This window comes from Leuciscus leuciscus, assembly GCF_965113295.1.
Source record: "Leuciscus leuciscus genome assembly, chromosome: 13".
In the NCBI taxonomy this organism is placed as follows: Eukaryota; Metazoa; Chordata; class Actinopteri; order Cypriniformes; family Leuciscidae; genus Leuciscus; species Leuciscus leuciscus.
In genome coordinates this window covers 5,093,378-5,215,273 of record NC_138737.1, presented here as the reverse complement: position 1 = coordinate 5,215,273, position 121,896 = coordinate 5,093,378, and the positions used below count along the sequence as shown (strand labels likewise).

At 37.6% G+C, this 121,896-nt stretch overlaps 9 protein-coding genes across 14 annotated transcripts in view; 7 read left to right on the top strand and 2 right to left on the bottom strand.

Annotated features, from left to right (window-relative positions):
* Nucleotides 1-1,225: 1,225 nt before the first annotated feature.
* mecp2 (methyl CpG binding protein 2) lies at nt 1,226-17,123 on the top strand. Of its 2 annotated transcripts, none has more exons than XM_082189238.1 (4): nt 1,226-1,365; nt 8,139-8,507; nt 9,618-13,221; nt 13,591-17,123. In XM_082189238.1, exons 1-3 carry the CDS (start codon nt 1,334-1,336, stop codon nt 10,846-10,848), a joined length of 1,632 nt encoding a protein of 543 aa, XP_082045364.1. In that variant the 5' UTR covers nt 1,226-1,333; the 3' UTR covers nt 10,849-13,221; nt 13,591-17,123. The 2 variants fall into 2 exon arrangements, with proteins under 2 accessions (XP_082045364.1, XP_082045363.1); XM_082189237.1 differs by having other exon boundaries at nt 1,246-1,365; nt 8,136-8,507.
* A 141-nt stretch (nt 17,124-17,264) lies between these two features.
* irak1 (interleukin-1 receptor-associated kinase 1) lies at nt 17,265-33,276 on the top strand. Its single transcript, XM_082189228.1, has 14 exons — nt 17,265-18,298; nt 19,028-19,195; nt 20,142-20,246; nt 20,335-20,417; nt 20,595-20,780; nt 20,892-20,956; nt 22,014-22,128; nt 23,378-23,490; nt 24,702-24,909; nt 26,023-26,091; nt 26,182-26,406; nt 26,745-27,189; nt 27,315-27,434; nt 31,167-33,276. Exons 1-14 carry the CDS (start codon nt 18,187-18,189, stop codon nt 31,262-31,264), a joined length of 2,112 nt encoding a protein of 703 aa, XP_082045354.1. The 5' UTR covers nt 17,265-18,186; the 3' UTR covers nt 31,265-33,276.
* Nucleotides 33,277-34,467: 1,191 nt separating this feature from the next.
* On the top strand, nt 34,468-61,595 carry hcfc1b (host cell factor C1b). Of its 2 annotated transcripts, XM_082189218.1 has the most exons (28): nt 34,468-34,626; nt 36,483-36,667; nt 37,954-38,102; nt 38,241-38,401; nt 38,482-38,690; nt 39,177-39,261; nt 40,288-40,394; nt 44,252-44,431; nt 45,280-45,603; nt 45,723-45,874; nt 46,366-46,554; nt 46,848-47,072; nt 49,271-49,372; nt 49,470-49,683; nt 49,893-50,035; nt 50,135-50,273; nt 50,375-50,571; nt 51,110-52,883; nt 54,388-54,530; nt 54,910-55,161; nt 55,956-56,205; nt 56,290-56,574; nt 56,747-56,865; nt 56,947-57,084; nt 58,149-58,334; nt 58,456-58,753; nt 59,703-59,766; nt 59,873-61,595. In XM_082189218.1, the coding sequence occupies exons 2-28, from the start codon at nt 36,493-36,495 to the stop codon at nt 59,910-59,912; spliced, it is 6,300 nt and encodes a 2,099-aa protein (XP_082045344.1). In that variant the 5' UTR covers nt 34,468-34,626; nt 36,483-36,492; the 3' UTR covers nt 59,913-61,595. The 2 variants fall into 2 exon arrangements, with proteins under 2 accessions (XP_082045344.1, XP_082045345.1); XM_082189219.1 differs by lacking the exon at nt 34,468-34,626 and having other exon boundaries at nt 35,760-36,667; nt 55,959-56,205.
* Nucleotides 61,596-62,322: 727 nt separating this feature from the next.
* Nucleotides 62,323-69,406, top strand: cdk20 (cyclin dependent kinase 20). The gene is made up of 8 exons (XM_082189050.1): nt 62,323-62,815; nt 62,928-63,041; nt 63,747-63,935; nt 64,046-64,167; nt 65,890-65,952; nt 67,558-67,681; nt 67,775-67,930; nt 68,010-69,406. Exons 1-8 carry the CDS (start codon nt 62,741-62,743, stop codon nt 68,199-68,201), a joined length of 1,035 nt encoding a protein of 344 aa, XP_082045176.1. The 5' UTR covers nt 62,323-62,740; the 3' UTR covers nt 68,202-69,406.
* Nucleotides 69,407-70,312: 906 nt separating this feature from the next.
* Nucleotides 70,313-78,193, top strand: gata1b (GATA binding protein 1b). The gene is made up of 6 exons (XM_082189029.1): nt 70,313-70,811; nt 71,416-71,649; nt 72,818-73,276; nt 75,369-75,514; nt 75,952-76,077; nt 77,067-78,193. Exons 2-6 carry the CDS (start codon nt 71,439-71,441, stop codon nt 77,358-77,360), a joined length of 1,236 nt encoding a protein of 411 aa, XP_082045155.1. The 5' UTR covers nt 70,313-70,811; nt 71,416-71,438; the 3' UTR covers nt 77,361-78,193.
* A 6,716-nt stretch (nt 78,194-84,909) lies between these two features.
* hdac6 (histone deacetylase 6) lies at nt 84,910-99,895 on the top strand. The gene is made up of 28 exons (XM_082187465.1): nt 84,910-85,264; nt 85,823-85,918; nt 86,206-86,313; nt 87,271-87,356; nt 88,013-88,097; nt 88,180-88,220; nt 88,316-88,412; nt 89,130-89,227; nt 89,331-89,435; nt 90,088-90,156; nt 90,578-90,704; nt 90,953-91,018; nt 91,308-91,367; nt 91,454-91,543; nt 91,624-91,730; nt 91,826-91,893; nt 92,978-93,104; nt 93,240-93,368; nt 93,502-93,670; nt 93,775-93,977; nt 94,811-95,003; nt 95,090-95,239; nt 96,341-96,515; nt 96,645-97,018; nt 97,100-97,237; nt 97,361-97,507; nt 98,800-98,928; nt 99,190-99,895. Exons 2-28 carry the CDS (start codon nt 85,856-85,858, stop codon nt 99,256-99,258), a joined length of 3,273 nt encoding a protein of 1,090 aa, XP_082043591.1. The 5' UTR covers nt 84,910-85,264; nt 85,823-85,855; the 3' UTR covers nt 99,259-99,895.
* Nucleotides 99,896-100,631: 736 nt separating this feature from the next.
* lhfpl4b (LHFPL tetraspan subfamily member 4b) lies at nt 100,632-107,543 on the top strand. 3 transcript variants are annotated; one of them, XM_082189256.1, is made up of 6 exons: nt 100,632-101,053; nt 101,140-101,185; nt 102,404-102,822; nt 104,720-104,953; nt 105,801-105,851; nt 105,956-107,543. In XM_082189256.1, the coding sequence occupies exons 1-5, from the start codon at nt 100,948-100,950 to the stop codon at nt 105,824-105,826; spliced, it is 831 nt and encodes a 276-aa protein (XP_082045382.1). In that variant the 5' UTR covers nt 100,632-100,947; the 3' UTR covers nt 105,827-105,851; nt 105,956-107,543. The 3 variants fall into 3 exon arrangements, with proteins under 3 accessions (XP_082045382.1, XP_082045381.1, XP_082045380.1); XM_082189255.1 differs by having other exon boundaries at nt 100,636-101,053; nt 102,374-102,822; XM_082189254.1 differs by having other exon boundaries at nt 100,645-101,053; nt 102,371-102,822.
* A 1,217-nt stretch (nt 107,544-108,760) lies between these two features.
* On the bottom strand, nt 108,761-117,522 carry pcsk1nl (proprotein convertase subtilisin/kexin type 1 inhibitor, like). Its single transcript, XM_082189253.1, has 3 exons — nt 117,366-117,522; nt 110,000-110,529; nt 108,761-109,331 (listed from the first exon to the last, which is right to left on the bottom strand). The coding sequence occupies exons 1-3, from the start codon at nt 117,441-117,443 to the stop codon at nt 108,968-108,970; spliced, it is 972 nt and encodes a 323-aa protein (XP_082045379.1). The 5' UTR covers nt 117,444-117,522; the 3' UTR covers nt 108,761-108,967.
* Nucleotides 117,523-117,592: 70 nt separating this feature from the next.
* The window catches only part of LOC309513439 (uncharacterized protein), a 29,194-nt gene continuing 24,890 nt past the window's right edge, over nt 117,593-121,896 (bottom strand). The window contains exons 9-10 of one of the 2 annotated variants that reach the window (XM_082189257.1): nt 118,901-119,035; nt 117,593-118,480 (exon numbers count right to left, since the gene is read on the bottom strand). In XM_082189257.1, coding sequence (XP_082045383.1) covers nt 118,437-118,480; nt 118,901-119,035 — 179 coding nt within the window. In that variant the 3' untranslated portion in view covers nt 117,593-118,436. The remainder of the gene's footprint in view (nt 118,481-118,900; nt 119,036-121,896) is intronic. The other variant, XM_082189258.1, reaches the window with a different exon arrangement.

Here is a 121,896-nt window from a genome sequence, read left to right as displayed (position 1 = left end):
TACTTGCTACTGCTAATACATTCACAGACATTACTGCATGAAACATAAATGAAATAACACATCCCTGTAGCAGATCTATACAGGTGGAGCTGGGGAAGGTGGAGGGTTTCTACCAGCAACACCCCGGTATTTGTTTGAATGTTGAGCCGCAGCTCATTGGATGCTGATGCAACAGCAACCAATCAGCTGTGCGATGTAGATAATGATGTGGTCTGCCAAATGAGTAAAATACTTATCAGCCTGCGCCATCTAGAAATGTGTGTGTGTGTGTGTGTGTGTGTGTGTGTGTGTGTGTGTGTGTGTGTGTGTGTGTGTGTGTGTGTGTGTGTGTGTGTGTGTGTGTGTGTGTGTGTGTGTACTTGTACAACTATATTTGTGAGGACCAGTTTGAGTTTTAGAGCATTGGAGTGAGGACAAAGAGAGTAAAGTGAGGACATTTTGGCCGGTCCTCACTTTCTGAGACCCCTTTAAAGGCCTGTTTGAGGGTCAAGACTTGGTTTTAGGGATAAGGTTATAATTAGGTTAAGGGTAGGTTTAGGGTTCAGGTTAGGCACTTAGTTGGCAATGTCCGAAATCCTTGTAATTTTTGGTCTCCATGAGGAAATCAGCTTATAAATCATTTAGGCTACAAATTTTTTTATTATTATTATTTTATTATTATGTGAAAAAGCAGAGAGTTTTCTGTGATGGGTAGGTTTTAGGGTATAGGGATAGTGTAGCATTCAGTTTGTACAGTAGCTATAAAAATCATGAGGTCTATGGAAAGTCCCCAAAAAACATGCAAACACAACGTGTGTGTGTGTGTGTGTGTGTGTGTGTGTGTGTGTGTGAATTAGATAAAACTGCAAATGTCTATTCAATTTGAAAAGTTTTTTGTTCATTTAAATTGTATTTATTTAATTCATAATTTGTTTCCTTGTTTATTAGTGGAAGACTAGTCTTCCCTATATGAGGTGCAGACCTGTTTGAAAAGGGTTTTTAAAATCTGCACTTTTATCACAAGACAAAAATATCTGAAAACATATTCAAAACCTTGACATGAATTTATCTCAAGGAAACAGGGCTTTATCACAGAATGAAATAACACAGTTATGCACTGTTATTCTGGTGTGCAATGCAGCTTTCCTCGCCCTGGACGTTGTTCCCCTCTCTAGTTATCCACTTCTCAGCTCTCGCGAGAACGAACTCGTTACCCCCTTTCCCTTCCACCCCACCTCTCGCGAGAACTCGCGTCCGAAGGATGGTGTTGTGTTAGAGGGAGTGGGAGAGGAGGGTGAGGGGTACCCACAAAGATGTTGCGTGATTTTTTGGAAATTTATTTATTTAAATAAAAATGGCCGCCGCAGAGAGCGGAGAGGAGAGACTGTAAGTGTGAACCGCATCCATTCCCATTGTCACGGCTTCCAATGTCAGGCGTCGCGAGCGGCGATGGCGTAGGTTTTGATCGTCGCTGTGATATTTTGTCAGGCAGGCTGAGGGGGGAATGTTAGCCGCGCTAGCCCGCGAAGGCGTTGAGAATACGTCACTCGTATTTCTCCCGCTCTTTTTCCACGATCAACGGACACATTGTGCGGCACGAGAGCTGCGCGCTTTATCCCAATGTGTGTGTTTTCTGTCGATTTCGGACGTTACTTCAAAAACTCCTCTAAAATGTAGCGCGAATGGCTGCCTGGGGGTTTGGACGCACACATGTTTTGTTTTGCTGATATTCGTGTCTCTTTCGCGTGAATGTTACGCCGCTCCCGTGTTGTTTAATGCGAAGTGTTCGCTAGCTGTCAGAAACAGCAGACTGAAGTAAGTTAGCTAGCTTGTGGCGCTGCAGGACAAGGCAAGGGACCGAAATGAGATTTGCTCCAGATAGATTATGCCTGTCCTGGCGTGGAATTACTTGACTAAGTGCTTAGAAACGAGGTTAAGATGCGTTTTAGTTCAGTGTTATGGTTGTGGCGCCGTGTAGGTTTGCTGTACATCATCAGGTACCAAGTTTGCATATGCAAGCAAGTTGGCCAATGTGCTATTTCTCTGTCTGATGTCACTGCGTGTGTCTGTGTTGTTATTGCTGCTCATTTTGCCCCTGCAGCATGCAAACCCTGTAACTCCAGGTGCAAAACACTGTTTTTGCGGCTGTTCTCGCATCACTGGAAACTGAAATGGATAGTGAGCTTGCTTTAGCAGTGCACAAGGCACTCCCATGTGATAGCAGACTGGTGATATTGTTGAGCTGCTGACTTCCGGTAACCAGCTAACGGATCTAGCAGCATCATATTTGTCTATATGTGCGTGTGTGCGGTCGACCGCAAGGCTATTTTGCACAAACGGAGTAACACGGAAAACACACTTGCTCATGTCTTTGACACACACTTGTGACATGTCTCGAAGGCTGAACTTGAATCCTGTGCAACTTCTTGCTGCTGCTGTTGTTGTTGCATGCTCCATGAATTACAAGGGCAGGTACTGGGTCATTTGGTCTAGATGACATTGAGTTTGGGAATATTTTATAGTTTTATCTAATTCTGATTATTATTTTTTTAACGTTTATCATGGAAGTAATGTGGTCACTAAACTATAATGTTGTTTGAAATGGGGCAAATATATTCTTCATCATAGTGACTCATTAGAAAGTTCCAATAAACATGTTAATAATCTTTCTGACTTATGTTTTTTTCAACCACAGTTGTTCATGCTGGCTAAACATGATGTTTGATGAATGTCCAGCATGGTATATTTGTTCTTATCTTACTTGTTCTTATTTATGAATTGTTCTTAAAGGGTTAGTTCACCCAAAAATGAAAATTATCCCATAATTTACTCACCCTCAAGCCACCCTAGGTGTGTGTGTGTGTGACTTTATTCTTTCAGACGAATACAACCGGAGTTGTATTAATAAATATCCTGGCTCTTCCAAACTTTATAATGGTAGTGAATAGAGTTTTTGAAGCTCCAAAAAGCACATCCATCCATCATAAAAGTAGTCCATACGGCTCCAGGAGGTTAATAAAGGCCTTCTGAAGCAAAGTGATGCATATTTGTTAGATAAATATCTATTTCTATAACTTTTTAAACTATAATCACTGCAAGTCTTGTTCTGGCAGAAATGTGACCTCTGACCCGACGTATTGACGAACGCAGAGGATAGAGCAAAACAAAACGCCGATCACGAATTAGAAGTCTAAAATTTGAATATTTAAAGGGAAATGTCATTATAAATATGGATATTTTTCTCACAAAAACGCATCGGTTTGCTCTAGAAGGCCTTTATTTACCGTCTGGAGCCGTATGGATTACTTTTATGATGGATGTATGTTTTTTTTTGTAGCTTCAGAAACAAACTCAGACTCCATTCACTCCCCATTTCAAAGCTTGGAAGAGTCAAGTCAAGTTTATTTGTATAGCGCTTTTCACAATACAGATTGTATCAAAGCAGCTTCACAGTATTAAATTAAAATAATACAACCAAGTTTGTTTCAAGAGGAATTTATTGATTGATAAAATTAAATTAAATATCCCCAAAATATCCCCAAGATAGGATAATTTTAGGATAGGAGAGATAGGAGCTAGGATAATTTTTTTAAATATAACTTTGATTGTGTTTAGCTGAAAGAAGAAAGTCATACACATAGGATTGCTTGTGGGCGAGTAAATTAGGGGATTATTTTCATTTTTGGGTGAACTATGTACGATCAGAACATGAGCTGTCTAATGCAGATATTAATTGATTTCCAGCTGCGTTTCAAGGCCTCCGCCGTCTCCTGTGAAGCTCCTACTTGGTGTTAAATTGTACAGTCAACATTCACAGAAACTTAATAATGAGCAATAACAATTAGCTTTCATCGTGATTCTTTAATTGACCTGCCCCCAATAAGTTGTGACTTAAAGAAAACTTACAGTGTGGTGGTGTTCATCTCATAAATGGTTAGTTCATGCATAAGGTCAAACCTATAAATTATTCCATGGCTAATGAACTGAATACCTCATCTAGGGGTGGCCGATATATACTGGTAGACATTAACCGGTAGAAATTTGTCAGCCGGTAAAGATTTTGGACTATCGTCTCTATTGCAGTTACGTTCACGTGATGTTGCTGTGCTGTGTGGTTATTAAAGCTTATCACTTTGAATGCATTGCTGTTTTAAAACAAGTGATTTTAAACTGTTGAAGCGCAATAAGCAGCGAAATAACTCATATTGTGTTTGATTGTGCGCTGTGTGAAGCTGCTGCTCATACAGCATGGGAATACTGTACTTTTTGACACTTTATTGGGCCTGAGCAGGTCAAATACACACACTTATGTGTCAGAATGGAAGTATCCACAGTCATTTATGTCTTAAGTGAACGTGAACAGTTGAGTTTATCAGTGCGTTCGGTCTTAAAGTGACAGTAGCCTAATATACCTGTCGTTAATGTTAATCAAACGAGGAAATAACTCGCTGCTCCTGACTGAAGCGCTTTTGTTACTTTAATAAGAATACATTTAGATTTAATTTACACAGTGAAGACTACGCAGTGTTTTTTTTGTACATTTAATTACTTTTGACTTGACTTGACTTTTTACAATTTATGTAGTATTTCTTATTTAGTGCTTGAAGTTTTTCAGGAAGGTTTATTTAATTTGCCTCTTAATCTCTTGTAGTTTTGTCCTATTTTTTTGTAATTAGTTTCTTTGTTCTTATTTTATCACTGACTGTTTACTTGTCTTCAGTAAGCTTGTGTTTTTTTTGTTTTTTTTTTACTTAGTTAGCCTAGTATTATGAAAAATATAGTATATCATAAAAACCTTATTTAAAGCAAAAATAACTATATTGTGATATATATCGTTATCGTGAAATAAAATGACTTGTATGGTGATATAAGATTTTGGTCATATTGCCCACCCCTAATCTTATCTATGCCAAATGATCTAGTATCTGCCCTAGTGATAAACTCACGGAGCGTGTAACACAACATGAAGTTGTAAATTTTAAGTTGTAATTTACAACATTAAGTTGTAAAATGAAGTAACAAGATTTTAATGTGTAGGGAAAGTGTTTATATTAGGTCCTGTGACTGTTAACAATAACTTTCACAATAAATGGTCCTGCGGTTCGACTGATTTTACAAATATTAGATGAAGTACAAATATTCCATGTGGTTTCTCATTTTTCAGGTCATAAAAGTTGCATGCATAGTATTTATGTAAAATGTAGAAATTTATATTTATTAGATATTTATGAATGGAGTTTTGCGAGTCACACCACAGGGCATGTGAACTTGCCAAAAGTGTTTTATGTCAACAAATGTGCAACAAATGTGATGAATTGATGCTGTTTTTTTGTTTTGTTTTTGCACAACAGGCATTTGATATGAAATAATTTGAGATTTGCCTAAAATAACATTATTATTATTGTATTTTCTTGAATTCTTTATTAACAAAGTGATTGCAGAAATGTATTTTCATGACACTTGTTTTCAAAGATATAAATCAATAAGTAGTAAATGTTGTGTCACTGAAGATGTAGCGCAGGACAGGGACGTGTTTGTTCATGTTTATTTAACTTTGTTGTTTTATTTAAAAGTGAATACATCAACTAGAAAGAAACCACGTTTTTTGTTTTGTTTTACTATCACCTTTCTTGATCCTGATTGGTTGAAGGATTCTTTATCTCTTGTCAATCATCAAGCATTCAGATCATATCAAAGTTGCCTGATCCGCTAGACCCTCAACATTACTACTCATCCAGTAAAGCATTGTGAATGACACGATTGAATAAGGCAAACATGTGAACTAAAACTGATTGATTATTAGTAAAACATTACATTCTCAGTTATGTTTACTCCAGAATATTCATATGGAAATAAATAAGTATTTTGAGATTAGGGAGACAGACTTGATCATGTCATTTGCAGGGCTTTATGGGAGTGGGCGGTCGCTGCTGAACTCAAACCACGGTTTCTATTTCCACATAAATGATAATGTGTGGATCTCATTTCAAGATTGTGGATAGTGTCGTTTTTTCACTCGCAATTCAGATGTAAATTTAAAAAAAATTAATAAACCATTTAAAAAGAAGCAGCATATAAGATATGATCGCTTAACAGTCACTGAGCTCTTGAAATGTTTATGTTATTGTTACAAATCAATTCCTCTGTGGAGAAAATGTGATTTCTGCTTCTGGAACTGGAACTGTTGCGCTCTAGTAAAGTTTGAAACTGGTAAAAATTGCATTGTGGGAAATGCTACTCCACATAGTTTGCTCAGGCTGTATAGTGCAAGTTAAATATGCTAGTTATACTTCACTTGCATACTGAAAATATGCGTACTGTCTGTGAGCAAGTGTGTATAGGGTCATTCCATGTCAAATCAAACAAATTTCAGAAGCTTCCCCGGCTCAAATGTTTGATTTTGTTAATATTTTTTCTGAAGAAAGACAAACTGGGTAATGCAATGTCTTGTAGAGGGAGGGTCAAAATGACAATTTTCACATGAGATTTGGAGCCAAATTACAGGGGGGTAAAAATGACTTTAAAAAGATGGCAGCATCATTATTTTATATTTACACAGAGATTGTTTGGTGATTTAGTTAAATCTGTTGACTTTAGAAATCTTTGTTGCATTGTATGTCAACGGTGACAGTTCAAAAATGGGGAAAAGCACTTCTTGTGTTTTTTTGCAACAAGTTTGCATGCCTGTAACTCAATATATTTTAATATCCTTTTAGATTTTGGTTGTTATCAAACACTTCATTTTAAAGGCCCTATCCGGGTTCAATCCCAGAGATACGGAGACTGTGTGAAAATTTTACTTTTGGCCACCCTCGACAAAACAGTGAATTACTCAGTAAATTATACATTCACGACATTTAATATTGTGGCTTTCTTTTTTTATGTATTTCTTTCACCAGAAAAAAAAGAAGATCAAAATGAAAATGATTAGCCGGGTACCCGAGTTGACACGGAATGATCAAAAATCGGCTAGATAGAATTGAAATATGCACCTTTCTTTGCGATATAGTATAATTATGTCCTATTTCGTTCACATGAAACTTGAATAATCTTTAATTAAATTTTTTTTTTTTTTTTTTTTTTTGCCGACTGTATTGTTTAAGTGAGTGTAACATAAAAGAACAGATTAACCAGTCATTCCAGCTTTATCTACCCGGTAAACTTCATGAATGTGTGCATCACTTGACTTTGTCTTCTCAATTTTAACACTGCACTATTACTGAAAGTGACACAACATTTGAGCTTAGAACATGCTGGTTCTGTTACGATGATCCCAGTCTCTCCACCCTGACAGAATAACTTAAATGATAAGGAAATCTAGTTAAAACACAGTGTCCTTTAAATCTGGTTTTATTGTGGAAGTTTTGTATCCCAAAACTAGGGAAGCAGTACTGTACGATGACTAAAGAAATAAAATATAAATAGAATAATTATATATAAAAATAAATAGGCAACATATTTTGGTTAGTAAATTATTTAGTTCACGACGTATATTTTTTGTGATGTGATGTTTTAATGGGTTTTAATATTTTGTTCATTGTTCGTTTCTCAAACACCAAGGCAAGCCCCCATGTGGTCATGACAAAAACATATGTATTTAGACTAATCTGCAAAGTCTAAGGCAAATGAAGTTGATCAGTAACCTCTTTGGTAAAAAATACAAAGAGTTTGTCCCCTTGAGGGACAAGCCACAGACAAGTGGGGAATTCCTTCATCGCCTGAAGACACAATGATTCAGCCTCCACGTTGAGGTTTTGCTAGACGCCTCTTTACACCTCCAGGGTGATTTCCGTGTGTCTGTATGCACAGTAGAAATCAAATTGAACTTGTTTATCCTGAAGTTACGAAATAAGACATCCTGAGGATGACGTCCAAAGATGTTAAGATGCGAATTGCATCAGTTAAGTTTTACGCTAACACTTTAAATTCAGGCCACTTCCCGCCTGCTCGGTGGTGGTATTTAATCGAGCTTGTGTGACCTGAAAATGAGCATGCTTTGAAGCCAAAAGATTGAATTGATGATGGCTAACATGCAAACGCAGCACTTCTGTCCAGTGAAATACCTCATAGGCATTTAGACATGCGGTTGACTAGAATACAGACCCGTAATACTGTCATCCTGTCTCAGTGTGCCACTTATCTCTTTGTGTTGTCAGCAGAGGTGAGGACAAGAATGAAGACCAGGAGTGCTCAAAAGACAAGACACAGAAGCAGAAGAAAAACAAAAAGGAACGGCAAGATGTGGAAAAACTCGAGGCCACAGTATCTGTTCCTCCTCCCCCGCGCCTCTTTACGCAGGGGGATGTCGGACAACAGGCGGAGGCAGGGAAGTCTGAACCCAGTGACCCCGAAGTTGGAGCCGCTCTCAGCGCTCCAGAATCTTCTGCATCAGCCAAGCAGCGGCGCTCCATCATTCGGGACAGAGGCCCACTGTATGACGACCCTTCGCTGCCTCAAGGTTGGACGCGCAAGCTGAAACAGCGCAAGTCGGGCCGATCTGCTGGCAAATTTGATGTCTACCTGATCAAGTTAGTACAAGTTACAGGAAGTTAGGACTTTTTTTGAGGGCAACTGTGATGATATTCATTTCACAAAGTTGCATTCCAAATGACAGATGCAACAAATCAGTCATTATTAAAGTTACGTTTCTGTGTTTGGAGAGTCACTGACTACTAATTAAAAGATTCATGAGGCGGCATGTTGCAAACACAACAAAACTAAAGCTGTTAACACTGGAAAACCAGATACGGCCTCAGTTGATGTCCAATATTCCCTGTTCGACTGAAATAAATCCCATTTTATTTACTTATATAATAGATTATTTATTCAAACCTTATTCATTATGTTCTTCTCTCCATCATGCCAAAGCCAGCTTGTGAGGTCTCTCACCTTATGTATATGTAGTTGTAACATTATGAATTAAATTGTTTTGGCCCAAACAAAGTCATACCAATGTTACTTACTAATATGCTAATGTTTTAAGTAAGAATCCCTCCCATTTTATTGTTGCTGAAGTCTTAATCACAGATTTACAGCTGATTTATAGCTGGGTATAGTATTGTCAACTAAAACTAAGACCATTAAAAAAAACTTAAAATAAAATAAACCTTAATGGAAATAAAATATAAAGTATATTTTAAAAAAGATTTTATTTCAGCTAGTTGCCAAGGCAAGTTTGCGTAACTGGTCCCAGTATTTGAAGCTTGATATATTAACTCATTAGTTATTTAATAAATCTGAATTGCATGTGTAGAAAGAGAGAGCTGTGCATTACACTGGTCGGGGTCACAGAGATTTGTGTTTTACAGCTTGATTTACAAGATTTTGTTGTATGGCTAAATAATCAAAGGACGTGAAGTTTATTATTCTTCCAAATAATTTGACATGATGAATAAGGGTGCATGCTGTTGAACACTGACTGATGTGTCACAGTTCCCACAATACTTTATTTTAAAGCATACTCAATAAGAATAAACATGAAATCAAAGAAAATACTCAGATTTTTACCACAGGTGCTTATGATGTTCTTGTATGGTTGCAAATTTTGCAAACATAGACTTTCTCAAGTTCAAATGTTCTTTCAAATTGATATTAAATTACTGTCATTTCATAGTAATGTGTTTGTTTTTATTTTTCAGCCCAGAAGGGAAAGCCTTCCGTTCCAAAGTGGAGCTCATGGCGTACTTCCAAAAGGTGGGCGATACCACCACGGATCCCAATGACTTTGACTTTACAGTCACGGGCCGAGGAAGCCCATCTCGTAGAGAAAAGAGACCGCCAAAGAAGCCCAAAGTGGTCAAACCCTCCGGTCGTGGGAGGGGCCGCCCAAAAGGCAGTGGCAAGGTACGGCAGGCAACGGAAGGGGTGGCGGTAAAGCGTGTCGTAGAAAAGAGTCCGGGAAAACTCCTTGTAAAGATGCCCTTTGTTGCCCCTAAAACTGAACCCGGGGCTCCATTAGGGCAAGCGGCAGTTGCCAAAGTGCGCCGAGGGCGCAAACGGAAATCGGAACAGGAACCGCCGAGCACCCCCAAAAAACGTGGCCGCAAGCCAGCAGCTGCTTCACAGTCGGCAGTGGGGACAGGCTCAGCCGCCGCGTACGCCGCCGCGGCCATTCTCACCGCAGAGGCCAAGAAAAAAGCTCAGAAGGAGTCTTCCTTAAAGCCTGTTCAGGAGAGGGCACTTCCTATCAAGAAACGCAAAACTCGAGAGACTTTGGAGGAGTTGGAGGGATCTACCACCTCTGGAACCACACCGACGGAGACGTTTGCAAAACGACTGATTACATCAACTGTGACCCCTACAGGTGAGGAGGTAGAAACGGGACAGAGGCCTCACAAGCATCCCGGCCGGAAGCACAAAGAGGCATCCACAGACCCAGGGAACGGCAGCAGCAGCAGCGGCAGCGGAACGGCAACCAGCGGCGGAGGACTGAAGAGTCACAAGAAGAGAGATCAGCGAGGGCAGCACTTTAAACACCACCACCATCATCACCACCACCAACACCACCACCTGCAGGCCATGCCGCCCTCCACCTACACTCCGCAGGCTCACCAGCTCTCCCTGGGTCACTCCACGCACGGGGGGCCGCCGGCGCCTGCGACCATGGAAAACGAACCCCAGGACTTAAGCACCTCCAGGCCGAAAGCGGAGCACATGGCCTGCAGAGAGGAGGCGAGAACTGACAGCTCCTCAAGCAGGGACGCTCAGAACGCAAGCAAGATGGCCTCCGCTGACCTGAGAGGGCAGCAGACGACTGTGATGGGAGAAGGCAAGGAGATGAGAGACATTGTTCCTCCCTCCGCCGTCCCGAGGCCGAGCCGAGAGGAAACGGTCGAGTCCCGGACACAAGTGAGCGAACCAGTGAGCTGACTGACTAAGTGACCGATTGGCAGCGGCGTTGCGTGTGAAGAAGCGAAGGAGGTCGCAGCAAGACGAGTGATTTTTCGTTCTTTTTTACTGAGGAAAAAAGAAAAAGGAAACAAAAATATACAAAAATGTAAACGTACTGAAACAAAAGGCAGCTGTTGTGTCTCGTTCTCTCTGTGGGTTGGACGCGAGGCGATAATTCTCTTGCTTCCGGATGAATTCTCTGCTAACCTTTTTCTTTATGGTTTCCTTTTATTTCCCACTATATCTTTGTATTAGTATATCTTAGCACTCACTTAGACCCGTTATTCCTTTGTCAGTGCTTGTAGGAAGTAGAAACACACTCAAGTGGTAATGGATGCACAAGTCACACGGCATAGTAAGTGAAACTTTCTGATCAAATTGCTCTCGAAAGAACTAAAATGCCTCATAGTCATGTCATCTCAACCCTAGCAAAAAGGTGTCCTATCAGTGTGTGTTCTCCCTTTTGTGTCATAAAATGAAGGGGCAAATCAGACGTAAAGAAAAGCGAGCTGAAGAAATAAAGGGCCACATTTCCGATCTCCACCTTTCCATTTGAGTCGGACGCAGCTGTTGCAGCATTTGAATTAAAAAACGCTAGCTTAACTCAGACAGAAAAGAACTTCCTAGTTGTGGGTTTGTGCCAAGATGACATTTCCAGCCTGTTGACCTGTGAAGATCAATTTAATTCAGTAGTATTATTTCCTTTTGCCTTTTGTTGGTATTTTTAGCGCACATATGTAAATTAATTATGAGTAGTTTGTTTAATCACCGTTTCGGATGTGCCTGAGAAAATGCAACTAGAGCGGAAAGCTCTATTTTTCATTTTCTTCGGTGGGGAAGATAAAGCACAAATGTATTTGTTGGGGAATATTGAAAGCACAGTCCAGTGTAGCGTCTGGAGTAGATGTTAACTCAAGGATAAGAATATTAGAAAAGGAATTTGTTACGTTTACCTGCTTTTTCCCATTAAGTACAATTTAAATAGTGGCCTTGTGTTCTTGTGACACAGATCCCTAACAAAAAAAAAAAAGAAAAAAAAAGCATACCATTTCAAATGTAGCGTTTGGTTTTACTGTGTGGTTATAGATTAATACCATAGAGCTGCTCTTCTGAAAATGATTCCGACAGGAAAGTTAATAGATTGCTATATATTTATATAATGTCTCGTCAGGCTGTAGTTGTGTCAAATGCATGGGTTGCTGATGTTTGCGTGCTTTGCGTGCTATTTATTACAGTACTCCGGCAATGTCTTTCCTATACGTAAAGGTTTCTAAAACCAGGTACAGCACTATTGATGAGGGTTAAAACGTTTTAGAAACGTATATATTTTAAACAAAGAAAGGAAAGAAAACTTGCATACATTTCAACTCAACGCCATTATGAAATATTTCCATTAGTTTTCTGATCTAAAGTCTTCAAAATAACAGAGAATTAGCTGTCAAAAAGAAGGACTGCACATTATGGCTCCATGCAGCAATTTTTTTTTGCAAGTGGTTAGATATTGGACAATGAGTGTCTATATATATATATGATAAGGATAGGATGAAACTCAATTCTAAAGAAATTTTGAACCAAACTGAGGAAGTTCTTCTTTGTTTATGTAACATTTTGGATTTTACAGAAATTTTACAGCACTTCTGTTCCATTTTCGCTTCTTCTCCTAGATGAAATGCACCTTACTTTTAAAAATATTATTATTATTATTATTTTGGAATTGTGAGAAGCAAACTTTTTTTTTTTTTGCATATATTGTTTCTAGCATTGCACAGACTTCTGTTTCATGTCCGGAGGTTGTACCTTTCTTCAGATGTATGTTAGCATAGAATGCATGTTTAATGTCATTATAAAGAGCCATACTTTTGTTTAGTTTTGCTTTCTCTGTAAAAACCCCTCATTTACTAAATCCTAAAATTAGCACGTAATGGCTACATTTCACTCACAGTATTTGATTTCACATATTTATGGCCAATAATGGGTGGGTGGGGGGACAAATGCAGTAAAGTTAGTAAACGTCATGACATTTGACTGTCAAATCTACTCTAATGCAGACCCACATATTTTATTATATATTAAAACCAACCCATTTGGTTATGTCTATATATATCAGTGGCGTGCAGTGGTGTTCTGAAATGAGGAGGCAAAGTCCTCACAGTTTTTGTTTGTTTGTTTGTTTTTTATAAATCAAATGTAAATTCATATCCCAGTTACACTTAATGTTGTCAAATTTTCCTGGTTAAATATTATTTTACATTACATAAAAAATTTAAAAAATATATTTTTTTACATTAACAATGTAATTAATGTTCTATTTATTAAAACCACGTTTAAATCTCATCAAGTTAGTGTTTTAAAGTCCAACTGAAATCAAAATGGACCCTATTTACTTTGTTAGCGCATATTACTAGTCTTGTGGTGAACAATTAATCCGTGCAAGTTAAAACACAGAAACATTTTTTTTGGCTTCGTAATCTTTAATCAAAATCTGAAAATGCCCCTCCCCTCTGCATTGGAGGACCTTCCCTGATGACGTAGGTTTGGCGGCTTGGTTTGGGAAACGCTTAACCACTCCCCTCAAATTTTTAGTCTGTAATGAGCGAGAGATGGAGAGGAGGAGCGCTAGAGTAAAACCCTGCCCTCTGTTCAATATTCCTTTTCACTGGGAAATACGTCACAGCACTGGAGAAAAGTCGTTTGCAACTTCCGGTTCACGCGGACTTTAAGCAATTTTACATTTATTCCAAAATAATATGAAAGGCAGTAACAATATATTTCATTTGTGAACTGATATTAAGCTATTCTTTTTTACTAGTCAACTTATTTTCGGATCATCAGTCATCAAGCTCGCTAAACACTGTCACAGACACGAAGATGTATCTTTAATTTCACCAAACTGATCGCTCACTAAAAGCCCCCGCAGTCTTCATGTTTTCAGGCCATTTCAAGTTTGATTTCGACGTGACATAAAGCAGTGATATCTAAGTGGCGGAGTTGTTTACTTACTTTTTAATTAATCTTCCCATTAACGCCATCATTTTGTTGATTCTGACAGAACGCGGAACACACACAAAAACAAGAGGCGGGATTTATTGCATTAACCAAACATATCCAATCATTACGCAATGGAGGCATCGCGAATTTCCCTCATTCATTCTCAATCACCCCCCCACCAAACCCACCGCACACGCTTTAGAGGCTCTGTTAAAAAAGTCAATGGACTCGGGGAGGCAAGAGAGGTTGGAGGTTATCGCAGACCCCCTAACACACACTCTGCCTGTCCGCTACGCCACTGTATTTATAAATGCATAACCAATCTTCATAGACCCCTGAATCTAATGGCATCACAAATTAATATTTTATATTCTAGATATTGCAGTTGTTGTTTTGAAATTTTTAATAGTCCCAGAGAGAGATGGCTTGCCTTTTCCCCCCCAAAGTATTCCGTTCAGTTTTGTCTGTGTGTTAAATCTTATCCATTCATGGTTATTGTGGCTTGGGTGATGGATGTGCATTTCCTCCGACATAAATGCTGATACATGTCATAACACTCAGTAATCTTTTTGTCTGTTAGTTCAGCTAGAGTGAGATGTTTTTGATATTTGCGGTCGATAAGGGGTTCAATGCATGTGAGAGAGAGAGAGAAAGAGAGAGCTTACTGGTCCTTTTTTCTCGGGTGTGCTTTAAGAGTAGCCTCTTGGTATCTTGAATACGTTTAAAGCAAATGTCTCTAAATGAAGAGATTAAATTAGAATTGACAATCACAAGGAGCATTGCATCTTTTCATTTTCCCCTCAGATATTGTTAAGAATGAAAGTGTCTCCATTCTCTTCCTCCAGCCCCCTTGCTCCCTCGACCCCTCACCGGGAAGGGGCACAGAGAACACAAGAGCGTTTCCGCTCGGAAACAAGGGCTATGTAATCATTTCAAGTAGTCAAAAGCAGATAAAGGAAATGGATTTTTCACGTCAGAGGAACGCAGGGTCTGGTCCTCGCCGTAAAAGGCAAACTCAGTTTAATTGCTTGAGGTCTAACAAGAGACTTTTAAAGTGTTGTCAAACACCACCGGCTCACTCTCTGTCCTCGTCAGAGTTCGAGCGCTCACTTAACCGGCGGCTGACGTTGTGAACGTCTCCCCCGGTCTCACTAAACTCCAGCAGGGAGAATGGAGGGAGCAGAATGGATTCCTTTAGCTTGAGCTCTGCAAGCACATTCTCAGTGGGTACAGGTTAAGAATAATGCAGAAGGGAAAGAAACCTCCAGACATGAATTGAAGTCAAGACAACTCTTAGTTTAAAGTGTCGACTCACAAGCTGCATCAGTCTGGCTTAAACAGAAAGGGTAGTGCCTTTATTTTGGGAGACTTACTAAGGTGGTTGAAGTGACCTTTGATTCTAAAGAAACCCCTTTATCCCAACGAAGCAACGCGGAAGGTGAATTTACTCAAATGCTTGGATTTTATTTGGTCATTTTTCATAGGTAGGATGTGCACTGGTGTGTGTGTGTGTGTGTGTTTTATAACTAGAGGTTTCATTGTTGTACATTTTTCTCTTTTTTTTTTCTTCCATCAGCTGGACCTTTGTGCCCACCTAGAAATGATGTATTGTTAAAAACCCTCTGCTTTATGAACTTCTTGCCTTTTGTAGCGCTCAAAGCCCACTGACAAAAATGGAGCCCTACAAATGGGTGAAGACAGAATAAGAAAATTACTTTTATTATTTATATGTTGGTTTGTTTTGTTTTATTTTCTTGTTTGTTTGGGTTATTTGTGCCTCTGGCAGTGAAATATGCTTTGGAATGTCCTTGTGTCCCTGTAGCCAAAAATACATGCTATGTACGTGAACATGTATCAATATGCATGATTGCCATTAGAAGATAGGACATTGCTTGCCCTTTACTATTATATATAAGATGTTTTCAAACAGCACTCCAAGAGCTGAGCCCAACCACACTAACCGGATCCGAAGGTTTTCATGAGGTATAAAATACTGAATGTTTGTTCAATGAAGGCTAGCTGTGCACTTCGGTCTGTTTAATATGAACAGATTTATTTCATTGAAGTATTTGTTTTTTGTTTTAATGATTTAACTGGTAGCTGAGTTTGGGCTTCATATGCCGCTGTATCAACAATTGTAGTGGCTAGAGTAATTTGTAGATTTCGGTGTTAGATTTATTTTTATTATTAGCATTTTTTTTCTTTTTTTTTTTTTCTTTCTAAATCCAACATTGGAAATAGACCATTTTATCTTGATAGCAATAGTATGATAGTATACCCAGCAGATCCGATATGAGTTTTCTCCTTTAGTATGTCTCTTATTTGTACTCTGTTAAACAGTAGAACTGAAGTAAAAGAAATGTACCCTTATTAACTAAAATGCAGCACTTTGAATCGTGCAAGAAGGACAATTTAAAGTCAAATGAAACAGAAGTTAAACTATAAGAAATAGATTCCAGTTCCACCGTGGTAGAAAGTTCATGGTCTATTTAACATAGTCTTGTGCCTTGAAGTTTCAGTAATAGAATTTATCTTTATACTGTAGTTGTATTTTTATTCTGAGTCCTGTGTTTGCCTCTTGTTGGTATTCAGTGCTTTGGATGTATTAAGGATTTATAGAAATCAAGAACATGTTTGCCTTGCTTTATTTTCTTAATTGAGGAGAAAAAAAAAAGGATAACATTATAGGAAGATGTATTTGGGCAATATTGATGATGTAAAAAGCGATAGGATTTTGATGTTTTTTCATCCCTGATATGTTGAATGTTTCACAGATTAATGAGTGACGTGTGTTTGTTGGGAAATATTCTCCATTTTAACACAACCGTAACAAAAACAAAACTTGGCCTCAAACATAATCTTCCAATCGAAACATGACGTTTTATGACAAAAAAAATACTTCAACCTTGACCGGAAGGATGAGTCTAAGATCTGCACTTTATAAAGTATGTTTCCCGGCAGAACACCCATTCACTTTTTGTATGTATTTTTTACCTTTGTCCAAAGCTGTTTTGTTTTCATATTATTTTTTAATTTAGTTTTAAATAAAAGGGATGGGTAGTATGTATCTTAAAAAAAAAAAATGTTATTTTAACCAAACAATCCTACAGACTAAGTGTCAGTGGTTATTCGCCATCTGCCAAGCTGAGTCCTTGCCTTCCTGAAAGTGAAAAGTATAGTTTGTGTCTACTTTTATAGTACTGTGTTACTGTATCATTTGTTTGCCGTATGTAACAGATACACAATAGTAAACAACATTTACCTGCTCTCTGTCTTTAACATTTATTTCACTCACATCATAAACAAAACACGATGTTATTGTTGTTATCATTATAAGATAAGTCAGATTTTTGTTCATCATTAGGGCTTTTGTTGTCTATATTTGAATAATGTGAGACGAGGAACGTGAATGAAACTAGGAAAAGCACTCATAACTGCAATCTGAAAAAGTAATGTTTCAGTTTCACTGGGAGATTTTCTCTGAGAGTTTGCAGTTTAACTTCAAACAAAAACGCTTGATTATATATTTTATACTGAGTTCACTTTTAGTAATCACTAATACATGCAACTTAAATGTTTCAGAGGGAAATAATAGTGTATTGCTGAATCCACCGACAAATTTGTCTGGTATATTGAAAAAAAAACAGCGCTTATGAGCACAGGGAAATTTACCCTATTACTAAATGTGGAAAAAAGGAAATGGAAGATGTGAGTAAGTAATACGAAGTGGCGAAAGACTTTAAGAAGTTAAATACTATGGTGAAGGTGATGACTATGAATGTTAATAAATGTAATGTGACGTGGGCCTCTGGAAGTAGATATGACCGGCTGACGTTAGAAAGTTGGGCGGTAACGTTAGTCAGTTTTTCCCCGAATATTACAGTTGCGGTTTTTTATGCTTTATTATCAACAAATAGCATGTACATGAGTAACTTCCATATTACATCAGAACAACATATCACATGCTTCACAATACAATAGAAAAAGAAAAAAAAAAAAATGAAAAGAGAAAAAGAAAAAGCGGTAGTCACGGGTGTAATCTTCCCGTGCGGTGAAGCGCTAGCTCATGAATATTAAGCAGATGACGCGTCCTTAAAATAGGTGACGCAATAAATATTTATGAGCCACTGCCAGGCAATCGCCATTAATACGATTCAATCGTGACACGGCTGTGGTAGAAGAAAACAAGACCACTAATGCAAGTGACAGCCGCAAGAAACTCCTTTGTGTAAGAACCACGTAAAGCAATATCAGAGCTGATTTAAAGAGAGAGAGAGACAAGACGTACACATCTAATAAAGTCAGTTAAAACACCGAGGGTTTTTGAAAATGTCTGGAGCGGAGTTTGACAAGGAGTTTCTGTACAACTTACCCGCGTGTGTTATGAGTCACTTTACACGGATTATGGACTCACTTTCACACTCAGACTGGATATTGTTCGGTAAGATGAATGTATTTATCTTTATTTATAGTGTTTTATTTATTTAACTCGAACACTAGCAGCTAGAGGATTAGCGCACTCGCTAACTCGCTTAGCCATCTGAGCGGTGACGTCAAAAGTAAAGTTTCTGTTCAGTTTGTGAAACGTTTATTTCTTCACAGAAAAGGTTTGTTTTATTTCGTTTAGTTGTGAATAACTTTTGTAAATCTCTGTAGTGATATTTTTTTATTAATGTATTCGAGGTAACTAGAATGTTATGCTAAGTGTCAGGATTGTTGCCGTGGCCTGATGATTACTGATATTGAAGTAAATAAACGGGGAAATCAATTAATATGATTAAAAAAGTTTGTTTGTAAAAACTAAATGTGTTCAGCAGAGGACATGGTTTACTGATGTTGTTTGGAGCGTATGTTGTGTCCATTCATTCAGGTGAGATGCTGAGATTTGATAAGTCACATGGTTAAATCACAGCTGTATTTGGTCTTTTCCTCAATGTGGAATCATCTGGGATTGGGAATTAGTTGAAATAAGTTTATTTTTATGGCTATGTTGTCCATTTTTAGTATGTCAGCTAGAACTTAATAATGTGATCAGCTAAGACTACATAATAGGATTCTTTCAAGTTTTGGCATGAATGATTCCATATTAATTCGTTATGTTTTTTTGCTGTAGTAACTAAGGTATTTTGGTGGAAACTAAACTTAAAAAGTGCTTTTATGTCCATTGCAGCTTCACGGGTAATATCTGATCAGACTGAACTACGCCTTTTGGAACAAAGCCCCAGGCGCACAGACATCCTCATGCACAAATGGGGCTGTCGTAATGGGACAGTTGGGGAATTGGTACAGATTCTTGAAGGCTTGCAGTGGTTTCGGCCCCGTGATATCATCCTTGAATGTATGCATGATTTTTTTTTCTTTTTTCCTCTCATTGAATGTAGTCATTTGCTTGCTTTTGTCGTCTCCACCACAACTGATGCCCTAACCAGACAGATTATCAGATGGGTTTCGTGGTTGTTATGAAACTCGCTTCATCTTCTTTGTGCATGCACTTTATTGTCAAGGAACTCCCAGCGTTTCACATTTAAGTTGTGAATAACAAACAAGCACAATGCTGTCAAATGTGACATTTCTCTGCTGTGGTCACACTGAGAGAGAAAGAAAGAGAATGCAGATAGATTTGTTATGACTAATTTAATTGAAAATGAGATTGAAATGAAGCCATCTATACACTATATTTGCTTTAGATTCACCTTTTTTTTTTAATTTTTTTTTTTTAGATTTTGTCCTATTTTTTGTCTATCTTCAGTAATAATATTAGAGCAGTGTTGCTATTGTTCACTTGAATGATTTCAAATCGTTTTTGGTAATTTAAATAAAGCTGAAATTATATACAGAATTTAATTGTATAAATAAATAACGCACACACAACTTTAGATATTAGATAAAAAGACTAAAATTAAGAGAACTGTAAGGAATAAAAAAGAAAATAGAAATATTGCCTTTGTAACCATCTGAAATAAATAAGTTTAAGTTGAAATATTAAAACCGAAATAAATGAAAGCTAAATATAATATTAAAAAAATACTATAATAAAAATGACAAACACATAACAAAGTGACTAAAACTTAAACTAAAATTAAAATGAAAACTGAAAATATAAAAATAAAAGCTAATTCAAAATAAATTAATAATATACTTAAATAATACTAAAAAACACTGTATTATAGATGTGTAATTTTAGAGACAAAATTTACCAACTGATATATTTATATTTGTTTTGTGCAATTTATTATAGTTGGATAACAAATCCATTAATGGTCTTTTTCTATGCAATTCCAAAGGTAGACGTAAACCGCAGTCTAGTTCGGAGCAGCAGTCAGCTTCAGCGGTACCACAAGCCACTGTATGTCAAACCAGCTTTGTCAAAAAGTTTCACCCTGTTCACGGTAACATCTTATACTTTCTACAGTTCTTGCACCTTATGATATCTGTGGTAAAATATATATTTTTAATATAGCTGTTTTGTTTTTCCAGAAATCAGGCCTCTACCCAAGCCTAGCCCTCCACCGCCCGATCTGGACTCCACTGATTCAAGAACCTCAAATATAGCGGAAGAGGTGCTTCATTTGATAAAAAAAAAAATTCAGCCATTAAAAGTATATAAAAAAAAAGACTTGATAGGTTTGAGCAGTCACTCTGTTTTTATAGTGCTGTCTTAGGCATTAGTCAGCATGACTCTTCCTTTAGTCATCATGTTTTTCTTAATCCACTGACACTTTTGTGTTTGTTCACAGTGCCCATGCAAGAACCGTGTGGATCCCCCGCCGCTTTACTCCACTGCCATGAGCTGGCCGTTTGAGGAAATACAGAGAGGCACATGCAACTTTTCCCCATGCAAGCAGATTGGTGAAGGAGGTTTCGGGCACGTGTATCAAGCTGTGATGAGAAACACTGAGTTTGCTGTGAAGAAGCTAAAAGAGGTACTAAAACAAACAGCTATGAGAGTTTGCTCGTTCTGTTGAGTCATTCAGTTTGTTTCTTAAACATCCATGTCCTTTCACTCTCTCTTTCAATTTGGATGTTCGGAGCAGGACTCTCATTTGGATTGGAATGTCGTGAAGGAAAGTTTCAGGACAGAAGTGGAAAAACTCTCACAGTAAGAAACTGTCTGTCCATCCTCTGCTCCTCTGGCTTATGCTTCCTTCTCTCGTGCTTTAAATCTGTCTTTGCTGATTTGTCTAAAGGCTGCCACACACTACAAGATGATTGAGACTATTTTGGGCCCAATTCTCCCCTTCTGACAATCCTAGTTAAAGTCCCAAATATCTTGATAGTTCTACGGATTATCTTCAGATTTTCCGGTGGGGTGAGGTGTGTTAAGAGTAATTGAATCTGCTCTGAAGAACGTCAGGGCCGCAGCGATCTCTTATCATAAATATCCAACATGTTGAATATTTTTCGATCAGAAATCCTGCTATGTGGGGGAATCCTAGAGGACAAACGTGCACGCACTCTAGATTGTCACATGGAATGAAACGATACCCAATCAGAAAGCTGGCTGACGGAAGACCGAAGCATAACACAACCTCATTCAGACTTTTCTGTAAAATGTTCTGTAAAAAGCAGTACAACCACTATTATCGCCATTTCTTCTTGCTTGTTGGTCTGCCATGTTTGTTTACTCTAAAGTCACGTTTGACCCCGTGTTCTCAGTCGGGACTTGTTGTTTGTGAATGGAACCTGTTAGTGTGTGATGTGCTTGGTCACATCGCGGCACTCCACACACGATGGAAACAAAACTATTAAATCGGTGTTTTTTTGTTTTTTTTATAGTCATGTTTGTGGTCTCTCACATTTTAAAAGACTGATAAGATTTTAAACATCTTTTAGTGTGGGCCAGCCTTTAACCAGCTTTTTTCAGTCTGGCTATGATTCATTTATGTTTGTTCAACAGACGTGCAGAATGGGACTTACCCGCTTGAAATTTGATTGCTCTTTATGCACAACACCTCTTCATGAGCCAATAATGAAAGTCTCCATCCTACCCTCCAAATCTTTTTTGTGGTTAGTTGTCATCCTGTTGTCTCTTAATTAGGTCTTTTTTTTTCTGACACATTTTTCAGCCACACTTTCAAGCCTTGCTTCCTTCAGCTACTATAATGCTCTCATTAAATGTTAAGTAATACAATCTAACATGTTTTCTTATTCCGCAGATACAGGCATCCCAACATACTGGACTTTGTTGGCTACTGTATAGAAGGACAAACTTATTGTCTAATATATGTTTATATGCCGAATGGCTCTTTAGAGGACCGACTACGCTGTGAGGTGAGTTACCACTTTTGCTAGGGCTCGGCTTCATGATTTAGTATGTCACTTGAAGGCGTAGTTCATTCAAAGTGAAAATTCTGTCATCATTTTACTCACCCTCATGCTTTTACAAACCTGAATGACATAATGTGAAAGTGAATGTGGGGCAAGGCTGTCAAACACAAGAAAAAAAAAAACCCACCACTAAAAGCAGTTTGTATGACTCATGTTTTAAGTGTTCTGAAGTCATATGATAGAATTAAATAAAATCATTATTCGCTGAAAATCATCTCCTCTGTCAAATCTCATTTGCAGGCCTGTACATTCAAATATTGTGCATCAAAACTTATTGCGCAAAGTTTGACGTCAATGACAAGATATGGCATGTGTCACTATGGCTACGGTCAGACTGCAGGTAAATGTGGCCCAAATCAGAGTAATTTTTTTGGCTCAAATGTGACTGATCTTTTCTTCACAAACAACATGGAATCTGATCTTTTTAATTCTGATTTGGCCACTTCTAGTCCTAAATCTGATACCGGTCAGATGTTTTGCAATGCGGCCGCAGTCTGGACAGTCATGTCGTAATTCATGCGACTTTTACGCCACTCTAGAGCAACATTCGTCATAATTCTGCGTTCATGGGACTCACTTCAAAGATTTTAAATACCCAAAGTTAAGACAGTTGCGAAAGGTAGTGAGTGAAGGACAGTGATGTGTCAGAACTTATAAGTATTACAGTGACAGCTCTATATACAAACAAAAAGTGAGGGCTCGTATCATAAAACATTTTTTTTTCTTTTTTTTCGCATCCTCTTCTTTGTTTTTTATGTCGTCTACGCACAGATTCACTGGCTTGTGGCTTCCGTGGCAGATCACACTATAAATAATCACTTACTTTAATGTCCTCCTTGTTTATTTCTGTATGACAGCGTGCTGCGTGACATCTTTTTATTGTTCTCTTACACATGCGGGTCAGTTCGGGACCATGATCAGTTCACACTGGAATCTGATATTGGCCACATTTAAAACCACAATGTGAACAGCTATAAAAAAAAATTAAATAAATCTGAGCGATAAATCGGAATTGAGCACTAAAGCTCGGAGTGTGAACTTAAATCTCACTTGTCAAATAATTTGTCACTAAACAAGTAATTTGTGTTTGGAATACCATGAAGGTAAGTAAATGATGACAGAAGTTAATTCTATGTGATCTAACCCTTTCAAGGCATAGGTCTGTGTTATTCACGATGCTTGTTTCTTTCAGGACAGCAACGCCCTCTCTTGGTCACAGCGTGTAAATGTGGTACTGGGCACTGCGAAAGCTATTCAGTACCTGCATTCTTGCTCACCTGCACTTATTCATGGAGATATCAAGAGGTGAGTGCAAGAACATGTAAACCACATGAACTCTACCATTCAAAAGTTTGTGGTCAGTATTTTTTTTTTATTCTGAAAGAAATGTAATACTTTTATTCAGCAAGGATGCATTAAATTGTTAAAAAAATGACAGTAAAGACATTTTCTAATGTTACAAATGATTTCATTCGAAGCTTTTCTTTTGAACCTTCCATTCATCAAAGAATCCTGAAAAAACAAACATGTCATGGTTTCTACAAAAATATTAAGCATCTCAACTGTTTTGAACATTTAATAATAATACAAAATGTTTCTTGAGCACCAAATTAGCATATTAGAAAGATTTCTGAAGGATCATGTGATCCTTGATGTAATGATGCTGAAAATTCAGTTTTGCATCACAGAAATAAATCACATTTTAAAATATAACAATAAAAGAAAACTGTTATTTAAAATTGGAGTAATATTTCGGAATATTTTTACTGTATTTTTGATCAAATAAATACAGTCTTGGTTCGCACAAGAGACTAGAATGGTAGTGTATGTTTAGGCTCTTTGAGGTTTAGATCTTTAGACTTTTGGAATCAGCAGTGTTCGATCTGGATTATTGGGAGTTCAGTGGGAGTGACAGAAAATGCAGTAATTGTGGGGGTTTTATCTAACTTTGTTTTGCTTGTATACAATTGCAAACAGGTGTCTTTGAAATGATTTAGACATTACTAAAAATTCTCTCTAAAAAGCCAAACATCATAGCTTGAGCTTCTGAGAATCACACTTTTGTTGCATAAAAGGTTGGAATCATATTGACCCAGGTGACCATCCAACTCAGGGCTTTAGATCAGTTTTCACGTACCGGTACACAGATTCATTCTCCACTGGTGCCTTTAGTGCAGTGTGACTTCAGGTTTTACAAATGTGATGGGCGCAAAGTACTTTTAGATTGGGATGGGTTTAAGTCCATGAAAATCAAAATAACTTCAAGCTTTTGGATCAGTTCACTTGTTTGCTACTGGTTTTGTTAAAACACCAGCACCAGAAAAAGGGAAATTTTCAAGCATGAATTCTCACACTAAGATCAAATCAACTGCAGCCCCATTTTTCCTTTTTGTCGAATATATTGTTCACATAAGTCAAATGAATAAAATGCGTTGCAAATGACATTATGTGTTGGTTTCATGTTAACCATTAGGGATGCACCAGGCTTCTTTCACAAACCAGTCATCTTCCCTCAGCTCTAACATCCTTTTAGGGGATCACCTGGAGCCCAAGCTGGGGGACTTTGGATTGGCGCGTTTATGTTGGAGCCCCAGCAAAACCCCAGGCAAAACGTCCACGGTGGCTCACACCGCAACGGTACGGGGAACTCTCGCATACCTCCCAGAAGAATACCTGAAGGATGGACAGCTAGGAGTGGAGATCGACATCTACAGCTTTGGAGTGGTGAGATGCATCTTTTAAGACGTGCATTGTGAAAGCAAAATCTCATTGTAGGGATAGTTCACCCAAATACTCACCCTCATGTCGTTCCATACATGAAAGACTTTCATTCATCTTCGGAACACAAATAAAGATATTTTTTATGAAATCTGAGATCTTTCTGTCCCTCCATAGACAGTCTATTCAAGTACCACTTTGAGGTTTCAAAAAGTTCATAAAGAGATTGTTAAACTAATCCATATGAATTGAGCGGTTTAATCCAAATTTTCTGAAGAGCCTCAATGGCTTTATGATGGGCAGATATAATTTAGGCATTTATTTACATATAAACGTTGATCAGCGAACATAAACAAACCTGCTTGACGCTTGAGAACAAACCTCATTGGTTCTTGCTGAAGCTCAAACGTGCTTCGTAACACGAGAATGAACCTCATTGGTTCTCACACGTCAAGCAAACATGATTGAGCTTCTGTTTACCATAACTGATGTGTGCCCTGATGAATGTTTATATGTGTGGATGTAATACAATTAATTCTGTTCACCATATTTGGACTGAAATTTGGACTAAACTGCTTGATTCATATGGATTAGTTTTACGATCTCTTCATGAACTTTTTGAAGCGTCAAAGTGGTAGTTGCGTAGACTGTCAATGGAAGGACCGAAATCTCTCAATTTCATTAAAAATATCTACATTTGTGTTCCGAAGATGAATGAAAGTCTTACAGGTTTGGAATGATGACAGAATTTTCATTTTGAGGTGAACTACCCCTTTAATAGCAAAAATTATTATAACTTCGACCACCTGATTTTACTCAAAAGTTCACCATCATCCACATTAACAATATTTTATTGCAATAACATTCATGTGGGCTGAGATAAATTGAAAATGGACTGAGACTCCATCACACCTAATGAGATTTCAGCTCACTTTCAAGGCCAATGTAAAAACGACTTTTTGGTCCACTTATATGGGTGTGAGTTGTTGTTTTTTTAAAAGAAGGACCCACCCCTAATTTGAAGAAATCTTTTATGGTTCATGTTCGTAAACAGATGCTGCAAACGTTTTTCGGCTTTCCATCTTTCATAAAGTAACACTCGTTTCTCTCGTACCGCAGGTCATGCTAGAGATACTTACTGGACGGCAGGCTCTTGAGGTCGATGGCCAATCCAAAGCTGTTTACTTGGTGAGAAGAGCTGAAGTCATATTATAGTAACATTTGTTAGTGTAGAGTTGGTGTTAATGGCAGGTGATTTAAATCCGTTATTTTCCACAGAAAGATCTGGTTAAAGAGGAGGAAGATGATGGGAGAAATTTCAGCAAAGGGAAGCACTCGCGGGAGCTGTCCTATGCTCACGCAGCGGAGAACATCTGCAGGAAACATCTGGATCCTCGATTAATAACTAAAGACTCACCTAATCCTCACGGATCAATGGAAATTTCTCAAATGGCATGTCAATGTTTGGAACGGCGGAGGAAGAAGAGGCCTCCCATGAGAGAAGTAGGAGAATCTATTCAAATGCTATTCGTTTGTAATAAGTTATTTTAAATAGAATAAAATATTTCACAATATTACTGTTTCTACTGTATTTCTGATCAAATAAATCTAGCCTTGGTGAGCAGAAGAGACTCTTTCAAAAACATTAATTAGATCTCAATTACTCCAAACTTTTGAACTTTTTGAATGGGAAGTAGTCACGAAATACTAAATTATGACTTTCTGGCTAACAATTGGACATCAGGGGAAAAATAAGATTTTTAGAAACAATAATACCCCTTCATAATAATATGTTTTGGTTAGAATTATAGACTTATTCTGGCTCTATTGGTGTTTTATAGGTGTTCAAAGCACTTCAAGATGTGCATTCAGGGTTGAAGACCTCTGGCAGATCGACCATGGTCAGAATATCTCCTGTATCATCTCACCCATCCACTCCTGAGCCTCTGCGCTCCGACAACAGCTCCCTGGACTCTCTCGCCCATCAGTTCTCTAAACTCCACCCTCAAGAGAACACATACCCCTGCCTTCACAAGCCTATCTTTCCCACTTTGGCCTCTGAAATGACTCAGTCTAGCTGCTCCGAGTCAGAGTTGAATGCTGAATCATGGGCTTCACATTCCTCTGGCATGCCATGTGAATCAGATGAGAGTCAAGGCTTCTCTCAGTACTTGACGAGTCACTGTAGCAGACCTCAGTCGCCATCATGTGGGGCCTGTGGTGTTCAGAGCACTAAAATAAGCAGTTCTTTAGAGGAAAACCCATCACAGTCCAGTCCGAATGAAGGTAATATTGGTTATTTAAACCGATAGATTAGGAACATCATAAATATTTAAAGAAGCATTTTTCTTAATGTATGTATTATATCTTTCTGCTTGTCCCTGTTTCATTCTCTGTCTGAATCTTTACAGATTTTTCTGATCAGAAAGTGTTTATCAACCCTGTGAGGCAGCGACTGGTTGAGAAAATTGAGCTTTATGAGGAGGGGAGGATTTTAACTTCTGATCTGCTATCATCAGGAGACTCGTTATGTAAGTGTCCAAATCAATTGTAAATGGATTCCACAACTGTATACAAACAAATGTTTTGCGGGGACAGTTCTGGGTCCTTCAGGCAACACGAGAAGCTGCTTTAAGATGGAATTTCATTCAAGCTGAGCTGATTAATGACCCATGTAGTAGGGATGGGACGGTATGAAAATTTCGTATCACGATTATAGTGACCAAAATTATCGTGATTATCAATATTATCACGGTTTTGTTAAAACGAGATGAAAGTGTTCAAAAAGAAGAATATTAATATTTGAAAATCAACAAACAACAAATAAAACAAGCAGCTCTATGCGCTTTTTTAAGCAAGATTATATTCTGTGGCATTTCCTTCCTTATAATGACCGTCGTCAATAGCAACACATCATAACACAGCGCACATCCATGTATCGCAACGGAAGCGCACGCGCTCTCTCGTTTCATTCAAATACAACTTGCCGTCTTGCGTCTCCGTTCTTGGGCGATTGTTTTGTACGCTGTACAAAATGGATTTATAAACATAAGATTTAAAACATTAATCTCAATTCAATATGTCCCCGTAATTGTGTGGTAAAAAAAAAATCGGTGTAATAAGTGTACAATGATAGTCTTGTTTGAACTTGTTCGCTCGTCTTTGGCTCAAAGCCACTTGCTGCGAACTTATATTCGCGGAAGTGAGATAAAATATTTCAACTCAAAACAACATTTTGTGCCCAATTATTTCCCAGACGCAGTTTTTGGTAAGTTAACTTGCCTTGCGTTCGCTATAAACAGTGGGTGATGGTCACACAAGAGGACTCGGCAGATTTGAAGTGTTTCCCCCTATTGTAGTGACCATCCTCGATTAAGTTTCACTCAGGACTTTTGTAAAAGCCAAAATATGAGCACACCTCAGATTTGGTCCTCTTAAAAGGCTGAAAAATCTCCCGAGCACGGCCACTGCCTTTCGCCATTCCTTCTCGAATAAAAAAACCAACAACATTGCACGCTGCGCCTGCGTCACACTGTTGCTGGCTGGACAGGATTTACAGTGAGTTATTAAAATCGCGATAATCAAACACGGTTTTAATCATAATTAAATTTTGAACGATAATACTAACCGTCAGCACATTTTATCGTGGTTTATAGTGAAACCGGTAATCGTCCCATCCCTACCATGTAGTTTAGTCATGGATGCTGGTTAGGGCTGTACTCAACCAAAGAAAATCTTGGTCGACTGAAGTCCTGAAATTTTCGACTAAAAATCGACTAAAATCGACTAAAAATGACGTTAGAAAAAAAAACGTTAAATTAATTAGATGTGCACTGTGCGCAGTACTTGGTAGCCTTGTTGTCCGCCTAAATGAATTATAAATAAACAAACAACTAGTAGGCTATTTGCAGTATATTAAATCGTTTTTGACCTAATTATTTTGCACTGAAATGAGTCTGACACTTGAGTCTGTCAGCTCTGACAGCGCTGCATCACCTGCGCAATATCATAGCTTATGATTTCCGAAAATAGTACTATGTTGTCAACTAGTGATATCATCACAAGAACTGTTGAGGAATATACAACATAATTTAGACAATTATTTTTGTCATATGTTATAATAATAAGTTATTATTAGTCAGACACTATCATTTCACCGTGCATGTCCTCGCACCGAGCGAGGCTGATGAGCTTAACGTTAGCTTCGCAGCTGAGACACGAATAGACTATTAACTTAAAGCTTTTACTCTTAATAAACACAAAAGGCACGTCCACTTTAATAAAAAAATAATATTTATTAAACAAACCAGATCAAGAGCAGAAACGAAATAAAGTGCATAACTGAAAAATAAAGCATCCTAGGCTCAAAACTAACAACCAACAGCACAGCGCAATTGCGCATTAGGCTCCAAATAAAAAATAAAAAAGTTAGGTTATCACACTAAAACATTGAAATATGCAAATTCTGATATGTTCATAGCTTACTCAAAACAGACAGGGCAAGCTAACGCAGACAAGTGAGCTTACCACTTTTACAGTAGATGATATGTCATGTTTGTCGTCAAGCTGTGGAAAACTGTTGCTTGCAAACTTTGCATTCGACCTTTTTCCTGTTATCAATTTTAACAAAATGCTGCCACACTGTCGATTTCTTTGTTGTTGACATGTTAGAAGAGGACTGACTATTAAACGCTCTCACAATTAAATAAATAATATTCAGCATCAAACCTACTACGCTCGACGCTCTCTCTTGGGTTGGACTAATCCAAAAAAGGTGAAAACAAGGGGGGTGTTTTGAAGACAGACTGTTACAGTGAAACAAGGGTATTCTGAAAACACCCCCATTAGCAGTTAGTGCTTTCCACCTGATGAAATGAGCGCGCCTCAGCGCGGCAAAACTGATGAAATAAACGCGGCAGAAAATCGACCAATCAGAATTTTGGTCGAACCAGAACGTATCGACCAACTAATCGACTAATCGACTAGGACAGTACAGCCCTAATGCTGGTTATCATGAATGCATCTGTTTGATCGGTACTTTGAATGCATCAGGTCACAAATTGCCATTTATAACTTAAAGCGCTACTGTAGTGACAAATATAAGGCCGAATACAAGACCCCCATTATCTAACCAAGCCCAGTAAGCAATAGACACATTTTGTATGTATTATCTTAATGCTTTCAACAAACTGATACACATCCAACAAATACAATTGAACAAATATATACTGTATATATAAACTCAGCAAAAAAGAAACGTCCCTGTTTCAGGATACTGTATTTTAAATATCATTTTGTAAAATCCGAATAAACTTTACTCACCATTATTGGAAACGGTTTAAACAATGTTTTACAATGAACCATAAACAATTGCACCTGCACCTGTGGAAAAGTCCTTAAGACGCTTTACAGACGTTAGGCAGGTAAGGTCACAGGTCTAACTTGGGACACTAAAGAAAGCTTTCTACTGAATCTGGATAAACACCAGGAGAAAGAAGGCTAGGGTCCCTGATCACCTGCGTGAACATGCCATAGTCCTGCTTCAGGAGGCATGAGGACCGCAGATGTGATCAGAGCCATGTGTGTGATGTAAGACGCCTAAGACAGTGCTAATGGGAGAAAGGAAGGACAGCTGATCGTCCTCCTAGTGCCAAGCCACATGTTAGACGTTAGAGAACTTGCATGTCTATGAGGATGAGATGCACTGTAGTACTTTAAGCAGCTGTTGGTCACACAAGATGCTCACTGTTACTTTTGATATATTTGATATTGTCCAGAGACTCATTATTGCATTTCTGTTCGTCAAATGTCTGTGAAATTTGTTCACTTTATGTCTGTTGTTGAATCTTTTTATGTTCATACAAATATTTACACATTAAGAAATTTGATGGGGGGGTAAAAAAAAGTTGAAAGTGAGAGGAAGTTTCTTTTTTTTTGGTGTGTGTATGTTTGTGCTCATGCAAATATTTCATCACTATAAACCACTTCAATTATAATTTTCATTCGCATTAACAAACATTATTCAGTGCATAACAGATTAGTTCTGCAGAGATGATTCAAGGCTTCTTGTCTGAAGAACTCAGTGCAGTTTCTTAACTTGTGACATTATAATAATTTAATCTACAAAACAAATGCAAGTTACTTAATATTGAGTTAAAAAGACGGAAGAGGATCTTTCCAAAATGTGTTGAGACAATTTTTTTTGTGCTTATAGAAGTTACCTGTTAATTGAATTTAAATAATATATTTTCATTATTTTGTAGACCGAGGGATGAGTGCTCAAACAAGGGAGCCAGAGGAGAGTGATGAGTTTGCAAGTGAGACATCTGGAATCAACATGCAGTCGCCGGCTGCAGTTTAACACTGGCTGTTTGGAAGAAAGCGCCCAACAATTGTTAAAATATTATACAAAATATTCATGAATTATGGTATTATATTCTTTATGGTACTTTTTTTTTCTTTTTTTTTTTTGGTTATGGTAGAGAAATTACCTCCATAAATACCTCGGCCAAAGGTATTTTTTATTTATGGTAATGGCGAGTGAAAAGTGGTACGGATAATGAAAGCTCTGAAGTTGTAAACCTGTGAATCTTGAATGACAAGTTTTAATGGAAAGATATAAAAGTGCATAATTTATTGTTATACGCCTGTTATTTTGGCGATCTAATGTCTTGTCTGTTGTTTTTTGGCTTTAGTTCTCAGTGGCAAATGGCTTTTTATAGCATAAAGTCAAGTGTATGGTTTATGGTTAAAACACCTACACTACAAGCCAAAAGTTTGGACACGTTACTATTTTTAATGTTTTTGAAAGAAGTTTCTTCTGCTCATCAAGCCTGCATTTATTTGATCAAAAATACAGAAAAAAAGAAGTTATTTTGTGATATATTATTACAATTTAAAATAATTGGTTTTCAATTTATTATACTTTTAAATTATAATTTATTTCTGTGATGCAAAGCTGAATTTTCAGGATCATTACTCCAGTCTATCACATGATCCTTTAGAAATCATTCTAATATGATGATTCATTATCAAAGTTGGAAACAGTTCTGCTGCTTAATATTTTTTCATAACCTGTGATACTTTTTTTAGGATACTTTGATGATTAAAATGAATAAAAAGACGCAAATGTTTTAAAAATAGAAATATTTTGTAACAACAATATACACTACTGGTCAGTAATTTGGGGTCAGTAATTTTTTTTCTGTCTTTTTTAAATAAATCAATACTTTTATTCAGCAAGGATGTGTTAAATTGATAAAAAGTGATAGTAAAGAAGATTTATATTATTAGAATTTTTTTTTTTTTTTTTTTTTATAAATGCAGTTCTTTTTAACCTTTTATTCATCAAATATATTAGGCAGCAGAACTGTTATTAACACTCATAATAAATCAGAATATTAGAATGATTTCTAAAGGATCATGTGATAGACTGGATGTCACATGTGACACTGAAGACTGGAGTAATGATCCTGAAAATTCAGCTTTGCAACACAGAAATAAATGATAATTTAAAGTATAATAAATTGAAAACAAATTATTTTAAATTGTAATAATATATCACAATATTGCTTTTTTTTCCCTGTATTTTTGATCAAATAAATGCAGGCTTGATGAGCAGAAGAAACTTCTTTCAAAAACATTAAAAATAGTAATGTTTCCAAACTTTTGGCCTGTACTGTATATGTATGAGTACTATTTAACATTAATGATTGTACTAACTAGTGATTGTTGTATAAATTGAATTAAACATTTAGCCTGTGCAGTTTTCATTATGCACATTGTATTTGTAACTGTCAGCAAACCAGCAGCAATAATATAACAGCTTTATTTGAAACACAGCACATGTTTCCATCAGACGCCATATTCAATATTTCTACATTTAGCCCATTGCTTTTTAAAGATCCATTTTTCAAACTGCCAAAAAGCTTCTTTTGATTCACACTCTTAATTTTTGCTTATGTTATTGTTTATTGTAAACACTGACTTGTAAAATGTTTTTACTTGAAAAAATGTTTTGTATTGAAATCTGTTTTGAAAGTTTAGATCATTTATCAAAACACTGGGTTTTTGTGAATGGAATATAACTCTTATGTGTGTTGGTAAGAGTTTTATGCTATTTGCATGAATTATATTATTATTAGATCTTTTTTTCATGCAGAGATCATGAATATTAGAGAAATCATTACGTTAGATTTACTGGAAAAATGACTGTTTTTACCGTAGTTTGTTACATAATATATATATATATATATTACCTTATTTCTGTATGTATATATTCTATAATAGATGTTTCTATGTCCCAAGGGTTGTTTGTATACCTTTTTATATTTTTATTATATGAAGATCACATTAAAGATCACAAAACTTGCACATTTTTTCCCTTAATTTATTTTTGTTCCCTTTTCCCAGACTCAAACTTTCAGTCTGAAACCTAAAATATTTAGCCTACATGTTTAAAACTACGACAAGTGAAATAAAACATTTCAATATTTATGTGAAAATTATTAATATTTTTTAAATACCGGTATATAGATGTAATTTACTGTAGATATACAGATTATGTACATGTATTTAGATTCATTTATATTCTACATTCTAATAACTCTTTGTATTTTATTGACTTTGCTCAAGTAAATGCATTAAAAACATGTGAAAAAGTTGACAATTCAAGGTAAATATCATTTGTGGGTATAATATTTTTTGCACGTGTGCAATCAAGCAGTGATTTTGTCAAATTGTGCAAAAAGACAATGGCATAGCTGTGAAAAAAAACTAAACATGAAAAGTCAAATTCAAACTATAATTAAAGTTTTACAACACACTATAAAATGTATGGTATTTGGGTGTAAACTAGTAATCTATTCCAGATTGCAGAGCATATGGTTGATGAGTGAATGGAATGTGATGATAGAATTTTTTCAATTAAATAAAAAATATAATGGCATTCATAAGCGCCAAATTTGGGAAAACAATGTACAAATGAACAAAGACGGATCTTTTCATTCATCTTCCAAAAAATTAGTCTCTTATCATCCCAGCAAATTTGCAGGCCGGTTTACTATTCATATCCTATAGAACATTGTTACAAAGATTGTTTAAATACAGAGAAATACAGTTTTGTCTTCAAACACTTATTACATTTATGGATTAAGAATTTACCCAAAATCAACATTCTGCCTTTTTGTCATCCAACAACATTCCAAACACAATATGGTCGGTTTCTAGAAAAAGTAGAAAGTTTTCAACTAATACACTCTCAAAAAATAAAGGTTATTTACTGGCATCTGTGGTTCAACGAAGAACCTTTATCATCCATGGAACCTTTCCATTTCACACACAAAAAAATTATAGTTGAAAAAAAAAAAGCTTCTTAAAATGTTCTTAACACTAAGTAAAAAAAAAAAAAATGTATTTTAAGAACTGTTCAAAGTCTCGTGTGGTTCTCCTATTGCATCGTTGCGAAAACCACCTTATGGAACCTTTTTTTGCAAGTGCAAGTCATATCTTCCCGAAAAATACAGAGAGCATACAGTAGTGATGCGCGCGCTCTATAGGCTGAACTATTGAGCGCTTGTCAGTTGTCAAGAAGATGGCGGCTTCCTGGGCGGCATGAAAAGATGTAGAGTTAGCAATATCTACAGTGAAAGGCGCACCCAGGGTTGAATTCGTTCTCTGAGTCCTCTCTCGTGATTTTAAAATTAAGTTAACGAATCGGAACGAGTAAGTATTTTGTGCCAGGCAATGACAGAATCCGAATATTTTGCAGCTTTCTGTGACGGCTAACGGTACATCCGCCATTTTTCTTGAGGGAAGCTAAGCGAGTAGCCAGAGACGAAACAATAACACAGGTTATTGAACTGTGCATCTCGAATAAAATGCCATTTGCAATTCTAACAGTAAATAAACATGAAACCTGTAACATTTTCTCTGTTGTGCCAAATGAGTATGTAGAATTTGCAGTGTTGTAATGAGCTATTTAGCATTGAAGCTAACTGGCTGCCCTGGATCTCATTGAACATTTCAGATAGAGTGCTAATGCGGCTAATAGCTAACAACAGCAGCAGCCGATGTACGTTCTTCTTTTTAGTCTTCTCAGCGCTGTTTTGTAGCAAGAAAATGTATATTTTAAAAGCAATATGGTGTATTTCTTTATAAATATATAAATGCATTTGGATGATTAAGAAAAGCACTAAGCTTTTTTCCAGAGGGGTGGATTGTTTGGATTGTATATCAAGATGGCGGCACCCAGACAAGAGAGGCGTGAAAAATGCACATATCACATAAACCTACGATATTAACCTCTATCAGCATTTATTTTAATGCGTACTTAAAACGTATGTGTTTTTTTTTGTGTGTGTGTGTCCTTTAACAAATTTTAATTTCATGCGCGCTGATTTTTTTAATGCGGCTTAGTATTATGGTATGATTTCCGTGATATTACTTTAAATATTTTGATACTTTTTTGGGGATCGTCGCCCGTTTGTTACTTTATTTTTTAGATTAATTTTTGAGGGACTTTTTTTTTGCCTCCTATTTTTTTTTAAACGTTTTATTATTATTATTTTCACCATTCTTTTCTAATCACTATCTTTTTTAGTCTTCACTTTGTCTTTTTAAAACAAAATAACAACACCTATTATTTTATATTGTTATTGGTTTCCGATTATTATTATTTTTACCGTCACTTATTTTATTTTTTACTATTTATTTATTATTATTTTTCCACCGCCCATTTATATTCACAAGCTTGTGTTTTTTTTTTTAATAGACCTATTTTTTTATTTGTTTATATCACCCATTTCTATACACTAGCTTGTATGTGTTAGGTTTTTTACCGTCACTTTTTTTTTTTTTTACTTTACTATTTTTTTATTTATTTTTTCCCACCACCCATTTCTATTCACCAGCTTGTATGCGTTAGATTTTTTTCCACCGCCCATTTCTGTTCACTAGCTTGCATGTGTTAGCTTAGCCCCGTTAGCAGCTAACTAGGCGCTCGTGCTGGTAGCGTTTAGCTAGCCTCTGCAAGATGGCGGCATACACATCCTCATCGAGCTTTTCTTTTTCTCTTAGAGACATTTAACCCAAACATGCTTTTTCGTTTACTATACAGAGATTCAAGAAAAAAATACACAGGAGCCCACCTGCATGTGATGTTGTGTATTTGTAGTTATTTTGCTTTATTTCTCCCGGAATTCGCGTTTCTTCAGCCGCCGGCGTCAGTCTATTTATTTTCTTCTCGTGATGAAAAGCGTCTTTTGCCGCTAAAATGGCGGTTCGCGCAGATTTGAGCGGCTAACATGCTAACCGGCCAACATTAATCACACGCTATACTTTTGGTTTCCGAAGCGCACAAACACTAATATTTGTTATAACGGGATTTTTAGTACATTTGGGGTAGCATTTGGCCAGAAATAACCTTGTGGAATTCGAGCACAATTTGGTGACCTAGTTAGCTCGCGCGAGGCTACCTTGTACTAGCGGGCTAATCCGGTTAGCACAGAGATTTTGACACACGAATGCTGTTGAAATCCGAACTAAAATCAGCGCTGTGCGTGGGATTTGTGTTTCGCTAGAGAAGTGGACATGGCTTCTTCAGGCACCTCGGTTCTGCAGCCGCGCTGGAAGAGGGTTTTGGGCTGGTCTGGCCCGGTTCCTCGCCCGAGACACGGACACCGAGCTGTGGCCATTAAAGAGCTGATGGTGGTGTTCGGCGGAGGGAATGAAGGCATTGTGGATGAGCTGCACGTCTATAATACAGGTAAGGATGCTATTCTTTTATAATAAAGCTATTACTTGTGCACGTACTTGCGTTTTATTTCAGTAGCATTTAGCTCACTTATGTTATTAGCCAAATCCGTTCTGTCCGTTCTGCTATGTCTTGGTGGTCAGATGTGGTGTTTTGGTTCTTTCAACCGCTGTTTAAAAGCTAAAATATTGTTGCATTTATGCAGGTTTACACGGCTGCTTCTATTTTTGTTTAGCAATAATTTCTGGACTAATTGTTTACATATACAAAGTTAGCCAGGTGCATTAGCGCAGTTAGCGGCTAGACCAAATCTGCATAAGTGATCAGCTACCTAAGCTAACTAGCCGTAAAGAATGTGCACACAATAATAGTACACTTGCTTGTGCAATTCAAAACTCACACCTTCAAGTAACGTTAGTGTTTGCACTAACATTAGCGCACTTAATTTGGGTGCATCATCTGCAGAATATGACGTTGCACTTGTGTGCACTATGGAGTTGTGTTGTTTTAAGATGTTTATGTGTCAGCTAGCCAGCTAACGCTACAGCACTAGCCAAGCACTGGAACTGGCACGCCAAGAAAAATGCAAAGAGAAATGGCGGGTTAAAAGAACGCCACCTACGTCATCACAACACACATGCCCCGCCCATAGTATTTCCCGCATTTCCATGGGAATAGTGAATACTTCTAGGATGAATGGAAGAGTTTGTGATTCACGGAATTTCTGATGTGGATAATTTTATTGATTTTTAAATAGTGTTGGAACATTTTGATACGGTCTGGGGAATGTTATGAATCAATAAGAAGTAGATTCACTCCAAAAAGCATAGTTTTACATTGAAAATATATATAAATACTATATGCTGTTAAGTGATTATTATTAAGATCATGATTTAAAGATGCCCTACATTTGCATGTTGCTTATGGGTCGTTTTTATTTTATTTTGTAAGCTGTTTGTAATTATGCAGAACCAGTATCATTCAGTGAGATACTATTATAGTGTCTATACTAGATGCTGTTACAGATTTAATATTTTGAATTCGTTTTGTTACATTTTAGTAGTTGTTGTTTTTGTTAAGTCTTTTACACAAAGTTAAACTAAATTAAAATGAGAAATGTTGAGCTGAAATATATATATATTTTTTTACGTTTTCATATTTCAGTTAATGAAAATGTTTTAGTTAACTATAATTACCATGTGCAGAACAGACTGAAAGAATGTGATGCATTGCAAGACGCCACTGAAAGAACTTTATTCATCTAAACCACAATGACGCAACTATGTGTTTCTCAACAGCCACCAATCAGTGGTTTATTCCTGCTGTCAGGGGTGACATTCCTCCCGGCTGCGCTGCATATGGATTTGTGTGTGACGGCACCAGACTCCTTGTGTTTGGGGGCATGGTTGAGTACGGAAAATACAGCAACGATCTTTATGAACTACAGGTAAGCCTATCAGCACCATCTTTAAATCTCCAAGGTAGAGCTTAAAAGAGGAGGCTGTTGTTTTCATTAGCTCTTTCTCATAGCATCAGCCCTAACATTTGTAATATTTCTCTAATTTGTGTCAAATACTTCAAACAGGCCAGTAGATGGGAGTGGAAACGTTTAAAGCCCAAAGCCCCCAAAAATGGCCCACCACCATGTCCTCGACTGGGACACAGCTTTTCTCTAGTTGGAAACAAATGCTACTTGTTTGGTGGACTGGCGAATGACAGTGAAGATCCCAAAAACAATATTCCCAGGTAAAAGACAGAACCAAACTAATTCATGAATGTTTGAGCAGCAGATCCACAATTTAATTATTTCTCCATTTTTACACCAGATACCTGAATGACCTCTACACACTCGAACTACGCCCGGGGTCAAACATAGCAGGCTGGGACATCCCTATTACGTACGGTGTGCTTCCCCCTCCTCGCGAGAGCCACACTGCTGTCGTCTACACAGAGAAAACGTCCAAAAAGTCTCGTCTCATCATCTACGGCGGCATGAGTGGTTGCCGTCTTGGAGACCTCTGGACTTTAGACATAGGTGAGAGAAAGTATTCATAGTTTTCAGTCACGTGACTGAAACGGAAACTGGAAGGCTAAACATCCATAGAACTGCAACACAGGCCTGTCAATTTTCTATCTGTTTCAATCAACAAGCATTTAGATCACCTCTCAATAGAAAGAAAACTAAAACCCAACAAAGTGTAAGTTTTGAGCATTTGTGATCCATATACAGCACCTGCTGCAGTATTTCAATCATTTAAAACAGCAGGACATTCTTATGAAAAACACTTAATGTACTAAAACAGTGATAAAGTATCAAATTAAGTATACACTATTTTAATCATGCATGCTATATACAGGCAAGCAGATGACCCCGGAAAATGAACGCACCGTGCTTTTCTATGGAAATACGTGTTGCGTTTATATTCGGGGATTATCTGCTCCAGGTTGATCGTTCCTATAAGGGTGTGATATCAAGGGAAAACTATGAATTGGCTTAAAATGCGCTGACTCTGTGTTGCAGATACTTTAACCTGGAACAAACCTGCCATAAGTGGAGCGGCACCTTTGCCCCGCAGTCTCCACTCTGCCACCACTATAACCAACAAGTAAGTTAAATAACTTTCTCAAGCTTGTTTGAACATTACAATGTTTATTTAAACATTGACTGTCTTCAAGATTGGAAATGATTGATGAGAAAAACCAGTACTGCATTTTTGGGTGCAGAATTTAAGGTGACATCGAATCATAAATTACTTTCAGAGTAGGCTTGCTGCGGTAGTCTTGTGTTACACGGTGTTTCGGCCATACACTGATTACATTATCTGCCCACCACGGCACCGCCCCCACTGTCGTTTAGCTTTTTTTTATAGAAATAAAAACCTTATTTAGTTAAGTTGGACGATGGATGCTACAATTATAAACTGAAAGCGTCTGCTTGCTCCATACAGCACGAGCTGCAGAGTCGCAGCACAGTGCAGCAGGAGTCAGATTTCACTTATCACGTGACGAGAGTAAGGAGAGATGACTGACAAGACGATGGCAGAGGATTTGGTGCGCAACAGATCCTGAGCGTCAATGACAAATATCTAATCTTGTAAAATGTGGGGTCAGTACCGCCGCTCCCTATACACAGAGTATGCGTGACTGCGAATTCGAAAGTGAAAAGCGAGAGCACATTCAAAAGTGATTTCAATTCCCCGCATATTGATAGCGACTCCCTCATCATGTCTGCCAATTATGATAGTGCCTCCCCCCGTTTACTGTCTTAAAGTAAACCGTGTATGAAAAAGTATTATTGCGTTTGTAATTCATAATAGAAAGGCAAGTGCTGCGCAGCGCTCATATAGCGTTGGCATTCAGCGAACCTGGCAAATGATCGGCTTTATATCGATTATCGGCATCTGCAGTGGCCATTAAAAAAACATTGGTTGACCGCTAAAAAAAATTGTTTGTTTAAATTATCTTGCATTTAAATAATAAATTTCCTTTTGGAAGTGGATAAAATTAAGTACCTCCCACTGTTTTTAGTTTTTACCTCACAGAAGAAAAATGTGTTGTGAATGCCTTTCCATGTTGACTTTAATAGTGACTTTGGTGTGGACTTCACTAACTTTGGTCTCATGTGTTTGTAGGATGTTTGTGTTTGGTGGCTGGGTCCCTCTGGTTATGGATGATGTCAAAGTAGCTACACACGAGAAGGAGTGGAAGTGCACTAACACTTTGGCCTGCTTAAATCTAGGTATGTTTAAGGTGCAGCAAGCGATTTCTGAGACACACTGTTAATATTTGAAATCGACAAACAAACACACCTCTCCCTTAATTGCTCCGCCCCCAAAATAACAAACACGCTATGCAACACAGGATCCACTAAAGCCTTGTTTATACTTTTTACCCGGCTACCCACCGCGAGCCTCCGCTGATTGCGCGTGCTCCTCCCCAAACGGACGAGGCGTTAATACTTGACGCACTCGCCGTTGTGCTATTCTAAAAAAACGCACACAGCGACTCAGAGTAATTGTCCTCTAAATCATCAGGAAGCAGTGCTGATAAGTAAGGTACACATGTGACGATGTTTGTTTTTATTACACTTCACCAAACCCACACTGCAAAAGAAACAAAGAATCGTCTAACACCCAGTAAACCTTGAGATTATTACTTGTGACGTTAGAACAAAATATGGAGAACATGTATATAAAACTTAATTAAACAACAATTTCATTAAATAATTTAATTTAGTATCGTTAATTATTATTATTTTTAAAGTAGGGCTGAACGATTAATTGCATTTGCGATAACATCGCGATATGATGAAATGCCATTTATTTATTTTTACCTCAAAGCTGCGGTTACAGTCTGGTCACGTGACACGCAAGAGTAGTCTGTATTGCAGATGAAGCATCAACTTGGCACGCTAGGCCTGGCTACAGGAAATAACCGTTTGTTTAATTTATGTGATATTGTGTTATAGATTCTCTCCAACGATTCTGTATCGATTAAGATAATTTCTAGGGCTGGGAATCGATAAAAAAAATTAACTAATTAATTGCACAATTTGCTGTAATTAATTGCAATTAATTTGAATTTCCCCCAAGCGTGTAATCATCAATATTTCAACTTAGAATCACAGAAAATAGCCCTATATTAAAATAATATTAAACATCAATATATCAGTATATTATTGTTTTTCAATAATCAATCAACATAATTTAATAGATTTTTTTATAAATTGTTATTTTTTTTACTAAAAGACCCGCTCATGAAAGCTGGGCGAGAATGAAACCTGATCGCCGAACACGGAGGGGCGGGACGGCATATTTTCGGCTTTTTCAATAGCAGCCGCAACAAGAAATCATTAAAACGAGGCAAAAAAAAAAAGTGCTGCGTTAATTGCGTTATTATTATTTTTTTACGCGTTAAACATCTCAAATTAATCGCAAAGATTAACGCGTTAATTCCCCCAGCCCTAATAATTTCAGATTTATGTCTGAGCTTAGTTTTAAACACACATACGTGATGACGCGTGTGCTTTATAAACAACCGTATTCTGCTTGCTTCTAATTCCTCTGTCTCACACGCACGCACACACACACACACACACGACACCACTCGAACCTTACAAGAAATGATCTTTTATAAAGTTCGGAAAAGTTGAAGCGAATTACAAGGACATTCGCGGGCTTCATTGCACAAGATATGAGAGACGCACGGTCTGCCTGATGTTACTTTTGTAGTGCGTGGTCTCGCCCGCCGGTATTTTACTTACAAATGTTCTATGAAGGCATCATATGTCTTGGATTGCAGTTGGCTTATATATTAAAAATATGAAAATCACCGACAGAAGCTGCTTTCAATTTCAAATACTCGCGTGCGCTTTGTGAAGAGCGTTTGAGCATGCGGCTGCGATCGACTCCGTCTACGTGATTAAATGTACTTGCATCTTAAAATGCTTTTATGATGCGAAATTAGTTATTAAACAGACAGGACACACCACATCTTATAATTTCAAAAGAGATGAACACGTTCAGACAGCCTACTCTTAAAATACTGAAAGCACTCTGTTTATTGCTTGTAATATTTTTTCCCCCTCTTTCTTATTTGTTTTGAATCTATATTTGTTAAAATGATTAACATGTTATTGTATTTATTTAGTTTTTTAATGTGTAATTATTATAAGTAGGCCTACTTATAATTATGTAATTAAATATTTAAAGTTTTATTAATAAGATCAATTAAAGAAAAAAATGTGATCGGCTCATGAGGTGCCTAAAGATTCCCTTCCCTATTTTACAATGATTTATTGCTTGTTTTTGTTGAATAATAGAAAAGATAAAGAGCTTAACAAATAATCGCATATTAAATTGCAATATTGGTCAAACTAAATCGCAATTAGATTATTTTCCAAAATCGTTCAGCCCTATTTTAAAGGCTTATCTCTGCTATTGTAGGCTTGTTTTGTAATTGTAAAGTTGGACGTCTTCGGAAGCGGAGTCGTGCGCAAAATAAAAGGCCTTAATTCCCGTTCTCTAACATATCTCTAGCGCTGGAATTGGAAATATTTTCCAATATTGATGCAGATCCTAGCTCTTGCCTGATCGTAACCCATCTATTTCCAATTATTTTCCTCTGACATTTTTCTCTTCGGTAATATCTCAGCCATCTCACTTTCTACAGTCTTTCTTTCAACATTCAAATCTCACTTTTGCTCGCTCTCTCCTCCCCCATCATGAGTGGATACGCCCCCTATTGCTGATTGGCTACAATAATGTTTTGGTGCTCTGTGGATTGGTCTGATCCACTTAATTTTAATTTATGCAGCCAGGACTATGTACAAACACAATGTTTTTTCAGCACATACACCCAGCAAATATTAACAATAAATACATTGTTTTTTTTAGGTGTTAACGCTTGCTGCACCTTTAAATAAAAAGGGCTCTATTTTATTGAGGCCCAAACTGAGCAAAATATGCAACTTTGTGCAAGTTTCCGATATTCATGTGGCCAAAAATAATGTAAATCTATTAGATTTTTATAATAGTATAGCAGATTACTTGCGTAACGCATACTGTATAAATAGTAGTTGTCGCTCTATAGTTCCCAATAACATATCTTAGTCAAATTATATTTAAATGCTTAGTGTTATGATCAAAGCTCTGAAGATTTTATTGTGGTGGTCAAAACAATGAAATGCATTACAATGATGATTGGGAGATGTACAAATAAACGTTCCTCAAAAGCCTGATGTATCATATTCGATGCTTAATTTTAACATGATTTTTCTATAAAAAATTGTGTAATCAAGTAAACCTTTAGAAAATCTATAAAAAAAAAAATTACAAAAAAGTTTACACTTGTACCACGACCTGAAGGTGGATGCTTTAAGAATTATACTAAAATGCCTTTTGCTAAAAAATGAAGTGTTAGGGCTGTCAAATTAAAGCTTGAATTTTGAATATAAAAAAAATATATAAAAAAATCCACATTCAAATGCAAAAATGGTGTATTTGAATTTTAGGTGTGCGTCTGGCAGCTGTATCACTGGTACATGAGATGTGATGGTGTAAGAGTCGTTGTTGTGTTTTAATGTTTTTGTTAGCCTATCCAGTTGAACCCACTAGATGCGGAGCTGCTGCGTTGTTTATTCAAAACATTGCAGAAATAGAGAAGCTCAATGCAAAGATCTTAAACGTTATGCACTTTTTTCTTTTTTTTTACCGTCATGTTATATCATTGCTTTGAATAAAAAAAAAATGAATGCGGTGCCTTTATATTTTGCTCCTTGCACCAACAGCTTTCTTCCCCTAACTGAAATTATGCCTTTTAAATTTGAATATTAGTAAAATTTAAATAAAAAAACCTTTAGTTTTTCAGCCATTTTGACAGCCCTGTTAATTAGACTACAGAAGTCATGTAGTAGATTGAGTTTTTCAGTAAAGTTTTGGTCATGTTGATTATTTAGAGGCCTTAGCAATTCCCGTATCAAATATGATACAGTGGGCTTTATCGGGTTAAAAGAGAACTGTCTCTGATGCTTCCTCTGCTCATAGTTCACAACTTATGTGTTTTACCATTGCTGATCTTGACCTTTATTTCCTTCAGACTCAATGTCTTGGGAAACAATCTTGATGGACACCCTGGAGGATAATATCCCACGGGCCAGAGCTGGACACTGCTCTGTTGCTATTAACAATAGGCTGTACGTCTGGAGTGGAAGGGACGGCTATCGCAAAGCCTGGAACAACCAAGTTTGCTGCAAAGATCTGTGGTATTTGGAGACAGGTGAGTTGTTGAAAAAAATCCATTCTCAGATGCATCTCGATTCTGTCTTCAATGACTTATTCGATTCTGAAAACTTGAGAATCAATTCTGAGCTTAGTTTTTTAACAATGTATTTCAGTGTTTTCCCTTCCGAATACTCTGAAAAAGCATAATTTATACAGTTTGGAATGCAGTATAAATTTGATGCACATAACTCACTTGCTGATAGATGTCTGCTTTCTAAAGCTCACATGCACTTTGTCTGTTTGTTCTGAAGGAGCACGACTTTATAAGTGGTTAATTGAATTTGCATCTCCCAATGCTTTACGATGCGTCAATAACGGTTTTGGTGTGTCCCAGGCCTTAAGGATAAGACAACACATCTGATATGTTCAAACAAGTGAAGTCTTTATGAGCAAGTAATTTAATCATTTATTCAAACCGATAAAAAAAAAAAAAAGTCTAAATAAACTATTTTTTTAAAACTGGATCATGAATCATGATCTCTTTTAAACAAATTTTTTTTGATTCTCAGTTTATCTAGAATCATGCAGCTCTAATATATTGTATAAAACAATATATAAATAAAGGTGACTTGTGTGCTTAGTTATATTTAGTTAGTTAATAATTCTTAACACACATTTGTCCTGATTTATTAATTTATACTTACTTAAAAACGTAATTAATTTAATAAAAATGCACACATTTTATAAGAACTCCCTAATTAATATGAAAAAAGTGTAGATCAAGAATCATTTTAATATCGTTCCAGAATCGGAATCAGATCGTGAGTTGCCTAAAGATTCCCACCCCTAGTATTACCATCTCAAACAACATTTAAAATGCATAATCTCGTATTTTGCTATCAGATCGTCCTCAGCCCCCATCACGTGTTCAGCTGGTCCGTGCCAACACTAACTCTCTGGAGGTGAGCTGGGGGGCAGTGCCTACCGCCGACACTTACCTGCTGCAGCTACAGAAATACGACATCCCTGCTGCAACAGCTGCCACATCGCCAACAGTCAACCCCATCCCGTCTTTACCCATCAACTCGCCTAGGAGTCCGGTGCCCGCCACTGCTGCTCCTGCAGCTCAGAGCATGCCCCTCTCTGGGGTCACACTGGTGCCACAAGTCCCTTCCCCCACAACCGCCATGCCAACCAGCCCGCTTGCAGCCTCACCTCGTGGACCAGGTACAAATGCCTTAATGAATGGCTTTCTGCAATTTATTCTGCAGTTTTACTTTCTGTAAATAATAATACTAATAACTATTTGTGATATTACCAACCCTAACTTATTCTTTTCATTCCAGCTATTCTTAAAGTGGCAGCGCCTCATTCGACCCAAGGGACGTCAGTCGTTACTGTGCGTCAGGCCACTCCTGGAGGAAAATCCCCAGTCACTGTTACATCACTTCCTGCAGGTGTCCGCATGGTTGTCCCCGCACAGAGCACTCAGGGGACGGTATGTAGACGATCAATATCAATATAAATTTTAAATTAGGGCTGCACGATTAATCAAAATAAAACTTCAGTCGCAGTATGTTTTAATGTGATTATCACATCACAAAGGCTGCTTTAGTAGTACAGTTGTAGTGTAAAATAAAATGTATGTATTATTAAATACTTTATTTTACAGTGCAATATTACAATAATATATTTTTCTTCTTTTGTTTAGTATTTTTCTATATTAACTAACAAAAATTAATAAAATAGTTATTGATATAATTTATTATACATTTATTTATAGTCATATTGATATAAAACCACACATTTTGGCCAAATTGTGCAGCCCTATAAACAAGCACAGCAAATCAAAAAAAAAAAAAAAAATATTTTCAAAAAAATCACATTTCTGTTCCTCCCCAAATCGTGCAAGCCCTGTGTTCAATTTTAGTGTCCAGTGTTAAATTTGCATTTAAACCTTAAATGCACTGTAACTGTTTCTATCTCTAGCCAATGGGCAGCAGCCCTCAGATGAGTGGCATGGCTGCTTTGGCTGCAGCTGCAGCCGCCACACAGAAGATCCCGCCCTCTTCCACTATGTTAAATGTTCCAGCTGGAGCCACCATCATGAAAACCGTCAATGTTACTCCTGGATCCACAACTTTACCGTCTACTGTCAAAGTAGCTTCACCTGTAATGGTAAGTGTCATCTCCGAGTAACCAGATCTTTGAATAAACATTATAAACCAGAAGTCTTCAACCCTGCCCCTGGAGACCCACTGTCCTGCAAAGTTTATATCTAATCTGATGTTGTGCTATAGGTAATGAAAAAGTGCTTTGGATAAAAACATTTTAGTTCTAAAATGCTAAGACATACATAGAATCAACTTCCCTTTCTGGCATCCTTCCGGACATGATTCATCCTGATTATACGCTTCCTGTTTTGTAGCTATTTGTGATTTAATGTGTCTTTGTTCCTACTTCCATTCCAGGTTACTAATCCTGCGACCCGAATGCTGAAAACAGCTGCAGCCCAGGTCGGCACTTCCTCTATTTCTACTCCCAACACCCCGAATCGACCAATCATCACTGTGCACAAATCAGGCACAGTAACCGTTGCCCAGCAACACCAGGTTGTTACCACCATGGTCGGAGGAGTCACCAAAACTATAACTCTAGTTAAGAGCCCCATCACAATGGGTAGCAGCGGTGCTCTGGTAAGAACAACAACATCATATCTGATTTTCTATGCTTAAAAATAGGGCTGCTTGTCGGCGCCGATAGCCTTGTGGGCAAGTGCGCCGACATGTAGCGCCGTTGTGCTTCAGGCGACCCGAGTTCGAGTCCTGGCTCGTGGACCTTTCCCTATCCCGTCCCCCCTCTCTCTCTCCCACAGCACTTCCTGTCTAGCTACTGTACTATCCTAGTACAAGGCAAAAATAAATCTTTAAAAATAATATGCTTGTTGGAACCGACTGCATTACGTATCGCAGCGCTGCCCAAGAGGCTATTGCGCTTCGGGCAACCCGAGATCAAATATTGACTCATGGTCCTTTCCCGATACAACCTCCTCTCTCCCACTTTACTTTACTTCTTCCAACTGTAATATCTGGATAAAGGTAAAAAAAAAAATTACAAAAGAAAAAGTATGGCAGCTCGATTAATCGAAATAAAACCGGAAATCACAATTTGGATTAGTGTGTTTCACGGTGTGTATCATGTCTCAGAGTGAAGCATGAAACTGTTCATTCATTTACATGCAAGCAGCTCATGAACTTGTGTTTTAGTTCACAGTAAATGTTTCTCCAAACAAACACATCTCTGCATCTCCTCTTAGTTTGGGTCGCTTATAACGTGCAACCATTTTCCCAAACTTGTAATGAGAAGCGCTTATAAACTTGCTGTTGTTAACAAAAGAGAATTGGTTTTCCCTAAAAAAGCTGTTTTGTGTAACCCAATTGTGTAACATCTGAAAATAATGAAATTTAAGAACGATTAAGAAGAAAGATTGATGTATCCAGTTGCAGTGCATTCTATCAGTTGCAGTTCTGGCGCCGCTGTCCCATCATACTGTACAACGCGACGTACATTCACATCACGTTTTGCAGAGCAGAGGTTGGGTTACACTCCTGTGACATTGCGGTTCTTCGCCATCACATAAGTTTATCATTTGATTTTGTATGCGTTTTAAAGCCTTGCCAGTTATAACTTTTTATTTGCACTTGCACCCAAATTGCACGCACACTAAAAGCCTGTCAAACAGCGCATGAGTAACTGAAGTTCTCTTTTGTGTCTTATTTCGCTTAAACTGTCAAATACACACAAGGGTTACATAAACAGTCATTTATATATTGAGTGCAGGGCTTGATATTAACTTGGCTAGATGTTTACGTTTACTTAAAACTGACAGTGTTTACATGAATACTTGCCAAGACCAGCTCTCATCTGGGCAAAAGTCACCGATAACAGTGGCAACGAGCACTCGGCATGGTTTCAAAAACACGCTTATTTAACACAAACAAACAAAATCAATACTCTGCTAGTCTATATAAATACAACTATAGATGTTTCATTTGTATTAGATATATCTTAGATATATCATTTGTATTAGATAAAAGTGGTGGTTGGTGCATTCGCCGCAGTCGCTTTTTCAATTATGTACAATTCGACAGGAATATCCGATCTGTCCACTTACATGGCAGACGCAAATGCACATATCCGATATATCAGATTATTTCTACATATAAATGAGGTCTGAAGCCGATCTGAAAATATCAGAATCCAGTTCGTGGGTCATATCCGATCTGTGCCACATGGGAGGAAAACAGTTTATTGGAATCACTTGTAATGTAAATGAGGAAGTGACAGCAGCCAATTAACCCAGTCATAAATGTTAATCAAACAACAAAATAAAGGAAATCACTCAATGCTCTTGACAATAACTTCAGTAGCTGTGAGAATCAGTGTATATTTAATTCACACAGTGAAGTCAATGTAGTGTTTTTTATTTTTTGTTGAATTTTTTGTTTGAATGCTACCGTTACAGTAAATACACCTACTATAGCTGAACATATATTTTTTTATTAACACAGAATTTTTTTCCGTATAGTTTTCAGCCATAAACATTAGTATTTCAAAATAAAATTATTTTTCATTAACACTATTACATTGAAATACAATAGTAATATTTCTTTTGTTTATTTTGTAATAATTATAATTACAAAACTATACTTATTGTTATGTATTCACAATTTTAGCTAAATTGTGAAGCTCTGTTTTGTTTATTTTTAATCACCATTTTTCTATCAGAAAAATCACAGTTAGAATATTTTTCTCTGAAAATGTGCAGCCCTAGTGTTTTGACTCTGATTTTTTCATTTTGTTATACTCAGTAATAACCCTTTACTGTTCTCAGATCTCCAGCCTTGGGAAGATGATGTCTGTTGTCCAGACCAAACCAGTACAAACATCTGCGGTCACCGGACAGGCTGGAGGCAGTCCTGTCACTCTAATTCAAGTCAGTAGTGCTGCTCATTTGAAGCACATACATTTTCTTAAAATAAATTGTGAATTTTCTATATTGTATTTATGCTTGTTCCCCCACTTTTTCTCAGACAAAGACTCCTCTGCCTGCTGGTACCATCCTGAAACTGGTCACATCTGCTGATGGCAAGCCCACCACAATCATTACAACTACCCAGGCAGGAGGGGCTGGCACCAAACCTACTATCCTGGGCATCAGCAGCGTCTCTCCAAATACCGCCAACAAACCAGGCACCACCATTATTAAAACAATTCCTATGTCTGCTATACAACAAGGAGCAACAGGTCTGTTTTACAACTGACTGTTCATCCCATATGTAATCATACATTTAAAGAGATTTTAGTTCAATTGAATCTCAGAGGTTATTTATGCATTTTGAGTTAAGCCTCACAACCTTGTGTTGTTTTTAATTAACTAACTAACAGATCTGTTTTTTTACGCATCGTTGCAAGCTCACATGATTTCCTGTTATGATACCCTGTCTCGTTGCTAGGTGTGACTAGCAGTACTGGCATCAAGTCACCCATCACATATATCACCACAAAGGTTGTTACTCCTGGCACTGGTACTCCGGGGAAAATCATAACAGCTGTGCCTAAGCTAACAGCAGGTGCAGGACAACAGGGGGTCACACAGGTGAGGCCCATTTGTCCTCTGTTTTATGCACATTTAAGCTCATATACTGTAGATTTAATTTAATCTTGATAAAACCCTGAATGTTTTATTTGCTCTCAGGTGGTCCTGAAGGGGGCACCAGGACAGCCTGGCACTATCCTGCGCACTTTGCCCATGGGCGGAGTGCGTCTGGTTTCACCAGGCACTGTGTCTGCCGGCAAACCAACGGTTACCACACTGGTCGTCAAAGGCACCACGGGTATGAATATTCAGGCTGTAAAGTTTCTCTGAGGTGTAGTTTTATGCAAATTAGAGCGAAATTGTTATTCTTCATATCATTAATGACCTCTTTGAATTTAGGAGTCACAACTCTGGGTACAGTAACTGGTACTGTATCATCTAGTGCGGCAGGGGTCAATGTGGCAAGTGCTAATGCCAGCCTGGCTACTCCTGTCACCACACTTGCTTCCATCGCCACATTGTCCAGCCAGGTGATCAATCCCACGGCCATCACTGTATCTGCTGCCCAGACCAGCCACGCCACCGCTACAATACAAGTGAGTCCTTCTAACATTTATAATCTTACAAAAGATTTCCATTTCAAAATAATTGCTGCTCTTTTGACCTTTCAATTAATAATAAAAAAATCATGAAAAATATGTTTCATGGTCTCCACAAAAATATTAAGCAGCACAATAGTTTTCAATATTAAAATTGAGTTTAGCTGTCACAGGAATAAATAAATTGTTTAAAATATATTAAAATAGATAACTGCTATTTAAAATGTTAATGTTTACTGGATTTATGATCAAATTAATGCAGCCTTGGTGAGCATAAGCATACATTTAATACATTTTACCAACCCCGATTTTTGAACAGTAGTGCAAAATAACAATAATTATAAGTTGCTACCTATTTTTATCAGTTCTGTATATTTGTTTTTTGTATTTATATAAATGAATATAAATAACAGTATATAAATTATTATTATTATTATTATTAAGAAATTTATTATAGTAAAATAATTTTATTATTGTTTATTTATTCATTCATCCAATTAATAATCCATTTCATAATGTTTATTTTTCTTTTCAGTCGGCACCCCAGCCTACTCAAGTAACCCTGATCACGACTCCAAGTGGTGCTGAAGCCCAGCCTGCACAGGATCTTCCTGTCTCCATCCTGGCCTCTCCCACCTCAGAGCAGCCCTCCACCACTGGTGCTGATGCTGGTGACGGCGCTGGCGACGGTGCTACCACCGTGACACTGGTCTGCTCCAACCCACCATGTGAGACCCATGAGACTGGTACAACCAACACTGCGACAACAGCTTCTGCCAAAATGGGCACCGGACAGATTTGTTCCAACCCTCCGTGTGAGACCCATGAGACTGGTACAACCAACACTGCGACAACAGCTTCTGCCAAAATGGGCACCGGACAGATTTGTTCCAACCCTCCGTGTGAGATGCATGAAACGGGCACCACCAACACAGCAACCACCGCCTCAGTGAACATGGGCAGGGCACAGCAGGTCTGCACCAATCCACCCTCAGAGACGCATGATACGGGCACCACCAACACAGCCACTACTGCCAGCTGCAACATGGGCTCTCAAAAGATGGGCACCGTGAACAGCAAGACAGATGGTTCTTCGTCAGCTACATCGTCAGCTTCTGGTTCAGAACCAGAAACGGCCACCACAGAGGGCGGTGCTGGTGCCATGCGGCAGGAGACTCTCCGCACGGGTACCACCAACACCTCTACTACCGCCCGCTCCAACATGGGCTCTGACCAGACGGGAACGGTGCAGAGCTCCAAGAAGAGCCAAGCTTCCATCTCCTCTACTCTGATGCCTGTTTGCTCCAGCCCTACAAGTGAAACGCAAGAGACGGACACCACAAACACTTCAGCTGAGTCTGGAGACGCACAGCAGGTCTGCTCAAAACCACCCTGTGAGACACATGAAACGGGCACGACTGATGCTGCTGCACAGTCAAGCTCCAGTATGGAAAGTGGGCAAACCAATGTTGTGGAGAAGGTGAGCTCCGATCCACCCTGTGAAACACACGAAACAGGCACCACCAACACACCGACCCAGGCCTCATCTACTATGGGTGCAGGAGATAGTGGCACTGTGCAAAAAGTGAGCTCCAATCCTCCCTGTGAAACACACGAAACGGGCACCACCAACACACCGACCCAGGCCTCATCTACTATGGGTGCAGGAGAGAGTGGCACTGTGCAAAAAGTGTGTTCCAATCCTCCCTGTGAAACACACGAAACGGGCACCACCAACACACCGACCCAGGCCTCATCTACTATGGGTGCAGGACAGAGTGGCACTGTGCAAAATGTGTGTTCCAATCCTCCCTGTGAAACACACGAAACGGGCACCACCAACACACCGACCCAGGCCTCATCTACTATGGGTGCAGGACAGAGTGGCACTGTGCAAAATGTGTGTTCCAATCCTCCCTGTGAAACACACGAAACGGGCACCACCAACACACCGACCCAGGCCTCATCTACTATGGGTGCAGGACAGAGTGGCACTGTGCAAAATGTGTGTTCCAATCCTCCCTGTGAAACACACGAAACGGGCACCACCAACACACCGACCCAGGCCTCATCTACTATGGGTGCAGGACAGAGTGGCACCGTGCAAAAAGTGTGTTCCAATCCTCCCTGTGAAACACATGAAACGGGCACCACCAACACACCGACCCAGGCCTCGTCTTCTATTGGTGCTGGACAAAACGGCGCTGTGCAAATTGTGTGTTCCAATCCTCCCTGTGAAACGCACGAAACGGGCACCACCAACACAGCCACCACTTCTACAAGCAACTTAGAAACTGGAGAAGGAACAGGTATTTATCTATATAACACTTAAAGATTATTGTTTAATGTAAATATGAACATAATAATTTTGGTTAATTTTGTTGTTAAAGTATAATGTTAAATATAATTATATGATAAATAATTATTATTATTTGTTTTTAAAGGGATGGTTGATAATGGTTTCACTTTTCTAACTTTAGTTAGTGTGTAATGTTGCTGTTTGTGCATAAACAACATCTGCAAAGTTACAACGCTCAAAGTTCAAAGCAAAGGGAGATATTTGCTTTTAAAGAAATTGCTTTTTAAGGACATTCCTCCCGGGTTAGTGACATCACCAACCCTAGAATTTACAGAAGCCCCGCCCCCGGAACGCGATTTATAGATTATCATGACAGAATATGCTAATCAATGACTAGAAGATAACTACACATAAGCTACATAAATTCATCAACTAACCATTCAGAAATGTCCTGTTGCATTCTACATGTTGTCACTTCTTCTTGAGTCTCTCCATCATTGTCTGAACATAAAAGGCTAAAAGTTTTTGAAATTTTCAGTGCATGTTTGTGTGAGGTAAAAAGACACAAGCTGTTGAAGCTCCGCCCTCTGTGCCGGGAGCAGCAGCTCATTTGCATTTAAAGGGACAGACACGAAAACGGTGTGTTTTTGCTCACCCTCAAAAAGTGACAATTTTAACAAGCAATATAAAAATATCTGTGGGGTATTTTCAGCAAAAACTTCACATACACACTCTGGGGACATCAGAGACTTATTTTACATCTTGTGAAAAGGACATTATACCACCCCTTTAAAACGGAATGCACCGACTAGCTTCTCCAAACGGATAGGGGTGTTAATCGTCACTGGTGTCACGATTCGATTCAATATCAGGATGCATCACGATGCGTTGCAATATTATTGCTCGTGGATACATTTTCGTCAATGAATACAAGTAGTCAGATATATAAACTCCCTTTTTATTTTATCTGCTCCAAGAAAGTTCACTTCCCGAATGTAGTAAAAGAAAACTTGAGTCTGAACACAGCAGACGACAGGAGCATTTAGAACTAATAAACACTAGTAAATACTAAAAGCGCTTGAAACTGTCAAGTGACCCATTCAACACCCCTACAGTACAAACTGATTAATCAGACCTAAAAAGCTGTTAATATCAGGGCTTATTTTATTTCTGTATACAAGTCTTTCTTCTACAAAGTATATGCAACCAAGGGCATTTTTTATTTTTAGCCAGACATTTAAACCTGTTAATATCAGGGGTATTTCTCCCCCAATTTGCATACTTTCTAGAGTACTAAATAGATTATCCATCTTTTGAACTGTAAATGTTCTGATGCCTATTTTACTTATATTTGAATGCTGCTCCAGTGTGAACACTTCTAAAAGAAAACGTATAGATTTATAATATTGGTCATCGTATTATAAAGCAGTTATCAGCATTCATTATTATTGTCTATCAATGTCAGAGTTTCAGAGCACCCCTAATAATTGAGCTTATCTGTGTTTGTCCTCTAGCCCAGCAGGGCGGTGATGGACAGAGTGACAGCGGCACCAGCTCAGAACCCACGTCATCTACAGAACCAGCCAATCCCACAACACAAAGCAGAGCCATCACCACAGTAACACAGGCCACGCCCACTCCAGGACCATCAGTACCGGTATGAATACGCTTCTAATCTGATCGGCTGGCTTTATGCAATTTCCTGGGCCTGGCGCACATTTATATTCCACTTTGCTCTCAAGGTCATCTCTGATACTATTAAAGATGGAGCATAAAAGCTGCTTAGTCGTTTTACATATACAGACAGTCCCTTCCTGTCTAATTGGGCACATTTCAGCTAGAAAAAGCTGCAGTGCTGGGCAGATTTTTGATGATAGCGGAGCCTTACTTATTAGTATTGCAAAATAGTAGTCTACAAATGCATGAATTAATATGTAAATATTCTGTTCTAATACATGCAGATATGTGCTCTAAATGAAGCGATTTATTTTGTCTGTCTTGTTCTCTATTTCTGATTGTTTTCTCACTCAATGCAGGAGATTTCGTCTATGGCCGGATCTGCGGTAGTGGCTGAGGTCCCGGGAGAGGCGGAGGCCATGGAGCAGACCAGCGCAGAGGCCGTAGCAGCGGGAGAAGAGCCCATGCAGACCGAATGTCAGGGAGAGCTGAGTGAAGAGGGAGCCATCAGGGTCGTTGCCATAGATGAAAGTGCAGCGGGTGATGAGGGCACCATGCTACAGGTTCATGTTGCCATGGAAGCACAGCCAGGTCAAGGAGATCAGGCTGAGGTATACAGGCTTTTATAATCATATGGTTTAGAGATAAATGCATATGATGTGATTTTGTTAATCTACACTTTTATGATGCTTTTTTTCATTCGTTTACAATGTTAGTCATTGTTTCTTTCACCAAAACAAGTGTAATTCAGTTAAATACTTTTTCCCCCACCTTTTTTGACCCTTAAATTCAATATACTATTTTTAAAAGAGCTTTTGCATTGCAAACCTTGTTTATACCTTGTATATTTGAATTTTTGTTTTAAAACCATATATATATATATATTATACATTGGTATATACACTACTGTTCAAAAGTTTGGAGTTGGTAAGATTTTTTTAATGGTTTTGAAATAAATCTTTTTTTGTCTTATGCTCAACAAGGCTGCATTTATTTGATAAAAAATACAGTAAACACAGTAATATTGTGAAATATTACAATTTAAAATGTTTTCTATTTGAATATATTTTAAAATGTAATTTATTCCTGTGATCAAAGCTGAATTTTCAGCATCATTACTCCAGCCTTCAGCGTCACATGATCCTTCAGAAATCATTCTAATACGCTGATTTGCGGTATGTTTTTACTGTTCTTGTGCAAAATTATATTTTTGTGGAAACAGTGTTGGAGATTCTTTGATGAATGAAAATCAAAGCAGCATTTATTTGAAAACGAAATCTTTTGTGACATTCTAAATGTCTTTACTGTCACTTTTGTTCAGTTCAATACTTCCTCACTGAATCAAATCTTACTAACCCTAAACAAATGTGCAAATATTAAACAATTCCCTGTTTTCTCGGTAAAGCAGATGGAGGCCGGTGTGGATGCTGCAGAAGCGATGAGTCTAGCTGCTCAAGACTCAGAAGCACTCGCTCTTCCCCAGGAGCTGATGTCTGCAGAAGGACAGCAAACTACCCTCATGGTGACTGGACTGACCCCAGAGGAGCTGGCTGTGACGGCAGCGGCTGAGGCTGCGGCACAGGCTGCGGCAACAGAAGAAGCGCAGGCCCTCGCCATCCAGGCTGTCCTACAGGCGGCTCAGCAGGCTGTGCTCAGTAAGTGTGCGACACGCTGCCATATGCTTAACGTTATGATGGATACGGTAGACTTTGAATTCTCAGCATGACTTTCTGTTTCAGGTGCGGGAGACGCAGGTCATGATGGGCACCAATCCACCACCATCCCTATAGTTTTGACCCAGCAGGAACTCGCTGCTCTAGTTCAGCAACAGCAGCAGCTCCAGGAGGCGCAGGCGGCTGCAGCCCAGCAGTTGAGTGCTGAAGCAGCCGCAGCTGCGCTGCCCACCGAAGGCTTGGCACCAGCAGACAGCCTCAACGACCCAGCATCTGAGAGTAATGGCCATGAGATGGCAACCGCTGTTACGAGAGCTGTGGCCTCTCTCCTTCCACGCACTTCTGCAGAGAGTAAGAGATGCTTTTTTAGTTTTAAATGATTTGTTTTTAATTGCACAAACTAAAAAATTAAGTTTATTTGAACAAGTTTTCCTAATAATTTGGTTTATGCATTTACGATGCTTTAAGATCCAAATGTGTTGGTTTTTGGTGCATGCTAAAAAATGTCTCCTTTTCTTGACAGCTCTAGCCCCATCAAGTACTTTTGCACCATCTCAGCCGATTTTGGTCGCCAGCCCTGCCAAGATGCAAGCAGCCACTGCTTTAGCTGAGGTGGCCAATGGGATTGAATCAGCAGCTGGGGTGAGTTCACCAGTGGTACTTGATGATTACTGCACCGATATCTATTTCAGACTATTGTTCAACCAGTTGTTTTTATTGTAGAAGCAAGAAGCGCCTCCGGCAGTCGTGAGGCCTCCAGTGAAGAAAGAGAATCAGTGGTTTGATGTTGGATTCGTTAAGGTCACAAACATGGTTGTCACTCACTATTATGTGCCAGCTGACGATTCAGCAGTTACTGATGTAAGTAATCATCAAGGTGCTGTTAATGTTGTGTCTTAAAACTATTTCCTTTATTGGAAAAGGAAGTGTTATTTAGCACAAATTGAAATACACTATACCTGATTGATAGATATATCGTTAAGGCCTGGACTGGACTTTTATTTTGAAAGTACTGAGAACTTTTACGGTCTTTATTTAACAATAATAGATATACAAATTCTATAATATTTGTTACATATAACAAAAAATTCTATAATATATGTTACATATAACTACAACATTAGTCAAATATGGATGTCTTTAAAGTCTTTAAAGTAACATCTAATTAAGTCATTACACTTGTCAGGGGTGATACCAATAACCGATAATTCTTTATATTTGAAAGCCGATAACCGATATATTGGCCAATAAATCTAAACCATAATTTTTATATAATTTTTAGAGCCTGATACAAAAATCCATGTCCCAAGCACACAATTGTAAATATGACAGACTTGCACTGCAAAAGTGATTCCAATCATTTTTCAAGCAATTCAGAACCATCATGGCAAACAGCGCGCATCTGAAGTGTCTCAGCTAAAGGAAAAATCCATTATTTATCAGCTTTAATATATCGGTCACATTTTTTTATTGGCCAATACCGATATGGTGGGCGAGATATTTGAGAAAATTATTCCCAGAATGCTTAATTGTGATTACCAAGTGCACAGTTGATTAATAACTTTAAGTATGAAAAATTATATAATAGGATTGATTACATAAATTTGACAAAGTTGTTGTCTAAAGTATAACTTTACAAATTAAATAGTTTATTTCTTATTTTGTAACAATAATATAAACTTGTAAATATAAAAGTCTATTCTCCAAACCGCTTGTCCTCTGTAAGGTCACAGGAATGATGGAGCTTATCCCAGTGTCTTGAACCAAATAAATATCAATGCAAAACAAATAATGCATGTGTTATTGACAGTTTTTTTATTAGTGTGATATTTAATGTGCGTATATCGTTAACCGTGCTCTCCAAGATTCGGACATTGGCCTTAAAAATCTATATGAGAATACCACTAATCCTCTTGACGTTGCAGGATGATTCTGGCACAATCCCAGACTACAGCCGAATGAAGAAGATCGAACTGTCTCCAGGCACAGCGTACAAGTTTCGCGTGGCCGGTGTCAATGCGTGCGGCCGTGGAACATTCTCTGAGGTCTCTGCGTTTAAGACCTGCTTACCTGGCTTCCCTGGAGCACCGTGTGCCATCAAAATCAGCAAGGTTGGTGACTGCAAACAGCTTGTGCTTGATCTACATGTGTTTTGATTATTTGCTTCTATTTATTCTGTGTGGCATTTATATTTTGTCTTGGTGACTGCAATAACTTTTCCTCTCTCTTCAGAGCCCCGATGGTGCCCACCTGACCTGGGAGCCTCCATCAGTAACATCAGGGAAGATCATTGAGTATTCAGTGTATCTGGCCATCCAGAGCTCGCAGACGGTCGAGGCGAAAGCATCTACTCCGGCTCAGCTTGCCTTTATGCGGGTGTACTGTGGTCCCAACCCGTCCTGCCTAGTGCAGTCGTCTAGTCTCTCCAACGCCCACATCGATTACACCACCAAACCCGCCATCATCTTCCGCATCGCCGCCCGCAATGAGAAGGGCTACGGCCCCGCCACGCAAGTCAGGTGGCTACAAGGTGAGGAAATGTTTTGACACTTTTCACAGACTGTGATGACTTCCACAGTCAACATGGTAAATCTAGCAAAGTTTTTTTTGTTTTTTCCAGAAAATGTTATGTACATTTATAACACTATACTTTGTGTTATATTACCTCGGCATTTAATTAAAACTAGTGACAAAAATGCTGTGATTCTAATACAACGACTAAGGAAGTGACAGATAATTTGACATCTTTTTCTCTTTTATAACAAGTGTAATCACCCTCTTGATTTTCCTCTTTTGGAAGTCAGAAACTATTGTGGATTTTTATTTTTATTTTCTTCAAATGGGAACACAACAAATTTGTTGTTTCAGTTCACCACTATAGAAGTTTAACCAACTATAACAACAACTTCTGAGAACCCCAGAAATGTGAAAAGGGTCTATTAGGGCATTTTCACACCTGGCTCGATTGGAGTGTTTGTTTTGGAATTGTCACGGCAATTGCGCTCAGATCCACACCAAAATAACAGAGGTAGCCGAAGTGAAATGCCTTGTTGAAATTTGGTCGGATAAACATATTTCAGAACAACTGGCCAAACCAAAAATACAGATGAAGCCTTGATTCTTGGTAAAAATTAGAAAGTAATATAATGACAGTTACAAAGAAAGTAATAATCAGTCTGTGGAGTGGTTGTCTGACCATCCTGACGGATGACCACTATGAGCTGAATCCTGATATATAACCAATTGCACACTGACCAACAGGAAGTTTACTCGCTCTTGACTTCTGTTAACTATTCTATTCATTTAAAAATGTTGCCTTGTGAAAGCAAACCAAACCAAGAAGAAATCGCACATTGTAACAATTTGAATCCATGTTTCGGAACAAACCTGATCTACAGGTGTGAAAACGCCCTTACATGCATCTTTAATCTGTGGAATGGATTTAAAGTATATTTTTTTTTTTTTTATATTGTTTGCAGAAACCAGTAAAGATGGCTCTGCGGCCAAACCTGCAGCAAAGAGGCCGGTCTCGTCACCTGATATGTGAGTTTGTTGCCATTAATACCTTTCAAAATGAACAACGCAAGCCTGTCATATCCCAAACCTGATGCGTTTTATTGAAACGGATCATTTCTTTGCCCTTTTGCAGGAAAGGCACTGGTCCAAAGAAGGCCAGATCTGACCAGTGAGAGCTCACCGTGACCCCTGACTCCGCCCTCATTATGTGCAGAACCATGACTGAAATCCACTTCCTGCTGAATGACCTTCCTGCTTCCACTTCTCACACCATTCCATCCTCTGCAACGAAATGGAAGGAAACTGCAGCCAAAAAAAAAGGAAAACAGTTTGTTTCCATTTTTGAGAAATCTGCTCCCATCACTGGACATTTTGGTGCCATGGACGCCTTATTTCCAACTGTATTTTTAAAAAAAACACATAAATGTTCCTCCTCAAAAGCACATACATTTGCTCTCCTGACAATTTTGTGTAAAGAGATTCCAATGGCAGCGTTCAGTCTCATTATAACTGTATAATCAGATATTCAATCTTTGTTTTCCTCCCTTGGTATTCATTTCTTTTTTAAGCTTATTCCAATACAAGCAATAGATAAACAGAAAAATAACTTTGCTCTTGTCAGTTTGTCGATGATTTCATTATTTGGCCGAGTCTGTATGTTTCAAACGTGCTGAAAGGAGACCGATATACGGAAGAGGGAGTGCGGACGACAAAACGGCGCAGGGGAAACATCAAAATAAAATGAAAACTAACAGCACTTGGTGATGCTTGTGAGGGAAAAGACTCAGTTCATTCGGAGAATCTGTAATTATTCGTTCACTTCGAGTTCAGTAGCCTGTTTTTCATCACTGTGTTGTTCATACATTTGCTGTGAGGGACAATTGAGGACTGCAACGCTGAAGACTAAAAGGACTTCAATCTATGTAGATGAAAAAGCATACTACTTTTGCATTGCGTCAACCAGATCTTGTATAAAGAGAGAAAAACAAATCCCCAAAAATAGTAAATGATTGATACAGGAGTTCTTTGTGTGTGGTTTATTTTTGTAATTTTTTTTAAGAAAGGTTTTTCCTCATTGTGTGCTTCAGGGCAGTTTTAAACCTCACACCTCTCCTCAAACATGTTCACCGCTCATTCCTGCAGTCTCCCTGCTTGTGGATTTGACACGTGGCTCGTCTAAGGGCCACAGTGTTTCACATCCCGTGTTCATGTCGTTAATCTTTATTTTGGGAATTGTAGTGTAAATTATATGTATTTGTTCTGGACAATGACCCACTTTTGACAACTTTGATGCTTCCTCCACCCTTTTTTTCCTCTCAGCATTTTATGTTTTGGCATTTATAGGATCCTGCTTCAGAAAAAAAAAAAACCTTTCCTCCCCTCTTGTCAATAGTCTACATTTCCTGTAAATTTGCTTTTCTGAATCTCACATTTCTTTTATATGCTTGGTTTTGTGAGCTGATGGATACGAATTGGGATTCTCAAGCTGTGCAGCAAAAGTTTGAACCATTTTCATTCTTTGCGGACTGTTTGGGCTTTTGGAGATGATGTTTAGGGACGCAGGCCTGTGTAAATGCTAAATAGGTGGAAATTAAGGAGAGGTTTTGATGAGTATTGTTTTTTTGTTTTAATGGAAGGTAGAAACAGTTTCTGTTCCTGTTTCTAGTTGGAAAAAGATGGATTGTTGGCTTAGCCAGAGTTTGAACTCCGTTGTAAATTAGTTCTTTCACGTAGCAAAACGTAAAATGAAAATCTCTTTGCCTTTTTTTATATAATTATCTGTAACAAAATGTTTTTACATGTTGTCATCTATTGATTGCTTTTGTGTCTTGACATATAAAAGTAATGGAATTCTGTCTCTGTGTTCATTTTGTCTTGTTTTGCCTGCTGTTAATTTAGCGTTTTTGTCATTTGTGTTGCTGATTTTGTCTTATTGTCTTGTTTTAATAAATGTTATGTACAAGAAATATAGATGACCACCAAGAGATTAAAGATTATATGAATCAGGAAAAAGAAGAGAAGTGGCTTTGGGATTTTAACATCAATTTTATTCATTCAGAAGAGTAAGTGATTTTTTTTGGTATTGAAAATGTACTGTATTTGCTTAAGTCTTTGAGTCATGGGTGTACAGCATGTATTTAGAGAATGGTTGGACAAAATTGGGTTTAAACTGTGCTAACAGATCACAAAAAAGGTTTTGTTTACATAAGTTGTGTGTGTGTACATAATACAGACACGCACACACAAAATATATAAATATATGTAAAAAAAAAAAAAAACTTGTTAGGTGTATTAATAGCAAATGAATCGATTTGACAGCACTAGTTTAAACTTTTAATCAGCTTTTAGTCACGTTTTTACGGGAAATGTATATATATTTACTATATGCTACTCATTACTCTGGAGCCATTTGTACGACACAAGATCATAATCTTTTGTGTTACTTTCAAAATACTGGCACACGAATGTAAATCAACTCAAGAAATCTATAAAATTAGCTGAATATATTTGTACAGTAGCGCAATCAATTCTGATTTGTCCATCCTACGTGCGCTAAAAAAAAAAAATGTAACACGTGCCACCAGGATCAGACCGCTCGAAATATAAATTCAAATTTAAAAAAAATATTGTTTTTATTATTTGTTCGTTTTTAGCTGGAAGATCATTTTTAGTCCGCTTTTATTTGCGTGGTTTGTAAGAATAAGTCACAATACGTGGTCGTTCTAATAAGATTTTTGTCTTCGCTAGCTTGCCGTACAGAAACGATATCCATGGCAACTGCCAGCAGCTGCAGCGGAGCGTCATCGGATTCTACAACAGATGATCTCGCTCACTGATCTAGATATAGAATGACATTATATAGATCAGTGATCTCGCTATTGTTTCCATTCAATTATTATTTTGCTCGGTTACGTTGCTGAATATTTGCCAGTGTGTGAATGGAAAACAAAGGTAACGTTACATTTCTGCTTTGCTAGCCGGCTAGTTGTCCAGCAGTGGAATGGATCAGTACAGTATTCTGGGGCGGATTGGGGAAGGCGCTCACGGGATTGTTTTCAAAGCCAAACACATCGAGGTAAGACCGTCTACACCTGCATTCATCCTGTGTGAAGGATAATAACTCTGTGTCTCACTACATGCCTCTGTCTGCACCGCTTCTGCACCGCTTTATCTGTTGATGTTTTCAGACAGGAGAGACCGTGGCTTTAAAAAAAGTCGCTTTGCGAAAACTTGAGGATGGTATTCCAAACCAGGCCCTGAGAGAAATCAAAGCCCTGCAAGAGATTGAGGACAACCAATATGTGAGTGAGACAGACATACTGATCACTGGAGACTTGTGTAGTGAAGATGATCTCTTTTGCAACTCGCAAAATGCTTTTGTAATCATATTTATGTCATGAAATGACGACACACTAAGTCATATTTATGGGTTGAAAGTCAAAATTGACAATGAAAAGTCGAAATTAAGACATACTAATTGATGAGAGAGTCATTTTTTAGATGAAAGTCATAATTATGACAAAAGTTTGAAATTATGAGATAAATTGAAATGAGGACATTTTAAGTCATGACATAAAAATTCATATTTACCAGATTAAGGGGTTCACCCAAAAATGAAAATTATCCCATAATTTCATAATGCCATCCTAGGTGTATATGACTTTCTTCTTTCAACACAATCGGAATTATATATAAAAAAAATATCAGGTCTCTTCCAAGCTTTATAATAGGATTTGGGATTTTACAATGAGTTTTTAAATCTCCAAAAAAGTGCATCCATCCATCATAAAAGTAATCCATATGGCTCCAGGGGGTTATGATAAAGGTTATCCATATCCATATTTAGAACTTTTTTGTCATTATTGTGACTTTCATCTTAAATGTAATCTTGTCAAAATACTTTTTTTGTGGCGGAAATGGGCTTCCATTCTATGATGATTTGGATATACACATTAATTTATATTTTCATAATTTGATCTAGACTTTGATTTTAACCATCTCTATAGGTGGTGAAGCTGAAGGATGTCTTCCCTCACGGCACAGGCTTTGTCCTGGTGTTTGAGTACATGTTATCTGATCTGTCAGAAGTCATTCGGAATTCCCAGCGTCCTCTCACCGCATCCCAGGTCAAAGGTTACATGATGATGCTGCTGAAGGGAGTGGCTTTCTGCCACGAGAACTCTATCATGCACAGGGTGAAACTGTGTTCCTTATATCATTAGATTTGTCCCCATATAAATCTGTGCTGTGCTTTACTTGACATGTTCCTTTTTTATCCGTGCTCTGAATGTTTTTTTGTGTGTAGGATCTGAAGCCTGCAAATCTTCTAATCAGCTCAACGGGTCACCTGAAGATCGCTGACTTTGGTCTGGCGAGGCTCTTTTCAAATGAAGGAGATCGTTTGTACAGTCACCAAGTGGCCACCAGGTGATAGTTTACTTAAAGGGTTTGTTCGGCCTAAAATGAAAGTTAACTCATCATTAACTCACTCTGGTGTTGTTCTAATACCGAATGCCCTTTCTTTTTCGGACCACAAAAGTCTTGCTCACACACAAGTATGACAGAATGATCCCATGTGACACACACGTCTCATATCTCGAGTGTTCTGGAGGAATACGATAGGGTTTGGTGTTAAACAAGCTGAAATTTAATGTATTATTTAACAAAAATCCTGACCTTGACCGCGGGTCTTCTGTGCATGGAACGCGTTCATGATGACGCTTTATTAGCACCACTCTTCACTCCGATCCACGCACACAAGTTGTGAGAAATCAAGGTTAATACAAACGCTACATGAAATACATACAATCTATGTACTTTCTTCTCAGATGTGAATATATCCATTGTGTTTGTCGCCACAAGATGTTATTGCGTTCACATTTGTCATCTGACAACCAACATCCCGGTCTGGAGATTTTACATGTAGCGTTTGTATTAATCTTGATTTCTCACAGCTTGTGTGCTTTTTCTGGGTGAGTCGGAGTGAACTGCCGTGCTAATAATGTGTCAGGACGTACACCCTGCACAGAAGACCAATGGCCAAGGTCAGGATTTGCGTTAAAAAATACATGAAATTTCTGTTTGTTTTTTACTAAACCCTATCTTATACCCCCAGAACCCTTGGGATATATGGCACGTCACATGGGATCATTCTGTGATACTTATGCATCCTTTTTTAAAAGCTTGATACAGGACTCTATTCACTTCCGTTATATGGACGAGCGCGAGATAATTTTTTTTTATTTCTCCCTTTGTGGTCCCCAAAAGAGAGAAATGCATACGGCATTAGAACAACACCAGGGTAAATGATGACTGAATTTTCATTTAAAGGGGTGGTTCAGGATTTTGGACATCGGACCTCATTTCCAAGTTAGCCTGGGTGTTATTTATCAGTGAAGACAGTTTTCAACATTTTTCATCCAGTCCTTCCAGTTGCATAGTTCGCCGGTGCTAGGCTAGCGCGAGTCAACGGTATCTGCTAGCCTGCCATTAAAAACAGTTTTACCCACTCCACAGTACACCAAAAGCAAATAAATTATAACGCCAGACTATCGATGTAAATGTCTGTTGAGAGAATCATGTTAGAAATCAAACTACCCTTTCATCGCATTGCAATAGTTATACTTTATTCCCTGTATTTATTAGCACAGTCTACAGCAGCGGCGGCGGAGTGATATTAAGTTACCTAGGCAACCGAGAGAGTTGTAGTGCGCTTCTGTTCTGTGTTTACTTTTCGGCGCAGTACTACTAACCGGAGCAAAGTAAAATTCCGCCGCTGCTGAGAAACTAGTTCCTGTAAATGTAATGCGATCTTTGAGATGCAAGAGTAATTTGATTGGTGTACTGTGGAGTGGGTAAAACTGTTTTTAATGGCAGGCTAGCAGATACCGTTGGCTAGCAGATACCGTTGACTCGCGCTAGCCTAGCACAGGCGAACTATGCAACTGGAAGGACTGGATGAAAAATTTTGAAAACTGTCTCCACTGATAAATAACACCCAGGCTAACTTGGAAATGAGGTCCGATGTCCAAAATCCTGAACCACCCCTTTAAGATGAACTATCCCTTTAAAGTCAAATCTACATTTGTTCTAGCTTTAACCCAAAGCCTAAATCATATGGCTAAAAATATTTGCTGTGCTGTGTTTCAGATGGTACAGAGCACCAGAACTTTTGTATGGTGCCAGAAAATATGATGAAGGAGTTGATCTCTGGTAAGAATTTTTAGAATGATATTCTCAGTTTATTCGCAAAATCCACATGAATCTAAAATTTACATTTGGAATATTGCTGAGTTTATTATAATTAATAAACATCGATCGTGCCCTCCCTACATTTTTTTATTCTTGTTAGAGAAGCTTTCCTGTAGCTCAGTGGTAAGAGCATTGCGTTAACAATGCAAGGTTGTGGGTTCGATCCCAGAGGATTGCACATACCCAAGTATAAATGTATAGGATAATGCAATGTTAGTCGCTTTGGATAAAAGCGTCTGCCAAATGCATAAATGTAAATGTAAGCCGTTTCACTCAGATGTACGTAACAATGGATCCTTTTCACAGACTGTGATGACCAGTTTTCATCATTTTAATTTATTTATTTTAATTTTATTTTTGTAAAGTAATTTGTAGCCTACTATTAATAACGCTCTATATTGGGTTATATTACCTTGTCAGTAAATAAAAAAAAATAAAAAAATTAGTGCTGCTGCGAGAGTTTATAACCAGTGTTATATTAGAGTATACTCACTACAAAAAACTAGACTACACCACTGTTTATAACACTGTACTTTATAACACTTTATTACATGGCTTGGTTGAATTCCAATGTAGAATGCGGTGTGTTATTTCTTGATAACAGACGCTGCGAACTATAACACACCGTTGCCATGAAAAACAGCGCGTTGCTATGGACGCGGAACGGACGATTTTCTTTGGCAGAAGCAATACAATCGTTTTTAAATCAATAAACTCCTTTTTAAATCAATAATTTGTGTCAAATTATTTATTTATTTTGTAGGTAGCCATGTAATAAGCGGGATAATGTATAGAGAGGCGGTCGTTATAGCGAATAACAACCCCGACAGGCTGAACGGGACCCCGACGCGAAGCGGATTCTCTATACATTATCCCTTACATATTTTTACATTTATAACGCTATACTTTGTGTTATATTACCTTGCTATTTAATAAAAAATCAATCTCTGTATTTTTCCCTCTTTTAAAAAGTCGTGGAAACTATTACAGATTTCTCTTTTGTTATTGGACCAAATGGAAATATAAAAATGTATATTTGCTGTCATCTCTTATTCACCGCCATAGAAGTTTACCCAACTATGTCTTAGAACTGAGAACCTCGGAAATGCAAAAGGGTCCATAGTGGAGAAAAGTTTATTTTTTTATTTTATTTTTTTAGCAAGTATTAGTATTTATTAGTTCTATCTATTTTATAATCGGGTATAATTACTGTAAACATATCCAGTGTGTTTTGTCTATGTAAATTCATGACTTTCTAAAACATTAAACTAATTAAATTATTAAACATTATTAAAAATCACTGTACTACATAAAAAAAAAAAAAAAAATTTGTTTGGATATCCAACGTCTTATGCAATTCTTCAGTCTGTAAATGTGAAATGTATAGTTTAAATTTGTGTCTTATGTCAGATTTCATAATGCATTACTGTTGCGTATTCTTAAAAAAGCAAATATTCCCAAATATTTTTTGGGGTGAATTCTGTCTGGCCTCAAGTTTCACTAGATGGCAGTAGTGCTCATCCTACATCCAGCTGGTGTCAGTGTCTTTCCTCTGGCTTGTTTCAGGGCAGTGGGCTGCATTTTCGGGGAGCTGTTGAATAACTCTCCACTTTTCCCCGGAGAGAATGACATTGAGCAGTTGTGCTGTGTGCTCCGAGTGCTGGGAACTCCCAACCAGAAAGTCTGGCCTGTGAGCTCTCACTTCACATCCACTACGCCTGTTTAGAATAACCTGATGCACAACCGTTCTCCTAAAGGTTTTGTGTTGATGTACCAAATCTAGGAAATAACAGACCTGCCAGACTACAATAAGATCACATTTAAAGAAAACCCACCGATTCCTTTGGAGGAAATTGTACCTGACACGTCACCACAAGCTGTGGACCTCCTGAAGAAGTTCCTCGTCTATCCGTCCAAGCAGAGGATCAGTGCTAGTCAGGTGCGCATCTGAAGTTTTGTACAGATTGATTAGGTGATTAACTCCAATGACACTAATAATGCCCTGTCTGCTTCCTCAGGCTTTGCTCCATCCGTATTTTTTCACGGACCCTCTCCCGGCTCATCATTCAGAGCTCCCCATCCCACAGCGTGGAGGAAAGCACTCCAGACAGCGCATGCAACCGCCTCACGAATTCACAGTGGATCGACCCTTACACGAGAGCTTGGTGGACCCGAGTCGGATCCAAAGGCATGCGTGGAGTTGTTTGTGAAATCTAGGGGTTTGTACTCTTTCAAACCAGGAAGTGGCCCATGCTCATTTATTTCATGTTTAAGGACGATGAAAAAAGAAATAAAACGTTTAAAGTATTTATTATAATATACAGAAATAGGCTGTAAAATATTGTAGTTTTTTTAAATATACTTTTAGTGAATTTCAAATGGCGTGTGTAAATTTCTTGAAATATTTCTGTTTAAATTTGTACGGCACATTTTACTATACACATTATATGAGTAGCTTATTTGAATTGATTGCATCTCAAGCTGTATTACCCACTCCACTTCAGTGGAACTGTAAAATGAAAAAAAAAAAACCTTCTTCCTTCTTGCTCAACAACCATTAACCTTATCATTTAACACCAGCCAGTGTAAATGAACTGATCTGGGTTTTTATTCAGTTAGGCGCAACTTTATACAGTGATCAGATAGAGACGGATGTACTAGAACAGGTCTGGTCATGCAGTTTAGAGCAAAAAAGACAAATCAGCAGGTAACTCGTTTTTAATCACACACTATCGTTCAAAAAGTTTGAGATCAGTGAGATTTAAAAAGAAAAGAAAAGAAATTAATACTTTAATTCAGCAAGGATGCATTAAATTAATCAAAAGTGAAAGTCTTTCTTGAGCAGCAAATCATCATATTAGAATGATTTCAGAAGGATCATTTGACACTGAAGACTGGAGTAATGATGCTGAAACTTCAGCTTTGATCACAGGAATAAACAGCATTTTAAATTGTAATAATATTTCACAATATTACTGTTTTTACTGTATTTTTGATCAAATAAATGAGCAGAATATAAATTTGCTGAGCAGAAGAGACTTCTTTCAAAAACATTTAAAATCATACCTTCTCCAAACGTTTTAACCCTTGTTAATACCGCTGATATCAATAAAGAACCATTCATTCTACCTTTTAAATGATCATTACATTGTTGAAAAGCTGTGGAGGAAACTAGCCTTATCAGTGAACATGCAAACACCTAGTTTCTATTAAAAGTGCTATAAGCAGTCTTATCATTGTTTTATAGATTTTTCTTAATTGTTTTGAACCACTAACACAGTCATAGTCGTAAATCACATGTGCAAATACAACATCTCCCTCAAAGGTGGATGCAAATAGTGTAACTGTAATGTGAAATGAACATGGAATCAACATTACCATTCGGGTAAATAAACTAAACCAGAACAAAATGGAAGTGGTGCATATCTGTCATCTTTTTTTAATTCATTCTGTTGTAGTCTGTTATACTTGACATTTTTTTCGTTAAACGTCAGACTCTTGAACACACCGCATGATTGACCACTTTAATTTTCCCTCAAACCGAACGAACAAAAGGAAAGAAAACGGTTCACTTTGATTAACAAATGACTTCCACAGTCCTGCTCTGTGTGCATGTGGCCAGGCCGGGCATCTTTAGAATGATTGCAGCATTTGTCTCTATTTGCATTTGTGCAATCAGCTCAACTGTCCTCTTGTGTTACATATTAAGCTGTGCTTTGCATCTTTTATTGGCTCCACTTTCCCTTTTGTTCCATCACTTGCTTGGCTTTTTTTAAGTTGGTTAGAATTCATAGAGCTTATAGTAAGTTTAGTTAAAATTCACAAAAAAAACCCCCATAATTTACTCACTATCATGTTGTTCCAAAACTATGAGTTTCACTCCTCTGTGGAACAGTGTTTTTTTGTTCATACAATGAAAGTAAATGGTCTCCATTGTTGTTTGGATGTCAACATGATATTTCAGAATATCATCTTTTGTGTTCAACAGAAGAAAGTCAGTCATACAGGTTTGAAACCTTTGCATTGGGTTAATAGAGTAAATTATGACAGAATTTTCATTTTGGGGTTATTTCTTTATACTTTTGTACTTTATATATATATATATGTATTTTATGTATTATTTATATCTAATTTTAGTAATATTTTGAATTAGGTTATGTTAATTTTAGATACATTTTTAATTATTTTATGGGTTTTTTCATGTTATTTATTATTATTATTATTATTTAATATTGCTATTTAGGTTTGTTTTAATTTATTTCCAGTTAATAATTTAGTTAATAGCAGTGCTTCAACTTAAACTAAACAACATTTTTAATGTATAATAATAAAATAATAATAATAATAATAAACTGAAATAAGTTTAACTTTTCCAACTTATATTTACATTTTATTTTATTTCAGCTTTATTTCAATTAACAGAAACAAATAGTTAATATACATAATAGTTTATATTTAACATACTAGTTATATACATGCATATATTTCCATTGAATGGACAAAAAACACTGTTCCACAGAAGAGGAGAAAGTTCTTTGTTGGATTTGCATATTTGTTATTGTAATTTGCAATGCAGACTTGTAGTAGATTTTCAAATTATGTGGGATATTTCCAGACTTTTTTTTGCATTTGCACTTATGAGGCGCCACATTTGCTGAAGTGGACCTGTCTTTGGCTCCACCCACTGTATCCACATGTGTAACCTCAATCACCCACAATGCCAGAGCTCAGAAATCTTCACACGTAAAGTTCTGACCATCAGCAGTGCTCACCTTCATCATCACAGACACCTGTTCTGCAGACTGAACAGATAAGCTCAGGTATGCCTTATTATGATCTACATTACCATATCTACAGCCAGATTAGCAAATCAAACAATGCAAGTGATGCTTATCTTGTTTTTAGAGTAATTTGATGCTAGATGTATTTTCTGTTAAATGGAAAGTTGTGACTGACACTGCTGTTGAGTTTTGGGTTGTGCACTTCACACCAGTATCACTTATTAAAGATACTGTAGAAGGGTTTGTTTTGAAAGCATGGATTTTGTGAGAATCTGACTTAAAATATATAATAATAATAATACAAATTGTGTTCATAGAATAAATGTTATTGTGATTCCCAAACACATTCAGAATGTATTTCTTAAATGTATTCAAATGTATTTTTTATATTGCCTTTAAACTGATGATATTCTATTGTAATTATTAAAACTATTAGGTTAAATAATACACGTAATGCTATTAAAATGTCTTGTTCTTATTGGCACAATTAAGGCATAATTTGGATGATTTCCTGCATTGCACCACTTTAACATGCCAATTCAAAAATAAAAATATATAAATATATTGAAAATATTATTATTATATACACAAGATTGTCCAAGTTCATTAGTTTTCCATAATTAATCATCTCCTTTTCATTCAGTACAAAAGGTGTTGCTGATAGACATGGAGAGCTCCGTTGAGCAGACTCGCTGGGTATCGTCCTCCATGTTGGCATCAGAGGTGATGTCCACTTACCCTCCTGACTCCAGCTATCTGGTCCACACTGAGGAGGGCTCGATGTTCTCCTGCGCTGATGCGGATCACGGCGGCTTGCCCTCTGTGTTCACCAGCCCCATCCACGGCCGCCCATCTGGAGCTTTTCAACACAGCCCAGGTCAGTGACGGCGCACCATCACAAAAGTATTGTGGTAGTATCATGGTACAGGTATAGATTCACATGGTACTTGTATATACAGTACACTGCCTACCATTTTCTGTTCGAATATATTTTCACATTTATTTTATTCCTGAATTTTCAGCATCATTACTCTAGTCTTAAGTCACATGATCCTTCAGAAATCATTCTAATATGCCGATTTGCTGCACATGAAAAGTTGAAAACTGTTGTTCTACTTAATATTTTTGTGGAAACAGTGATACATTTGTTTTCAATATTTGTTGATAAATAGAGAGTGCAAAAGAAGAGAATTTATTTTGTAACTTTTGTAACATTATAAATGTCTTTACTGTCACTTTTGATCAATTTAACGCATTCTTGCTATATAAAAGTATTAATTTCTTCTTTTTTTTTTTAAAGAAGCTTACTGACCCTAAACTTTGGAACAGTAGTGTATACTGTACTGTAGCACTGAAAAGATACCATATTCATATACCACGATTTTTACATGATAACTTGATAAGAAGTTTTACATGATAAGAACCAAAGGCTTATAAAGAGGACCCTCTAGTACAAAGAAATGAAATGTGAAAGTATGGGACTGCGTCAGTAAGTCAAATTATCTAGCCAGAGTTAATGAAACTAAAACTATTGCTGATTTAATTGTGCTCTTGTGCTTTAGTAACTTTGATGCACCAGATGTTAGTTATTTTAAAACTCATTTCATAAAAACTTCAGCACTGGTTATATTTCAAATGCATTGTCTTTTCAGAAGGACAAATGATGACCCTAGCTTTAACCAGTTACACTAAAATGAATGCCATTGACTGTTTTAAGTAAAAGTTGAGTAAAAAAAACAAAAAATCTATTTTCTAGTTGACTCAATACAAGGAGAGTCGACATCTACATTAAACTGTTACTTTTGAAATGTAAGTGATACAGTTGATGTCCAAATATTTTCTCTTACTCTTACTAAATAACACATACTTACTCATACCAGTTTACATTTATGCAGTTTAATATGCAAAGTCATTTAATGGTCCTCCTTTAAAGTATAAATTCTATGTCTCTGTGATGCTATCAAAACGCTCTTTTTAACTCTAGAAACTTGTCATTTTCCTGATTTTAGTTGCTTTCTTTGAGTATTCCTCCCTCTCTTCCTCAGTATATCCCGTTTACTCCTCTCCATTCCTCGGCAACCTGTCCTGGCTTGAAGGTTCAAACGGATCCTCTCTAACCAACCTCTTCCCATCATCCCCGTCGTCCTGGCATGGCAGTGCATTTTCCAAGACGTCCTCCCCATCCTTCCATGTCTCCACATCCCTCCCCTCCGCCAGACCGCCTCGTTCGGCCCTTCCCTCCCCTATCCTGGACCAGAAGGAGAGTGTGAAAGGAGAGAGATTGAGTCCTCCTGGAGGAGGTGAGGCATTTGGCGGGATGTTCCCTCTAAACCCTTCAGTGAGCGGTGTGTATGCTCACACACACTCCTCAAAAGCACACTCGCAGTCACTGGCCCACATCAGTCCCTACGGGAGCTTCACGCAAGATTACAGCAGTTCAGCTCTCTACGCTCCCTCGTCCTTCTCACCGAAATTATGCAGCAAGATGAGATTCTCCCCTTTAGGTGAGGAAGTATCATAACAGGCAGGTAATGTGGGCTGGCGCTGGTGTTGTCCTAGAGTCAAACCTTTCATGATGTGATTGTGTGTAATATAGCTGAATGTAAAAGGTCTGCAAAGTTTCAAAGTTCACGATCCATTGAGTTATTGTCTCCCGAAAGAAAGAATCGATTCTGAACTGCCTGAATCAAGTCGTTATTCCAGTCTTACTTCCTGCTCAGACATACATAGGTTTGTTTCAAATTTGCATAATGTCTGTTTTCTTGATGTCTATCTATTTTGACCCTCATACTCTGTAGTTTTTGACATGTCGAGATGATTGAGGACTCCGGCTCGAATTGATACGGTAAAACCGACGTTGCTGTTCGTATCACTGTAACTAGTGCTGAGGAATCCTCCAGAGCTGAAATTCAGATATGATAATGAGCGTTTGCGTTGAGGCACTTTAGCTGTCGACCAATCACAACAGACTAAGCCATCTGACCAATCACAGCGGAGTAGGCTCTCGGAAAGGAGGAGTTTAGAAAGACTGAATCCTTGATCAAACCGGTTTTTAGACACTTTGAGAAAAGAGGTGATGCTGCAAACGTATATTATGAGAAAATTTAAGTGTTTTTTGACTTTGGATTAATGTAAACTTATTGTACGAAACTTACAAAACAAAATTAGGAACCTCTAAAATAGCGTCCAAACGAACAACACAAAAATACCGAACGATTAGAACTTTTACCGTCCCAACAAATATAATAAATACATTTTAAAAAGTAAGTAATAATATTACAAATTCTGGTATTTTAGTAAAAATGTGTTAAAAAATAAGGTTCTTCAGATCTGCACATTGGTTTCTGAAATCTGTTCATAGTTTCACATGATGTCACATTCTTATATGAATGCCCACCTTGACGGTTATTTTTTACCAGGTACTAATGTACTAAGAGAGTGATATTAAAACACCAAATACAGTGTAAAAAAATGGTTGATGAAATTACAGGACCAAAATCAATATACTCCTTATTTAATGAAACTAAAACAGAAAATGAATGCAACACGTTTTAAGTTAAAGGGATACTCCACCATTTTTTCATATTAAACTATGTTATTCCCTTAACTAAGACGAGTTGACACATACCTCTCTCGTCTCAGTGCGTGCACTCAATCGCTCTGGCGCGTGGTGAGACTTTGATAGCACTTAGCTTAGCCCAGTGTATTCAATGGTATCTAACAGCAATGAATTTAGAAGTGACCAAACACATCAACGTTTTCCCTATTTAAAAACAGTTACACGAGTAGTTACACGACCAAGTATGGTGACACAAAATAAAACGTGACGCTTTTCTAAGCGGGTTAAAAAGGTTAACTATAATGTATGGCGGAATAGCACTTTTGGGAGTAATTCGACTCGGCGCAGTAAAAAGTCTCGCCTGATCCTCTTCCCACTATTGACAGAAGAGCGATTGAGTGCACGCACTGAGATGAGAGAGGTATGCATCAACTCGTCTTAGTTAAGGGAATAACATAGTTTAATATGAAAAAACGGTGGAGTATCCCTTTAAGCATTTTCCCATAGAAATCTATTATAAAGACAATTTAGCTCTTTGCGTTTATATTTGTATGTATCATCATCAATAAGGTGTTTATTGAATTAATCACTGCCTTGGTACAGCTGTACCATCAGCGGTACATACACATGTTAAGCATTTAGAATGTCCCGTTGTTTAAAGTGATGGAAAAAGTCTGGCAGGTGCTGGATAACTTGGAGTTTGTTAACATATCTTTGTTTTTCCTCTTTTACGAGGTGATCTGAATATTTGTGGCTTAAAACAGAAATGACAGGCCTGTGCTGTATTTCTATAGATGTTTTGCCCATCTGTTTTTTGTGTGTGTGTGCCAGTCACATGACTAAAAACTATAAAGCACCAGTACATAGATGGCTTAATAAAGAACAAAAAAAATAATGTTCTTTGTGGAAATTAAACAGGTTCTCGAATGACATTAGCCTGTTAGCATTCTAACTAGAACCTTTAGAGTGTACGTTTCATTGTGTATTTTTGTTAAATATGCTAATTAAACATCGTCTCCAATCTTTTGTGGTGACAGATACGCGTGAGTGTGTGAACTGTGGGGCCACTGCCACCCCTCTGTGGCGGCGTGATGGAACGGGCCACTACCTCTGCAATGCCTGCGGACTGTACCAAAAGATGAACAGACAGAACAGGCCTCTCATCCGACCCAAGAAGAGACTGGTACACCTCACTGATCCTCAGTTCACTGATAATCAAGAGAAGTTACAAAAAAGGCTACATTTATTTGATCATAAATACAGTAAAAACTTTAATATTGTGAAAACAGAACTCTTTTATATCCTAATCTATTTTAAAATGTAATTCATTCCTGTGATGCAAATCTGAATTTTCAACATCATTACTCCAGTCTTCAGTGTCACATGATCCTTCAGAAATCATTCTAATAGGCTGATTTGCTCCTAATATTATCAATGTTGAAAACTTAATATTTTTGTGGAAACGGTGATACATTTGTTTTGCAGGAATCTTTGATGAATAGAAAGTTGAAAAGAACAGTGTTTATTTAAGATAGAAATCTTTTTGTGACATTACTGTCACTTTTCTGTCACTGTTTATAAGACGCAGAGTGACTCTAGCCTTCGTCTCTCTTTCTGTAGGTCATCAGTAAGCGAATAGGAACTCAATGTGCGAACTGCCAGACCAGCACCACCACACTGTGGAGACGCAACGCCAGCGGAGAGCCCGTGTGTAACGCTTGCGGACTCTATTTCAAGCTTCACAATGTGAGCAGTTTCACTCATTTTACTTGACTGTTTTTGTCTTAAAATGCCAAAATCTTATTCGGTTAATTTAGTAAAAGCTGATTTGTATAATTTTAGTGGACGAATTTGTGTTGTCACTCAAAACCTAGCAGTACATTTTTGCCAGCATTTGTGCCGTTTCCCTGATTTGCATAACTTCTTTTTGTGGATCCAGTGCTAAAACAATGCAAAAAAAAAACCAGTGAATTCTTAGTCAATTACTTCCTGGAATTCTGTGGCACTTTCAAAACATGTGTCAACATTTCAACTAACCTTTTCCCACCAATTTCAACCCATTTGTCATTATTTTTGCAATTCCAATTGGTACAGCTAATGGCACAGCAATCACACATAGCAGCTCTAAAGGTGCTGTATGTCATTTTTTGACTGTACTAAAGCATACAAATACCATAATGTGTTTGAAGACATTTACAAAACATGCATTGTTTCCCTAAAAATCAATGCTACAGAGTTATTTTACTCTGAAATGTGCGTTCCGTGTCGAAAAGTCTGTTTTTGTTTTGATCCGTGTGAATCCGCCCACCGCCAATTCACCCAATAGTATTTCAACTCTCCGGGTTTCCAGTTGGAGGAAAACACAACATATTGTAGCCATTGAAACCAGCAACCAAACTCTGTCAGATATTGCAGATTCTACTTGACCTTAAAAAGCCTCGGCATCCATCTGAAAATCTCTATGAACGGGAGTATACTAAAACGTGGATAAATCAGCTCATCAGCTTACAGTGTGTAAGTCTCTTCACCTTCCATTGTCAACTGCGCTCGCTCCTGTTGTGTGTCCTCAATCTGGAAACCCGCATGAGCGTTGAGTCTGAGGAGGACGGGGGAAAAACTCTCTCCAATATTTAGATTTTGGACTGCAGTACCCATTTCAACCACTAGCTGTCAATATTACATACTGCACCTTTAACTGCAATCTTGTGCTTAATATTTTCAATCATCCTCATCAGGTGAACAGACCGCTGACTATGAAGAAGGAAGGCATTCAGACACGCAACCGTAAAGTGTCCAGCAAGAGCAGAAAAGGGAAGAAGTTTAGCACTGCAGAGGAGAATCTCTATTGGGATTTTTCGAAGAATCCTGCCTCTGATCAGTATTTCGACATGTATCCTCAGAGTCCAGGAGCTCTGGGGGTCTACAGTCATTCTTCCCATTCACTGCCGCCCACAGCTGCCTTCCACAGCCATGCCACCCTGCCCTACCCATACCACCCGTCGGCTGCCATCCTACCCAGCATGATGTGAGAGGACCTGGACAAAAGACTATGTACAAAACACTCAACATTGCCATCTGTTCAGATACTCATCATAAACATACTTGGAAACTTTACAGATGTGGATGCATGAAAAAGCATGAGGGGAATATATAGTTGCCCTAAAAATATTTGGACAAGTCACAAATTTAATTTTTCATTGCTTTATATGCAAAATATCAAACCAGGTGACATTTATTTTAAATAAAGACACACTTATCAAGTTAGAAAAGCATCATGACACTTTGTGAAGAATTAGTGGATCATTAAATTGATCAAGTGACAGTAAAGACATTTATAATGCTACAAAATATTTCTATTTCAAATAAATACTGTTCTTTTGAACTTTCTATATATCAAAGAATCCTGAAAAATATATCATGGTTTCTACGAACATATTAAGCGGCACAATTTTTTTTCAACATTGATAATAATCGGAAATGTTTCTCGAGCAGCAAATCATCATATTAGAATGACTTCTGAAGGATCATGTGACACTGAAGACTGGAGTAATGATGCTGAAAAGTCAGCTTTGCATCACAGGACTAAATCACATTTTACAATATATTCAAAGTAATAATATTTTTTGATCAAATGCATGCAGCCTTGGTGAGCATAAGAGACTTCTTTCTAAAACATTGAATAATCTTACTCGCCCCAAACATATGTACAGTAGTTTATATATAGACTACATTTATTTTTCTTCAGTGTTTGTAACCACTTTTCTTTAACAACTTTCTTTTTTTAAAGCATTTTTAACTGTTGAATGTTTTTAAAGTGTTTTACAGAAAATAAATGTTGTTTACAAATAAAAGTTTACATGAAGCACCTTTTCTTTTTGCATTTGCTGTAATTGACGGCCAAACTCAGTTGAGAAGCCTTAGAGACTATATTCAAAACAGAGTCTCCGTATCGACACGGCGAGGCTCCTTAACATCACTGCATCTTAACAGACGTTTCAATCTGACGTGGTTTTTCTATGGCACCATTGTGAGCTCTGCTGCTTGGATGAATTAGCTCGTAGTGGGAGTTAGACAGTTACAATGTGCAATGACATCACATGCAAATCCAGCACTTTCCATAGTGCAGTGGTGCAGCTAGTATAGGATACAGTCCAGTAATGTCACACTCCTTTACCCGTATGAGCTGTTCAGTGCCAATTCAAAACATTTGGTAAGACAGAATCTTTCACAATACACATCATTTCAAAGCAGCTTTATAGAAAGTGCATTAAAGTACATTTCAGAAATGTACATATACAAAGTCACAGCTAAAGTTATTAATTTAAACAATGTAATAATTTAATGCAGAAACAATGAGCTCATTGAAGTAATGAATACTTGTTTGTTAACAAATGATTATGACATTTAGAAAATATAGCATTGGTGCAAAATACTCCTCTCTATAGCAAATTTTGGTAACACTTTATTTTACAGTGTCATTGTTATGTTACATGTAATTACTGTAGTAATAACTATAAATTATGCATAATTACATGCAATTAACCCTAAATCAAACCTTCATCCTAATCCTAACCCTATAGTAAGTAGCCTACATGTAGTTAATTATTATTACTCAGTAGGCTACTTAAATGTATAATTACACTGTAATACTGACACCTTAAAATATAGTGTAACCCACATTTTTCTAGCCAACAAACGTGCTATGGTCATGGCTTTCCATGTAACGTTATGTGACGTTCTCCACTTTTATTGACCATTTTCCATGAAAAACACTGATTGATCGATATTATGAGGCATATACATTTCGGTAAGTTGTAATCTTTCAACATACCTATTGTTGATTCGTGTTTGTTTACTATTAACTAGTAAAGAGGAGCTAATCTGAGATGATCGCTTCACGTGCCGCTTGAACTGAGGCAAGCGCCAAAACAGTATTTATTGTTTGAATTTCGTAATAAAATTGACAGAATTTGAGAGGTTCATATTTATGTCATATGTAAAGTAACCTGCTCTGTCTTGTCTGTCGGTGTCAGTGTCCTCTTCTTCGCGATTTTTCTCTGCGTGAGAAAATGGATGTTGTGAAACGTGAGAGCGTGTGAAAAGAGTCAGTTGCGCGAGTCTCACGCTGAATGAGTGAGAGTTGGCAAATCATAGCATAGCTTAGTTTTGCAAGTCAAAGGCAAATTTATAGATGTTCAACTTTCTTATTTCTCCCTGTGGAAATATTTGTGTGTGTGAATGATAAAATGTTTTGTTTTGTACTTCTCTCTCTCTCTCTCTCTCTCTCTCTTTCTCTCTCTCTCTCTCTGTAAGTTGATGTCTATATGTGACCCTGCGATCACAAAACCAGTCACAAGTCGCACGGGTATATTTGTGGCGATAGCCAACAATACATTGTATGGGTCAAAATTATCGATTTTTCCTTTATGCCAAAAATCATTAGGATATTAAGTAAAGATCATGTTCCATGAAGATATTTTGTAAATTTCCTACCCTAAATATATAAAACATTTATTTTTGTAAGTGAATTCAGCACAATCGCGAACTTAAATGGACAATTTTAAAGGCGATTTTCTCAATGTTTTGATTTTTTTTGCACCCTCAGATTGCAGATTTTCTGAGATTGTCCAATATCCTAACAAACCATACATCAATGGAAAGCTTATTTATTCAGCTTTCAGATGAAATATACATCTCAATTTTAAAAAATTGACCCATGTGACTGGTTTTGTGGTCCAGGGTCACAAGCCAAATACAAATTTCCACCTTGCGCATAATAAAAGTTAATAACTAATCATGTCGCTTCCTAAACAGTACAGTATCATTCTTGATATTCATTAAAACTACATTTCTGCCATATGCAAGCAGATTGAATTAAGGACCTATCAGCCTGCGCATAGAGTTTCATGACAGATGTTTTGTATTTTTGTGAGGATTGCCCGTGCAAAACTCACTGCATCAATGATCGGATGTTGTGTGAGGTTGCCAGGGTGTTGCTATGCAGTTGCTAATGTGTTCTGAGCGTTATTAAGATGTTGCTATGTGGTTGCTTTCCAGTCAAAAATCATAACGCTGACCAACCTGTCATCAGATTGAGTGTCAAGAAAGGCCCACGATATTCACCCAAACACATGCACACTATTTTCCCGGCCTCTTTGAGTTAATAAATTGGCATCGCTGAGTGAATTCTTCCATGCCGGTATGGAAAAACGGCTCAGCGGTGTGAAATATGGATTTGTGTCTCAGTTTTACTCTGGTTGGTGATGATATCTCAGATAGGGCCCCTCCCTCTCCTCCATCTGTTTCCATCTCTCATGGTTGACCACATAGCTCTGCTCCCTTGGCTTCTAGTGGAGCCTCATTGTGCAACGCAGGCGGCTTCTGGTTTTCCGGACTCTATTAAAAAAAAGTGCAGAAGGGAAAAGGAGATGCACAGAAGAAGGCTGCAAGCTTTTAGAGCCTGGTACACGAGGCACATCATTCGCTTTTTTCTGTCATCGGCTTCCTCCATTCAGGGTGAAGCCGTGTTATCTGGTGGAGTCGGCACCATAGTGAGGGGGAAATGGTACTGAGTGACTCGGAGAGATTAGCAACCACAGGACAGGTCCAACCAACACGTACAGGCCTGTACGTTAGCGCTCACCAGATCCGCCGCGCTCGCGCTTGCAAACTCTTTTCCATTCATGTAAACAGACTAGCAAAGACACACAATCACATCTTTACATCTGATCTGCACAGGTCACAAGGTCAGAGCCCTCCTCTAGAAGAGCCTGACTAAACTGCCTGTGTGCAAACTGTTGATCACATTATAAATAGTCTGATTGGAAGCTAATTTTGTTTGGCATGAAATACACATTTTGAGAAGAGCATTTTTGGAGTCCTTTATGGAAAAGTTGTATAAGAAAAGTCAAGAAAATGTTCGGTAACACTTTATTTCGATGATCCACTTTTGACATTTACTAACTAAGTAACTTTGCAACTACATGTCAACTAGCAGTCATTAGAGTATTAGTAGACTGTCTGCTTAATATCTGATAACACTTTATTTTGATGTTCCCTCAATAGAAATTCTACTACTGACTATAAGTAACTTTGCAACTACATGTCAACTTATTCTACTAACCCAAACCTAACAGTCTACTAATACTCTAATGAGAGTTAGTTGACATGTAGTTGCAAAGCTTCTTATAATCAGTAGAATGTCTAAAGTGGATCATCAAAATAAAGTGTAACCAAATGTTCCTGCAGGTATGATTAGTTAGATTAGTACTTTTGATGGTCTCCACCAATGGGTCAAGAAACTGCTGGTTGACCCCACTGACCCCATAGTTAACGCATCTTACTCCTTTGACAGCCATTCAAAGGTAACCGTGCATTCTGATGAAATATAACTTGAAATATTTAATTATTGTAGTTGTTTTATCAGTGCCGACTGTTTTATAGAGCACTGGTTCTTAGGGGGCCGCAGGATGATTTAAAAGTATTAAGATATTAAATTAATGTATTCAAATATATAATAATTGAATAATTGAACTCTAATCTAAATTAAAATGCTAAAAAAAAACAAGATCAAGATGTAAATGAAGTCTCATTTCTTCTCTCCTCCCACCCCATCAATAACTAATAATTTTATTGAAGAACATACAGTTACTTTCATTTAATATATCAATAATCCACCAGTTTCCAACAAGCAGATTTGTCATAATTACAGCAAAATGACTGAAAATAGCTTAGCCTAGGTGTTTTAAATTTTTTAGATGCAACGGACCCCCAAATTTGTATCATCCTTGTGCGAGGGTACGACACAAAATGTAAAAGAAAGCTATATATTTTCATGTATAATTTATACAGTGAAAAATTAATATTATAAATATGTGTGAAATATTAGTTGGAGTATATTTAACTTCTATTACATTACATTAACCTACATTACATTACATTTATTATGTTTTTTTTCTACTCAGTGTACTCTATTGTTAGATGTTGGCTATTAATTATTTATTTGTAATTTTTTATGATTTATTTATTATTTTAATAATTTTCTGTTTTGTTTTTTAATCAGATTTATTGATTTACTTAATTACTTATCTTCTTTTTTAAAACATAATTTAGGGCGAATTCAGGTTGATTGGGACACTTTCCCCCCAAAAGTGTCCCAATCAACCTGAATTCACCCTTATTTATTTTATAAATACACAGGAAAATTCACCTTTTTTTTTTTCACAGTCCCCCAAGAACTCCCTTGAGGACCTCAGTTTGCAAACTCCCATATGGGTTGCTTTGAATATTGTCTTATTGTGCAGTTTGGCTTATTGTGCCCTTACATAAATTGAGAAAAAAGAAAACAGAAATCAAATAAATAAATAAAAAGAAACAGGGTGTACTGGTAAATTGTGTTCATATCTCTGGATTTATTTATTTATTTTAAGAATTTAATTATTTAATTATTATGTAAAATCTCTTGTGCCAAGCGAAATAACAATTTTGTCGTTTCATAAACACATTTTCCTGTTAACGCTCGTTAAATATGCAACAGTGACCTCCAGCGTTACAGCACAGACTAACAGCGAGCACGCGCTTTGCGTTTTACTGACGTAATTTTAGTGCGCCTGCTCGTAGAAACATAAGTGGGAAGAATGGCAGTTGAACTTGACTTAAAGATGAATCCTGAAAGGAGCGGAGCTAAGCCGTTTGCGACGTGTGTTTTAACTGTTCACTAGTTCACATACTAATAGTCCAGTCATTTTATGAAAAAAGGTTGAACAAATTGCAACAGAAGCAAACTCAACTGATTTTGTATCATCAATATGTCCCGAGTAAGGAAAAAAGCCCCGAAGAATCGAAAATTCCCAAATATACCCCATTCATACAGTAGCCTACGCATATTCATTATTTTTCTTACGTTTAACCTTTAGATATCACCATGACAATTACTGAGTTGATTACTTACATCAAGACAAACAAAAAATGTATTACAAGTTTTTTGAAATTGTTAACATGGACAAACGGTGCATGATCTAATTACGTATGTGCTAATTTGCATAAATACCACAACAGATCTAAACATTGGGTAAAGCCAGGTGAAAATGTCTTGTTGAATCTTGGTGACACATAACAGTAAAATACTTAATGTTAAGGTCTGAATGGAACCCATTTAGGCTACCCATGAGCATTAATACATAGAGGCAGGAAGAAGTTCTTTAGAACCCATACACAAAATAAATATATTTGAAATATATTTTCAGTATATATTTTGGAATATATGCAAATATTTGAAATTGGCCCAATAAATATATTTCACACTTAACATCATATATTTTTGTTATATTTCAGAATATATTTCAATGTATTTTTTTCTGTATGGGTCCCCAAAAGTGTCAAAATATATGTGGCAGTGGCATATATTCCAAATACATTGAAATATATTCTGAAATATAACAAAAATATATGATGTTAAGTGTGAAATATATTTATTGGGCCAATTTCAAATATTTGCATATATTCCAAAATATATACTGAAAATATATATTTCAAATATATTTCTTTTGTGTAGGGGAAACCAGCCTTTATTAATTATTATTGCAGAGATGGGTTAGAGCTGGGTCCGTGGGACTGTTTCTGGGGGACGAGTCTGAGGGAAGAACAGGAGACGATGGTAAGGAGAAGGCAAAAGACAAAAGGTTGGCAAAATGAAAAGTGAATCCCCAGAAACAGTCCCACGGACCCAGCCCTAAACCCCATCTCTGCTATAATAATTAATAAATGCTGGTTTCTAAAGAACTTCTTCCTGCCTCTATGTATTAATGCTCATGGGTAGCCGAAATGGGCTCCATTCAGACCTTAACATTAAGTATTTTACTCTTATGTGTCACCAAGATTCAACAAGACATTTTCACCTGGCTATATCCAATGTTTAGATCTGTTGTGGTATAAATGCAAATTAGCACTCGTAATTAGATCATGCACCGTTTGTCCATGTTAACAAACAATTAAAAAAAACTTGTAATACATTTTTGTTTATCTTGATGTAAGTAATCAACTCGTTACATTTTTTACCCTAGGCCTACTCATAGGCGTACTGTATGAATTGGGTAGGCCTATATTTGGGTCTTTTTCGAAACTTTCCCCTATGCGATTCTTCGGGGATTTTCCCTCTCACTCAGGACATATTGAGGATACAAAATCAGTTGAGTTTGCTTCTGTTGCAATTTGTTCAAGGTTGACCCCCATTTTGGCTTAAAATGACTGGACTATATAAAGTCACATTCTCTATTCATTGGACCAAGTTTTGCAGGTCAATTATTCAGGTGAACACATCGACGAGATCAGCACTGTCAGGATGGACCGATCACAGTCGTTTGTGTTTACTGGAAATGATAAGTGGTGTGAAGGATTTTCCTATAAACCACTTGATTTGAAATGACATGTTTTACGCTTATACGCTTAAATAAGAGTTGTAAGTTAATGCTGCCAGTGAGACGTGCTGCCAGCTGAATGTAACTACTGTCACATTCCTCTGTCTGAGTCTGAGCCTTCACGCGCCCCGTAGCGGAGGAACCGCTTTATGTCTCATCGAAACTAGTTCTTAGCGACATCAGCGCTTCTGCGGTGCAGAGTTGGGCGTGGGTTAGCCTTTAGCATCTCCAAATAAGAACATTGTGCTTTCTTTCGTATCCACCTTAATGCATATTTACCTTGCATTTGTTTTTGCTATGCGGTCCCCATTTTTCTACGTCCATTTTCCACTTTTATGTCCAATCCAGAGAATAACAACAGCCACGGAAACTTAAGAAAGCAAAAAGCTTGAGGCTCAAATGACTGGCAGCTCCGTCTTTTTCTTAAAATTTCAAAGTGTTTTTTTTGCCAACGACATAAAAATCTGACAACAGTTCTGTTCTTATCTTCTCATACACCTCACACATTTCTGAAAGCAGTAAGTAAAACCTGTTATGTATTCTTGTGACATCTGTCACTTTCTGACATTTTATAGGCGTTATTTTTAAGAAAGAAAATGACATGGTCTGTTTTGCTAATCTCATTAAATATTTTGATCTTGATATTGAATTTGTGGAGTGGAATGATTCAGAAGCAGAATGGGTGGATGATTTTATTTTGTTTTCAATTATTAATTAGTAACTTTTTCTTTTGATTAATTTTGTGTATTGGTTTTATTATTATTATATTAGTAATAAAGAATCACAAAACAAAAATAAAATCCCTTGAAATAGCCATCCGGTGATATATATTTCCTGCATAGCCTAACTTAAACACAATTACACAGCAAATGTATGGGTCATTTATTCTGCATATACAATAAAAACAGGTGTAGCATCTGTGATGACCTTTATTATACTGTCTATGGTGATGACCTCTGTTTTATTATTAAACTATTATATCTTCCATATAACTGAACTTTCTTATACATGCAGTTTACCCAAGTTGGGACTTTTAATGTAGATGTTTTGAGCTCCTGTCACTAATACTTTCCAAGGTCTTTGGTGTGGATCTGTAAAATCCTCCACTGATGGATCCTGTTCCAGATTCCAAAGGTTCTACTCGTTCTTCAAGAGGAACCCCAGAAACCAAAGTGAGAGAATGTTTAAGCTCCATTACAGTGGCGTAGCAACTTGCAAGTCAGCTCTGGGTCCATATGACAAAATGTTGTGTTGCGTGTTTTAGTCCGTGTGTACATGAGTAGTTAATAATTCACAGATATTCGTGAAGTTTGCCCACTTGATTCACTCAGTGTCGTGCTTTGTTTTGCACATTTTTAAAGGTCAGGTGTGGGTGCTAGTGCTTTATTTGGATTCCTGTTTTGAGAGTGTTGGCCTCTGCTGTGTGTAATTCTCTCTAAAATACCTTTGTGCTCTTCAGAGAGAAAACAACAACCCGAACCATAAGAAGAGTCTACAGGAGGCACGGAGGAAGGGTAGAATGGACCGGAGCAAAGTGGAGGAGATGAGCAATGATCTACAAAACCTGGTAAATAAACACTTAAATCACAGTCATTCTCTTAAATTGTTTTCTCTTAAAACCTGTCAAAAAATGTCTATTTGATATTTCTCAACAACAACAAAAATATCTATATACACAAGCTAAATATATTTTGCATGAATAAAACATTAAGATTTTTGTCATTGTAACATAATTTTCCTAACAATTTATCCTTTTTCTCCTGACCAATTCTCCCAGTTCTTGTCTTGTCATGTAGCTTATGTACTCAAAAGGCTAGCTTTACTGTACTTAACTTTAAATTACAAGTAGCTTATAGTGTGGCAAGACCATTTCAAAGTAGCTCCCCAACATTGGCAGTGATGCACGTTTATGGTGTTGTGTATGGAGTTGATTATTAAAGGAATAGTTCACCCAAAAATGAAAATTCTGTCATTAATTACTGACCCCCATTCCAATCCAAACCCGTAAGACTTTAGTTAATCTTTGGAACACAAATTGAAGATATTTTCGCTGAAATCTGAGAGCTTCATTGACAGCTACTCAACTACCACTCTGACGCTTCAAAAAGTTCATAACGAGATCGTAAAACTATAATTTTATGTAAACTAACACATCATATAAAGCGATCATGTCTCTTCAGAAAATTTGGACTAAACCGCTCAATTCATATGGATTAGTTTTACAATCTCTTTCTGAACTTTTTGAAGCGTCAAAGTGTTAGTTGGGTAGTTGTCAATGGAGGGACAGAAAGCTCTCAGATTTCATCAATAATGATTTTCATTTGTGTTCCGAAGATGAATGAAAGTCTTACGGATTTGGAATGACACAAGGGTGAGTAATTAATGACAGATTTTTTGGGAGTACTATCCCTTTAAAATTGAGTAATGTGCATGTAGTATTTTATTTTATCACTGTGGGATTGCATGCTCAGAGAGAGAGTGCTTTTGAAACAGCTGTTTTCTTTGTTTTTGCCATCTTTTTTAGGATGTGTGTGGGAAGACTAAACCAACAGGAACAGGTCTTGTCTATATAGATGCCTTCACTCACTTTCACTGCCTCTGGGATGCCAGGTGATGCTTCAGAATGGTTAAATTATTATTGACAATAGTTTACTTAAAAAGGAAAATTCTGGCATCTAATTTAGAATTTTAGTAAAGAGAGAGTCATGCGTCAGCATGAAACAGAAGTTCAGATAGTCTTTTCTTCCCTATTTGATGTATATCCAAGTGAATATTAAGTGACTTAATTTTGTCCATCGAGGATCATTGGATCGTTGCATCGTTCTCATTTGCTATTGCTGTGACCTCATGTGAGTGACAGGTTGTCCCGCCCACATGTCAGTAAACATATCATCAGCGGGAGGGGAAGTTATTTTGATTAAATATTACGAGGGCATATGAACAAAAATAAATAATTTGCAATAAATACTCTAGTATTTCATAAAAAATGGTCAATTTAGATTTTTGATTTTAAGACTCTCCAGTGGATGCTCTGAAGCAAAATACAGAATCTTCTGGTCTTATGCAGTTTGTGCATACATGTAGATACGTTGAAATTAAACAAAATGGAAAGAATCCAAGTATTTGTAGGCAAAAAAAAAGTATTTGTTGTCATTGCGTCAATAAAAGATGCACTTATTCTTGATATTTAATTTTATTTCAAATAGTTTACTTAGGATAGGATTATAAAAGTCCTCATATAACAGCGGATTGGATGTTTTTTGCAGTCACCCAGAGTGTCCAGCGAGAGTGAGCACTGTAATGGAGACACTGGAGACGGAGGGGGTGCTGGGACGCTGTGTACGAGTAGAGGTAGAGACACTCCTGTGGTGATATTATTTTACAATTCCTCCTGTCTTTGAGCAGTTTTAAATAGTTTAACTTTGCGTTTCAGGCCAGAGCTGTAACAGAAGATGAGCTGTTACTTGTTCATACGTAAGTTTATACGCATGATTAAATAAAGATTTATGCTGTTGGTTTTGTTTTATGATTATCTTATGTGACATGGGGAAATGTGTTGTGTATTATAGAAAGGATTATGTAGAGCTGATGAAATCCACACAGAAAATGACAGAGGAGGAGCTGAAGTCTCTCTCTGATAAATACGACTCTGTCTACCTGCATCCTGTAAGTCACCCAATCACATGTCTTTTCCAGTCCTGGAATTTACTGTATGCTGATTCCAGTTCCAGTGTTCAATCATTATCCAGTACATGCACTGATATTTCTTAAAGTCAACATGAAATCAATAGTGACCATATTCACCAAGCAATATTGACCATAAGGGATGTTCTTAATCATGAATCTAAGCGATGGAAGTGCTTTTATCAAATGATGACAAAAGCAACATGATAAAAGACTTCAAAGTTTCATAAAGATGATGTTCTCATTATTAAGAGTGGAAGAAAGCGCAATGCGCAATAAAGGCAGAACAAGTCCCGCCTTATAAATTAAACAGCCAATTGAGATGCTCTCAGGATAGCACTTGCGCATTGGCTGTTCCAACCTTAAATATAAGCTTTTTTAATGCTATTTGAGCATATGAAATAACATTTATGGGGAAGGTTATGTAAATATTTAGAAATATGTTATTTGTGTGGTAAACAGTTTCAGATAATTTCTCCATTCATGTAGATAGGACTTGGTCTTGGCTGCCTGAAATACTTGCCTGGAGGCGTTGCATGTATGGCCACCAAGTGAACAGACTTTCCTTAAAAGGGACTTTGATAATAATAAGAATAAACTATTCTTTGGTCAAACTGATTATTTGATGGTTTCCATGCAGCATGGCGACTGTTTTATAAAACAAAATAAGAAAGAATGAATTTTTTTAAATTCCATCAGCAATTTTTCACCTCTGCCTGTCTGGCGGTGGGATCAGTTCTCCAGCTGGTGGATAAAGTGATGACATCACAGCTGCGTAATGGCTTCTCCATCAACAGGTCTTGTTGCATCTGTTCTTCTCAACAGTACTAATATCTCTTTGTTTTTTATTTTATATTGATTTATTCATTGACAGTTACTGTTTTTTTCCTATATTCACAGGCCTCCGGGTCACCACGCTCAGGCAGATAAGATGAACGGCTACTGTATGTTTAATAATCTGGCCATAGCGGCACGCTACGCTCAAAAACAGCATGGAGTTGAACGGTGAGAGTCTGCATTTTGCTTTAGCATCACACATTAAATAACACTTTATGGCCTGGTTTCACAGACAGGGCTAAGATTAAGCCAGGGCTAAGATTAAGCCAGGATTAGGCCTTAGTTCTATTAGGACATTTAATTAGCTTTTATAAACATTACTGGTGTGCATCTTGAGACAAAACAATGGCACTGACATATTTTAAGATATGCCTGTGCAAGTTGCTTTCAGTTAAAACATGCATTTTAGTCTGGGACTTGATTTAAGGCTGGTCTGTGAAGCCGGGGGTCAAATATGATATTGACTTTATTTCGTTTCTTGATATATTTTCCGGATCTTGTTGTCAGCAATTCATTGTAGCATTTTTGATCTAGTGATAAAATGTTTTCAAAGTCTTTCATCAAATGTAATGACTTTTACCACCAATTGACTTTGACATACTCAAATATTAGCCAGTAATATCAGTCAGATTAACCTAATGATCCAATCAAATTCTGATTGATAAAATCAAGTCTGGTTCTGGATTATTTCCCACTGAATATTCCAAAAATGTCACATTACAGAAGTTGAATGTGTTTCAAATGCATTTTCACGTTGTCTTTAATGCAGTTTATGGTTTGAGAATCTGTAACATGGATGGTTGCTTTTTCAATCATACAGAGTTCTAATTGTGGATTGGGACGTGCATCATGGACAGGGAATCCAGTATATTTTTGAAGAGGATCCCAGGTACATTTGTCTGCACCAGCACATCATATTACAAATGTTCTGTATAAATAGGTGCATCTCAATTTGCGTGCTTGTGCACTATTCTATGACGTTTTTTAGTATAAATAAAGTGTGAGAAATCCAAATAGAAAAAGTACACTTTATATACCCAGATGATGAAATCAATTAATCGAAAAAGTGTGTAATGTTGAACACTTGATGTACTTCATGAACTCAACTGTCACAGCTTTAATTATGTAGAGGAGGGGGAGGGGCTATCAGCCTCCGACAGTAAATAACAAAATAACCTTATAAAATGTATACACTACACGGATGTACAGTACATGGTGCATAGTAGGTACATAGTGTATAGTGTGTCATTTGGGACGAACTAATGTCTGTCATTTAAAGAGCATCTAACCTCTGTCCTCCTGTGTGGCAGTGTGCTGTATTTCTCAGTGCACAGATATGAAGATGGCTCGTTCTGGCCGCATCTCAAAGAGTCTGACAGCAGCTCGGTTGGTTCAGGAGCAGGACAGGGCTACAATATCAACCTGCCCTGGAACAAGGTACACCTCAGTGTTCATGTGACTCATTTCGAGAGGTTAACCGATTTACAGTTGCATGTAAAAGTCATAACAGACGTGTTCAATTTTAGAGATGAGGTTGAAAAGGATCATTTTAAACTAAATTACCACCTTGACTAACATTATAGTGGACTATAAATGAAAAAATAATATGCTACAGAAGTGTGTGGTAGAATATGGTCTTTGTAGGCTGGTGCTGAATGTGTCCTGATCTCTTTATTTAACTCCAGGTAGGGATTGAGGATGGAGATTACATCACAGCTTTCCAGCAGCTCCTCCTGCCTGTGGCGTATGAGGTACACCTTTCATAATCGGTCACCTGCACATCTGATTTAATGTTTTATCGTCTAATCATCAGATATTTAGGTCATTTAGAGATTGGGTATTAACCCTGGAAAATAATTGACAAGTGGTTGCTTCCAAAATCGTTCCAAAATATACTAACTGTGTTGTCAATGAATAAACATTTTAACATGAACATTTAAAGAAACATTATTTAAAATTGGTCGTCCGTCTCCTTTGATATCAACCAACTTTATTATAAAGAAATAATATATCGAGATCTCTTGTGTATGTGCTGCACAGTTTCAGCCTCAACTGGTGTTAGTGGCGGCCGGCTTTGACTCTGTGATCGGTGATCCAAAGGTGGGATGCTCAGCTTCATTCCTTTAATATCATTTTCCAAACCTCATTCAATTATGTTAATTATTTAAAACGTTCTGTGTATCTAGGGTGAGATGCAAGTGAGTCCACAATGTTTCTCCATCCTGACCCATATGCTGAAAGGTGTAGCACAGGGCCGACTCGTGCTGGCTCTGGAGGTATGATCATATTATGCCATAAGAGAACTAAATATTCTTCTTTGTGGTTCACATCTCACACACAGTATTTCATCTGTTAGGGTGGGTATAACCTCCAGGCCACAGCAGAGGGTGTTTGCGCTAGTGTGAGGTCACTGCTGGGTGACCCTTGCCCTCACCTGACCTCTCCTGGTGCTCCGAGTAAGAGGTGAGTGAACTGAGGAGCACATCTGCCTACATTTTCTTATATTTCTCTCTGTTACGCCCTATTTGCTGTGGGTTTTTCCTGTGGTTTTATTGCAGTGCCCTGAACTCCATCTCAAAGACCATCTCTGCCTTGTATCCATTTTGGAAGAGTCTTCAGACTTTTGGTAGGAACCAAGAATTTTTATTTACAACTAAACAGATCAGATCACCATATTGTGTTGGTGCACCCATGAAACATAATAAAAACTATTTATACATACAGTACATATGAAAAGTGTATTATGCAAATTTGAAAATTATCATACAAATGAATAAAATTGCAGATCGTTATTTTACAGGAAAAAGAGTCAGTGTTGTTCCACTCAATGTTAATGACTTGAAACAGTTCATGAGTAATGGAAAAAAGTCTCCCAGTTCGTCTAACTTTAAAATGAGACCAAATATTCACTTAAGGGTTCAAATCTGGACTCTGACCAGACCAAAACATGAGCCTGATTGATTTGTTCTCAAACCAATTCTTGGTTGTCTTTGCAATTTGGGCAGGATCCTTGCCTTGTTAGAAAGAAACATCTGATCATTCCTCTTTAGATGACAACTTTTCATTTGTGTGAAGCAAGCCATTCTGCAATATTTCCCTGTACTCTGAAGCGTTTATAAAACATCACAGTGAAAAAGCTCACCAATACAGCAGCTATAAAGTCTTCCCACACAATGCCACCTCTTCCTCCATGCTTCGCTGTGGTAGAGATGCATATATTATATTTCTCACCAGATTTTTGAAGACACCCCTCTGGAGCATCACCATGCAACTCATGTTTCATTGTGATTCATCACTCCACACACAACTCTGCTTAACCACTCTGAATCAAACTTCCCATATTCTGCCAAAAACTTCATTCTTTCTTTGATGGTTTCCTGAGACAGCAATGTCTTTTTAAGTAGTGCATTTTCTTAAATGTAGCTAATTTTCTGTCCAAAAATTTGTCTTGACCAAATCCATTTTTTTTGCCCATATATCAATTATTAAATTATTGGAAACAGCATGGAAATGCATTGGTCATTGAGATTACATTGGGACATTATATTATCCTGTCATCTTCAGATAAAAAGAAAGCGTTTAGCTGCAAACCAGTGAACACTACCCAACATCACATTTGCACAAGCATCCAGTCATGTGGTACAGTTGGCACCTTGGTGAAAGATTTGTGTGTTTTCTAAGCTCTTGAATGTGTGTTTGATGACCTTTAGAGGGGGGTCCTCTGTCCGATGTCCCTCCCCTGCCCGCTCCAGTATGTGCAGAAGTGAAGGTTTCCTCTCCGATCACTGGGCTAGTTTATGACCAGAGAATGATGCTTCATCACAACATGTGGGATGGGTGAGAGTGACTGCTGCTTAATAACATAAACACCACAGTATCCCCGTGACACAGCTGAAAATGACAATTTTTTCACTTGTGTGTGTTTTGATTTGGTTGTGCATAAATAAGATGAGGATGTATTGATTCCTACAGTCATCATCCAGAGCTCCCGCAGAGAATTTCACGGATCTTTTCCCGCCATGAGGAGTTGGGCCTGCTGTCCCGTTGCCATCGGATACCAGCTCGCTTGGCAACAGAAGAAGAGCTGGCGCTCTGTCACAGGTGAAATGCATTCAGATGAGTAAATAAATAATGATCACATTAATGTATGCAGATACATACAAATCTGTATTAGTAGAACTAATGCAACACTGCATTTGATTTAATTCATGTCTGTTTATCTCTCTTGTGCTAGTTCTGCTCACATAAGCACTATTAAGAGTACGGAGCACATGAAACCCAGAGATCTGCACCGACTGGGGAACGATTACAACTCTATCTTCATCAATAATGAGAGCTACACCTGTGCCCTGATGGCCGCTGGCTCATGCTTTAACTCCGTACAGGCCATACTCACAGGCCAGGTCTGTCTTTTTGTGTCTTTTACATGTCTCAGTATAAAGTATACTAGAACATTACTGCTTGAATTTGCTCCCAGGTGTCCTCAATTGTTTCTTTGGTCCTGTAGGTGAGAAACAGCGTGGCCATAGTCCGTCCTCCCGGTCATCATGCAGAGAAAGACACAGCTTGTGGTTTCTGTTTCTTTAATACGGCCGCTTTGACCGCACGCTATGCCCAGAGCATCACACACAAATCCCTGCGTGTCCTCATCCTCGACTGGGATGTTCATCATGGAAACGGCACACAGCACATCTTTGAGGAGGATGACAGGTTTGTCCAGTCCCATAGTTAGTCCCACTATAATCTCATGTTAGTACATATAGTGGTCTGGATCAGTGCTGTTATTGTTAACTAAAACAATCAACAATTATTTTTGTTCATTTAAATAAATCTGAAGTAATATGAAATATAAATTAGATGAAACTTAAAATTTAAGTTGAAGTATTAAAATTAAAAAAATAATAATATAATTTAAAGCTAAATAGAAATATAAAAACGCTATTAAATGACAAAAGTACATTTAAATTAAACACAATTAAAATTAAAATATAAAAAAATTAAAGTTTATTCAAAATATTAATATATACTGTCATAGTAGATAAATAAACTGGTATGTATTCCAAAGTCAGGTGTCCATAAGAAGTCCATTTATCATTTAAGATGTTCCTTTCACCAATAAAAGTAGTATTTTAGTTTGCATGAGAATTTTTGACATTTTTCTCTGAGCTGTATTTGTTAATGTAACTAGGAGACTTCTATATGCAAATGACCTTGTGTTTGATTGGCCAACCTCTTCGCATTTTAATAAGTAACAACTTCGATTTGTAGTCAGGTCCAATATAGTGTTTAGCTGCGCCGTCTTTCAATAACAGCCTGTTGGCAAAGTAGCATTACATTGTGACCTCATAACCACGAACATTTAGAAATGGCAAAAAGGGCTAATTTGTTTTATAAAATAGTCTGGGTGAATAGACAAGGGTAATGGATCCTCTTAATGTTGTCATTTGATTTATAAATAAATATGTATTTTATTAGATCAGTCGCATAAGCATTGGTCAGATTGCAGACCTTTGTTTTTAACCAATGTCTTTCTTTTTTTCCAGCGTCCTGTACATTTCTCTGCATCGTTATGAAGACGGGACGTTTTTCCCCAACTCGGAGGATGCTAACTATAATAAGGTGGGGCAGGGGAAAGGCAGAGGATACAATGTCAACATCCCCTGGAATGGAGGAAAGATGGGAGACCCAGAATACATGGCAGCTTTCCATCACTTAGTTATGCCCATAGCCAGAGAGGTAAAATATGCAAATTTTTACCTGATGACCAAAGCATGTGTTGTTTGGTGTTAAATACTAAGTGAATGGTGTTGTCTGTGTTCTAGTTTGCCCCAGAGCTGGTGCTGGTGTCTGCTGGGTTTGATGCGGCACGGGGTGATCCGTTAGGAGGGTATCAGGTGACCCCAGAGGGCTATGCCCACTTCACCCATCAGTTGATGGGTCTGGCAGCAGGAAGAGTGCTAGTCATACTGGAGGTGGGTTATATTCACTCTCACATTCACTAGGTTTACACTTTCTACTATTGAGTTTTTCAGTGGCCAATGCTGATGTCAGTAACTAGAGAACATGGTGCCTGATGGTAGCCATAATTTCTTTAAAATAAAATTAGTTGATATCTTAAATAATATTTCTTTAAATGTTCATGTTAAAATGTTTATTCATTGACAACACTTAGTAGATTTTGGAACTTGTACAAAACCATTTTGGAACCAACCACTAGCCAGGGTTAATACCCAATCTTAAAATGACCTTAATATCAGATGATAATTGACGTGGCTGATCATATATAATTATGACTTAATCAATCAGCAAGGATGCATTACATTGAATCAAAAGTGACAGTAAAGACATTTGCAATGTCTGCAAGCCACAATTTCAAATAGAATGCTGTTTCTATTCATCAAATAATCCTAAGAAAAGTGCATCACGGTTTCCACAAAAATATTAAGCAGCTTTATTTTCAGCATCTAAGTGATTTCTACATTGATAATAATAACAAATGTTTCTTGAGCAGCAAATCAGCATATTGGAATGATTTCTGAAGGATCATGTGACACTGAAGACTGGAGCAATGATGCTGATTCAGATTTGCATTACAGGAATAAATTATATCTTGAAATATATAAAACACTTATTTTAAATTGTAGTAATATTTCACAATATTATGTTTTTTACTCTATTTTTGATCAAATAAATGCAACCTTGGTACAAATAAGAAACTTCTTGTTGAACAGTAGTGTATGTCCTACACACTGGTTAAAGGTAGGGTAGGTAATCCTGTTCAGAAACACTTTTTTTTTATACTTTGGCGTCGCGCGTTCATGTGTTTTGGGGGCGTGGCTTTGGAAGGAGCTCAGAAGGGAGGGGGTGGAGTGAATGGAAATAATGAGCTGTGTTTTTTGCAGATTAAAAGGTCTACAGTCACTCGATTTTTATATTTTCTTTTTCAGAGTACTTACATTTTAATTATGTATTGGTATATAAAGACAGTTTAAACAAATTTGGAATGTTTTTTTTTTAGAAAAATGATTACCTACCCTACCTTTAATGATGTCATCTAACCCTCTTCACCATAGGGAGGATATAACCTCACCTCCATCTCTGAGTCCATGTCCATGTGCACCAGTATGTTGCTGGGAGACTCCCCTCCACTTCTAGACCATCTGCCCCCTCCCAAGACCAGTGCTGCTGTCACCATCAACAACGTCCTGCGTGCCCACGCCCCCTTCTGGAGCTCCCTGAGAATACAGAGTGAGTTTGCAATCTCAGAACTGAGACTGACATGCACCTCACATCAATATCATATCTGAAGAATTTAAAAAATGTAAGACAATTATGATTATTTTAATGCAAAATGCTTTGCTTGTTTGTTTATATCAGTTCCAGAGTCACTTCGTTTGTCTTTGCCGTCTCCTACACCGAAAGGCAAGCAGGCATCGGCAGGCAAGGGCAAGAAATCGCCTCGCCAGTCCACCCCCGCTCAGAGTCCCGGACAGAAACCGCACAATCTTGAGAAGTCCGGCCTTGATGAGCTCACTGAGGATCTGCTTTCTCTGAATCTCAACACAAGTACCTCATCAAACACCAGCCCAGCATCAGTTGCAATTGGAGGAGCCAGACGTAAGGTGAAACCCAACCCACAGAGGAATTCATCAGGCCAGGAGTCAGAATCACCCCTGAAACCCTCGTCAGAGAAAGCCGGAGATGGAGACAGCACACATGCAGAGATTACAGCTGTAAAAGCAGAGACACCTGTAGGCAATCTCAAATGTCATTAGCAGTATGTTTTGGTGACTCATAATGTATTCAGTCATTAAACATGCTCTGTTTACCAGGACCAGTCGATCCGAGTGTCTGTGGTCACTGGAAATCCAGCTGGCATATATGAGCAGGAGAGCTGTGGTCTGGATGCTGCTTGTGGTAACGCTGAGAAGACAGTCATAGAGGTCTTCGGACAACAACCCACGGATGTGGTAAATGTGTTCATGGTAGCATAATAACAATGCAGATAAATGTGGCTCATTTATATAGAGTTGCAGAATTTTAGATTACTTGTTTTCAGTCTGTCGTCTCATTCAGTTTTACTCTGTTGCTAGGACGGCATGTATGTGGTGAACCCGTTGCCATGGTGCCCACACTTGGAGTCAGTGCGACCGGTGCCCGCAGGTGGCATTGATGTCTTCCTGCCGTGTGAAGAGTGTGGAGGTGATGCTGAAAACTGGATCTGCCTCTTCTGCTACAAGGTAACAGTTAACAACGCTCGAAATCATAACAGATTGAGGTTTAGAATTATTTAGACTTCCCACTGACAGTGGTGCACATTGAGTCTCATCCACTAACCGCGTGTGAAATCTGCGAACATTTTCACGAACAAATCATCATTCAGCAATAACTTCTATGCAAGGCAGAGGCTATTTGCACTAAATAAAAATAGCAACATTTACTTAGTGATAGATGCTATTTACATTATAAATAAATAGCATTATTTTCTTTGCAATGGGCTAAGTGTAAATAGTAGTTAGATGCTATTTCTACTTTTAAATAGTGGCAGATACTATTTGCACCTCAGTGTTGTTGTACATTAAATGGTATGCAATAATAACATAGTGTAAATGATTATATTTATTAAAATTATTAAATGGATGCCGCCTTATTGGGACAATAAAGCCCTCCCTACACCTACTCCTAACCCTAACCGATAAACTCTTTATTATTAAACGCTCATTAGGCACTTTATTTCCACTTTTTGAATATTTTTTTCAAAATTTTTATGGAAAATAAATACTTTATTTTATAGGCGGATTCGAACTCGGGTCGATTTGCTTTAAAGCTTTCTGCCACTCGTCTTACCCCTTCACTATTGGTGCTGTTGACAATCCAGCGTCTTCTGAATTTTTGTCTGGCCCAATCAGGAGTCAGTGTGTAACTGTGTGTCAGTTAAGCCCCTTTCACACAGAGATTACGGAAAAAACACGGATAAAGTGACCCGGGATTTGACCCAGGTTCGTTTGATTTTGGTTCATTCACACTGCCAGTGATATTCCGGAATCAGAGAGTGCGTTCACACAACCCGTAAAAATCCTGTAAAGACACGTGACATCGATGTGACTTGTAATATCTCAGCAATGTCTTAAGTTTGCTTATGAACTGCGATTTGTGCACTTTTTTTCTCTGATTCGATCATAAACTTGCGCATTATGTACCGTTTCACTAGCTGGCGAACGATCCCGGCTTCAGCGTCATCACTACGACACAGCATTATTACGTTCGCACTTAACGTAACTTAACGTAAATAGACACTCTGACTATAAAATTTCTAATAATGGAAAGCACATGTACGCAAAAAACACATAGGCGGTGACATAACTTATTTAATACATTTTTCTACATAGTTCATCTTAAATGTCATCACATGTAACAAAAGAGTAAGAAAATGAGCGTTATAGCTTGAGGTTCCTCTGCATAAAGACACAGCACAAGCCCTCGGCAAAGTTTGCTTTTATTTTATTTGAGTTTTTTCCCTCTTTTTTTTCAGGTGCTCTGCGGGCGTTATGTGAACCAGCACATGGTGACCCACGGGCAGGTGTCGGGTCACCCTCTGGTGCTGAGCTTCGCTGATCTGTCTGTCTGGTGCTACGCCTGTGAGTCATACATCCACAACAAGGTAGGTGCCGCCCAGATCACGGGCCTGTAATCTGCGGTTATGATGAATGGCAACATTAATGTTGATCTGCAACATGAATAAATGATGTACTTCTTCATAAGATTGACATGCGTCTTTCATTTATCTATTCTGACATTACTGCTACTTGACTCTGCGTGACTGTATGTTTTCCAAAGATGGGATGGATTTAGAAAAACAGCACATTTTTAAGACACATGCACAAACAGCTGTGTGACTGTCTGTCTGTATCTGCACTCACAGGTGCTCCACGAAGCCAAAAACGCTGCTCACCTCGTGAAGTTTGGAGAGGAGATTTCTCCTCTCAGCTAAACCAACCAAACCAACCAAGTGTGTGTGTGTGTGTGTTTGCGTGTTGTGAGATGGTTGTTGTTTGCATGCATAAATGCAAACTGAGCTGCAGTGGAAGCAAGTTTTTTTCAGTTCATCTGTCTTTCTTCCTTACTTGTGTCTAAAACGTATTTCATAGATTATCATTGTACCAATTATGAGGTTTGTCTGCCAAAATAAAAATTTTATTAATAGAATGTTTCATGTTTTTAAAAGGTGCACTCTCTGCAAATTGATATAGTATTTTTTTAAGTTATTGCAGAAGCACGGCACCAGCTGTAGTATTTAGTGTTTCAAATGTTTTGCATTTTCAGTGCACAGCCAACAGTGTTTGCACTGCACTGTTGTGAAGCATTCCTGTTTTCATTGTATCACTCCAGGCCAAGACATTCGAACTATGGAAATTACAAAACAACCTTAAGCTTAAAGCAATAAAAAGTGCAATATTTCCCAAAACAGTGTCTGAAGACTATGTAACCGAGATATTTTGTGTTTTTGTATATTTCCGTTGTTATTTTTTGCACAAGTATAGTGAGACAAACGTTTGGAAACTCTCACTTTGTAACCGTTGGTATATGTTGCAATCTAAATAAAACCTGTATGTTACATGTTCTTAAAAGCCAGTTCTTTCTATGGTCACATTTGTGATAAGATAAAGAGCATGAGACCTGCCAAAAACATGTTCATTGCATTTCTTCCCAAAGCGAAAAAAAGAAAAAGAAAAAAAATTGTTTTTATATATTTTATGGCCATTAAATATTTTTTGCATTATCTTCACGACAATTAATGACAAGTATCCCTTAATTTTCATTATCATAATGTACAAAAACCCACAAAAATATGTATTATTATATTATTATTAGTATTACACATTATTACGTAAATATTTATACATTATAGTGTGTTGCAATTTTCTTTTTAATTATATATTAAGAGTTCAGATGCAAAAGCCTCTAAGTGCCATCTGAAATTTTCTTCTAGAATGATCATTTTTATCAAGCTCGTATATTTAAGTTCAGTAATTTCACTTAAATTACAATTAATAGGTAATTTTCATTGCCATTTAAGTGAAATTACTGAACTTAAATATACTAGCTTGATAAAAATGACAATTTTAGGAGAAAATTTCAGATGGCATTTAGAGGCTTTTGCATCTGAACTCTTCATATATATATATATATATATATATATATATATATATATATATAGCAATTGATACTGTATTTTATATATATGACATTAATATTTTTCTGCATTACACAATCTCTTAAATCTTATCAATGTTGTTATTATATATATATATATATATATATATAAATACATATACAGCATATGCTGTCAGTGAACTTGCTAAATGATGCACAGATGAGCTTCTTCCTTTGACCACTCAAACCTCTATTTCTCTGCTGCTGTCTTTCTGCGTTATTTATTTCTCTCATTTGAAATGCATCACTTCTGCACCATGTGTTATTCTTTCACTTCCTCTTTCATCTCTGCATGGAATGTAATGCTTTTAGAATCAATGAGCTGTAACTCGTTTCTCATTGTGTGAGCATCATTGGATTGCATTGCTATTGCGTGTGTGTATTTGTGTGTACACGCAGAGACCCTCCCCCCAATCAGAATGGCCCTGCGCTCGCCCTCCCCTCTCCCACTCTCTTCTCCCTCCATATGTGCGAGGAAGATGGTTGCAGCCAGCGTGGGCCTGTTTTTAATGTCGCACATCCTGCCGTGATCCTACCGGGAGCAAGAGGAGGAGAACAATCCCTCCATTCAGGTCAATCTCTCTCTTTCACTCACTCCCACGCTTTTACATGATGCTGCTCTCCAGTAATTCAATTTGAATGTGATTTTGTCACCCAGTTCCTGTTTTTGGAGGAAGAGACCTGGAATCAGCCAGAGCAGAGAGGTGAATCACCCTTCATCCATCTATTTTACATCGTTTACCATGTTGAGATCAGGTTTTGTGCTCGTTTTCCTTTAGGCATTCACTTTCTTAGATGTTCTTTTGTGCATCATGTCCCCTTTTATCATTTGGCAATGCTTTGTGATATTTTAGGGTTAAAAATTACTGTGGTTGTACTTCGTACCATGGTAACACCATGTTTTTTATGGACATGCTCCGGAATTCTATGAAGTGTAATGTAAATGAGTATGATGCAAAAAAGTATAAATGGTATTACCACAGAGTACTATATTAAAACGGTAACGCTTTACAATAAGGTTCAATTATAGTTAACTGCATTAGTTAACATAAACTAAGAAGTCTAAAACATTTATTAATCTCAGTTAATGGTAATTTCAGCATTTACTTATACATTATTAATATATGGTAATATTATTTAATGGACCTGAGCTAACAATGAACAGGTGTATTTTTATTAACATTAACAAAGAATAATAAGTTCTGTAACAAATTATTTGCTCTTTGTTTGTTAACTTTAGTTAATGCATTAACTACCATTAACTAATACAGTAGTACCTTATTGTAAAGTGTTACCGTAAAAACTATGGTACATGAATTTTAGTACAATAGTATTTTTCAAAGTACCATATTATCATCATATGATACAATCATTGTACCATGGGTACAGATTTCAAAGGGTAACATTTCAAATAATAATGAGTAAAAACTGATTTTGTATGATAAAAAACAAAACAAAAAAAACTCAGTCTAGACAACCAACATCAGGACCTTCAAAATCAAATACGGTTACCCAATGAGTAAAATTAATGTACTCTCTCTCGTCATCCCAAACCTGTATGAATAACTTCCTTCTGTGAAACACAAAAGAAGATATGTTGAAGAATGTTGGTAAACCAAACTGCATCGTTTCCCTTTGACTTCCATTGTATGGACAACAAACACAATGGAAGTCAATGGGAACCAAACTGTTTTCCTATCAACATTCTTCAAAATATCATCTTTTGTGTTTCATAGAAGAAAGAAAGTCATACAGGTTTGGGACGACATGAGTGAGTACATGTTGAACTATCCCTTTAATATGGGTTGTTGTAGACATTAAGAAATTCTTTTTGTATATGTATGTATATAGTGCATAATATGTTGATTCTTTTGTCTTATATTAAACAGAAGTGAGTTTATTCGTGCCGCCGCTGTGTCCAGCATGCAGCATCACTCGCCTGAGGTGTCCCGTCTGTATCAGACCGAGTTCATCCGGAGCGCGCGGGCGGTGGGCGTGCTGTGGGCCATCTGTACGCTCTGCTTCGCTATCATCGAGGTGGTCATTCTCATCCAGCCGTCCTGGGTTGGCACTCGAGAGCTGCACTACCGCGGAGGAGGACCGGCCCCTCCGAGCGGGACGCTGGGCCTCTTTGAGGTCTGCATGGAGACTGACTGGCCCGTCCCAGAATGCCGTGGGTCTCTTCACACCCTGACCCCACTCCCCGCCTTCCAGTCTCCCGCTGTGCTGGTGTGCATGTCTCTCACCATGGTGTGGGCCAGCGTGGGCTGCCTGTGTCTGTTCCGCTTCTGCAACACAGCAACGGTCTATAAGATCTGTGCTTGGCTGCAGCTCACAGCAGGTGAGAGAAGTCTCTCATGCTCACCGAGGCAGTAAAAAGTGGAATATTGTGAGATATGGGGCCCTATCTTGCACCCAGCGCAATTGACTTTGTACACCGACGCATGTATCATTCCTATTTTGCACCCGCGCACAGCGGCCTTTTCCCTCTACAGACGCACGTCGGTTAACTAAGAAATACACTTGCGCTCCCAGGGGCGATTCAGCGCAAAGAGGAGACGTGTTCCGGCGCAAACGTTCCCTGGTGCTATTTTGCAGGTTTAGAAAACAATCCGCCATTAACCGAAAAAAACTAGTCTAAAGTCAGTGGCGCGTTGCGCATGTTATTCATATGCTATTTTAAGGGCGCATGCTTGGCCATAATCAATGTAGCGTGTGCACAACGCGCATACACTTTGATTCTCTCACACAGAAGCAGCAGTTTTCAGTTTTTCAAATCATACATTATTACGAACGATAGATAGATAGATAGATAGATAGATAGATAGATAGATAGATAGATAGATAGATTATTATAAAAGCATACATCTAGCTTACACATTTACCCAAATGATCATACGCCTGTTTAACCGAAGCTAATTTGGGTGGGTTTCTCCATCCCCATACAATGTCACTTCTCTGTCTTTTACGGCCCTGACGAGAACGTCGGTCTCCTCGGCTGTGAACCGCTCCTGGCGTGCGCCTGGCAAATCCGCCGTTATATTAGGAATCCGCTATAGAATAAGCGCGTCTGCTCTTAAAGGGAATGTGAGATGACGCTCTGATTGGTTTATTTCACGTTACACCCAAACCACACCTATGAATAATGAAGCTACTTCAGAACAACCCATTTTAGATTTGCGTCGGGCACAACAGTAATTTATCCCGCCGGTATAATGGCAACAACGCCCAAGACCCGCCCACAAAGTTACTTGCGTTTTGCACTTGATACTTGCATTTCAGATCGTTAAAATAGGGCCCATTATATTATAGAGAACTGTGAATATGGAGAACTGTGTTGTCTCCGGATATATTTTACATTTTCAGCACATAATCCTTCAGAAATCATTCTAAAATGCTGATTTGATGCTCAAGAAACATTTCTGATTGTTTTTGTGCTGCTTAATATTTTTGTGGAAAGTGTTGCATTTGTAAAATTAGGTTTAGATGAACACGAGATAAAACATTTATATAAAATAGATATCTTCTTTAACATTATAAATGTCTGTCACTCCTAGCTGAATTTCTTGGTATAAAAAGAAGCCTGTTTTAGGACCATTAAGTTGTTTTGCATTGTGACACTTTTTTCATGACAATCAAGAAATTCATTTCCCCTCAAACAGTCTGTAATGCAATCACACATTTTTCCTCTTTTGTATTTTTTGTACTCATTCTCATTAAAATAATGAATGAATGGTTTCACAAGGAGGTAGCAACTTCTGTGATATATATAGATATAGATATATTTTGAGGTGAAATACAGTATGATCCAGAGATGAGTGTAGTAAGAAAGCTTGTGATTTCCTCTAAAGAGCTCATATTACATTTTTAAAGCAGTTTTTTGTCTGAAGGTTCCTCATGTTATTCAGGGGTTTTTTTGCACCAAAAACATCATAATTCATTTTCTCATGACCCTTACTTTCTGAAGGATGTAAATGAGCTTGTTTATGATTGGCTAACCTCTTTGCATGTTAAATGAGGCTCTGGGGTCACAGGCTGTAGGTTTGCTGTCGAGTCCTATATAGTTTGCACTGCCGTCCTTCAATAACAGCCTCTTTGCAGAGCTATATTACGTTGAGAATCTCTCCACACTGAAATGTGGCCTTCTTGACTGAAAATCTGATCTATGTTAAGCTGCACATTATCTCTCTCTCTCTCTCTCTCTCTCTCTCTCTCTCTCTCTGTCTATCTGTCCCCAGGCTTCTGTTTGGCCCTGGCGTGTGTGTTGTTCCCAGACTCCTGGGCGTGTGCTGAGATGCGGGCGCTGTGCGGGGAGCGTGTGAGTAGTTTCTCCCCAGGGAACTGCTCCGTTCACTGGGCGTACATACTGGCCATGCTGGGGGTCCTGGATGCCGGCATACTTTCCATGCTTGCGTTTGTATTAGGGAACCGCCAAGATGCCCTGCTGCCAGAAAATGCCAAGGATGGTGATGGTAAATGGAAAATCAATTCATGTTTTACAGCCCATTTTAAGAGAGTTTAGTTAGCATGATTTTTAAACTAAATTATAAGAAAAAACCCTAAAAATGTATATGTGTGTGTGTGTGTATGTATGTACAGTATGTGTATATATATATATATAACATTCAAATATAAATGTTTTATGCTTCTTTTTACTTCATTATTATTATTATTGTTTATTAAAACTAAAATATATAAAAATATAAAAATCGTTTCTGTTAATATGAGATTATTTAATTAACTGAAGTTGGAGATAAAATTGCTAAAATTACCAAAACTAAACTGAAATAAAGATCAAGCTAAATAGTAGTATTTTAATAAAAACTAAAACTTTTATTAACAAAATTACTACAACTAAAATGAAAATGACTCCTGAAAAAATAAAAAATAATTCAAAATATTAATAAATATTATAATACAATATAAATGATTGAGACAAAAAAAATATATATATGCCAATATAAAACCTATATATTTTATATAATTAACATATATATATATATATATATATATATATATATATAATTAACATATATATATATATATAATTAACATATATATATATATATATATATATAATATTCTAACATTCATATTAATAAACGTTGGCAAATTATTTTTCTTTTAATACAGACATACAAAAAACTGACTTTCCTTTTGATCGTGATACTGTGGTAATAAGGTGATATGGGGAGCTGTACTTCTTGCTTTCTTAATTTACAAAATTCTTCAAATGTACTAAATGTTAATCCTATTCATTATCATGTTATCCTCTACATCCAGATGTTTCAGTCATGCTGTTTTCTCCTCTCTCCTCAGTGACTGGCTTGTTACTGGCAGCATGAAAGAGGCCTGAGCCAGAAACTGCTGGTAAGACTGGAATCTAGTTTATGTTTTTAATGGACACTAGCATTTATCCTCTCTCTTCTCCTCTCTTCTGCAGCTCACATCACTGTTCTTTCTCTCCCTCTCAGGTGGCCGTTTCATCACGTCGTCCGTGAACTTCACTCTCGACAAATAATGATGGCATGAAACGTCGTCATCATCCTGTGAAGTCAGCTTACATAACCTGTCTGCCTAGAAACAGTCACCTGGCAACTGTATCCGAGTCCTTTCTCCCCTGACGGAGGAACATTAGTCTGATCTAATAATGGTGGCTTTAAATAGAAGAGAGGAAAGGTTATTTTCTTTAGTGCATTTCTATTTGAGTTATAGTCCAAGTCTAACAGACAAAATGAATGTTGTTTCCAATTACATGATGTTTGATGTTTGGTTCTGTGTTCTGGACATTTCTTGCGCATGAATTAAAGATGAGATCTGAAGATGTAGTCATAGTTTCAGTGTTATAATTCAGTCACACTTTAGATTAGGGTCCAATTCGACTACGACTTTTGCATCAATAAAGAATTAATGTTAGTAAATTAGTTGTTAAGTTTATTAAGGTATTGAGATGTAGAATATGGTCATGCGGAATAAGGCATTAATATGTGCTTTATAACAATAAACAGTCAATATCCTAGTAATATGCATGCTAATAAGCAAGAGGTTAATAGTGAGAATTAGACTCTAAATTAAAGTGTTACCTGTTATTCTATCTGTTTAATTAGTTTTATTGTTGACCTGTTTATTTTCTTAATGCATGCTTCTGGTCTATACAGATTACACACACACACACACACACACACACACACACACACACACACACACACACACACACACACACACACACACATATATACACTGCCTGGCCCTGAAAAAAGTCACTGCTTGGATTTAAATAGGCAAATAGTCTATTTGCCTATTTAAAGATTGGATCATTATTGCTGTGATTATTATGTTTCTATGGAAATGTCATAATATGGTAGTAAAGTGAACTGCATCTTCGGTTTTATGCCGACTACATTAAACTACATGCCGTCTGAATCGTCTTCACTCACCGTTTAAACATACGTAAGTCCTTTTCTTAGTCGTGACTTTGTTGTGCTTGTGTGATTTTATTAAGCCAATGCATTAAATGTTAAATGTGATGTAATTTCTAATCCACTTCCAGTTTAAAAGCAATGCAAAGTTCTAAACAAACTGTTGGTGTTCACATACACTTTATTAGCACGTACAGTGATTTTTGTGTTTTGACAAAACTTGCAGTGCAGAGATATGTATTTTTGTACAAGATTTTATGACCGCACGAATATCGAAAAGCGTTTATATACTCAGAGCACTATACTCATATTCCTTCACAAATTCATATAGTCAGATTACAAACCCAGAGGGCATGAAAGTTGGGACAGTGGTTAGTTATTATCAGACAGAGTGTTTCAAAGCCAAGTCAAAGTCAAGGAGGACAAAAAACATTTCATCAAGCTCAGATGCAAATTACATTAAGATGACACACCACTATAACAGCCAATCAGAGAAAGAGAGGACGGGAAACTCACTGTTTGACATTTAGACGAGCCTAAACTCACATAGTGCTGCTTATTGCTGTATAAAGCAGCTGATCTGATGTGTTGTGCTGTTTAAACCTGTACCAGATATCTTCTGCAATAAATATAATATTTCAGAATTTTTTGTTTCTCAATCATTTGTTTCAAACAAATTTCTAAAAGAACATACAATAGATGTAGTAGTAGATTTAGGTATGTCTTCCAACTTCCAACTGATCTGTTACTGTACTGTTACTGTAAATCAAAATTTAATTAATTTGTGAAATCAAATAAAAAAGTGAAATTGACTGATTCTGGATTAAGCAGCTTCATAGGTTGATGTTTGGGTTTTGTTCTGTGTAGATTCAGTGCTATTTGGATGCAAATATCTGTCACTTCTGTTCAAAAGTTTGGAGTTCTCAACAAGTCTGCAGTTATTTGATCAAAAATACAGTAATATTGTTAAATATTATTTCAATTTAAAATAACAATCTTTCGTTTTAATATGTTGTATATTGTACACATGATGAACATCATATATTTTTGATATATTTATTAATGTGGAAAATGGTATATTTCATGTGGTTCTTAAGGAATCTTTCTAATAAGCTGATTTGGTGCTCAAGAAACATTTCTTATTATCAATGTTGAAAACAGTTATTCAGTGAATAACTGAAAACGGTGTCAACGATGAATAGAAAATTCATAAGAACATAATTTATTTGAAATAGAAATCTTTTGTAACATTACTGTCACTTTTGATCAGTTTAATGCATCCCTGTTGAATACAAGTATTAACTTATTGACCAAAAAATAAACCCCAAACTTTTAATGGTAGTGTATGTGTATGTAAATTAGATTTCACAATGTTTAAGTTGTGAATTATCAATGGGTAGCTGTTTTATAGGCTAAGTTATATTCATTTTTACAGGAAATATTCAATACAGCAACCTAGAAATGACTTTATTTTCCATATAGAGCCATATTAACAGCAGAAAGTACAATGTGAGCTCGGTTGCTTGGCTTATAATCTGAAAAAATGGCATAGAGGTTCTCCACACTCACAGCTGTAGTAAAGCTCTGATACAAGAAGATATATGGAGCATGACAGGAGCAGAACCGGCAAACGCTCCTTTAATCTGTGTTAATTCTGGGTTGCTGAGATGTAAATGGCCCTTAGAAACTCACATGAGAAACGTCACCTAAACGCACTCTTGCATGACCCTGGTCAAGCTGTGGTTTTGTTTTTAAGAACTGAGTGAGAGACCATGGCCTTATCTGGTTACCAACAGGTATTAAAAGGCTTGTACAATGTGGCAAGAAAGAAGGAAAACAAAAAGCATATTCCATAAGCTGTTATGTGTGTGGAATTTATTATAGTATAACATCGAAACAGAGTAACATCATATCAGAGTACCTTGGCAAGCAGGCCTGATTAGATTAGATTTAGGCAGATGACAATGAATGCTGGCGTATCTGTAAGCTCGCTCTGTCAGTCTAGATTTCCTTCTATTTCCCCTCCCCACATTTCCCTTGTTTTCCTCTGACTCTCACATGCACTCTTCAGGCTGGCAGGTACTGGAGGATGTGCTGTGCGATCATGGCGGGGTCGAAGGTCAGGGCTCTGCGCTTGCGGCTGTTTTTTTTGGGGGGCGGCAGGTCAGTGTCTATGCGCTTCATTCTCTGCAGGCCGACATGTGGCGTTCTGTCGTCATCCTCGTCGTCGTCGTCATCGAGTCTTTTCACCCTCAGCAGTGACGCCTCCACCTGGGGGACGGGGGCGGAGTCTAGGGAGCGGCGGGAGCGTTTTAGGACGGGTCCTCCGGATCGCTCCACGGCGCTCAGGTCCCGTTTGGCACGCTGGTTTGAAGGGCCTCCCTGACTGCCACCCGATGCCAAGCCGGAGAGGATCTTCTCAACAAGGTACCTTAACAATGCAAAGACAGAAATACTGTTGTTTGTTTGCTTAAAGTTAACATGAAATGTTTTGCTTTAATAAAATTATTTAATAAATGTAAAAATATTTTCAGATATAATTTTAATTTTAGATTAATATTTGTAGCAATTTTGTTATGTGCTTTTGTCATTTAGTTTTAGTTTTTAAAATATGATTTAGTTTTACTTTTAGTTTGGGTTTTCATCTAATATTTATATTTTTTACTAATATTTTGAATTAGCTTTTTTGGTAACACTTTACAATAAGGTTCATTAGTTAACATTAGTTAATGTATTAACTAACCATGAGCAATCCATTTGTTACTGTGTTTGTTAATCTTTGTTAACGTTACTTAATAAAAATACAGCTGTTCATTGTTAATTCATGTTAACTAATGTAGTTAACTATATTTTCAAACTATATTTTCAAGATTTATTTTATTTTTGTTACTAGTGTTTATTTTTGTAACATTACTATTTATGTTGAATCTATTTTTAATGTATTTTAGTTCATTTATTAATTTATTTATCATTTAATATTTTATTTTATATTATTTCCAGCTAGTAACAATTTATATGTTTCAACTTTATTTTAATGAACAAAAAGGTTTGTAATAGTTAATAACCCTGACTCTGAGGCCTTGGTTTGGTTTCCGTTACCTAAGCATCTCTTGGTCTTTGTCCTGCTCTCTCTCTGGAATCCTGTTGGTTGTCGGAGTGAGTCCAGCCTGCATCAGTCTCTCCTGCTTGTAGCGGTTGAGTAGAGCCTGAGTAAGCTGAGGATCCAGAAGGCCCTGGGGCTTGGCCATGCTCACGGCCTGCTCGGTCTCATCGTAGTCCGGAGGGTACGGTGCCTGGAAATCCCCCTCATCCTCCTCATCTTCCTCTGGTTTGCCCTGTCCGTTGTTCTGTGCTTGGTTAAGGAGACGCAGCATTGATGCCAGATAAGCTGCTTCTTGTTCCCGCCTCTGATCGTTCTCCACCAAGCGCTGGAGGGCCTGTCCCAGACCTTGAGCTCTCAGGACCTCTGGCTGGTAGTACAGATCATTGCTCCGACTCTTGAAGTCAGCAGCTGGATAAGCCATCATCTGGGCCTCGTAGGGCACTGAATCCCGCAGGTCTCTTCGGAGACGCACTCCTCCTGCCTGGCTGTCAAAGCTGCGACCTCCGCCACGCATGGCAGAGAGAGGCTGAGAAACAGAGGGAGGAAGACAAACCCAACAGCTGATTGGTGAAAAATGTCTTCTGTTTCCATGTTAAAGCAATATAAACAACTTTGTGCACATTTTGGTACAGAGAACATTTATTTACATGCATTGCACTCTTAAATACCATTTGTAAAGCGCTGGATTTTGTAAAGCGCTGGATTTGTAAAGCTACAGTATATTAGCCTACACACACACACACACACAGACAGACACACACACAGGCCCTATATACTAATAAACACACACACACACACACACACACACACACACACACACACACACACACACACACACACACACACACACACACACACACACACACACACACACACACACACACACACACACACACACACACACACACACACACACACACACACACACATATCATTTTTCATTATTTTTTTAATAAATTTTTAAATCTGCCTAACCAATCTTTATCATGTTTCCCATATTTTAAACCCTATAACGAACAACAATATATTTTGTTTTTTTTAAATACAAAGCATAACGATTGTTCAATTCGAATTTTAGAGGAGGCTGACAAAAAAACAACAACAACAAAAAAAAAAAAACGCTTCTACTTACTATGCTGGCCAATCAGAATGAATATTCAAATGACGCCAATCAGTTTTCAAATGACGCCCATTTAAGCCAATCAGTTTTCAGTATCACCTTTCGTTTGAATCAGAGCCGTTGAAAAACTTTTATTAGGTTGGAGATGGACAAGACAACTCCAGGTGAAGAAGAGAAACCTCGAAACAAGTGAAGCTGAACGACAGAGCTGCATTTTCAGTGATATGATGGAGTGGAGGATGGAGTCTGCACATCGGTAAGTAACTGTTAGATGGAAGATGGAATGGGGCTCTCCATTCATAGATGTTTATAATGGTCTATTCTGTATATGGCGCCGCAAGATTAGTTCCGTTGACTGGTGACATGTCTTTGGTGGGCGGGGTTTTGGTTTAGCCAGCGTTAAATTTGTCAAATTACATTAATTAAAAATGGATAAAGATGCTATAATCGATTTCAATCATTTTTGGCAGTTTCAGCTAAACTTTATTTTTTATTTTGGTTAGGGCTTGACATTAACACCAGCCAAGTTAGGGTGAATTTCAGCAGTGACGTGTAACGTTAATGCAGTCACTCCTTGCCACTTTGGCGGGTTGAAATTTATATAACCATACATTTTGGAATTGTAGTCTTTTAAAAAGGCATCTGAAATAATAAACTATGTGCAATGTAGTTTTGTCAAAAATATGTCGATTTTTCGATACTTAGCCTATCTATACTGAAATATCTGAAACGCTTTCCAATGCTAATTGTACGCTATCTCATCTCTCCGAGTTGAGAATGAGTTGTTGACACACAAATCTCTGCTCACTCACTCGTTTCTTTTGCTCCGGATGAATATTGTTGGTGTTATAGGCCTTGAATTTCAGTTGGGATTGCGCGTATTGCGCATAATTTTACTCATTCCAGCAGATTTAATGCTCGCATCCAAAGTGCGCGCACATAAAGCTGCTCTCAGTACTAAAATGAGTTATTTGTTTCCTGCTTATTGCGCTTAAACAGTCAAATACACACACAAATAATGTAAAAATGCCGGTCTTGTCATGTTTTCTTTACGTGGGTTTTACATAAAAAACATGAGAGGAGAGCAGACTCGTCTGTTAATGCACTTGCATCCTTAACATTCGTAACACTGCCCTTTAGTGGTAGTTGATGTAATAGCATCAATAAACAGATGTAATTACTTCAATAAACTATATGCACATATACTATGGGTCTTGGCAAGTATTTACGTAAACACAGTCAGGTATGTTTTAAGTAAATGTAAACAGTTGAGAAAGAAAACGCATATGTAACAGTATAATGGATCCGTGTGTCAGGTCTTAAAGACCCACTGAAGTCCCTTCAAACGCGCAGCTTTGTATGATGCGTTGACGTAATTTCCACTGAAACAGGAAGCTAAGGCGGGACATATTGAATGGCTCCTCCGCCTTTTCAAATAGCCAATAGCGTTTAGTTTTCCTCACAGACTGCGAGTCTAAAGCCTGGTTCACACGGGACGATTTGAAAATTGTCGGCCGATTTTCCAAACCTGAGAGACCCCACACACGGGGATAAAAAATCACGAGTCTAACAGTTTTGGTCGTACAGTGTGTGGTGCGCAGCCACACGGCAAAATCAACACATCACACATGAACCGATTTGACTCCCGAGCATTCCCAGATCAGACGGGAAATCGCGCAAAATACCTCGAGATCAAACGTGACTTCAGAGTAAACAATCATGGCGGACGAAGAGGATGCAGTGGCAATAGTTTGTAGTTTGTTTTTAACCGGAAAAAAACGTTATCAGAAGAAAAGGCGATGATCTCCGACGTCCACCGGACTTTCTGGTGCGCGATGCCTCCGACTGTTTTGATTATGTTTCCCGGTGCTTCCTCGCCGCCTCGTCACCTCGCTTTCTGATTGGCTACACTCCACAGTCCACAGGATGCGTACTCGGGGGACACCACACACGAGAAGAAATCGGGCCAAATAAATCCAACATGTTGGATATCCCCGATTTGAGATCGGAGCGGTCCCGACGTCCTTCCGAGCAGACGAGAGCAGTCTTAACACACCACACACAACAGGAATATCTGATCAGATTATTTTACGATAATCGGAGCATCCTTAAGATTGTCGGAAGGAGTGAATCGGGGCTAAAATCGGCCTAATTATCCTGCCGTGTGAACCAGGCTTTACTCAACAGCACCATGGAAATGAAACTGAGTGCTGATACGTTGGAGGTGTGAATAAATTCTTGCCATTTCATTCTGAAAACGGAATACCTTGAGCAACCAAACACACATCTCCAACCCATAATGCTCCGTGACGTGACAACGGTAGTGATTTCCGGTTCGTGAACGAATCGTTCTTTTGAACCGGTTCACCAAATCGAACTGAATCGTTCAAAACAGAGTCAGCGCTGATCCAGTTTTCTAAAGTTACTCGCTTTCGGACGTGCCTGACAGTCACTCCGACTCGAAATAAACAATATCCCAGAGTATATGTTACTCGGCCAGGTGGTGTTTATAGCATAGGGGGGCGGAACGCTTCAGATTCTAGAGAGCATTTGATTGGACAGAAGATGTGATGAGAAGCTGAAGTCTGCGTTGACGTCATATGAATCCGTGATCCATTTTAGCGGAAGTGAGTATGTTTTGAATGCTTATATCTCCTAAATGCGAATTTTGTCATTGTTTTGGAACTCACCAGCTTATTTATAACATTAAGGCTAACATATTCATCCTAAGTGCTAAAAAACGTACATTTTGATTTCAGGGGGGCTTTAAAGTGATGGCAGCCTAATATACCTGCTGCCAAATTATCAGATAACATTAAAAATATCTATATGGCAGTTTTTCACCGGTATCGATGTCAAAATTGTGGCTAGTGAAGATGCTGAGTGGCTAGTAATTTTGGAAAACCACTAGCCAAAGTGGCTGGTGAGCAAAAAGTTTAATGTCAAGCTCTGATTGTTGGTAAAAAACAACAACAAAGTTTGTACTATAGTGTACTATAGTGACTGAAATCGCTTACATAGCAATAATGATGGAATGGGGCTCAGCATTATATACTATAGCCTACATTTTTATTTCATTAGTTGTAACTTTTTAATTTTTTTATTTTGGTTTTTTAAATTTAGTGGAAATGACCAAATTGACTGAAATCATCTATAACAAATTTTTAATAAATGCAATTTAATTTTATATTGTTAATAATTTAATGCAATTTAATAATGTAATTGAATCTTATTTAGCAGTTAATATATTCAGAGGACAAACTGTATGATGATGAATGGCAGTAAGGGTAGAATATGTACATTTTGTTCGTTCTGAAGTACATCTGCCTCTGAGAGCACAGAAACACACACCTCCCTCTTCGATGTGACACTTTACATACTAATCATTCATGCATTCGTCACAGTTCGCCACATTTCATTCAGAGGAAGCATTAGTAAGCACGTTTTCCTCTCCTCTCTTCTGTTCTCATCCTCACACTTCTCTCCATCCACAGTGAATCAGGCATTCAATTACACTTGCACACTATTGAGAGGAAAAGAAAGATGCTTTTCAAGAGGCTGAAATCACTGTAGTGTGCAAAGCAAGCACATTCTGACAGTATGAGTAACCAGCTCCTCTTCAGCGTATATTAGTTCTGTCACTGGCTCTGATGATCTATGTCAACCATTACTGACAGGAGATCTGCGTTTCAGCAGTGATTGATTGTCTAGAGAGCCTTAAATCTGTTTCTCTATTCATGTTAGCCACTGAACAGCTCAGCTCAAGCCTGAGGTTAGAAACGAAGTGCTGAGTCATGACATTGCCTTCACCCTCTGTCTGTGTGCAGCGTAATTTGAAATCGCAAAGCGAGTGCTGAGAGACAACTAGCAGTGGTGTTCAAAAACTACCCTCTGTGCAAGATTTGTGTTATTGTAAATCATATTCTGCATCAGTTGTGTCAGAATGATAAATGAAACCGTTTCTGTTGAGTCAGTTCTGCAGTTTGAGCTTTGTGTGGTATTTCAGGGCTGTTATGATTCATAATTAATGAGGCAGATAGTGACGTATGAAACTAAAGGAACAGGATTCCTCTGGGCGCTGATGTGTGAGTGTATTTGATGACTCACTCTGGCGCATTATGACGTCTGTCCCGCCCCTGACGTGTGTGTGTGTGTGTGGGTGGGTGGTGGCAAGATCTTGTTGTCCATGAGTTCAAGTGGTGTTGATGTCCTCCAGTTCCTTACCATCTGCTCTACTCCGCATTAATGCACCAATGGAGAGATTTCTAACATGAACAACTTTCTGCAAAGTTACAAACACCCTCTGCTAGTTAAACTCCCGCAGACTCCAGCCAAAGTGCGTCACATCAGTTTGCAGTTGTGTGTCATTGTAAAACATACTAGAGATTATCAATATTATTAGTGTAACATAATAACTGTTTACATTAAAACATTTTACAGTACGGTTTAAGTGTAAGCCAATCAGTGTTGTTACTGTTAACTAAAACTATTAAAAATCGTTTTCAGTAATTGAAATAAAATAACATAAATATTAGAATTAGAAATGTAAAAATACTAATATTATTAACACTAGTGCTATCAAATCGATTAATCGCATCTAACATAAGTTTGCAATAAAACATGTTTGCTGTTTGCGTGTGTATATATATATACACACACACACACACACACATATTTACTAACTTTTATGTTAGGTGTGATTAATCGATTTGACAGCACTAATTATTACTAATAATAATTACTAAAACTAAAGCTGAAATAAACATAAAATAAAGGCAAGCTAATAAAAAAATGTAAATGCACATATAGAAATGTTGTCATGGGAACTAATTGATATAAATACAAAAATTATTACTGAAGATAATTACTAAAACTAAAGCTGAAATAAAAATAAAATAAAGCTAAATTGAAATATAAAAACAAACTAATAAAAATAACAAAAGTACATTATAAAATTACTATAACTTAAACTAAAATTAAAATGCAAACTGAAAATATAAAAACTTTAATTAAAATATGAATAAATACTTTTTTATATATATATATATATATATAGTGCAGCTTAAAAATAAAAAAAAATTACGTTTCTGGCATTAAAAAATCAGTTATGCCACATGAAGCATAAGCATTTTTACAGTATAGATGGATACTAGTATGAATGGATGGATGGATGTGAGAAAACGGAGTGTGCTCTTTGAAAGCTGTTGCCATGGCAGCGTTCCTCCTCCGCTCGGAGTGAAAGACTGGCTGTTTGTTCTGCTAATGAGATTGTGCTTCCTCTACTATTGATTTTGTCCTGTGTTGTCCTTCAGATACGGCCCATAATCCTTCACACATTTCCAAAATCACTGTGGCTTTTATATTCAGCTCTGTATCAGTGACGACCGCTGTCCGTGGTGCTGAAACCTGAGCGCACACGCTAATGAGTGCAACAGATGGTCAAAACAAACTCTACTAGTTACTTTAATTCACAACAGCTGCCCACAGATCTCTCCAACGCATCAGTGCTGCAATACATTATCTAGAGATGAGACCTAGAGACCAGTATATCACAGGCCCTATTGTTGCAAATAAGACTTGTTGTAATGCTAACACTTGTTATTGAATTAAATAGAATAATTCTATATTTAAAATCTCTGAATAGACCTACATTTAGTTAATAACAAAATATAGTACAGTCCTGGTTTAATCAGCAATAGAGCAGAAGAATCAACAAATGCTGTCTCTCATGATAAAATAACATGGAGCTTTGTAATTGAACGATGCATGTAATATTTAATGTGATCTTGGGTTGTTTGCAAGAGCCTCCATTTCTGGACACTGCCTTTCAGAGAAATTTCCAGAATTTAATGAGTATTCTATTCGCCAGTAAAGCCCTGTTGATTATGCTCTGTTGTTGCCAGGCAATGATGATTGTACGCCCTATTTCACGCAATCTGGCTCGAGTGATCTCGATCAGTTCAGCAGAAATGAACACGCAGCTAAGCGGAACATATAAAAAGCAACTAAATAGTACACAGTGTACTTTCCCATATTCACAATAATACATGTGCAATGATACAAATATTCAAAATGAAATAGTAATGAAACAGAATGAAATCAGCATTTACCAGCCAATTGAAACCTTTATTCTAACTGCATAAAGGCAAAAAGGAAGAAAACATGCAGGTTAAAATGTAGCTATAGAGGAATCGGTCTCACCGAACACACATGATGAGGGTCTGGTGTGGTGTTTGCTTTACCTTTGCCTCTGGTGTGAGGATCTGGAACAGCGTCAGAGAGAGGAAAAGCAGAACAGAGTTGGTCAGAAGGCCCGACATCCTGAAGGAGAGAATGTAGCTGCCTCTGCAGTGAAGAGATACGCTGCCACTGGACACCAGTAGAGATAGACAGAGAGAGACAGAGGGAGACGGAGGGAGAGAGGGAGACGGAGGGAGGGAGGGAGGGAGGGAGGGGGAGGAGCTTCACTGTTACGCTGGAGATGCGAGAGAGACACTGTGCTCGTGATATGGCATGTTACAGATGGTGAAAGATTTCTACTGCAGTACTGAGTTTAGTAATGAACATGTATGTAAATGGGTAACTAATGCCTGGCTGGACAAAATAATAATAAAATTATACACAATATTGTTATTTGCCAATATTTTACTCTTTATTTATTTATTTATTTATTTATTTTGTGCAATAAAAAAAAAAAGCAAGACATTTATAAGACTTTAGTAGGAAAAAAAAATTATAATAAACAAATCTAGTAAAAAAACAATACAAATGTAAGTACACTTCACACTTTCACACTTAAGAACATAAAATATGAATTTGTCAAATGCATAGGATCCTCACAAATAATAATAAACAAATCTAGTAAAAACAATACAAATGTAAGTACACTTCACACTTTCACACTTTACACTTAAGAACATAAAATATGAATTTATGTCAAATGCATAGTATCCATAAAATGTATATATTCATTTTTCACACACTTCTATCTAAATTGCAAGCAAAAAAATATTTGCAATGCTGAATTTCAGGAGTAAACCAGCATAAAAAGCCAGTGAAAAGGTGTAATTGCGGAACAGCAGAGAACAGAGATCTAATTCATTGTTATGAATTGCTAGGTGCCTTCTGTCATTGTTTGAACATTGGGATTACAGTGTGTATATGAAATAAGGATTTTACTTGAATGTTGAAAGTAAAGAGTATTGAGTTCTAGTAGTACAGTTCAGCATGCAGAAAATTATTTGATTAATCTGAATTGATTGATTCATTGATTAGTTGTCCATTCTTTCCTCTTCAGAAACTCTGATGCCGCCTTACACATCCGTATAGTCGTTAGCTGCCCCAGTAATCTTTGAACCTGTTGAAAAACAAATGTATTCTGCTGATTTTGTTTCTTATTTGATGCAACAGTTTAAGATTGTGTTGTGTACAACAGCATAAATGTGGCGAAACACACAGCTAAATAAACGTGTGGAGGGAGAACCAATTCCAGGATAGGCATGTGACAATATCAAATTTTCATGTTGCGATAATTGCTGAAGCTTTTATCACGGTATACAGTATTATCACGATATTGAAATAAGTTGCAAAAAACTAATTTGTCGTACTATAACAGGTTTAATAACTTTTTCTTGTGACAAAAAGACCTTGTTTGAGATGTTTTCTTGTTCTTTTGAGCTTTTCTAAAACCAAACGCTACAACATAAATTATGTATACAGTAGTTTTATATGTGCAAATGAATATCAGAAATATGAGTTGTTCGGGTGAAATGCACACCTTTAGCATTGCTCTTAAAGGTGGCCATGATCACGGCTGCAGTCATGATGATGAGACAAACAACAATGAAGGAGAAAAAGCCAATATAGAATGAAGATACTCCTTCCTCATGATGATCCAAGACTGCAGGAAAATCTGAAAGCAAATACATGGACCAGCAAAACCACATGAATTTCACATGTGCAAAAACATATGTGGTCCCATGTGAAACACATACTTTGCATATGGGAAACATGTGGTTTTGTAACAGTTCCCATGTGTAATCTGTGATCACATGTGGAAAACATGGGAAATTCATGTGATTTTTCTGTAATAGAAAAAATATACATTTACACTCCCAGGTCTTGAGACACACAGGGCACATACAGTATGAGATTTATTTCAAAGAGCCTGGATCCAACATGCAAGTATTAGGCATTAAGATTACAATACTTTTATCTTTAAAGGTGCAGTGTGTGATTTTTAGCGGCATCTAGTGGTGAGATTTGCGAATTGCAGACAGTCAGTAGCGTATCCCTCAAATTTCAAACTCGAATGAGAAGCTACGGCGGCCGACGTAGGATCGGAAGATGTCGTCTGACGGTCTGAGTCTGAGTCAGCAGAGAGGTTTCTTTATATTATATTATATTTTATATTAAATTATATTTACTTAATTATTCAGTAAAACATCATGTTATTGCGATTGTTATTTTTACTTGTTCATCATTGTGTTAGTCTTTTATTCACTGGCTTTACCATAGCCTGTTTCCATGCTAGTTAGTATAAGATAAGAGCTAAGGATAAGAGCATCAAAGCAGCTAGGTAAGGGGAAATAGCTAACGTTACGATGTCCGAGTCGTCGTTCAGACAGCATGTTTTTTTCCACGTTTGCAGAGTCAGGGACAACCTGAGTATTCTGCTGCGTCTTTTTCTGCTGATTCTCATTCAAGTTAGTGACGAAACGCGTTCTGTAGCGCTGTTTGTTCGCTGTCGGCTACGGTAGAAACATGACGTCACGATATGTCGACCTTCATAGAAGGGGGTGGCCGGTGTTATGTAGATATAAATGACTCATTCTAAGGTAATAAAAACATAACGGTTCATTAAGTAAGGTCTTTATACACCACTGAAAACATAGTTATGGATCTTATATTGCGTTTCTGTCAATAGATCCTCAGAAATATCACACATTGCACCTTTAATGAAAGTGCCATTTGTAGCATATTTATGTTTTACCTAGAGATGCACCGATTACAATTTTCTGGGCCGATTCCGATTTCCGATTTTTCATTAAGTTTGACCTGCCGATACCGATTTTAGCCGATTCCGATTTCATTTTTTCGAACCACTTTACAGCACACACAAATATTTATTTTATATCTTCTCTGTAATAGAACATTTTTTTTTAACATTTTTTTTGAACAGATAAACGCTATAAAATAGAACTATAGAAATTACTCCAGGTGTGGGTAATTCACACACAAGTGCAGTGTTAATTTTTTTATATATGTATTTCGCAAACTAAACATCTTTATGAAAACAGGGAATGACAATAAAATAATATATAAATAAAAAATTAAATAAATATAGCCTTGCAGTATAAAGATATTTCTCAAAGCACACACACACAGGCCTATTGCAATCACTTGTACAAACTGAATGATAAAACAAGTTTAAATAAATATTAGTCTTCGTTTCCTTTTCTGACATAGCCTACTCCAGTTCTTGTTAAAACACGCAAATTCTGTGCATTTTGGGCACATTTTTTGTGAAACCCTATTAAGGCTATTTTGTCCATCAAAAGTGTGCTTTCCCTTTAATTGAGCGTGAGCAGTGCAGCAAATAGACTCGGCGCCGAAACACGCGCTTCACTGCTCGCGACGCTCCTGCTTGACGCTCACGCGCTGCTCCTGCTCCCGTTGTGAATGCACTCAATGATTAACATGCACGGTGAAAAAAAATACGCGTTTGCGGTCTGAACGGACGTAATTCACGAGGTTTCCTACATGTGAGTTCCGTGTGCACGTGTGATGCTGATGTTGCGCGATGTTAAAGGGATAGTTCACTTTGAAATTAAATTTTGGTATGTTTTAGCTTACCTCAAGGGCATCCAAGATGTAGGTGTCTTTTTTTCCGCAGTAGTTTCAATTTTGATATTTTTAGGTCAAACCGTTCTTGTCTGTCAGTCATATAATGCAGGTCGATGGTCACTTGTCTCAAACAGCATGCACAGAGTCCAAATTAAAACAATTCCCCGTCGTCCAAATTAAACAATTCCCCATCGTAAGTACACATTGATGGCCTAAGACACGAAACGAGCGGTTTGTGTGAGAAAACGAACAGTTTTTATATCGTTTTTACCTCTTGAACTCAGTTTCGCAGTTTCACAGTAGCCAAGGCGACATCTATTGTATATCTATACCCGCCCACGCTCTCAGATCACTTGGACGTGGCTGAGTTCAAGAGGTAAAAACGATATAAAAACTGTTCGTTTTCTCACACAAACCGCTCGTTTCGTGTCTTAGGCCAACAATGTGTACTTACGATGGGGAATTGTTTAATTTGGACGACGGGGAATTGTTTTAATTTGGACTCTGTGCATGCTGTTTGAGACAAGTGACCATCGACCTGCATTATATGACTGACAGACAAGAACGGTTTACAAAGACGTGAAACTCACCGAGTTTAATAACTCAACGTTAATGTGTTTTTTAGGAAGGAATCTTCCAGTGCACATAGACAACCATTGTGGGGGTGGGGGGGGGGAAGCGAAATAAACCTAAAACTCTCGGGACAGGAGCATGTGTCCAAATTTTTATCTTAACCGTTCTATTTCATCAGATACGATCTGTAAACAGGGCTTTAAGTGTAAAATACCCAACTTGTCCTTTAACATTTTTACTGACATATCACTTCATTCGCTTGAAACTTACTGATATAAATATTATAATTAAACTTTATTTGGAGTAGCCTACTTTATTGCACAATGCACATTTCTTAATATTAAGCCTAAAATG

Bases quoted from the DNA above. Each gene is read 5' to 3' on its own strand.
- pcsk1nl (XM_082189253.1), bottom strand. From the start codon at position 117,443: ATGTCGGGCCTTCTGACCAACTCTGTTCTGCTTTTCCTCTCTCTGACG. The intron at 110,530-117,365 runs GTAAAGCAAACA...TCTGTTTCTCAG, and splicing joins TCCTCACACCAGAGGCAAAG to CCTCTCTCTGCCATGCGTGG. The intron at 109,332-109,999 runs GTAACGGAAACC...TGCATTGTTAAG, and splicing joins AAAGACCAAGAGATGCTTAG to GTACCTTGTTGAGAAGATCC.
- gata1b (XM_082189029.1), top strand. From the start codon at position 71,439: ATGGAGAGCTCCGTTGAGCAGACTCGCTGGGTATCGTCCTCCATGTTG. The intron at 75,515-75,951 runs GTACACCTCACT...CTCTTTCTGTAG, and splicing joins TCCGACCCAAGAAGAGACTG to GTCATCAGTAAGCGAATAGG. The intron at 76,078-77,066 runs GTGAGCAGTTTC...CATCCTCATCAG, and splicing joins TCTATTTCAAGCTTCACAAT to GTGAACAGACCGCTGACTAT.
- mecp2 (XM_082189237.1), top strand. From the start codon at position 1,334: ATGGCCGCCGCAGAGAGCGGAGAGGAGAGACT. The intron at 1,366-8,135 runs GTAAGTGTGAAC...TTGTGTTGTCAG, and splicing joins GAGAGCGGAGAGGAGAGACT to CAGAGGTGAGGACAAGAATG. The intron at 8,508-9,617 runs GTTAGTACAAGT...TTTATTTTTCAG, and splicing joins TTTGATGTCTACCTGATCAA to CCCAGAAGGGAAAGCCTTCC.
- hdac6 (XM_082187465.1), top strand. From the start codon at position 85,856: ATGGATCCTGTTCCAGATTCCAAAGGTTCTACTCGTTCTTCAAGAGGA. The intron at 91,368-91,453 runs GTGGGATGCTCA...CTGTGTATCTAG, and splicing joins CTGTGATCGGTGATCCAAAG to GGTGAGATGCAAGTGAGTCC. The intron at 97,238-97,360 runs GTAAATGTGTTC...CTCTGTTGCTAG, and splicing joins GACAACAACCCACGGATGTG to GACGGCATGTATGTGGTGAA.
- irak1 (XM_082189228.1), top strand. From the start codon at position 18,187: ATGTCTGGAGCGGAGTTTGACAAGGAGTTTCTGTACAACTTACCCGCG. The intron at 20,781-20,891 runs GTACTAAAACAA...TGTTCGGAGCAG, and splicing joins CTGTGAAGAAGCTAAAAGAG to GACTCTCATTTGGATTGGAA. The intron at 20,957-22,013 runs GTAAGAAACTGT...CTTATTCCGCAG, and splicing joins GAAGTGGAAAAACTCTCACA to ATACAGGCATCCCAACATAC.
- cdk20 (XM_082189050.1), top strand. From the start codon at position 62,741: ATGGATCAGTACAGTATTCTGGGGCGGATTGGGGAAGGCGCTCACGGG. The intron at 65,953-67,557 runs GTAAGAATTTTT...GGCTTGTTTCAG, and splicing joins GATGAAGGAGTTGATCTCTG to GGCAGTGGGCTGCATTTTCG. The intron at 67,931-68,009 runs GTGCGCATCTGA...CTGCTTCCTCAG, and splicing joins AGAGGATCAGTGCTAGTCAG to GCTTTGCTCCATCCGTATTT.
- lhfpl4b (XM_082189254.1), top strand. From the start codon at position 100,948: ATGTGCGAGGAAGATGGTTGCAGCCAGCGTGGGCCTGTTTTTAATGTC. The intron at 101,054-101,139 runs GTCAATCTCTCT...TTTGTCACCCAG, and splicing joins AGAACAATCCCTCCATTCAG to TTCCTGTTTTTGGAGGAAGA. The intron at 101,186-102,370 runs GTGAATCACCCT...TATATTAAACAG, and splicing joins GAATCAGCCAGAGCAGAGAG to AAGTGAGTTTATTCGTGCCG.
- hcfc1b (XM_082189218.1), top strand. From the start codon at position 36,493: ATGGCTTCTTCAGGCACCTCGGTTCTGCAGCCGCGCTGGAAGAGGGTT. The intron at 38,691-39,176 runs GTGAGAGAAAGT...TCTGTGTTGCAG, and splicing joins CCTCTGGACTTTAGACATAG to ATACTTTAACCTGGAACAAA. The intron at 59,767-59,872 runs GTGAGTTTGTTG...GCCCTTTTGCAG, and splicing joins CCGGTCTCGTCACCTGATAT to GAAAGGCACTGGTCCAAAGA.